Source organism: Leucoraja erinacea, chromosome 2 (genome assembly GCF_028641065.1).
Source record: "Leucoraja erinacea ecotype New England chromosome 2, Leri_hhj_1, whole genome shotgun sequence".
NCBI classification, from domain to species: domain Eukaryota; kingdom Metazoa; phylum Chordata; class Chondrichthyes; order Rajiformes; family Rajidae; genus Leucoraja; species Leucoraja erinaceus.
The window spans coordinates 33,443,821-33,587,999 of NC_073378.1; the positions used below are offsets into that span (position 1 = coordinate 33,443,821).

Here is a 144,179-nt window from a genome sequence, read left to right on the forward strand (position 1 = left end):
AATTCAACATGAACGTCCCCCCACAACAGAATCAACATTTTCCACTGTGGGGAAAGGCATCAAAAAAGTTAAGTCCTCTTCCTCTGTGAAACACCCGAGGTCGGGGCCTATTTGTGGCCTCTGCAGCCAGTCCGATGTTTTCAGGCCCTCTTTGCCTGAAAGCTGGAACTCCGGCATCAGGTGAACACTCATCAGCGGCTTGGAAAGACTGGAGCGGCTGCTCCCTCCCCGGAGACTGCGGCACCAGTAGTCCTCAGTGTAAAATGGCTTGATTGCTACACAAAGTCTTTTACTGATAGTTTATTATAAGCACTAATACATACTATGCAATAGCTGTCCGTGGTCATCACTCGAGCTAGAGAGCGAGCAGGAGGTGGGGACACTACAATTATACAAGAGACAATGGGGAGTGGTTAGTAGTGGTGAGGTCACTATGTTAAAGGAACATGCACTGATCTACATCCCTCCTCTTGGAAACAAAAACATGGCAATACACACAGCGACCACGGCTCATACGCTAAGATTTCAAACCGCACCGGGAATAGTTAATCGTGTCACAATACAGCTAAGCAAGCTCCCCGTAACGGACAGGCGGCTTGACCAACCGCCCAGAGCGGGTGCGCAACCCACATTCCCCCTCAACCGCAGGAGCAGAAGGGACGGGGGCAGGGACAGAGGTGGGAGAGCTGGGCGAGGAACGCACCGGAGATGGAGGAGAACTGCGAGGCGAAACGGGTACACTGGCAGGCGAGGCAGGGGAAAGAGGCTTGTGAGTGCGGAACATAGAGAGCTGGGAGGGCAGTTTCCACGGCATGCGAGGAGTGACAGGGGCTGGAGGAGCTTCGGGCAAAGTGGAAGGGATAGGCGGCTGAAACGGGTCCGCGGGAGGCGGAGGAGGCTCATTGACGAGCAGGAGGTGCTGGCGTGACCGACGGTAGACGGTGCCCTCATAGTCGACGAGATATGACCGGGGAGAGCCGGCATTACCAACTACAACGGCCGGCCTGTAGTGTCTGGAGGGGGACTGCATCCGAACCACCTGGCCTGGGAACAGGCAAGGAAGCGGCCGGGCCGACATCAAAGGAGCGTTTCTGGATGGCTTGCTTCTCGATGATGCGCTCCGTGACAGCGGCAGGGTTCTGGACCGAGGGTTTGAGGGACTGTTGCAAGACAGGGAGAGGTGGTCTAGTGGTGCGGGACATGAGGCGCTGGGCAGGTGAACCGAGCGCGGGGTCGCGGGAAAGTTTGCGGAGGTTGAGCAGGGCAAGGTAGAAGTCAGAATGGGAAAGGCGGCAGTGTTCCAGCAGCTCCTTGGCACTGCGTACGGCCCGCTCCGCAAAGCCATTGCTCTGCGGATACTCAGGCCTGCTGGTGATGTGGCGAAAGTTCCAACGGGCAGCGAAGGCACGGAACTCGCCGCTGGAGAACTGGCTGCCGTTTAGGGGTAATATGAGGGGGAACTTCTTTACGCAGAGAGTGGTGGCGGTGTGGAATGAGCTCCCAGTGGAAGTGGTGGAGGCAGGTTCATTGGTATCATTTAAAAATAAATTGGATAGGCATATGGATGAGAAGGGAATGGAGGGTTATGGTACGAGTGCAGGCAGGTGGGACTAAGGGGAAAAAAATTTGTTCGGCATGGACTTGTAGGGCCGAGATGGCCTGTTTCCGTGCTGTAATTGTTATATGTTATATGGTTATATGGTTGTCCGATTGGAGGGTCACCGGGGATCCGGAGGTCGAAAAGTGGCGGCGAAGCTTCCCGATGACGGCGGCAGAGGTGATGGAAGGCAGCTGATCCACCTCGAACCAACTGGAATATGAGTCCACTAGGACCAGGAAGTGTTTGCCACGCCATTCGAAAATGTCCGTGGCAACAGACATCCACGGTAACTCGGGGGCCGGCTGCTGCAGGAGAGGCTGGCGCTGCTGATGAGGCAGGAGACTGTTGCAGGCAGCGCAAGCGGAGACCCTGTCACGGATGTCTTGAGCCATACCCGGCCAGTAAAACTGGCTTTGGGCCTGGGACAAAGTGGCATTGTGGGCAGATTGAAAATAGTGATCCCGCAGAGCGGCCGGCACCACGACCTTGTGACCCTTCACCACCACGCCGTCGTGTAGCACCAGTTCATCCCGAGACAGGAAGTAGGGCACCGCACCAGCAGGCAGGGAAGAACGTCGGTCAGGCCAACCACGGCGGATAACGTCCGCATGTTGTTGCAGGGCAGGATCATCAGCAGTGTGTTTGACCAGGGACTGCATCTGCTGTGAGGGAACAATGTTAACGTTTAGTACCATCAGGTCAGACGATTCGTATGGGTGGCGGGCAACGGAAGGGAGCGGCGCACGGGACAAGGTGTCGGCCACAAACATATCTTTGCCCTTGCGGTACACAATCTGGAACGTGAAACGCTGGAGCTGCAGCATCATCCGCTGCAAACGGGAAGAGGCGAAATGGATAGGCTTATTCAAAATAGTGACCAGCGGCTGGTGGTCAGTCTCAATGGTGAAAGTGTTGCCCAGAATGTAGTCCTTGAACTTGGAGCAGGCGAACACCACGGCAAGTAGCTCCTTCTCGATCTGAGCGTAACGTTGCTCGGCAGGGGTCATGGTGCGAGAAGCGTAGGAGACACTATGTTAAAAGAACATGCACTGATCTACACTAAGGCCACGCTGGTAGGAGCACCGACTCTGGCGATCTCGGATCCCAGGCTCCGCGGTGTTCCAAATCCAGCGCCGCCCGCGGCTGGACGCCCGCAGCCGCAACTCCTCGATGTTGGAGTCGGCGGTCACTGCACTCCGGTGCTTACCGCACGGCGACCCGGTAAGGCCTCGCCCGCTCCCTGATGGTGTCCCAGCGCTGTGCCGCCGCCGAAGCTGTAGTCCCGGCCGGTCCCGACGGGAAACGCCGCTCCAGTCCGATGGTAGGCTGCGAGGAAGGGGCAAAGAAGCAGCTCGGCGGGAAGCCGCCTCTCCGACCAGGTAGGGACTAGGAAATAAAGTTTCCCTCTTCCCCTCCCCCCACCCACCACATAAAAGACCTCCAACTAACATTTGTTTTTTAACAGGACTAAAAATAAAAATAAAAAAGGGTGAAAGGGCTATAATTATCTCCTTCATCTTGCTGACATTGAGGTAGGGGTTATTGTCCTGAAACCATGTCACTAAGTTCTCTATCTCCTTTCTATACGCTGTCTCGTCATTGATGTGTGATTCAGCCCAACACAGTGGTGACGTCTGCAAACCTGTAGACAAAATTCGACCTGAATTTGGCACAGAGAGTACAGTAGCGGACTGAGAACACATTCTTGCGGGACACCGGTGATTTGGGCTATTATCGAGATGGTCACCTATCCTCACTGAGAGTCACAGTATCTCACACTACCACATTAATCTTGACATTCATCAGCCAAAAGTGATCACCCCCACCCCAAAGACTTGACTTGATAATCAATGCCTTGACTGATGCTTCAGTCCTGTCATAGTCCACAGAGCTCTCTTTATTACACATAGGCACAAAATGCTGGAGTAGCTCAGCAGGACAGGCAGCATCTCTGGATAGGAGGAATAGGTGACGTTTCAGGTCGAGACCCTTCTTCACGACAGATCGAGACCCTTCTTCACGACAGATTCCCCAATGTTTGGACATCCTTTTTAAGTTGACTAGGAAATCTGGTATGGAGAGAAGGCTTCCCAATTGTATGATCAGCCATGATTATTCGGTGCCTCGAAGGGCCGAATGGCCTACTCCTGCACCTTTTCTTTTTCTATAATAATACTAGGAAATCTGGCTAATAATATTATTCAGCCAGCTTCTTTATTAAGAATAATATAATCTTTAGCATATAGCACTTTTCAACAAAACCAGTATTTGAACCAAAGTGCATTACAGAGATTGATTAAATTAATTGAACAGATCAAATGTCAATAAATCCATACAAAACAAAAAAGAGAAAAAAGAAAAAAGACACAGAACAGTACACTATAGAAATCAACATGAAACGTCCCCCCACAGCAGAATTCACTGTGAGGGAAGGCACTAAAAATATCCAGTTCTCCCCCTCATAGTCCACCCGAGGTCGGGGTCTATATGTGGCCTCCGCAGCCAACTCGATGTTCTCAGGCCCTCTGCCGCGAAGCTGGATCATCGGCGTCGGGTGAACATTCTTCAGCGGCCTGGACTGAAGCGGCGGCTTCCTCCCTGAAGACTGCAATGTCCAAAGTTCTCAGGCCGCACTGGCCGGACCTCTGACACTGGCGAGTAAATGGTCAAGTAAAATTATATCTTGTGTGAATCTGTTTCATACATTCACTAAGAGATGCAAATTAATCGGTAAACCATGACCCTTAATGAAGATTTGTTCATATTTGTCACATTTATTTCCATAATATCTATTGGCTTATTGTTTATAGTATTGGGGAACCTCCGGGCCATCCGGGAAAACGAGGGTTCCGTGGACAGGACCTACAGTGAGGTTTTTATCACGCCAAGGATAAAGGAAGAGCGAAGGTTGGGTAACTGGGAGAAAGGGGAGTAACCGTGGAGTACAGGAGGCCTCAGTGGCTGTGCCAAATGAAAACAGGTACACCCTTTTTGGAGCTGTCGGGGCAGACGACATTTCCAGTCCAAGCAGGTGGCTCCAATCCAATGAGGAAGATGACTGAACTTCATTGCCTTCCCTCACAGTGGGAAACGTTGATTCCACTGTATGGGGATGCTCATGTTAAATTCTATCATGTATTGTGTTCTTTTTATTCGTATGGCTGTATGGAAACTCAAATATCACTGCACCAATTGGTGCATGTGACAATAAATGTAACTTGAACTTGAACTTAAAGGGTAATCTTATAAAGGTAATCTGAAGAAGGGTCTCGACCTGAAACGTCACCTATTCCTTCTATCCAGAGATGCTGCCTGTCCCGCTGAGTTACCCTAGCTTTTAGTGTCTATCTTACTCTTATACTATCATTTTAAAGAAGGATCTCAACCTGAAACATCATCAATTCTTGATCTCTGGAGATGCTGTCTGACCCACTGAGTTACTCCAGCACTGTGTACTTTTTTAACCTTATATTTTGTTTATGTTCCAACATCACGTTTGAATGGGTGCCATTTATAAAGTGGCTGAATTTAATAATTTTGAGGATTAGAATGGGTTAAATGTAAAAGGAACTGAGTTGTGCACAGTTTACACAGGGGATGGCTGTGATCTGGGGAATGTTGTTGAGCAGATAGATTGAGAAGTGCAGGTACATAGTTCCTTGAAAGTGGTGTCACAAATTGATAGGGAGGTCAAGAAGGCTTTCAGCCTTCCACAGTCAGAGTATTGAGTATGGAAGTTAGACAGTCATGCTACAGTTGTACAGGACATTGGTGAGGCCACATTTGCGTATTGCATTCAGTTTTGGTCACGCTGTTATGAGGGATGATCTTATAGAGGTGTATAACATCATGCAAAGAATAGATAGGGTAAATGCAGAGTCTTTTAGCCAGAGCAGCGAACCGAGAACTAAAAGACCCAAGCTTAAGGTAAGGGCAGAAAGCTTTAATACACAAAGAGTGGTAGGTATAATTCAATTTCAATTTTATTTTTAATATGTTTTATTATTTATTTATTATTTATTATTTATTTTTATTATTTTTCTTGTGATTTTTTTTTAACGATACTGCCTGTAAGGAAAATTCATTTCGTTGTCTCAAATTGAGACAATGACAATAAATTGAATACAATACAATACAATACAAAAAAGTATATGAAACAAGCTGCTGGAGGAGGTAGTTGAGGCAGATACTATCACAATGTTTACGAAACATTAAGATAGGTACATGGCTAGGATAGGTTTAGAGGGATATAGGCCAAACGCAAGCCGATTGGACAAAAAATAAAACGACACTGCTGTTTCCACAGTTATTTGAGAGCATCTTATGAAACAGGACAAATTCTAGGAAAATGCAGCAGACTGCTAATAGGGCATTCCCTGAACCAACTGTTGCAATGAGCATTTCTGTTTATTGGGGAAATTGTTACTGTGAGTCACTAATTAACCTGAAACTGTATATTGAGTCATTGGAGTTGCAGAGAAGAAATGTTTCTTTAATCCCATTTCCTGTTCTGATGGCCATGTAAACCAATCATTCTTATACTATCAGTTTGCAAGGTAAATAATTATTTAAGTGGGGTGGGACATTGCAACCTTCACGTGGTCCACCCTGCAATCAACCCATCGTGCACAAATAAATAGATCAAATAGAACAAGTATACCTACAACTTTAGGCTGTGCACGCCATATGCAAGAAGAATTATTTAAGTGCAATAGTTCATAAATTCATAAATCCATGTTATAGAAGCAGAATTAGGCCATTTGGCCCATCGAGTCTACTCCGTCATTCAATCATGGCTGATCAATCTTTCCCTCTCAATCTCATTCTCCTGCTCTACCTTATTGATAAAGAAGAAGGCAGGGGAATGGGGTTGTGAGGGAAAGATAGATCAGCCATGATTGAATGGCGAAGTAGACTCGATGGGCCGAATAGCTTAATTCTGCTCCTAGAACGTATGAATTTATGAACAAACACTCTTGATCACTGCTACACAAACATCAAAAACGCATACTGTTCAAATCCCAGATGCCTCATTGGGAAATCTGATCGCCTGGCTGCGCTTCTACTCCCTGCTTACAAGTAGAAATTGAAGTGGGTGGATCTACTACACGCTGACCAACATGCCCCATCTACGCTAGTCCCACCTGCATGCATTTGGCCCATATCCTTCAAAACCTATCCTGTCCATGTACCTGTCTAAATGTTCTTTAAACGTGATCGTACCCGCCTCATCAACCTTCAGCAGCTCGTTCCATACGCCTACTTACCTTTGTGTAAAATAAATGTTGTCCCTCAGATTCCTATTAAATGTTTCCCCCTTCACTTTAAATCTGTGTCCACTAGTTCCTGATCCCCCTACTGTGTGTAAGGCTGTGCATTTATCCTATCTATTCTTTTCACGTTATTATACACCTCTATAAGATCACCCCTCATCCTCTTGTGTCCAAAGGTTTCAATATCAGACCTGCTGAGTTCCTTTGGCATTTTGTATTTTGCAACATTTTGCAGTTTCTTGGTTCTTCAGAATAATAGGAGTGTTTGCTTTTGCATGCACACTGTGAATCACCGGCCCTTACAACTTTATTAGTCATTTTTAAAATAAATTAAAATGTTGAGTAAGAGCCATGAGACACTGAAAGATACCAACCCAGAATTATCTTTCTGCAGAAATAAGTCAACTAGTTACAGGTATGGAATTATCCCATGCAGCCCATCAAGTCCATACTGCCATTCAATCATGGCTAATCTACTATTCCCTCTCAACCCCATTCTCCTGTCTTTTCCCCTGTAACCTCTGACGACATTCCTAATCAAGAACCTATCAATCTCCGTTTTTAAAAATATCCAATTTCTTGGCCTCCACAGTCATCTATGGGAATAAATTTGGGATTTACCGCCATCTGGCGAAAGTAATTCCTCATCTCCATTCTAAATTCGATCCACATATATATGTAGGACACCTGTGAATAGTTCTGAACTGCAAACCTTCTCTTCAGACAATTATTTATTTTGAAATGTATCAAAGTTATGAGTTATTCCTGATTATCTTTAACTTAGCAGATAACCAAATGGTTTCAAATCGGATGCCACCCATATCCTGCCTTCTGGCTTTACATTTCACTGCTTTTCTCCCCTTACCTGGCACCACTTTTGTCTCCTTTTCATCTCTATCCTTTGTCCACCTATCTGGCATTCAAACCCCTTCACCTGCATCCACCTATCACTTGCTAGATGTTGTTCTGCCACAACTTATTTTCCTGCTTTCTTCCTCCTATTACAATCAGTCTGAAGAAGGGTCCTGACCTGAAACGTCACCTGCCCATTCCCTCCACAGATGCTGCCTGACCCGCTGAGTTACTCCAGCACTTAGTGTCTTGGTAAAGATATTGGTTCAGTGATTTTGGTTTAGTGCCTTTGACACTCGAAAATCAACCGGCATAAAAGCAAAGGTGAGCCCTCACTCTCATAGTAGACTTCAGCCCATAGAATCTGTGTTGGTCATCAAGCACCCTAATCTCATTTTATTGTGCCATTATTCCCATCAACTCCCCATAGATTTCACCACACACCTTAACACTCTGCTAACTGACCAATCAACCTTCAACTGTCTAGGGATGTGTGAAGAAATTGGTGCACCCAGATAAAACATCTGCTTTCATAGGGAGAACGTGTAATCTCTGCACAAAGTGTGGAACGCAAGGTCAGGCCTTAACCCAGGAGAAGTTGCAGCCACCCCAGTCATATAACTGTGCCACCCTTCTTTTCTCGTATGTGCCCAATATGTGATTTTAATGCCAGAACCAGATAACTTCTATCAGATTGATTGGTGTAAGTATTCAAAAGGTAATTGATCAATTCCAGAGCAAATGGTATTTGGTGATATAAATGATTTGGTACATGTGTAGGAAAGGTTTAGTGGGATATGGGCCAAATCCGGGCAGGTCATAAGGTCATAAGTAATAGGAGCTGAATTAGGCCATTTGGCCCATCAAGTCTACTCCGCCATTCAATCATGGCTGATTTAGAGCTCTCCCTCCTAACCTCATTCTCCTGCCTTCTCCCTATAACCTCTGTCACCCGTACTGATCAGGAATTTATATTGAAACATATAAGATTGTTAAGGGCTCAGACACGCTAGAGGCAGGAAACATGGTCCCGATGTTGGGGGAGTCCAGTACCAGGGGCCACAGTTTAAGAATAAAGAGTAAGCCATTTAGAACGGAGACGAGGAAACACTTTTTTATCACAGAGAGTGGTGAGTCTGTGGAATTCTCTGCCTCAGAGGGCTGGTTGCTTTCAGGAGAGAGCTAGATAGGGCTCTTAAAAATAGCGGAGTCGGGGATATGGGGAGAAGGCAGGAACGGGGTATTGATTAGGGATGATCAGCCATTATCACATTGAATGGCGGTGTTGCCTCGAAGGGCCAAATGGCCTACTCCTGCACCTATTGTCTATTGTCTATCTATCTCTGCTTTAAAAATATCCATTGACTTGGCCTACACAGCCTTCTGTGGCAAAGAATTCCGGATTCACCACCCTCTGACTAAAGAAATTCCTTCTCATCTCGTTCCTAAAGGAATGTCCTTTAATTCTGAGGCTATGACCTCTAGTCCTAGACTCTCCCACTAGTGGAAACATCCTCTCCACATTCGCATCCAACCTATCCAATCCTTTCACTATCCGGTACATTTCAATGAGGTCCCCCCTCATTCTTCTAAACTCCAGCGTGTAAAGGCTCAGTGCCATCAAATGCTCATCATAGGTTAACCCACTTATTCCTGATTTTCTGTTACGACAGACAATAAAGTTTTCAGAATCTGAATCTGGGATCATTCTTGTAAACCTCCTTTGGACCTTCTCCAGGGCCAGCACATCCTTACTCAAATATGGTGCCCAAAATTGCTCACGATACTTCAATGTGGCCTGACCAGCTCCTCATAGAGCCTCAGCGTTACATCCTTGTTTTTGTATTCTAGCCCTCTTTACATAGATGCTATTATTGCGTTTGCTTTCTTTACTACCGATTCAACTTGCAGATTAACTTTTTGGGAATCCTGCACCAGCACTCCCAAGCCCCTTTGCACCTCCAATTTCTGTGTTCTCTCCCCATTTAGAAAATAGTCTACGTTTTTATTCCTACGGCCAAAATGCATGACTCCACACTTTGCTACACTATATTCCATCTGCCACTTCTTTGCCCTCTCTCCCAACCTGTCCAAGTCCTTCAGCAGAGTCCCTGCTTTCTCTGCACTACCTGCCCCTCGACCTATTTTTGTATCATCCGCAAACTTGGCCACAAATCCTTCAAATCCCTTATCCAAATCAATAATATACAACGTGAAGAATATTGGCCCCAGCACAGACCCCTGCGGAACTCCACTAATCACTGGCAGCTAACCAGACAAAGTCCACTTCATTGCCTCTCTTTGTCTTCTGCCATTCAGCCAACCTGCTATTCATGCTATTATCGGCCTTGATACCATGGCTTCCTTAGCAGCCTCATGTGTGAAACATAGAAACATAGAAACATAGAAATTAGGTGCAGGAGTAGGCCATTCGGCCCTTCGAGCCTGCACCGCCATTTAATATGATCATGGCTGATCATCCAACTCAGTATCCCGTACCTGCCGTGTGGCACCCTTATCAAATACTTTTTGAAAATCTGAAAAGATGGGACAATGTGCAGATTGTCCCCACATGCCCCACAAGCCATTGTTCCCACATGCCTCAAAACTTCCACGATAATCCCCATAGCGAAGAAACCAGTGGTTGCCTGCCTAAATGACTACCGCCCTGTCGCCCTGACCCCAATAATAATGAAGTGTTTTGAACGCCTGGTGAAACCCCACATTACTGCCAGCCTCCCCTCATCGTTAGACCCCCTCCAGTTTGCCTATCGCCCCAACCGTTCTACAGAGGATGCCATCTCTACCACGCTGCACACAGTACTCACGCATCTGGAAAACAAAAACACATACGCCAGAATCCTGTACATTGACTTCAGCTCAGCATTTAACACCATCATCCCACAGAGACTTGTGGAGAAACTAACCCTGCTGGGCCTCAACACCACCCTGTGTCACTGGATCTTGGACTTTCTGACAGAGAGACCGCAGTCAGTCCGTGTTGGCAAGAACACTTCAGGCTCGATCACGCTGAGCACCGGCTCCCCTCAAGGCTGTGTGCTCAGCCCGCTGTTGTTCACATTGCTCACACATGACTGTGCTGCCAGATTCAGGGACAATAAGATTATAAAATTCGCGGATGACACTACAGTGGTGGGACTCATCAGTGGAGATGACGAATCAATGTACAGGGAGGAAGTAGAACAACTAGTGGACTGGTGCGGCAAAAATAATCTAGAATTGAATGTCGACAAAACTAAGGAGATGGTTGTCGACTTCAGGAGGGCGCAGCCAAAGCATACACCCCTCAACATCAGTGGCACTGCAGTGGAGAGAGTGGAGAGCATAAAGTTCCTCGGTGTGCAAATTACAGACAGCCTCACCTGGTCCAGGAACACCACTGGGACCGTCAAACGGGCCCATCAGCGATTGCACTTCCTGAGGAAACTAAAACAGGCCTCACTTCCCACCAACATCCTCAGGACTTTCTACAGGGGCACGGTGGAGTCTGTACTCACGCACTGCATAAACACGTGGTACTCCACCTGCAACTGCTCGGACAGGAAGGCTCTGCAGAGGGTAGTGAGGGGAGCAGAGAGGATCATTGGCGTCTCCCTACCCTCGGTACAAGAACTGTTCCAGAGCCACTGTCTGAAAAAAGCTCAGAGAATTGCTAAGGACAAACTGCACCCCCTCCACATACACCTGGATCTCCTGCCATCAGGCAAGAGATATCGAAGCATCAAAGCCCGGACTACAAGACTGCTAAACAGCTTCCTACCACAGGCTGTGAGGCTGCTAAACAGTCACTCTGTACTCACAGTCACTTGATTCTGCGGCTGGCACGGACACTTTAATAACTGGCACTGGCCACTCAAATCAGCGGCCCCGGACATTTTTTATGATTGGTTTATTGTATTTTAACATTGTGTTTTTACCTGCTTTTAACTATTTATACTGTTCCATCAGGGACTGGATTGTTTTTAGTGTTATTATGTGTGAAATGTTTTAAATTTCATGTGCGAGGCTCCGCTATTCACTGGGAAACATCTTTTCATTTTGCACTGTACAACTGTTGCTTGCAAGATGACAATAAAGGTTGATTGATTGATTGATTGATTGATTGATAGATGCGTCATATTGGTTGGCATGGGCAAGTTACGCAGAAGGGCCTGCTTTAGTGATCTATATATCGCATATAATATATCATATTAAGTACCACAAGACATTTATGATGTAAGCTGAGCTAGAAATATTTATTGAGTCGAAGTATGGCACAGCTGGTAGGTAGAACTGCTGCCTCACAGTGACGGAGTCCTGGGCTCGAACCTGACCTTGGATGATGTCTGTGGAGTTTGCACATTCTCTCTGTGACTGCGTGTTTCTTCCAGGTGCTCCGATATCCTCCCACATCCCAAAGACGTGCAGGTTTATAGGTTAGTTGGCTTCTGTACATTGCCCTAGTGTGTAAGGAGGGATGAGAAAGTGGGATAATGTATAACTCGTGTAAACGGGAGATAGATGGTGTGCATTCAAGAATCAAGAGTTTTTTATTGACATATGTCCGGTAACTCAACAATTACATTTTTATTTATATTTAAATTAACAACAAACAATAAAACAAACAAAAGTAGTGCAAAGACTAAAATAGTGCCCTCGGGCCTATATAGTTCAGATCTTATTTGGAGGTTATAGTGTTTCATAGACTGATGGCTGTAGGGAAGAAGCTGTTCCTGAATCTGGATGCTACAGTTATCAGACTCCTCTACCTTCTTCTTGAAGGCAGGGATGAAATGAGAGTGTGGCCAGGGCTAGTGTGGTCTCTGATTATGCTGGATTCCTTTTTGGTGGGCCAAAGGGCCAAAGTTTACATACATGCTATATATGTAAACTATAATAAATAGATTAATTTACATGTGACAAAACATTGGAGATTGGGGACTGTTACAGGCAAAAGTTGAATAAGCTGTGAAATGTATAAATCAAACAATTCCTTAGATGGGCACAAAATGCTGGAGTTACTCAGCCAGACCGGCAGCATCTCTGGAGAGAAGAATTGGGTGTCCTTTCGGGTCGAGATCCTTCTTCATACTCCCTCTACTCAATCAATTAATTGCCTGTGGAGACACATGAGACCACGGTTGATGCAAACTCTAGCTAAAACTGCTGGAGGAACTCTGCCGGTTTGCAAACTTTGCTATTTGTGATATATATATAAATGGCCTAGATGTGAATGTAGATGGGTTGGTGACTAAGGTTGCTGATGACTCAAAATTGGAGGAGTTGCAGACAGTGAGGAATGCTGTCAGAAGGTACAGTGGGATATAGACCAGCTGCAGAATTGTGCAGAGAAATGGCAGATGGAGTTAAACCAGAGCAAGTGTGAGGCAATGTGTTTGGGAGTTTGAATGTAAGGAGAAAGTATAGTCAGTGGAAAGACCCTCAACAGCATTGGTCTGCAGAGGGATCTTGGAGTTCAAATTTAGTTTAATTTAGTTTAGAGAAACAGTGCGGAAACAGGCCCTTCGGCCCACCGAGTCCGCACCGACCAGTGATCCCTGCACATTAACACTATCCTACACACACTAGGTACAATTTTACACTTATACCAAGCCAATTAACCTACAAACCTGTGCAGCTTTGGAGTGTGGGAGGAAACCGAAGATCTCGGAGAAAATTCATGGGGGTCACGTTGAGAACGTACAAACTCTGTACAGACAGCACCCGTAGTCGGGATCAAAACCAGGTCTGTGGCACTGCACGTGCTGTAAGGAAGCAACTCTACTGTTGCGCCACCGTCATAGCTCACTGAAGGTGGCAGCATAGGTAGAAAAGGGTGGTTGAGAAGGCATATGCTATGCTTGCCTTCATTGCTAGGGGCATTGAATATAAGAGTCAGGAAGTCATGATGCATTTTGCATTTTGGCTGGGCCGCATTTGGGGTATTGCATGCAACTCTATATAAATGAACATGGTTCTGGTCGTCCCATTACAGGAAAGTTGTGGAGACTTTGGAGAGGGTGCTGAAGAGATTTACCAAAATGCTGCCTGGGTTGAAGGGTATTGGCTACAGAGAGAGGTTGGATAGACTTGAGATTGTTTTCTCTGGAGCGTCAGAGGTTAAGGGGAGATTTGATGGAGTTGTATAAAATGATGAGGCACATATAGTGGACAGTCAGAACCTTTTTCCGAGGGTGGAAATGTTCAACACTAGAGGGCATAGTTATAAGATGTGCAAGTGTTTTACACAGAGAGTGGTGGGCGCATGGAACGCATTGCCAGGGGTGGAGGTGGAGGTAGGTACATTAGTGGCATTTAAGAGGTTTTTGGATAGGCACATGGAAGTGCAGGGAATAGAGGGATATGGATCACGTACAAGCAGATGAGATCAGTTCAACTTGGCATCATGTTTGGCACAAACATTGTGGGTTGAAAGGCCCGTTCCTGTGCTGGACTGTTCTATGTCTATGTTCTATGCCGTGCAGCATTTGTGGAAGCAGAGGAATGGTCGACGTTTCCTCTCAAGACCCTGGATCCGCTCTTTGCCTGTGATGTTTCTAAGGGGGAAAGTGATACAATACCTTTGTTCTTCCCTCATGAAACGTATATATTTTAGGAAGGCAATCATTTTTCACAAAGTTTAGAAACAATTAATCCTTAATTTCCAGTACTAAAAATCAACTGTCCCCAAAATAAATAAATGGTAGATTCCAGACAGATCTAAAAGAGGGGTCAATTTTCTGCAACGATGGCAGATGGATAATCTTATGGAACTGACAACATCAACCATGTTCATTTATATAGTGCCTTCAAAGTGGCAACATGAGTGGATAGAGTGGCAAAGATGGTGTATGGCATGCTTGCCTCGATTGGTTGGGGTATTCCTCGATGGAGATGCAATTATTTCCGTATCGTATCTCCAGTCCTCACTGCGGCCTAACATCGAGGAGTTGGCTGCCTTTGCTGGAGCCCGACTTTTGAGAGATCCACCGCGGGTACCTACGGGACTTTAACACTGTGGAGCTCGCAATCCCTTTGCCAGGGATCGACCTCGGAGCTCCAACCCTGGTGTTTGCGGACTTACATCACGGAGCCGGCGGTCTCTGGGCAGAGACCGACATCGGGAACTCAAAGCCTCGGGAATTTCGATCGCCACGACGCAGGAGTTTCGATCGCCGCGACGCGGGAGTTTCGACCGCCGGCTGCGGGAGCTTTAATCACCGACTGCCTTGACTGAGGGAGAAATAAAGAGGAAGAAGATTGGACTTTTTTGCCTTCCATCACAGTGAGGAATGTGGGAAATCCGCTGTGGTGGATGTTTATGTTAACTTTTATGTATTTGTGTGTTTTGTTGCATTTTTTTCCCCATATGGCTGTACTGTAATTCGCATATCACTACCTTAATTGGTACATGTGACAACAAAAGACCTTTGAAACCTGTTGAGTATCAAAATAAGCGAGTTTGGTATTACAACAGCGCATGTCCAGGTTATTTGGGATAAACATTCTCACCAGCTGAGCTATTGTGTTTGTACGGACCTGCGTATTCATTTCAATGCGCGTTCAATGAGATTTATAAATAAATGTATCCGTCAAGTATGTCAGCAGTAAGCCACAGCGTACTGCTGGCTGCACAAATCCACAATTGTATCTATTTAAATTATTGATTCAAAACAGCACCAGCCTTGTAAACGCTAGAATACCTGGAACAAACCTGTCAATTATCAAATCCCTGACATTAGCCTGAGTCACAGTCATTCAAATTCGATATTGATTTACATGAATTACAAGTTGTGTGGTCAACCAATTTGACCTTACATTCCTATCTAAACAACCTTCCTAGATTGAAGGAAATGAGGAGAATATGCTGTGTGGGGGGCTGGTTGGAAAGTTCAGATTAGATTCGAACTGGCAGGTTAACCTTTCGAGGGGGGTTGGCCTAAATAAAGATGATGTCGCTTTAACCTCTGGGGTTGGTTAGTTGGGAGCCGGGTCCGGGTGACCGGGCGGTGATAATTATGAGAATTTACAGCCATTTGAACCGCAGCCAAACTAGAGGCTTCACTCAGGGGTGGGTCGCAGCTCCCCAGCTGATGGGACCTGTTCTCGCTCTCTTTGAAGGAGGCACCGCCCGACTCTGCAAGTGAGCAAATGCGGTGCCAACCCGTAATATGAGTGGGAGCATTTTCTCAGTCAGACTTTGTCAACAGTTGAGGTGGGGGATCTGGGAGAGAGTGAGCTGGCAATGCCGCACAGACGGACCAGTTTAATAACATAGAAACATAGAAAATTCGGCCTTCGAGCCTGCGACCTGCACTGCCATTCAATATGATCATGGCTGATCATCCAACTCAGTATCCTGTACCTGCCTTCTCTCCATACCCCCTGATCCCTTTAGCCACAAGGGCCACATCTAACTCCCTCTTAAATATAGCCAATGAACTGGCCTCAACTACCTTCTGTGGCAGAGAGTTTCCAGAGATTCACCACTCTCTGTGTGAAAAATGTTTTTTCTCATCTCGGTCCTAAAAGATTTCCCCTTTATCCTTAAACTGTGACCCCTTGTTCTGGACTTCCCCAACACCAGGAACAATCTTCCTGCATCTAGCCTGTCCAACCCCTTAAGAATTTTGTAAGTTTCTATAAGATCCCCCCTCAATCTTCTAAATTCTAGTGAGTACAAGCCGAGTCTATCCAGTCTTTCTTCATATGAAAGTCCTGACATCCCAGGAATCAGTCTGGTGAACCTTCTCTATGTACAAGGGCTGGCGAACTGTGCTGGTCAACTGGCGAGATGGCTGGGGGGAATTGCACTGCAAACTTGGAACAGCACAGACCCTCCACTCAATCTATCGAATACTAAAGGGCAGGCATTTCTCAGTTAAATGTCTTATATCGGATTGGTGGCTCCTTCACAGGGCCAGTCCTGTACTCAGTTTTCCTTGGAGATAAATCTTTGCCTTAACGGTACATTCACACCGCCTGTAGGCAAAGCATAAGTCCACATCACATTGATACAGTCGCTGCCTGCCTCAGATTAAATATATTTTTACACATAAATTATGAATAAAGATAAGAAAATGTTTCATACACACATAATATTTTCTTATTCCAGTAGCAAACACATTAAGGATTAAACAAAAATAATAAATTCTTTAACTTTTTGAATATCTCATAATTGCAGACGAATGAACTGAACTGGAACTAGAACTGTGTAAGTAGCGTGTGAACAGCAGAACAAGAAAGGAAGCTATTGAGTTGACAGAATTCTTGATTCATTCCTTGGTAGAATAGTTAACAATTTATACATAATTTATACAGCACTGCATTCACTTAAAAAAAACCCTGAATGACCTCTGAAAATTCCCATGATTCCTTGCGTTATCGAGATACCGAACATAGAAACATAGAAAATAGGTGTAGAAGTAGGCCATTCGGCCCTTCAAGCCTGCACCGCCATTCAATATGATCATGGCTGATCATCCACCTCAGTATCCCATCCCTGCCTTCTCTCCATAACCCCTGATCCTTTTAGCCACAAGGACCACATCTAACTCCCTCTTAAATATAGCCAATGAACTCGCCTCAACTACCTTCTGTGGCAGAGAATTCCACAGATTCACCACTCTCTGTGTAAAAAATGATTTTCTCATCTCGGTCCTAAAAGACTTCCCTCTTATCCTTAAACTGTGACCCCTTGTTCTGGACTTCCCCAACATCGGGAATAATCTTCCTGCATCTAGCCTGTCCAACCCCTTAAGAATTTTGTAAGTTTCTATAAGATCCCCCCTCAATCTTCTAAATTCTAACATGTACAAGCCGTGCCTATCTTTCTTCATATGAAAGTCCTGACATCCCAGGAATCAGTCTGGTGAACCTTCTCTGTACTCCCTCTATGGCAAGAATGCCTTTCCTCAGATTAGGAGACCAAAACTGTACGCAATACCAAGTGTGGTCTCACCAAGACCCTGTACAACTGCAGTAGAACCTCCCTGCTCTTATACTCAAATCCTTTTGCTATGAATGCTAACATACCATTTGCTTTCTTCACTGCTTGCTGCACCTGCATTCCTACTTTCAATGACTGGTGTACTGTGACACCCAGGTCTCGTTGCATCTCCCCTTTTCCTAATCGGCCACCATTCAGAACTCGCTTATTTGTAAGCCGCATTGCACTAAAAAGGAATTGGATATGCTGGTTTATACCAAAGATAGACATAAAATACTGGAGTAAAACAACAGATTAGGCAGCATAGAAAATAGTTGCAGGAGGAGGCCATTTGGCCCTTCGATCCTGCATCTCTGGAGAAAATGGATAGGTGATGTTTCAGGTTGGAACCCTTCTTCAGACTGACTGTGGGGGGGGGAGGAGGGATGGAATCTGGAAGCAGGAAATGATGAGTAGAAAGGGACAGCAACAGGTGACCTAATGCAGGGAGGTTCCCTGGTAGAACAATTGTTGGCTAGGACTGATGTGATGTCAAGCAAAGATCCTCTCTGCTATAAGATCTTTGATCCCAAGAGAGATACATCGTTGCTAACTGGTTAAACGACCTAGTGGAGGAAGCAAGCAAGGCGGCAGCGGTGGTGGGGGGGTGGAGGGGGGAAGGGCTCCACATTGCAGCTGCATAACATGTTGGTTAGGCCACATTTGGAGTATTATAAGCAGTTCTGGTTTCCATAATTCAGGATGGATGAGCAGATTTTTGTTCGGGTGAATTCATTAGAGGTTCACCAGGATGTTGCTTGGATTGGATAGTGTTAGCTGAAAGGAGCAGCTGGACAGACTTGGAATGTTTCCTCTGGAGCATTAAGGGTGCCCTTATAGAATGGATTGTCTGAGGGTGGATATTTATAGTGTGGATTGTCAGAGGATGTATTTGAGGTGGGGCGGTATGTGCGGCACGGTGGCGCAGTGTAGAGTTGCTGCCTTACAGCGCCAGAGACCCGAGTTCGATCCTGACTATGGGTGCTGTCTGTACGGAGTTTGTTACGTCCTCGGGTGCTCCGGTTTCCTCCCAAATTCCAAAGATGTACAAGTTTGTAAGCTTCGGTTGTAAATCGTCCCTAGTCTGTAGGGTGGGGATCTAGTGTATGGGGATCGCTGCTCGGCACGGACTCGGTGGGCCGAAGGACCTGTATCTGAACTGTATCTCTAAACTAAACTAAAAGGAGGAAAGTTTAAAGGAGATTTGTGAGGCAAATCTTTTTTACACAGAGAGTGGTAGGTAGGTGCCTGGAGCACAATGTCACGGAGTATTTAGATGCAGATGTGATTACATTGTTTAAGAGGCATGAACACATGAACAGACAATTAATTAAGGGAAGGGTCTGAAGTCATCAGTCTGAAGAAGGGTCCGGACCCGAAACGTTACCCATCATTTTTCTCAGAGATGCTGTCTGATCCGCTGTGTTACTCCAGCACTTTGTGTCTATCTTTGGCATATACCAACATCTGCAGTTCCTTTCTACACAATGAATAAAGGAATACTGATCATGCACTGGCAGATGAGATCAGTTAGATATTTCGTTCAAACCTAGGTTTGAATGACAATAAATTGCATTCTATTCTATTCTATATTTTCCCCCAGCCACCAACGCTCTAGAGAAAACAATCTAAATTGTCCAACTTCTCCTTATAGCTAATAGCCTTTGATCCACACAACATTCTTGTAAAATTAAAGTACTACATTCTGCACTCTGTGTCTTCCCTTTTGCTCTATCCATTGTACTTGAGTTTGGCGATTGTATTTTAATCAATGGGGCGGCACGGTTTCGAAGCAGTAGAGTCACTGCCTCACAGCACCAGAGATCCGGGTTTGATCCTTACTATTGAATTGAATTGAATTGAATTGAATTTGAATTGAATTTCCTTTATTGTCATTCAGACCTAACGGTCTGAACGAAATTTCGTGCCTGCAGTCATACATACAATGATACAATAATAAACAACAATAAACACAAATTAACATCCACCACAGTGAGTCCTCCAAACACCTCCTCACTGTGGTGGAGGCAAAAATCTTAGGGCTGCAGTCTCTTCCCTCTTCTCCCTCTGCGCTGAGGCAATTCCCCACCGGGCGATGGTACAAACAGTCCCGCAGCTCACCGAACCCCGCGAACGGGCCGGTTCAAACACTGCGGCCCGGGGTGGTCGAAGCCGCCGCACCTCCAGTCCAGCACACGCAGCCGCCGGCCCGCGGCTGCGTGTTTGATCCTTACTACGGGTGCTGTCTTGGTTTAGAGATAAGACATGCCCCTGTCCCACTTAGGAAACCTGAACGGAAACCTCTGGAGACTTTGCGCCCCACCCAAGGTTTCCATGCGGTTCCCGGAGGTTTTTGTCAGTCTTCCTACCTGCAACCTCCGGCAACCACCTGCAACCTCCGGGAACCGCACGGAAACCTTGGGTGGGGCACAAAGTCTCCAGAGATTTCCGTTCAGGTTTCCTATGTGGGACAGGGGCATTAGTCTGTATGGAGTTTGTGCATTCTCCCCATTACCTGCATAGGTTTTCTCCGGGAGCTCCGATTTCCTCTCACACTCAAAAGACATACAGGCTTGTAGGTTAATTGGCTTGGTATAATTGTAAATTGTGCCTAGTGTGTGTAGAATAGTGCTAGTGTGCGGGGATCGCTGGTCGGCGCGGACTCGTGCGCCAAAGGGCCTGTTTCCGCCCTGTGTTTCTAAATTAAACTAAACTATTTATGGATGGTATATCTGATCTGTTTGGATAGCACGCAAAACCAGGTTTTCACAATACCTCGGTCGGCACACATGATAATAACCTAAATCTAAATTTAAACCTAGAAACACAGTAAAATCCGACCATGATTCCACCTGAGAATTTCACAACAAGGATAGGTGTTCAACCCGCAACCAAATGGTTAAATTATGCTAGAGAGAGACAGATGAACGGGCAGCAGTGTGCCGCTGCAGGGACCCTGGATTGATCCTGACTACAGTTTGCATATTTTCCCAGTGACCACGTGGGCTTTCTCTGAGTGCTTCGGTTTTCTCCCAAATTTCAAAGCCATGCAGATTTGTGGGATGATTTGCTTACGTAAAAATGTGTGTAGGATAGAACTAGTGTACAGGTGATTGCTGGTCAGAGTGGACTTGGTGGGTCGTAGCGCCTATTTCCACACTGTATCTTTAAACGCGTTCGCTCGTGTGTCAGTCGACATTCTGCCATCGCTTCGCCACAGCCGGTGCCACATCCATGCCTCTGCAGAGATCGTCCACAGTGCATGCCTCTCCGCCGTAAGTCAGTAGGCGGGCCATTGTCTGTACCTCTCCACAGTTGCACTTGTCAGAGTGCGAGAAGCCCCACTGCTTCAGGTTGAGTCCGCAACGTCCCCACTCCAGTGCAGAGGCGCTAATCTGAGATGACCGACAAAAAGTGTGCACAATTAGCTCGAATACCCTCTGTTCCAGAATGGAGAGTAATTTATGTTATGAAAACCAGAAAATTCTTCAAACGCTAAGCGTCAGAGGCAATGTCTGCGAAACTGACGTGGTTTAATTCAGGTTATTCTTGTCATACGTACCAAAGTACAGTGAAAAGTAGTTTAACGTATGCGACCACCTGTGTTGGTAATTACACGTCAAGATAAAGAAACAGGTACAGAAATGCTTTTCTATTTTAGGCCAAAGAACCTTCATAAGAACTGTGAAAAGGAGAAAACAAGTTAGTTTTAGTTGAAACCGAAGATTGTCACAAAACGTTGGAGCATTATTGTCACGTGTACCAACGTACAGAGAAAAACAGTTGTTTTAAAAATTAGTTTTAAATTGAAGAGAGGCTGGGAAGTGATAGATAGGAGAAAGAAAATATCTCTGATAAGGGTGGGGCTACAGATAACCAGATGATACTCTCAGTCTGAAGAAGGGTTTCGGCCCGAAACGTTGCCTATTTCCTTCGCTCCATAGATGCTGCTGCACCCGCTGAGTTTCCCCAGCATTTTTGTGTACCCTCTATTTGTAAAGACTGTTTTAGTTTCTGTTCATGTTTCTTGAGTATGTGTGCATGTGTAAACACACACTGAACTTGTTTTCTTCTCCCGTTTTGTACTATGTTCACATATTCTGTTGTGCTGCAGCGAGCAAGAATTTCATTGTCCTATCTGGGACATGTGACAATAAAACACTCTTGACATGTTTACAAGACTATTCGTCGGAATTCTTTGCCTATATTTAAAACAAAATCCTTTCAGGAGTCGTTTTTACAATGCATTTTGTTCAAACTATCCATTAAACTATGTTATCAACGTTAATCGCGGAGGGTACCACTCGTTTCTCCTCGTCTTACGGGCAGAAGCTCAGGCCCAGACGAACCCTTTTTCAACATCTATGAAGAGAGGAAGTCCTGTGGCAGTTTCCTGCTAAATCGCCGCCCCCATGGGTGGAGGCAGGTTTGACGTGGAGTCTGACTGTCGGTTTCAAAAAGGGAACTGCCTCCTCACCTCGCCCTCCAAAATAGTCTTTCAGGAAGTTGCAATATATATATGTAATTCGCACTGCAGGGTTTACAACCTTCCAGGATCGACAGCGCTGTTTCTCCTTGCTTGTGGCGTTGTGGAGCTGCGGTGTGCAGTCCCAGGCTCAGCTGCAACTGCTGAAAAGCAGCATTGTGTGTGTGTGTTTGTTCCACCAGGACGCTGTTTGCTTCTCTCCTACCGGGACGCACATTAAAGTGACAAGCAAGCAGACTTCCCTGACAGTTCCTTGGGCTTGGATTTCTCCTTCTCCAGAGGTAATGTGTGCAAAATGAAACTTGATTTTTAAACTTGATCACTCGTTTTATTTTTAAGGTGAGGGAGGGGAAGGATTTAATAGGAATCTGGGGGGTAACTTTTTCCACACAAAGGCTGGTGGGCGTATGGAACGAGCTGCCGGGGGAAGGTGGTTAAGGCAGCTGCTTACTATCGTAGCGTTTAAGAAACATTTAGACAGGTACACATGGATAGGTACGTTTAGAGAGATGTGGGCCAAACGCAGGCAGAGGACTAGCAGATGGGACATGTTGGGTCGAAGGGCCTATTTCCACGCTATATGGCATTTATTGTGCCATGTTTAAAATATAAATATTAAGCATACAGGCCAGCATAAACCTCCCCATTACATTTATAGTCTTTCTGAGACATCTCGGACAGAGAATTTGCAGATAGGTATGTTGTAAGATATGTTGAATACTTTCATTTTGATATCATCCAAAACTGTCACGGTTGTAAACTGGAATTCTTCTTATGACGTTCAAATCTTTTGTTGACACGTAATCTTAGTTGGAACTAAAACAATGTTTGCAGCCATTCAACCTATGACTGACTTCGCCCAGATCAAGATTATTTGGTTGATCTGATAACTGTTTTAAAATATATATATATATATATATATATATTTAAAATTATGTCAATGACTAACCAAAATTGTTTCAAAGCCAAAAGTATTTTGCAGACAGGTTAACCCGTAATAGATCGTAAATTAACCTGCCAGTTATTTTTCATCCCCTTTACTGTGGACTTGAAGAGCGAAAGCACCGATTGTGCGTCCGGGTGTTTCAAGTTCATTGTAACTATTTTTGAACGCTCTGAGCTCGGATTTAAGATCAGAATATTGCAATTGCCCTTGTTGCTGCTGCTGCTAATGTTTTTATTGGTTAAGGGTCTTACTCCTTGCACGTGTATTGTGCAAGATTAATCGATCTCATGAGCCTCTAATTGGGCTTTTTTTTAAATTTAAGTGGTGCAAATTATTTTTTAATGGCGAGAATGCAGTTAACAAAAATACGTTCAAAGTACTCGGCTTACTCTCAACTGCCTGATTTTGTGAAATGCACTGGTTAGCACGCAACAAAAGCTTTTCACTGTACCTTGGTACACGTGACAATAAACTGAACTGAAATACGGGACGGATTATAACTTTTGCATTTGGTTTTTAAAGTTGGTTAAACACAGATATTGGCTGTTAGGCCAACCTCAACAGTAACGTATCAAACATCCACATGCCCTTGTATTACAGTTGGTTAATGGATCAGTTTCCATTGTTGTTAATTTGCTGTGTTGTTGGTGTCTGAGGTTATTACAAATCCTGTATAGGGAAAAAGGCATGTGATTTTTCCATGGCGTAAATTCCACACCGTAAATACGAAGATTGCAGGGAATTGTGGAGACAGCCCAGACATTCACGCAAACCAACCTCCCTTTAATTGACTCAGTTTATGCCTCGGCAAGGCCAGCAGCATAATCGAGGACGAGTCGCACCCTCGCCACTCTCTCTTCTCCCCTCTCCCATCAGGCGAAAGGTATAGAAGTGTGAAAACGCACACCTCCAGATTCGGGGACAGTTTCTTCCCAGCTGTTGTCAGGCAATTGAATCATCCTATCAACAACGAGAGAGTGGTCCTGAACTATTATCCAGCTCATTGGAGATCCTTGGACAATCTTTAATCAGACTTTACTGAACTTTATTTTGCACTAAATGTTATCCACGTTATTTCCCTTTATCATGTATCGGGTACACTGTGGATGGCTCAACTGTCATCATGTATTATAGACAATATGTGGAGGAGTAGGCCATTCGGCCCTTCCAGCCAGTACCGCCATTCAATGTGATCATGGCTGTCTTTCTGCTAACTGGTTAGCACGCAACAAAATCTTTTCACTGTACTTCGATACGTGTGACAATAAACTCAACTTAACTCGTACTTCAGTTGCACCAACAAAAAGCTAATATGATTTGCGAGAGGTGATATAACATTCAAACTTATATTCATTAAGAAAAATTCTTGGACCCCAAGTAGGACCCCAAGAAAGGGAGTTTGTGGAGTGCCTCTGTGATGGATTCTTAGAACAGGTTGTACTGGAGCCTACCAGGAAGAAGGCAATTCCGGGTTTGGTGTTGTGTAATGAACCGGATTTGGTAAGGGAACGAGGTTAAGGAGCCATTAGGCGGTAGTGACCATAATATGATTAATTTTAATCTACAATTTGAGAAGGGGAAGGGTAAATAGGAGGTATCCGCGTTCTATTGTGACAAACCATTACTACCACTTTGGGAGTTGCAGTGAAATGTGAAAAGGAGGAATGTGGTGGAGATGGTGCAACTCAGAGAGACAAAACAATCCATCATAGTAGACAGCCTTGCACCCCTATTTTTAAATAAGCAATAGCATGTGGACTGACTGCACTAAAGTTCCATTTATTATCTTTATGAGCTGTAGAGAGGGTTTCTGTCTCTGGTGAGGGGGTTTCTAGTTGTATCAATCAAGGCTATTAACCAGTAGAAACAAGGAACTGCAGATGCTGATCTACAAAAAAAGACACAAAGTGCTGGAGTAACTCAGTGGGTCGGGACCCTTCAGACTATCGATCTCTAGAGTTTTTGTTCTGAAGAATGGCGTGGCTCTGTATCCATATTGACCACCAAGTACACGTGTATGAATCCTATTTGGTCTGTAACATAGAAACATAGAAAATAGGTGCAGGAGTAGGCCCTTCGGCCCTTCGAGCCTGCACCGCCATTCAATACGATCATGGCTGATCATCCAACTCAGTATCCTGTACCTGCCTTCTCTCCATACCCCCTGATCCCTTTAGCCACAAGGGCCACATCTAACTCCCTCTTAAATATAGCCAATGAACTGGCCTCAACTATCTTCTGAGGCAGAGAATTTCAGAGATTCACCACTCTCTGTGTGAAAAATGTTTTTCTCATCTCAGTCCTAAAAGATTTCCCCCTTATACTTAAACTGTGACCCCTTGTTCTGGACTTCCCCAACCTTCTGTAACCTTCTATGCCTTAGCAATTCATGTGCTCGATGTGATGCGTCTTAAATTCCATGAGTACTTGATTCCAGTACCACTTAAGATGGTGTTCCAGATTCCAACTACCCAATGGGTGGAAAAACCATCTTTCTTGGCTGCCCTCTAAACACCTTGTACCAAGCTTAAAACCATGCCCTCTGATTATGTATATCTTTGCCTGGGGGAAACTTTCTCTCCATCTATCCTATCTGTGAGCACCATAATTTTGTGTACCTGGTACAGGACCCCTCTACTCACTCAAAGAAATATCAACCCCGAATTTCCAATTTGACAAAATGTCCCAAACCGGAAAGTCGCCTATCCGTTTCCTCCACAGATGCTGCCTGACATACTGACTTTCAGCACTATTTTTTTTTTTTGCTCAACACTCAAGCACCTGCCAGCCTCTGCTGTCTTTCCTTTCAATTGAATGCTCAATGCTCCTCGCCAGTGCTATTTTGTCCTTTCCGATGAGCGGAACTCGCTATCAAAACATGGAGGGGACGGGAGACACAATTTTTTGGCGGCCACGTGTGCATGCGCACTCTCACACACATGCGCGAGGCTTCAGAGGCTCAATCCAGCGCTAAAAACGGCGCTTTTAAAATTGGGATCACAAAAACTTGGGGGGGGGATGCCCCCCACCTCTCAAAACATGGGGGGGACGTGTCCCCTCTGCCTCTCTCGGGTTTTCCGCCCCTGCTTTCCGAGTGCTGTTTTCAGAGGAAAAACGATGCAGCGGGCACGGTTAATAAACGTATGTGGCTGGAAACCGAACAATGACGTTTAACTGTTTCGAGTTGCCACTTTGCTGTACGAAGCAGCACAGGAACGTCCTGTAGTGTAATAGCTTGGATAGCTCACAACCTAACGGTATGAACATTATAACATTGAATTCTCTAATTTTAGGTAACCAACCCCCTCACCCATTTCTCTCACTTCCTACCCTCTTTCCCCACCCATTGCCTCCCTCTGGCTTTACATTTCACTTCTCCTCTCTCCTATTTGTCACTCTTTTCATCTCTGTCCTTTGTCCACCGATCTGCCAATCGACCCACCCCTCACCTGTATCCATGCCCCAGAATCTGAAGAAGGGTCTCGACCCAAAACGTCACCCATTCCTTATATCCAGAGATGATGCCTGTCCCACTGAGTTACTCCAACATTTTGTGTTTATCTTTGGTTTAAACCAGCACCTGCAGTTCCTTCCTACACCTCCCCTCCCTTGCCAGGCCTTGCCCTTCCCCCACATTTTTCCAGCTTTCTCCCCCATTACAATCAGCCTGCCCATTATGTCTCTATGTAAGCATGGGCCACACAAGCAAATGAGGAACAATTAGGTGGCACAGTGGCGCAGTGGTAGAGTTGCTGCCTATCACACCAGAGACTCGGGTTCGATCCTGACTACGGGTGCTGTCCGTACGGAGTTTGTACATTCTCCCTGTGACCGTATGTTGCCCAAGGTGCTCCGGTTTCCACCCACACTCCAAACACATACAGGTTTGTAGGTTAATTGGCTTTGGTAAAAAATTGTATATTGTCCCGAGTGTGTAGGGTCTTCTTAGGCCTCCTTCGGTCATGGTTGACCATGTGTGTCTCCAGGGTGCTATTCCCTGTATGGAGGACGCCTGTGCGTGACTTTGTTTAATGTGGGAAGACGGGTGCATAGGCAGCCACCCCACAATCCTTGACAGTTCTGGGTCAGGATCCAGTGGCATGGAGTCCAAGACGACCGGAGACCCTTTTCTGCTGCAGCCTTCATCCGCCTTCCCAGCCGTTGTGACACTCCACTAAGGTCAGCCATCATCCTCCGCCTGTTCCACCGTTGAGGTCTTGGTTGGATTGCTCTTTATCAGAGACCTCCCCCTCGACCTTACCGCCATGGGTGACCCTACCAGGAGCATAGCTTCAGATGGCATCGCTCTCAGGATCTCAGGTCCACACAAGCTTCTCCACCACGACAAGGTGACAATCCACGGAGAAGAGTAGGATAGTGCTAGTGTATGGGGTGATCGCTGGTCGGTGTGGACTCGGGCCGAAGAGCCTGTTTCCGTGCTGTATCTCTAAAGTCTAAAATAAAGTAAAGGAAGAAGGGCATAACAGTTGTTACTGATAGATATCGATGGGAATGAAGGAAGAGATGAGTGAAGCAGCATGTGCCAACAGCATTGGAGGTAGTGATCTGTTCCCACTGTGGGTGAGTGATATATGGAATTTTCCTTCCTACTAATGCTAGTGCAATTAGATTTCCAATTCTTCCCTGTATCTCTATCCCTTTAACCTTTCAGGTTTTGAAAACCAAGTCGGATTCTTAATGGGATTTTTATTATGTTTGCCCGGAATGAATCTGATCGTGTTATGGTGGATGGTATGTGAGAAGTATTGCTATAAACCAGTTGAGAAAACTCATCGACATATTCTTATAACTGCTGATATATCAGGAAGCAATTTGAGGAACTGCTCACTTAAATGAGGGCATGTCAAAGGGTTGAATTCCTTTGTGTGCCCTGCAGAAAGAACTAAAATAAAATTAGATGTTTGAACTCTGAAAGGAAAGAGAACAAACAGGTTTGATTATTATTAAAGGTCCACACAAGCTTCTCCACCACGACAAGGTGACAATCCATGGAGAAGAGTAGGATAGTGCTAGTGTATGGGGTGATCGCTGGTCGGTGTGGACTCGGGCCGAAGAGCCTGTTTCCGCGCTGTATCTCTAAAGTCTAGATTATTATTACTACCTTGGAGCAGCTGTTTTTTCTTACTCAAGAAGAGGTGTGTCAGGTTTTACAAATCAACAACTGAGTTGCGATGTTGGGTAATTGTTATTGACACTGTCCACATCCACAGTGTAAAAGCAATGCTGTACTTGCTGAGTAGAAATTACACCTATGTTAACGCTGGAGGAACTCAGCGGGTGAGGCAGCATCTATGGAGAGAAGGAATAGGAAGAAGGGTCTTGTCCCGAAACGTCGCCTATTCCTTCTCCCCATAGATGTTGCCTCACCCGTTTAGTTTCTCCAGCATTTTTGTCTACCTTCGATTTTTTTTCCAGCATCTGCGGTTCTTTCTTAAACCTATGTTAAGGCTGTTTGGATCATGGAAATTCACCACAGAATCATGACTGACAAATTTGAGAGACAGAATATCAATTACTCTCATGAGATTTATGTGACAAGAAAAGTGATTAAGCACAATTTACTTTTATTTTTGCCACTCGCGTTTCAAAGATTCAATTCAATGATACTTTATTGTCACATAGGTCACTAGGTACCCCTGGCCACTCCTGCTTCTCTCCTCTGGCAAAATGTACAAAAGTGTGAAAACCCACACCTCCAGATTTGGGGACAGTTTCTTCCCAGCTGTTATCAGGCAACTGAATCATCCTACCACACCAGAGAGCAGTGCTGAACTACTATCTATCTACCTTGTTGGTGACCCTTGGACTATCATTGATCAGACTTTGCTGGCTTTACCTTGCACTAAACTTTATTCCCTTATCATGTATCTATACACTGTAAATGGCTTGATTGAAATCAGTACATGATTACTAATCATGGCAGGGTTACCTGTACGTGAGGACAGTGCTTGGTCTGCCCTTTATGACATGCATTGCAAGAAAATTGGTGTCAAAGGAGGTCCTTTTCCCAATAGACGTGCCACCTTTGTAATTGTCTACCATAATCCTGCATATTGTTCATATACCCACATATTTTATTGTCTTGTTTCACTCATTTACCTGGTTTCTTGACAAACAAAAGCTCCTTTTCAGAAGCTATTTGTGTAAAACCTTTTCACTCCAAAAAAAATAAATACTTGGCACTATTTTCCATATTTTTTTTTTGTTCCCAACTGTTGTGTATTTCCCAATTTTAAAATTTGGAAATTCCTAATTTGTCTACCTACTAATTACCATATTTTGTCTACCTCATAATTACCATATTTTGTCTACCTCCTAATTACCATATTTAAAAACCTTCCTTTGATTAAGACATTTGCATGGGTACATGGATAGGAAAGGTTTAGAGGATATGTGCCAAACGCAAGCAGGTGGGACTAGTGTAGATGGGGTATCTTGGTCAGCATGGGCAAGTTTTGCCCCACCTGGACTCGTACCTGTTTCTCCCCTCTGTCATCTGCAATCATCCTGAAAGAAGGGTCCCAACCCGAAATGTCACCTATCCATGTTCTCCAGGTATGCTGCTGACTTGCTGAGTTACTCCAGCACTTTGTGTCTTTTTTATGGTGCGTCTTAACATGGCATCTTATGTTTGTTACGGAGATAGAGTTTAGTTTAGAGATACAGCACGGAAACAGGCCCTTCAGCCCACCGGGTCCGCGCCGACCAGCGATCCCCGCACATTAACACTATCCTACACCCACGAGGGACAATTTTTACATTTACCAAGCCAATTAACTTACAAGTTACATTTACCAAGCCAAGTTAGTTTAGTTTATTGTCACGTGTACTGAGGTGCAGCAAAAAGCTTTATGTTGCTTGCTACCCAGCCAACGGAAAGACAATACATGATTACAATCGAGCCATCCACAGTGTACAAATACAGGTTAAGGGCAATAACCATATAACCATATAACAATTACAGCACGGAAACATGCCATCTCAGCCGTACAAGTCCGTGCCGAACAACTTTTTTCCCTTAGTCCCACCTGCCCGCACTCATACCATAACCCTCCATTCCCTTCTCATCCATATGCCTATCCAATTTATTTTTAAATGATACCAATGAACCTGCCGACACCACTTCCACTGGAAGCTCATTCCACACCGCCACCACTCTCTGAGTAAAGAAGTTCCCCCTCATGTTACAGATTAGGAGACCAAAACTGTACGCAATACTCCAGGTGTGGTCTCACCAAGACCCTGTACAACTACAGTAGAACCTCCCTGCTCCTATACTCAAATCATTTTGCTATGAATGCTAACATACCATTCGCCTTCTTCGCTGCCTGCTGCACCTGCATGCCTACTTTTAATGACTGGTGTACCATGACACCCAGGTCTCGTTGCATCTCCCCTTTTCCTAATCGGCCACCATTCAGATAATAGTCTACTTTCCTGTTTTTGCCACCAAAGTGGATAACCTCACATTTATCCACATTATACTGCATCTGCCATGCATTTGCTCACTCACCCAGCCTATCCAAGTCACCTTGCAGTCTCCTAGCATCCTCCTCACAGCTAACACTGCCCCCCAGCTTCGTGTCATCCGCAAACTTGGAGATGTTGCATTCAATTCCCTCGTCCAAATCATTAATATATATCGTAAATAGCTGGGGTCCCAGCACTGAGCCTTGCGGTACTCCACTAGTCACTTCCTGCCATTGTGAAAAGGACCCGTTTACTCCTACTCTTTGCCTACACTAGCACTATCCTACACAACATATAACATGTATATAACAATTACAGCACGGAAACAGGCCATCTCGGCCCTACAAGTCCGTGCCGAACAACTTTTTTTTCCCTTAGTCCCACCTGCCTGCACTCATACCATAACCCTCCATTCCCTTCTCATCCATATGCCTATCCAATTTATTTTTAAATTATACAAATGAACCTGCCTCCACCACTTCCACTGGAAGCTCATTCCACACCGCTACCACTCTCTGAGTAAAGAAGTTCCCCCTCATATTACCCCTAAACTTCTGTCCCTTAATTCTGAAGTCATGTCCTCTTGTTTGAATCTTCCCTATTCTCAAAGGGAAAAGCTTGTCCACATCAACTCTGTCTATCCCTCTCATCATTTTAAAGACCTCTATCAAGTCCCCCCTTAACCTTCTGCGCTCCAGAGAATAAAGACCTAACTTATTCAACCTTAATAACATTAAGTATATAACAAATAGCGAAGAAGTCCAGTAAGATCCAATTAAAGACAGTCCGAGGGTCTCCGATGAGGTTGATGGTAGCTTAGGAGTGTTGGCCATTTATTGATTAAATGTTTCAGTTGCCTGATATCAGCTGGGAAGAAACTGTCCCTGAATCTTGAGAAACTGTCCCTGAATCCGGGAGAAATTGTCCCTGAATCTGGACCCAAGAACAAATGGCAGAGCAAAGGGACAGATACAGAGTGCAGAATATAGTTCTTCGCATTAGTGCGCAACAGTTCCGGAGCAAAGTCCTTTGTCTGCAATGAGGCCGTGTAGAATCGGACTGCACCCTTGCTTATGGAATGCCTGTTCAGAAGCCTGATAATAACAAAGGGGAAGAAGCTGTTCATGAGTCAGCTGGTATGTGCTTACGTGCTTCTGTATCTCCTGCTTAACAGTAGAAGGGAGAATGAGGAATAACCAGTGTGACATGCATGCCAATGACCACTCCTGTATGTTGTAAAGTACTGTGGTTTCTTGTGCTCTTTCACTGTGTTCAAGATGCTAAAATTGGACAACTTTCTGTGCACAGATGCTTGTCCTAATGGCCTGAATCTCCATCCTGTGTTCAAAGTAAGAGCATTTTATGATGTGGCATTGCATATATAAAATACAGCTGTGTTTTGTCTCTCTAGTCACAGGAGATCACAAGATCTGCATGATCAGCACATGAAGTTTGTTTTGGAGATGTTTGAAGCTCCATGTTTCCTTCGCATTTAAAATGTGTATCAAAGGAAAGTAATCTTTTGCCAAATATAGTCAATTATAAATACAAATTAAACAGGGCTACTTAAACAATTTTCAGTACTTATGGGATGTAATTTATGCTCGGTGACTTTGTGAGCAATTTTGGGCACCACATCTGAGGGAGGATGTGCTGGCTCTGGAAAGGGTACAGATGAGGTTTACAAGAATTGTCCCAGAAATGAAGCGGTTAACATATGATGAGTGTTTGACGGCACTGGGCCTGTACTTGCTGGAGTTTAGAAGGATGAGGGGGGGGGGACCTCATTGAAACTTACCGAGTCGTGAAAGGCTTGGATAGAGTGACAATAGACAAGAGGTGCAGGAGCAGGCCATTTGGCTCTTCGAGCCAGCACAGCCTTTCAATGTGATCATGGCTGATCATCCCAAGTCAGTACCCCGTTTCTGCCTTCTCCCCATATCCCGTCACTCCGCTATTTTTAAGAGCCCTTCTAGTTCTCTCTTGAAAGCATCCAGAGAACCTGCCTCCACCGCCCTATGAGGCAGAGAATTCCACACTCACCACTCTCTGTGAGTAAAAGTGTTTCCTTGTCTCCGTTCTAAATGGCTTACTCCTTATTCTTAAACTGTGGCCCCTGGTTCTGGACTCCCTCAACATCGGGAACATGTTTCCTGCCTCTAGTGTGTCCAAGCCTTTAACAATCTTATATGTTTCAATGAGATACCCTCTCATCCTTCTAAACTCCAGAGTGTACAAGCCCAGCTGCTCCATTCTCTCAGCATATGACAGTCCCGCCATCCCAGGAATTAACCTTGTAAACCTACGCTGCACTCCCTCAATAGCAAGAATGTCCTTCCTCAAATTAGGGAACCAAAACTGCACACAATACTCCAGGTGTGGTCTCACTTGGGCTCTGTACAACTGCAGAAGGACCTCTTTGCTCCTATATTTGATTCTTCTTGTTGTAAAGGCCAACATGCCATTCGCTTTCTTCACTGCCTGCTGTACCTGCATGCTTACTTTAATAGACTGATGTACAAGGACCCCCAGATCCCGTTGTACTTCCCCTTTTCCCAACTTGACGCCATTTAGATAGTAAATGTGGAGTGGATGTGGAGAGGATGTTTCCACTTGTGGGAGAGTCTAGGACCAGAGGTCCTAGCCTTAGAATTAAAGGATGTTCCTTTAGGAAGAAGATGAGGAGACATTTCTTTAGTCCGAGGGTGTGAATCTATGGAATCCTTTGCCACAGAAGGCGGTGGAGGCCAAGTCAATGGATATTTTTAAGAGACGGAAATAGGTAAATTCTTGATTAGAATGGGTGTCGGGGTTATGGGGAGAAGGCAGGAGAATGGGGTTTGGAGGGAGAGATATATCAGCCATGATTGAATGGCGGAGTAAACTTGATGGGCCCAATGGCCTAATTCAACTGCTATCACCTATGACCTTATGTCAATAAATAAAGAGGTGGGCACCATGCTAACAGTGCAAGTTCAATGTTAGAAACTAAATGGTTTGGTGATATAAGCGTTTTTGTAATAAAGCCACATTAATAAAGGTTGCGCGTAGTTTTATTGGCTTACGACGGCATATATTAGTTTTCCTGGATGACCCTTCATCTCTGTGTTGTCAATGCGAATGGTCAAAACCAACATGCTTAAACTTGAAATATTAACAGCGGAATTGGACTATGCTGTTAATGCCTTCAAATGCCTTCAAATGTAGAACTGCAGATGCTAGTTTACACAAAAGGACACAAAGTGCTGGAGTCACTCAGTGGGTCAGGCAGCATCTCTGGGGAACACGGGTAGGTGATGTTTTGGTTGGGACCCTTCTTCAGACTGTCTTAAAGTCACCAGTTAGGCTCCTTACTGGAATATTGTTTCTAATTCTGGACAATCCATTTAAGGAGAAGTCGGAAGGTGGAGAGTCATGCTGGACGTTGCAGTGTGCAGGCTTTACGGACCTGTGAATTTGCATGTTCTAGGTTTGAAACAGAAATTTGTACACTACATCTCACACTCCCTTACTCCCCTAATTCTGCATCTGCTAACTTCATTTGTATCGTCTGGCCTGCTCCTCCACATGTCTCAGTAAGGCAAACAATACGATGTCACCTAGACTTCACAACATCAATAACACATTAAAGTCTATCCTCTTTGTAACGGACTAGTTTATAACTGATTTTGGTTATCATGGACAGAGTGTCCCCGCAATAATCAGATACCACTGTCTCTTTAAGAACGCAGGCTGCTTGGTACACTGCGGGAGACATTGCTTCGATCGACACTTGTGCAATGATACTGTATGAAACAATGTTTCAAACAGCCTTTAGTATTTTTAGCTTGCACAAAAATAAATTTTTAGCTGTTGAAAAGAACTTTGTATTTGAAAAAACTTCTAATTAGTGTGTAAAATCATGAGGGGGAATAGATAGGGTGTATGCACAGAGTCTTTTACAAAGAGTAAGGAAATCAAGAAGCAGATGACTTGGGTTCAAGGTGGAAAGGGAAAGATTTAATACGGACCCGAGGAGCAACTGTTTACACACAGAAAGTAAAGGGGATAGTCAGTAGTTAAAGTAGGTACTATAACAGCATTTAATAGACACTTGGACAGGGACATGGATAGGAAAGGTTTCGAGGAATATGTTTAGTTTATTTACTGTCATGTGTAATATAGATAAATGCGAGGTTATCCACTTTGGCGGCAAAAACCAGGGGGCAGATTGTTATCTCAAGATTCACATTCAATCTTTATTCAATCTTCATTGTCATTGTGCAGTATAGAGTACAGAGACACCGAAATGCAGTTGGCATCTCACCCAGACGAGCGAACATAGAATACTGGAACAGTAAAATGTATATATGGGGTTAGGTTAGGTAAGGGGGAGGTGCAGCGAGACCTGGGCATCCTTGTACACCGGTCACTGAAAGTTGGCGTGCAGGTACAGCAGGCAGTGAACAAAGCTAATGGAATGTTGGCCTTCATAACAAGAGGATTTCAGTATAGGAGTAAAGAGGTTCTTCTGCAGTTGTATCGGCCCACATCTGGAGTATTGTGAGACCACATCTGGAGTATTGTGTACAGTTTTGGTCTCCTAATTTGAGGAAGGACATCCTTGTGATTGAGGTAGTGCAGCGTAGGTTCACGAGATTGATCCCTGGAATGGCGGGACTGTCATATGAGGAAAGATTGAGAGGACTAGGCTTGTATTCACTGGAGTTTAGAAGGATGAGGGGGAATCTTATAGAAACGTATAAAATTATAAAAGGACTGGACAAGCTAGATGCTGGAAAAATGTTCCCAATGTTGGGCGAGTCCAGAACCAGGGGCCACAGTCTTAGAATAAAGGGGAGGTCATTTAAGACTGAGGTGAGAAAAAACTTTTTCACCCAGAGAGTTGTGAATTTATGGAATTCCCTGCCACAGAGGGCAGTGGAGGCCAAATCACTGGAGGGATTTAAGAGAGAGTTAGATAGAGCTCTAGGGGCTAGTGGAGTCAAGGGATATGGGGAGAAGGCAGGCACGGGTTATTGATAGGGGACGATCAGCCATGAACACTATGAATGGCGGTGCTGGCTCGAAGGGCCGAATGGCCTCCTCCTGCACCTATTTCCTATGTGTACAGAGGTACAGTATGGGCCAAATAGACAATGGGTGCAGGAGTAGGCCATTTGGCCCTTCGAGCCAGCACCGCCGGCAGGTGGGACTAGCGTAGGAGGGGGAAATCTTGGTCAGCAAGTTGAGCCAAAGGGCTTATTTCCATGTGGGATGACTATAGGATTCCATGGTGCCATGCTGAACTATGGTCCTCTTGTAAGGGGAAAAAAAAAACAAACTGCTGTAGGAACTTGGCAGGTACTGGTTATTTCCTCCAGCAGCTTGTTTTTTGCTCCAGATCCCAGCATCTGTAGTCTCGTGTATGTACAAACCTTGCAAGCGAATGGAATGATTAGCGTCACAGTAAATACGCATGTTCAACATAACATGGCAGATTTGGTAGCTGCTTTTTAGAAGGCAGGAAGAGACAACCTTGTATCTTGTTCCTCCCTCTGATCAACCAGGTTTCTCATTAACTCTTGGAGGTATTTTGTTGTCCCTCAACGACTTCTGCCATTGGGGACTTTCCACAATAAATATGTTATGGAATGATCTTTTAACATAGTACATAGCCCAGTACAGCACAGGAACCCTTCAGCCTATAATGTTTGCTCCAAACAAGATGCCTATTAAAACTGATCTCATCTGCCTGTTGATCTTTCATGATCTTTCATGTGCATACAAAAACGTCTCTCAAACCCCGCTACCCTGTCTGCCTCCAGCACCACCCCTGGCAACGCATTCCAACCCCCCACCACACTCTGTCCAAGAAGGAACTGCAGATGCTGGAAAATCAAAGGTACACAAAAATGCTGGAGAAACTCAGTGGGTGCAGCAGCATCTATGGAGCGAAGGAAATAGGTAATGTTTCGGGCCGAAACCCTTCTTCAGACTGATAGGGGGTGGCGAGGAGGAGGAGGAGCCCGAGGGCTGGGGGATGGGAGGAGACAGCTCGAGGGCTAAGGAAGGGGAGGAGACAGCAAGGGCTAACAAAATTGGGAGAATTCAATGTTCATGCCCACCGGATGCAGGCTCCCCAAGCGGAATATGAGGTGCTGTTCCTCCAATTTCCTGTGTTGCTTCAACTCCCCCTCCCATTCCCAATCCGACCTCTCTGTCCTGGGTCTCCTCCATTGCCAGAGTGAGCAACACAGGAAATTGGAGGAACAGCACCTCATATTCCGCTTGGAGAGCCTGCATCCGGGGGGCATGAACATTGAATTCTCCCAATTTTGTTAACCCTTGCTGTCTCCTCCCCTTCCTTAGCCCTCGAGCTGTCTCCTCCCATCCCCCAGCCCTCGGGCTCCTCCTCCTCCTTTCCCCTTCCTTCTCCCCGCCACCCCCTATCAGTCTGAAGAAGGGTTTCGGCCCGAAACATTACCTATTTCCTTCGCTCCATAGATGCTGCTGCACCCGCTGAGTTTCTCCAGCATTTTTGTGTACCCCCCACCAGACTCTGTCTAGTAAAAGAAATCACAACAGCAAGATAAACTTGCCCCGCACATCTTAATTAAACTTTCCTCCTCTCACCTTTTAGCCATGCCCTCTAGTGTTGGACATTTCTATGCTGGGGGAGAATTGTTCATACAGTGTACCCTACGTATGCCAGAAAAACCTACCCTGTTTATAGCGTTTGGGCTCTTTTTGTGCCATTAAAGTCCTTCCTCAACAAGCTCGTTGGCAACGAACATGTTAACCCACAACGTGCTGACTATTTAACGTGCTTTTCCACATTCCGAACAACTTCTAGGCAAGAAGGTCTGGTAACAGTTCACCAGTGTACATGGAAGTAAAGTCGTTTTGAGGTCTTAAAAGAGCTGCATTTCGTGCTAGACGTTTTTCTCTTGTCATGTAGATATACACTGTAAATGTATTGTAACCATGTATTGCAGGAAAGGGCAACCTTGTTCTGCATCGGGGCCAGGACCCATGTCTGTGAGCTGATTGCGGGCCGTATCTATCGCCATAGTGTGACACTTGGTATTGTTTTTCGTGTTAGTTTTCACATGTTTTTCAATTAATTTTCTGCAGTTCCTAGGTCCCTCGAGTGTCCCGGGACTAACTGCAGTTCCCAGGTCGGTTTGCCTGCCCCGGGGGACTGGCTGCAGTTCCCAGGTTGGTTCTCGTGCCCCGGGACTGGCTGCAGTTCCCAGGTCGCCTACATGCGCCTGGACTGGCTGTAACGCCCAGATCGCCTGCGAGCCCTGGGACCAGCTGCAGTTCCCCGATCAGCTCCCGTCCCCGGGACTGGCCACAGTTCCCAGGTTGGTTCTCGTGCCCTGGGACTGGCTGCAGTTCCCAGGTCGCGAAAACGAATTGAAAAAAAAATGCGCTTGCAGGCCGGTTGATTTCGGATTACGGGCCGGATGCGGCCCGTGGGCCGTAGGTTGCCGATCTCTGTTGTATTGTCTTTCCGCTGACTGGTTAGCACACAACAAAAGCTTTTCACTGTACCTCGATACATGTGACAATAAACTGAACTGGACTAATAGATGAACTAAAAGCACAAATGGCCGTGCTATTATATCCATTGCTGGAGTTCAACATTTCATGGCTAATGAAATAGTTAAATTTTCTGGATGTGGGAATCGTCCCAGTGGATTGAAATGTAGTTTGACATTAGTCATCTGGGAAATGCAGGAATGCTTTAGTAGGGAAGCAATAGCCCAGAGCATTCAGAAAATCTCGGTATGATTAGGCAGAGTCAACATAGGGTTATGAAAGGGTAGCTGTGTATGCTTGGAGGACGTAATGAGCAAGGTGAGTTGTGTAGAACCAGTGGAATTTCCAAAGGTGATTGATGATGTGCCACTCTTTAGATTGCACAAATTGAGGGATGTTGGGGCATCCAAGAGCATAGATAATAGTTGGCTAAAGAGCAGAAGCAGCCTGCTGACCTGAAAATCGTCTGTAATGTAGGAATAAGAGCCTAAAGCAAAGATCCTATAGCAAGCAAGATAGACCACTCCTTCTAAATGTAATGGGCTGACATGTAGTACGCAACGGAGTGGAACGTGGGCCTTTTTTTTCATCCATTTCAGTAACCCGACCCGACTCGCAGTGTAATCCGCGTTGCTGGGGAACAGTTTGTGTTAATAAATTATAATTCTGAAAATGAGGAGAAGATTTTTCCCAAATAACTTTTACTTTTACGAGGATGTTTCCGTAACCGGCTTCCATCTCCGCACTAGTATCCTATGGGATCTTTGGTGCGGAGACGGATGCCGGTTACGGAAATGGGGTTGAAAATTACCCATGAATCTGCCCCATGACCGTAGTACGTCTTTTTCGTCGAGTGATCTATCTTGCTCGCTGTAGGGTCTTTGGCCTAAAGTGTGTAAATGGTACTCTAGAGGAGTGTTTAGGTGGGACACATATATGCTCGAGTGAGAGGAGATAACACTGAACTGTAACAGGTTCTGAGCAGGTTTAGTTTAGTTTAGAGACACAGTGCGGAAACAGGCCCTTCGGCCCACTAAGTCTGCGCCGACCAGCAATTCCCATACACTATCCTACACACGAGCCAACTTACAATCTTTACCGAAGCCAATTAACCTACAAACCTGTACCTCTTTGGGGTGCGGGAGGAAACCAGAACACCTGGAGTGAAGCCATACAGTCACGGGGAGAACGTACAAACTCCGTACAGTCATCACCCGTAGTCAGGATTGAATCTGGCGCTGTAAGGCAGCAGTTCTAGGACTGTGTCACCGTTGGCTAAACAGCAGATTGTGGGAATTGCCAACCAGCTAATCTGTAATGTTGGAATGAGGGTCTAAAGTGTATGAATGGAATGCTAAAGGAGTGTATGGGTGGGACAGACTTGTACTTCCCTGAGCACGAATGAGAAGAGATATCATTAAAATGTAAAAGATTATGAGCAAGATTGACACAATCGAGTTTCCTTTTTCTCTACCGAGTTGTCTGGCCATGCAGTACGGAGTTGGCTATATGTGACAGGTGTTAGATAAGTTCCTTAGTTCGAGGAGCAGAATTAGGTTATTCGGCCCAGGTCTACTCCGCCACTCAATCACGGCTGAACTATCTTTCCCTCTCAACCCCATTCTCCTGCCTTTTCCCCATAATCCATGACGCTATTACTAATCACGAATCTGCCAATCACCGACTTAAAATTATCCATTGATTTGGCCTCCACAGCCGTTTGTGGCAATGATAAAAACTAAAATCACCACCCTCATTCCATACCATTCTAGGTGACTCCCCTATACTCCATTGCCATGTTTGAACTGTTTGCCATCAGGCAGACGGTTTGATCTACAGCCGTTTGGACAAGGACAAATAACTAAGTGATTTTTTTTGAACCCCACTGCTAAAAAAGGACTAGATGTAGCCGCCAAGGTACACGCAGGGGCGATACAGACTACTGTGGTAACTGTGAAATCGACAAAGGGTGGAGGGTTGGGTGTGTATGCGTGCTTTGTCCGTGATATTTATTTAGTTGTTTATCTTTATTATCTTGCCGTGTATGTATCGTTAGCTTTAGAAATGTTTGAATGCTGCACTGACTGGCTGACATTTTAAATTTCGTTGTACATGGTTCATGTTACAATGACAATAAAGAAACTATTCTATTCTATTCTATTCTATATCGACAGATTCACCACCCTCATCTCATTTCTAAAGGTCCATCCTATTATTCTAAGGCTATGGCCCCTGAATAACAGTGATATCTCCTCTCAATTGAGCTCTGGGCAGTGGGCAGGTGCTATAGACCTGCACGGGAAGGTAGACGCTCCCGCCCCCACGAGTCTCGGGCAGATGGGGCTCGTCAGCCTGGGAAGGCAGTCCATCCAGGAGAGGGAAAACTCTGATTTAAAACCTCCACTGCCTTGTGGCCATATCCAGTCATGGAAAAGGCTCCTGGAGTAAACCTCAAGAAAATCCGTAGTCGGAGCCCCTAAGGCAGTTCGTCGTTGTCTACAACCTCGTTCTGGCAGCTCCTGCGATGGTGCTGGTGCCAAACTGTAACGGCCCTGCTGTTCCTTTGGATCGATCAGCGACGTGGAGAGGGGGGACGTGCTGCATGGGCAACAGCCTGTCCTCCATATGACACATCGCCCAGGCTTGCATTCGACCAGGATGCATCACCCATGGTCAGTCATGACCGAGAGGGGCCACTCCTACTATACTATGCCCTCTGATCTTAGGCTCTCCCACTAGTGGAACTGTAATCTCCACACCCACATTATCAGATTAAATATCTCCTTTCCAGAGCACTGTGGATCGTTGAAGCTCTAACTCTCAAATCCCGGGTAGGGGATTCTCATTCATTGAGTATATTGAAACCTGAATGACAATAGACAATAGGTGCAGGAGTAGGCCATTTGGCCCTTCGAGCCAGCACCGCCATTCAATGTGATCATGGCTGATCATCCCCAATTAGTACACTGTTCCTGCCTTCTCCCCACATCCGCTGACTCTGCTATCTTTAAGAGCACTATCAGCTCTCTCTTGAAAGTATCCAGAGAACCTGCCTCCACCGCCCTCTGAGGCAGAGAATGACTAGACTCTTGAAATCAAGCGTATCAGTGTATCAAGGGTATCGGTTAGCAAAGTGGATTTAAGACGCGTCTCTGGAACTAATCATTCTATTCACGTATTTAAAGACGCAGTGATTTTCTCATTTACTTTTCTTGTTTCCGTTTCTGGTGAAATTGGCAAGGAACCAGAATATCAACTTCTCCAACTGGAAGTGCTTTGAGGGTATCTGACAGGTGAAGTTGAAATTATCAAAGGTCAGGATAAAGTTTATAGAGAGATATCTATATCTCTAAACTAAACTAAAGATACTGTTCTCATGGGGATATAAATATGGATTCCCGAGATCGAGGGAATATTGAATGATGGAAGTTGTCAAAATAATCCAAAGTGTGAAGTGAAGTAATTTCTATGCAATGAGTGAAAAGGATTGATGCTGCCAGGGAGAATAGCAGAGGCAGAAATATTTGAAAGAGAGCTGGATAATATTGAACGGGGACCGTTGCAAGGTAGTATGAGAGTGAGGACCAGCTGGGCACAGCACGGAAACGTTGTTCAGTCCAGCTTGACCATCTACACGGGTCCCACCTGCCTGTGTTTGGCCCATAGCCCTCTAAACCTTTCCTGGCTGATAAGTACAGGTGTCAGGTGGTGGAGCAGACTAGATGGGCCGAATGGCCTAATTCCGCTCTATGAGCTATCCATGTACCTGTCCAAATATATATATTTTTTTGCAGTTTTGTAGTGATAGTACGGACTTGATGGGCAGAAGTGTTTTAGTTTACGTTGGGTTTAGGTTTATTATTGTCATAGGTACTGAGGTACAGTGAAAAAGGTTTGTTTGATGTGCTATCCAGATCAGATATGCCACATACAGATGATGGGCCTCGACCTGAAACGTCACCTATTCCTTCTGTCCAGAGATGCTGCCTGTCCGGCTGAGTTACTCCAGGTTTTTGTGTCTATTTTTGGTTTAAACCAACACCTGCCGTTCCTTCCTACACATATATAGATACAATCCGTTCACAATAGATAGAGCAGTCATGGTGGCGCAGCGATAGAGTTGCTGCCTTATAGAGAATGCAGCGCCGGAGACCCGGGTTCGATTCTGACTATGGGCGCTGTTTGTACGTTCTCCCCGTGATCTGCGTGGGTTTTCTCAGAGATCTTCGGTTTCCTCCCGCACTCCAAAGACGTACAGGGGCGTAGGTTAATTGGCTTGGTAAATGTAAAAATTGTCTCTAGCGGGTGTAGAACAATGTACTGGGATCTGTGGTCAGCGCGGACCCGGTGGGCCGAAGGGCCTATTTCCGCACTGTATCTCTAAAGTAAACTAAATGGAGTAAAGGGGAAGATACAGAAAGCAGAATCTAGTTCCCAGCATTGTCGTTCCTGAGACTAAGTCCTTTGTCCTCAATGGGGTTGAGGTAAATCGAACAATACCCTAGCTTTTGAAAGAACTGTTCAGAAGCCTGATAACGGAGGGGGAAGAACTTGTTCCTGAGTCCAGTGGTGCATGCTTAATCCTTAAGCCATACTGTTGCAGGTGGCACAGTGGTGCAACGGTAAAGTTAGTGCCAGAGACCCAGGTACAATCCTGACAATGGGTGCTGTCTGTACGGAGCTTGTACGTTCTCCCTGTGACTGTGGGTTTTTACTGGATGCTCCGGTTTCCTCCCACACTCCAAAGATGTGCGGGTTTGTAGGTTCATTGGCTTTGTTTAAATTGTTCCTAGTGCGTCGGATAGAACTAGTGTACGGGTGATCGTTGGTTGGCACGGACTCGGTGGGACGAATGGCCTGTTTCCTTGCTGTGTCTCCAAACTAAACTAAACCAAAAAATCATTTGGTGAACTCGTCTCTTACTCGTATTTACAGTTAGCTGTGGGAACTCGTTGAGATGCAAGCAAGCATTTTTTAAATATCAACAATTTCAGAAATAATTCTTCAGCAAAAACAAAATAAACCCGCTGGAAATACAGCTGATGGGGAGGGAAACATAGTGAAGGTTTCAAGCTGCCTTTTCGGATTCCTGGTCGCTGCAGGTTTTTTGCTTTATAAATGATTATCTTGATGTTTGAATAATGACACACTGCCCTCTGTCATGGAACTATTAATCCAATAATCAACATCGGTAGTCAAGAACAGGTCTGTGAATATTTATGAATGATCTCCCGGTGTGCTGTGCTTTATCTATTCAATAGCACTTGCTTTAATCCTAAACTGAAAAACTACAGGTCTCCAGTAAGTCGTACTGAAAGGATTTTTTAGACTCCAGTAAGCAATATTTTAATTGCGACCACTCTGTGGGCAACAAGAGTTGTGATTGTTAAAAAGAAAAATAGACTTTTATTTACATGCTGTTTTTCACACATTTTGTGATGTCCCAAATGGCCCTGTTGCCTCCAAGATGCCGTTTAAAGTGTAGGCACGTTTGGAGTGTAGGAACTACAACAAGAGGGAGTTATAGGGAGAGGTTGACTGTTTGCCCTCCTCCCATCAGGGAGGCGGTACAGGAGCCTCAGGTCACGTACCAGCAGGATGAGGAAAAGCTTCTATAACAACACAATCACACTGCTGAACTCGGAGTCCCGACGATAGACTTCTCTGGTCCCTCCGTCCCCCTTTGTTTAATCATTCTGTATTTCCTGATTATTCTGTATCTTCTCTCTTTCTATTTTTTTTTTTCTTGTTTTTTTCTCTTTATGTACAACTACTACGGTCTGACGCAAAACTGCATTTCGTTGTACTGATACTTGTATTTGTGCGATGACATTAAAGTTGAATTGAATTGAATTGAATTGAATTGAATTGAATTGAATTGAATTGACCTTATTCCTTAGATAATGAGGATGAGGGGTGATCTTATAGAGGTTTACAAAATCATTGGGTAAACAAACGCCCAGTTTGTTTGGAGTGTAGGAACTACAACAAGAGGTAACCTTTTCATGCACTTCATTGCGAAGTACTTTGAGAGACTGATCCTGGCTCACCTCAAATCCAGCCCCTCTACCCCACTGGACCCCCATCAGTTTGCCTATTGGCCCAACAGGTCAACAGAGGATGCCATATCTGTGGCTCTTCACTCTGCCCTGACCCACCTGGACAATAACAACTCCTACATCAGGTTGTTATTCATCGACTTCAGCTCTGCATTTAATACTGTCATCCCCGCCAGTCTGATCACCAAACTCAGCCGCCTTGGAATCAATACCTCCCTCTGCAACTGGACACTGGATTTCCTCACCAACAGACCCCAGTCTGTTAGGATCAACAACCTCACCTCCTCCACTCTGACACTCAACACCGGCATGCCACAGGGCTGTGTGCTCAGCCCTCTCCTCTACTCCCTCTTCACCCATGACTGCATCCCTACGTATGGCTCCAACGCCTTCATAAAATTTGCCGATGACACTATGGTGGTAGGACTGATCAGTGACAACAATGAATCAGCCGATATGGAGGAGGTCCAGCACCTGGCAGCCTGGTGTACCAACACCAACCTTGTCCTCAACACACAGAAGACGAAGGAAATCATCGTGGACTACCGGAAGATCAGAGGGGGCAGACACACCCCCATCCACATAAACGGGACTGAGGTGGAGCGCGTCTCCAACTACAAATTCCTCGGGGTACACATCTCAGAGGATCTGTCCTGGTCCTTCAACACCGCCAAACTTATTAAAAAGGCGCAGCAGCGCCTCTACTTTCTGAGGAGGCTTAAGAAAGCTCACCTGTCCCCCCAGATCCTGTCCAACTTCTACCGCTGTACCATAGAAAGCATCCTGACCACCTGCTTCACGGTATGGTACAGCAGCTGCACAACAGCTGACAGGAAGGCACTGCAACGGGTGGTGAAAACCGCCCATCACATCATCGGTGCCCCGCTCCCTGCCATGGATGCCCTTCACCGCACACGGTGTCTGAGACGGGCTGGCAAAATCATTAAGGACCCCTCACACCCCAACCATGGACTGTTTGGCCGGTACAGGAGCCTCAGGTCTCACACCAGCAGGCTAAGGAACAGCTTCTTCCAAAACACCCCCCCCCCACTTCTCATCAGTATTATTTATAGTTTATATGTGTGGGTTAAGCTCTATCACGGGAATATAGCACCACTTTCCTTCCTTATCCCAAATACATGCGGGTTTGTAGATTAATTGCTGTAAATTGCACCTGATGTGTAGGGATTGGATTGGTATGGAACAAGTAGTGGTAGTTGACGTATAATCGCAATGTAGTTTGTGACATGGATAGGATGGGTGAGGGATCGGGCCAAATGGATCGGACTAGTGTGGGGGACCCAGGCAAGTTTCAGGTCAGAATGACTGGAACCCTGCAAACAAAAATGCGTGAAGACTGGGGATAATTATTGGCTGTTTCCATGCTGTGTGTGCTTTAAATTTTGTCTAAACTAAATAGGTGCATTAAAGGATATGTTTTTAAAAGTTTAATACATCTTTATTTAACCTTGCATATTGTTAAATAGTAAATCCTTACTTTAAGTTTCCTGAAACCTGTAACAATAATGTTTACATGAATAGCTTCCCATGATGTCCCCATCACACAAACCAACCTCCCCCACATAGACTCAATTGACGGGTGTGACAAGGCCAGCAGCATAATTGAGGTCGAGTTGGGAATGGATTGGTAAGTGAGATGACCCCCCCCTATTGTGCAAAAGGTATAGAAGTGTGAAAACCCACACCTCTAGATTCAGGGACTGTTTCTTCCCAGCTGTTATCAGGCCACTGAACCATCCTTCCTACAACTAGAGAGCAGTCCTGAGCTATTATCTATCTGATTGGAGACGCTCGGACTATCTTTGATCGGATTTTACTGGACTTATCTTGCACTAAACGTTGATCACACTGTTCCCTTTAGGGCCTGTCCCACTTGGGCGACCTAATCCGCGAGTTCTGGCGAGTTTGCCCTTGACTAATACTTGCAGCATGGTCGACATGAGACCGTAGGAGGTTTTCGGAACTCTCCTTCATGCTCGAGAGTGGTCTCCGTGAACTCGATGCCTCAGCTAGGTTGTGGCGTATTTTTCAACATGTTGAGAAATGCCTGCGAGTAAAAAAAGTCGCCATGGAAAAAATCGATACTTTTTTTTACTCGTAGGTGTAGTCGTAGTGGGTCGTAGTCGGTCGTAGTAGGTCAGCATGTTAGTTGTAGATAATTGAGGGTAGTCGTAAATAGTCTTCATCATAGTCGAAGGTGATCGAAGGAGGTCGTCTTCACTCTCCACTATTTGGTGTCCAATTTTCCTGAAGTTAGTCGAAGCTAGTCTTCAACATAGTTGAAGGAGGTCTTCTACATAGTTGAAAGATGTCTTCAACATGACATTTTTTTCAAACTCTCCTAAACTCTTCTAAACTCGCCTTCTTAATCATTGTGGACGGCTCGATTATAATCATCCATGTCTTTCCACTGACTGATTGGCATGCCACAAGGTTTTTCACGGTACCTCTGTACATGTGACAAACTAACCTAAACGCTTCACCTCAGTCTGAGCTGAACATGGATAGGATGGAGAACACTGAAACATGTTTTCAGCAATGTTTTTTTGGAGGGGGGAGTTTAGCTTCGAGACAGGCCCTATAGCCCACCAACAATCACCAACATGCTAGTTCTATGTTATCCTGGTCTCGCATCCCATACACTCGGGGCAATTTACAGATGCCAATGAACATACAAACCTATATGTCTTTGGAATGTGGAAGAAAACCAGAGCACCCGGAGAAAACCCACGCAGTTACAGGGAGAGCATACAAACTCTGTACAGACAGCACCCATGATGAGCAGGGAGGTTCTACTGCAGTTGTACAGGGTCTTGGTGAGACCACACCTGGAGTATTGCATACAGTTTTGGTCTCCAAATCTGAGGAAAGACATTATTGCCATAGAGGGAGTGCAGAGACGGTTCACCAGACTGATTCCTGAGCAGACTTGGTCTTATGAAAGCTAGAATTTAGGCGATGAGAGGGGATCTTATAGAAACTTACAAAATTCTTAAGGGGTTGGACAGGCTAGATGCATGATAGACTTGGAAATAGGCAACGTTTCGGGCCGAAACCCTTCTTCAGTTCTCTTAAACAACATACAAGGGGTCACCTATATGTCTTTGGAATGTGGAAGAAAACCAGAGCACCCGGAGAAAACCCATGCAGTTACAGGGAGAGCACACAAACTCTGTACAGACAGCACCCATAGTCAGTTGGATGATCAGCTCGAAGGGCCGAGCGTCTCTGGTACTTATATTTGCATGCTATCCAGTCAAAAAGGACTATACATGAATACAATCAAGGCATCCACAGTGCACAAATAAAGGGTGCAGCATTTAGTGCAAGATAAAGTCGAATTAAAGAGAGATTGAAGGTCTCCAGTGCAGTAGATAGGAAGTCAGGATCGTAGTAATGCATGATAATGGCCGAGTAGAAACTGTCCCTGAATCTGGAGCTGTGCGTTTTCACATTTCGGTATACCTTGCCTGATTGGGAGTGCCTGGGGTGAGACTGGTCCTTGATTTTGCTGGTGGCCTCGCTGAGGCAGCGTGAAGTGTTGATGGAGATAATGGAAGGGAGATTGTGTGATGGTCTGGGCTGCGTCCACAATTCTCTGTCTTTATTTATTTCAGTCTTGGGTGAAGCCGTTCCCAAACCTGGCTGAGATGCATTCTGATAATCTGCTTTCCGCAGTACATGTGTAGAAGTTAGTGGGGACATGCAGAACTTTTTAAGCCTTCCAAGGAAGTAGAGGTGTGGGAATGGGTGGGCGCTACTCTCTGGGAGAGAGAGAGAGAGAGAGATCATGGTCTCATTTTTGAGAGCATCTTGGAGGAAATCTGAGGGGAAGTACAAGTTTGTTCACAGAGGCCTGGGTCCACATGCCAGACAAACTACTTTTTTTTTAATTGAAAGATACTGCAGGGAACCAGACTCTCCAGCCCACCGAGTCCACACTGACCATTGACCACCTGTTTGGTTGTAATCATGTATAGTTTTTCCACTCAAAACACCAAATTTGTCTATTGGTTGGACCTTTAAAGTTCTAGAAACATAGAAAAATAGGTGCAGGACTTTCACATCCACTCCCTACACACTAGGGGCAATTTATTGAGATAAATTAAGCTTCAAACCCGCTCGCATTTGAGATTATGCAGGAAACCGGAGCACCCAGGGGAAACCCACGCAAGCACAGAGAAAACGTGCAAACTCCTCACGGACAGCACCCAAGGTCAGGATCGGACCTGAGTCTTTGGCGCTGTGAGGCAGCAGCACTACAGGTTGTGCCACTGTGCCATCCTTTGTACAGTTTCTTCTCACTACCTCCAAAGGAAGGTTTTCCCCGCGCATGTCTTAGTGACAGTTCTCCTTCAAGGAATGTTGACAAAGCGCAGATGGAATTCAGTTGTAATTTGTTGATAATGTCGCTATGATGACCAAGGTTGTGCAAGGCTTAAGGTTAAACCCCAAGTGCTTTCTTAGGGGCTTTTGTACAGTACACACCAGGGAGATTTGAGAACCAAATTTGGTCTATTGGTTGGACCTTTAATTCAGTACCCTGTTCCTGCTTTTTCTTTCTCTGTCTCTCTCTGTCTCTCTCTCTCTCTCTCTCTGTCTCTCTCTGTCTCTCTCTCTGTCTCTCTCTGTCTCTCTCTGTCTCTCTCTCTGTCTCTGTGTCTCTCTCTCTCTGTCTCTCTCTGTCTCTGTCTCTCTCTGTCTCTCTGTCTGTCTGTCTCTCTCTCTCTGTCTCTCTGTCTCTCTCTGTCTCTCTCTCTCTGTCTCTCTCTCTCTCTCTCTCTCTCTCTCTCTCTCTCTCTCTCTCTCTCTCTCTCTCTCTCTCTCTCTCTCTCTCTCTCTCTCTCTCTCTCTCTCTCTCTCTCTCTCTCTCTCTCTCTCTCTCTCTCTCTCTCTCTCTCTCTCTCTCTCTCTCTCTCTCTCTCTCTCTCTCTCTCTCTGTCTCTGTCTCTCTCTGTCTCTCTCTCTCTCTCTCTCTCTCTCTCTCTCTCTCTCTCTCTCTCTCTCTCTCTCTCTCTCTCTCTGTCTCTCTCTCTGTCTCTCTCTGTCTCTCTCTGTCTCTCCTCTGTCTCTCCCTCCTGGACTAACATTAATATTGACCATATTAATTACAGGTAAATGATGTCAATTCCTGCAAATATTGACGTGTCTTATTTCAGGAAGCAGTACGTTTTATTGCGAATGCTGCAAGCCTTATTTTTAAGGACGATACAACACCTTGGTAAGCTTCCAGTATGGTATTTAGTGGATAATGGCGTGCCATGGTCTTTTGTTTCGGATTTCTCTGTGGCATAAATCAGTCGTTCATGTAGCAATCCCATGCCTTGTTCAACTTATTGCTTGTAGATAGATGCAAAGTGTTGCAGTAACTCAGCTGGTCAGGCAGCATCTCTGGAGAAAAAGGGTGGGTGATGTTTCGGGTTGGAACCTTCTTCAGACAGCCTGAAGAGGGGTTCCAAACCGAAACGTCGCCTATCCTTTTTCCCCCAGAGATGCTGCCTGAGCAGCTGAGTTATTCCGGAATTTTCTGACTCTCTTCGGTATAAACCAGCAACTGCAATTCCTTGCCACACATTTTGTTGCTCATGGTGTTGTTGTTTGCAAGTGAAACAAGTTCCTCTTCCCTTTTTACCAAATTTGGTTGTGAATATCCTTTGTAATCACATTGAAAGTTTGCTTTAGTGCAGCTGGGTTTCCCCTAACATCCCTGAAGAGAGATATTCAAGTACTTTAGTTCTTCTACAAAATATCTGCTTCAGAGGGCGGTGGAGGCCGGTTCTCTGGATACTTTCAAGAGAGAGCTAGATAGGGCTCTTTAAGATAGCGGAGTCAGAGGATATGGGGAGAAGACAGGAACGGGGTACTGATTGTGGATGATCAGCCATGATCACATTGAATGGCGGTGCTGGCTTGAAGGGCCGAATGGCCTACTCGTGCACCTATTGTCTATTGTATATTGTCTATTGATGAGTGGTCGGTGGCAATAGGCCATCTGTTCCATCACTCTGCATACTTGCTTTAGGGGGTAGCTGATTATTGTGAAGTCCTGTATTGCTTCACATTTTTTTTTTTTTTTTTTTCAATATTTAGTGACTTTTGTATTGATGGCCTTTAAGTTTTCTGCTTCTACGACCAGAAGACCTGAAAAACCCTCTGTGCGTGAGAGAAAAAAATCTAAGTAGGCATAGTGGGATTGATTTAAGATGTTTCCACTAGTGGGAGAGACTTGAGTTACAAGATAAGGAGGGGTTAAAACTAAAGTATGAAGGAATTTCTCCTAGGGAGATGGTGAATCTGGGTGATTCTTTACCCTTGAGGGTTGTAGAGGCTAGATCATTTCAAGTATTTAAAATCGGAGTTCATCTCCAGTCCCCTTTTTTGCCCTCCTGATTTTCTCTTTAAGCTTGCTCCTTAGTCCCTGAAACTCATCCAGGGATACACTTGATCCCAGCTGCCAACACCTGGCCCATGCCTCCTTTTCATTCTTGACCAGAGAATCAATTTCTCTCGTCATCCAAGCTTCCTTACACCCACCTGCTTTGTTCTTCACTCTAACAGAAACGTGCATACCCTGGACTCCTCATGGCACACATTTTAAAACATCCCACTTTCTGGATGTTTCTTTTCCTTAAAACAACCTGTTTTCAATAAATTGAGCGAGTTCCTGTCCTATATCCAATCAACGGGGCGGCAACGGTTGCTGCCTGACAATAGAATTACTGCCTAAAACCCCCTGTTCCACTGTACGAGTTCATTCCAAGAGCTCTCCCGAGTGTCCCCTGATTTGAACTCGGAGATTTACGGTCATGGCCACTCGTCGGTACTCGGGGCTCTCGTGGACATTTTTCATCATGTTGAAAAATCTTCACGAGTCTTCCCGTGCTTACCTGTCGTTAGCGAGTCTTCCTGAGTACCGGCCGTTAGCGCTAAGAGACGTTCCCGAGCTCCGACGTACCCGCTACGTTCATTCTCCGTGTTCACCACGAGTTTGATTTTTTTTTTAAACTCTGGAGAGCTCTTGGAATGAACTCGTACCGTGGGACAGGGCTATTACAGTTCAATCCTGACTACGGGTGCTGTCTGTCTGGAATGTGTACGTTCTCCCTGTAGGGTTTTTTCCCGGTGCTCCAGTTTCGGGACGTGCATCACTAGGACGCTTCGGTACTTGTGGTCTAAGGGGATCAGGGGAGTGATGGAGAGAAGGCTCAGGTACGGGATACTGATCTATGGATGAGCAGCCATGATGTGAATTGAATGGTGTCGGCAGGTTCAGGCATTTAAAAATAAATTGGCCTAGGCTCCTGCAAGGGAATGGAGGGGTTATGGTTGAGTGCAGGCATGGGACTAAGGGGAAAAGTTGGGCACGACTTGTAGGGCCGAGATGGCCTGTTTCCGTGCTGTACATATGGTTATATGGTATCTCTAAACTAAACTTGTGCGAGGTCCTGTCTAAAAGTATATTTTTAATGTTGTCGTTGCTGGATGATGTGGATTGTACTTGGGTGATAGGTTGCCATGCAAAACGAAAAAAGTAGATGGACAATAGCAGAAATATCTGTGAATCTTCTTGGTGAGATTCCACTGTTTTAGATTTCTGAACAGCAGCTCAGATTGAGTGGGATTTGTTTGGGGAAAAATAAGTTACTTGAAGGAGGTATCTAGCATTCAGGTGAGTTTGCAGAGTTGTTCAAGATATATTTTTTTATGTACAAAGGAGATTTATGAGGATGTTGCCAGGACTAGAGGGTCTAAGCTATAGGAAGAGGTTGAGTAGGCTGGGACTCTATTCCTTGGAGCGCAGGAGGATGAGAGGTGATCTTATAGAGGTGTATAAGATCATGAGAGGAATAAATCAGGTCGGTGCACACGGTTTATTGTCCAGAATGGGGGAATCGAGGACAGGAGGACATAGGCTCAAGGTGAAGGGGAAAAGATTTACTAGGAATCGGAGGGGTAACTTTTTCACACAAATGGTGGTGGGTGTATGGAACAAGCTGCCAGAGGAGGTAGTTGAGGCAGAGGACTGACCAAACTTTGTGCATTCCACCACAGTGATGAATTCTGTGGTGGATGTTTGTGTTAATTTTTTATTGTGTATTGTGTTTTTTTTTGTACCGCTGCTGGCAAATTCACATCGCTGCACTATGTGTAAGTGACAAATAAAACTTGACTTGACCATCCCAACGTTTAAGAATTATAGACATGAACATGGATAGGATAGGTTTGAAGAGATATGGGCCAAATGCAGGCAGGTGGGGCTAGTCTAGCTGGAACATGGAGGCCGGTGTGGGCAAGTTGGGTCGAAGGGCTTGTATCCGTGCTCTGTGAGACGTGAATCTTCACACAGGAGGGTTGCGAAAGCGGGTTTGAGTAATGCTCGGGCCACTGTTGCATGTAATGTACCGAAAGGACTATGCTGCAATTTCCAAAAGTGTGCTGTATGTGTACACTTACAGATTGCATTGTGCAATGCGGAGAAATGTTGCTCTGCCTCTTAGAATTGTTTTTGCTTGCCATGAAGATTGGTGCAACTTTAAAGGAAATACAGCCCTGTCCCACTTTCCCGAGTTACTCACGAGTTTTCCCCTTGATTCGAACTCGGGGAATGTCGGGTAATGTCAGTAGCGAGCCCGTAGGACTCCGTAGATGTTTCGTGGCGGCTCGTAATGCCAGCCATAGGAACTGGGGGCATCGGGTAAGTCGGGACGTTTTTTCAACATGTTGAAAAATGTCCACGAGTTTTAAAAAAATAGCCCCGAGTACCTAAGGACGGCTATTACCGTAATTCTCCGAGTTCGAATCAAGGGAAAAACTCGGGAGAGTTCGTGAGTAACTCGGGGAAAGTGGGATAGCCCCTTCAGAATAAGAATAGAAAATGCTGGAAGACCTTGTGTCTGGTAGATTCCAGAGAGGAAGAAGCAGTTAACCTTTCATATAGTTGACCAGCTGTCACGAGAAAACATGAACTCTTATTTATTGCTGCTGCCTGGTCCAGTGAATGTTTCTAACACTTCCTGTTTCTATTTATTGTTGGGTTATTTGCTATTTTTTTTTATTAGGCGACATATACAATATCCTGTCTTCCTTCATACTTGGGAAGCTAGTTAAACACGCTCGGTTTATTATTGTAACGTGTACCGAGGTGCAGTGAAAAGCTTTGCGTTGCATGCTGTCCAAACGGGAGAGGCCCAACCAGGGCGGACCCCAAATGATAATACAATGATAATATCAATAATTTGACAATTGGAACACATGCAACGTTGCACAGCCCACATTAAAGTGACAGACGGCACACTCCTCCACAAAGCCAAATAGTTACTTAAAAAGTCAACTTTGCCAGTATCCAGCGGAGTCAAGAGTGTTTTATTGTCACGTGTCCCAGATAGAACAATGAAATTCTTACTTATTACAGCACAACAGAATATGCAAACATAGTACGCTGTAAACAATATGAAAAAAACACCCTAGGGTGTGTCGGATAGTGTTAATGGGCCGGGATGGCTGGTCGGTGCGCACTCGGTGGGCCGAAGGTCCTGTTTCTGCAGTGCATGTCTAAATGAAACTAACAGTAGAAAATCACTGGCACACGGATTAGAGCATCTCCACATAATTCCAGGTGGAGAGGTTTTGCAATTTCCCACACTGTCTTGAAATAACGTAATTGCAAGGCTTTGTGTTGCGACCTCGTGTGTGTGTGTGTGTGTGTGTGTGTCTCTCTCTCTCTCTCTCTCTCAATAGGTCCAGGCGTAGGTCATTTGGCCATTCACTATGATCATGGCTGATCATCCACAATCAGTACCCTGTTCCTGCCTTCTCCCCATATCCCTTGACTCCACTATCTTTAAGAGCTCCATCTAATTCTCTCTTGAAAGCATCCAGAGAATTGGCCTCCACTGCCTTCTGAGGCAGAGAATTCCACAGATTCGAAAAAGTTTTTCCTCATCTTCATTCTAAATGGCCTGCCCCTTATTCTTAAACAGTGGCCCCTGGTTCTGGACTCCCCCAACATCGGGAACATGTTTCCTGCCTCCTGTGTGTCCAATCCCTTAACCTACAAATCTTATATGTTTCAATACGATTTCCTCTCATCCTTCTAAATTCCAGTGTATACAAGCCCAGTCGCTCCATTCTTTCAACATATGTGTGAGAGAGAGAGAGAGAGAGGGAGTGAGAGAGATCTTTCCGGAGATGCTAGTGATACTGAAGTCTAGTTATTGGATCAATTTCAGAAATCTTGTCTTTGATATGAGGAATGACCACAGACTGTTGCAGTTAGCTGAAACTAAAAACAAGTTTTAATCTTCTCACACTCAAAAGGGTGTGAGATATGACATGATTCATGTGTGAATCACACGTTTATGAAACAAAACATCTTTATAGTTTCTTCTGAACATTTGGTTGGAATGTGGACTGAAGTATTTGAGATGGAACAGATCAGGAAGTGTCTGGTGGGGTCAATTTCTTTAGAGTTTTTAGTTTTAGTTTTAGAGATACAGCGCGGAATCAAGCCCTTCGACCCACCGATCCCCACCGACCTGCGATCCTGACACATTAACACTAGTAGGGACAATTTTACATTTATACCAAACCAATTAGCCTGCAAACTTGCATGTCTTTGGCGTGTGGGAGGAAACCTAAGATCTCAGAGAAAACCCATGCAGGTCACGGGGATAACGTACGAACCTCGTACAGACGGCACCCGTAGACAGGATTGAAGCCAGGTCTCTGACGCTGTGAGGCAGAAGCTCGACCCACTGCGCCACCATGTCGCCCGATCAATCAGAGGATGGGTCCCGACCTGAAATGTCACCTATCCGTAATTCTCCAGAGATGCTGCCTGATACGCTGAGTTACTCCAGCACTGTGTCCTTTTGTGTAAACCATCATCTGCAGTTCCTAGTTTCTATTTGGGTTAATTTCCTGGGTAGTTATGTACATCTAATGGAGATGAATGTGGAGAGCAGTTTCAAAATTGAAGGTGATGGTGGGATCTTGTCAAAATGACTGGGGAAAGGGGGGTGGGGGGGGTGGGAGGAGAGCGGAAGACTCTAGCAGGAATGGAAATGTTTTTCCACCCTTCCTCGTGTGCTGTAGACTCCAAGAGAATCGTCTTGCACTTGCTTGGAGCGCTCTTTCATCCCATTCCTCGGAACTTTGTGGTGTTGGTTTTCAATTTAAAGTTCAATTATCATTACCATGGGTTGGGAGATTGCAACGTTCATGTGGTCCGCCCTGTTTCGATGAATGCAATCAACCCAGCGTGCATAGTCAAATAAGAATAAATAGAACAAGTTGTCCTACAACTTTAGGTTGTGTACGCCATACGCAAGGTGAAAAACATTCCCCTTTTCTCATACAAGTTTGAATAATGACATGGGTTAATGAAGGGCTGGAAAACTAACGTTCTGTACTGGAGTATTTTGTGAATTTCTGATTTCAGTGCTGTCACTGTCAAATTCTCCTCCAACTCGCACACTAACCTAGCTTAAATGTATCACTGTTTCTTCATTATTGCCGAAAGAAAAATGCCTGCAGCTCCCTTCCCAATATTTTAATTTGGATACACTGCGGAAACAGGCCCTTCAGCCCCCCGGGTCCGTGCCGTCCAGCGATCCCCGTACACTAGTACTATCCCACGCAGTCACAGGGAGAACATACAAACTCTGTACAGACAGCACCTGTAGTCAGGATTGAACCCTGGTCTCTGGCGCTGCAAGGCAGCAACACTACCGCTGCACCACTGTAATGCCCCTATTTTGTACACTTTTGCGCGCCCCCGCCGCATTTTTTGTTGCTCTTGAATGAATGCTCAATTTTTGGTAGCCAATTAAAACAGTGATTTACTGATTTGAGATTATACTTAAAAGGAGGAAGAAGTGGAATTAAGAACCAGAGACCATAGGTTTAAAGTGAGGAGGGGGGGAGAGGAAAGATTTAATAGGAGTCTGAAGGGCAACTTTTTGCACAATTGGTGGTAGATATATGGAACAAGCTGCCGGAGGAGCTAGTTGAGGCAGGTACTATCGCAATGTTTAAGAAACATTTAGATAGGGGCATGCATAGGAAAGGTTTAGATGGATATGGACCAAATGCAGGCAGGTGGGACTAGTGCAGATGGGGCATATTGGTTGACATGGGTATATTGGGCCAAAGGGCCTATTTCATGCTTTGAACTCTATACCACAGCTGGCATTATTATTTGGATTTTGGAACATCATGGTCACTGCTCCCATTTTCCATCTATTAAATCATCCCTTGTGTGAGACTCTTCACAAAAGGTTTTAGTTTTGCAGCACTTTCCATGTCGGAAAGTAATGGGCAGGGGGGTGGATGGGGCATGTTGGTCGGCATGGGTAGGTTAGGCCAGAGAGCTGTTTCCACGCTGTATGACTAGAAAATCCTGGCTGATATAACATCTTTGATATAACATCTTATAATAACATCTTTATTGTTTTATGTCTGTCTTACAGGTACCTGGACTGGATCCAGAGGCCTAACTTGGAAGAGTGGAGATGGCTACTAAGACCCTACAGATGATGGCAAAAGGTCCGTCGGTAGACCTGGCTCTGGAGCCACTGATGAAGTGCAAGCTCTGCCTTTGTGACCACACTCTCGATAAAATGACCACTCTGAATCAGTGCAGCTGTTGCTTCTGTACCACGGTGAGTGTTCTCAGCAGCTCGTAACAGAGTGGAACTTGCTGCAATTGTTCCCGATGTTGGGTGAGTCCAGAACCAGGGGCCACAGTTTAGGAATAAGGGGTAAGCCATTTAGAACGGAGTTAAGGAAACACTTTTTCACACCAAGAGTTGTGAGTCTGTGGAATTCTCTGCCTCAGTGGGCGGTGGAGGCCAGTTCTCTGGATACTTTTTAGAGAGAGCTAGATAGGGCTCTTAAAGATAGCGGAGTCAGGGGATATGGGGAGAAGGTAGGAACGGGGTACTAATTGTGGATGATCAGCCATGATCACATTGAATGGCGGTACTGGCTCGAAGGGCCGAATAGCCTACTCCTGCACCTATTGTCTATTGAACCCAGTACAAAGCTCGAAAAGAGATTGCTGTCATTTTTAATGGTTGGAGAAAAATGGGGGTTTGCTTTAAATGACAAATCTCAAGAATAGTTACGGGGATGAAAGGTTTTTTGGGATACGCACTCAACGCAAACTGATGGGACTAGCGTAGATGCGGCATCTGGGCCGGCATGGACAATTTGGGTGAAGGTCCTTATTCCATGCTGTATGACTATGACTAAAATCTACTCATCTTTTCACAACCTTTTTATTTCCTCTGAACTCTACTATTTCAACACTACCTTCTTTGGCTTCCATGAGTTAGAGCTCTTTTAATATAGTTGCCTATGCTTTTTTAGAAGCTAGGCACTATACATGGAGCTATACATCAGAAGGTGCAATCCAGAGCCAGCAACATTATGGGGGACCCCAACCACCCCAACAATGGACTGTTCCAGCTGCTACGGTCAGGCAAACGCCTCCGCTGTCATGCTGTGAAAACAGAGAGGATGAGACGGAGTTTCTTCCCACAGGCTATTAGGACTGTAAACTCTTATCTCACCAGGGACTAGTTTACTGGACTAATTTACTGTTGTGTTGTGTCTTTTTTAAATAGCTGTTTTTTTTCCCCTAATATGTAAATACTGATTCTGTTCTATTCTGTTCTGTAGTTTTTTGCACAATACGTAGGCATTGCCACTTTCATTTCACAGCACATCTTGTATGTGTATGTGACAAATAAACTTGACTTGACTCTGGTGAGGAACAAAATATTAGTGTACGTGGAAATTGGAGGACATTATTGTGTTAGATAAACTGTCTCAACAGTTTATCTAACACAATTTCCTGACTAATGTGGATTCCCTTCAGTTCCTCCCTCCCACTAGACCTTCAGTCCCCTAGTATTTCTGGGAGATTGTTTGTGTCTTCCTTAGCGAAGACAGGACCAAAGTACTCATTTAACTTCTCGACATGATTGAGTTGGAAAGAGTGCAGAGAAGATTGTCTTTCTTACAATCGGAAGCGTTGTGTCTTAAATTTGCTGACATTGATATCTGCCTTTTATTAAATCATATCTATTTCAGCATGCGGATATCACTTTTCTAAGATACCCCATATCTATGTTTAATATTCCAATAAAATTATCTAATGACCCCAATTTTGTCAATCAGCTGTCCAGGTCCCTAATCAGATCACTACACGTGGTCCATATATATGGTGCCCTAAATTCAGTTCCAAAGCCTCTGGAAAAAGATTTGTTTTCCATAAATCCAATTTGCTTTCCTGTTTATATCTTGATATTCTCTAATTTTGCAAGTTTTATAAGGTCAAAGGTTTTTCCAAAGTCTGTGCCCATTATATCTACTGAATTACCCCCATCGCTCTCTCTCAAATATTTATTTATCATTAATATTGAGTACCATGCATGTTAACCTGCATGTTTGTTTCCTTAGTTGGATAACCCTTGTGGTATTTTGAGGATGTTGGGTCCTTGTAGGACTGTATAGTAAGCGCTTTTAACAACAAAAGGGTTATGCTACAATGATTTGCTTTTTAATAATCTAGTTGTACAGACCTTTTAAAATAAAGAGTTAGATACAGCTCTTAGGGCTAACGGAATCAAGGGATATGGGGAGAAAGCAGGAACAGGGTATTGATTTTGGATGATCAGCCGTGATCATAATGAATGGCGGTGCTAGCTCGAGGGGCCAAATGGCTTACTCCTGCATTATGTTTCTAATAGGTTAAATCGTCTTTAACTTTGCTGGTAAACGGGTCTAAGATTCTGAGAGTATTGATTTATAAAATGATACTTGAATTCAGAGAGTTACTTTAATTTAGAGATGCAGCAGGGAAACAGGCCCTTCATCCCACCATGTCGGCACCGACCACCCGATCCTCGCACACTAACATTATCCTACACGCTAGGGACAATATACAATCTTTATCGGAGCCAATTAATCTACAAACCTGTATGTCTTTGGAGTGTGGGAGGAAACCGAAACATCCAGGGAAAACCCACGTGATCAAGGGGAGAATGTACAAACTCCATCAACAGCACCCGTAGTCGGGTTCAAACCCAGGTCTCTGGCGCTGTGAGGCAGCAACTCTACTGCTGCGCACCTTGCCTTTCAACAATCCAAATGTACAGATTTCTGCAAGTAGAGATTTATGAAATGATACTTGAGGTCATAAGTGATAGGAGCAGAATTAGGCCATTCAGCCCATCAAGTCCACTCTGCCATTTAATCATCTCCCTCCTAACCCCAGTCTCCTGCCTTCTCCCCATAACCCCTGACACCCAAACGAATGAAGAATCCATCTATCTCTGCTTTAAAAATATCCATTGACTTGGCCTCCCCAGCCTTCTGTGGCAAAGAATTCCACAGATTCACCACCCTCGGATTAAAGGAATTCCTCCTCATCGCCTTCTTTAAGGAACGTCCTTTAATTCTGAGACTATGACCTCTAGTCTTCGACTCTCCCACTAGTAGCGCCATCCTTTCCACAGCCACTCTGTATCTTCCCCTTTGCTCTACCTATTGCTCATGAGTTGGAATTGATTGTTTCTATGTATGGTACATCTGATCTATTTGGATAGCATGCACAACACAATTTATCATTATACGTTGCTGCATGTGTTAAGAATAAGCCCAAACCTAGTTTCTGCCTCTTCTGAACCTACAGCAGTCCACCTACACCCCAGACATATTCATTCTTGCCAGGTACAGAATGTTTGAAAGACACCAGTGTCTGTCTGGAAAACAGCAGCCACCAGCCAACACACACAAATAACGATATCTCGCTTGACTAGGGCTATTAATATGAGACGTAATCTCTCTCTGGGCATCTTGAATGTACACAGAAGGCAGTAGTTTAGTTAACATTGGTGCAGAATACTGAATAAATCTGAGTTGCTACTCTGAATCCTTAATTAGTTTAGTGTTTAGCTTAGATACAGTGTGGAAACAGGCCCTTCGGCCCACCGCGTCTGGGCCGTCCAGCAATCATCCGTACACTAGTTCTGTCCTACACACTAGGGACAATTTACAATGAAACATAGAAACATAGAAAATAGGTACAGGAGGAGACCATTCGGCACTTCAAGCCAGCGCCGCCATTCATTGTGATCATGGCTGATTGTCCCCAATCAATAACCCGTGCCTGCCTTCTCCCCATATCCCTTGACTCCACTAGCCCCTAGAGCTCTATCTAACTCTCTCTTAAATCCATCCAATGATGTGGCGTCCACTGCCCTCTGTGGCAGGGAATTCCACAAATTCACAACTCTCTGGGTGCAAAAGCTTTTTCTCACCTCAGTCTTAAATGGCCTCCCCTTTTATTCTAAGACTGTGGCCCCTGGTTCTGGACTCGCCCAACATTGGGAACATTTTTTCCTGCATCTAACTTGTCCAGTCCTTTTATAATTTTATATGTTTCTATTAAGATCCCCCCCCTCGTCAGCTAATCATCAGAACAGAAGCTAATTAACCTACAAAATGCATGTTTAGAATGTGGGAGGAAACAGGGGCACCTGGAGAAAACACACGGGGAGAACATACAAACTTCGTACAGACGGGAGAAGGCAGGAACGGGGTACTGTCTGGGGATGATCAGCCATGATCACATTGAATGGCGGTGCTGGCTCGAAGGGCCAAATGGCCTCCTCCTGCATCTATTGTCTATTGACACACCCGTAGTCAGGATCGAACCCGGGTCTCTGGCGCTGTAAGGCAGCAGCCCTACCGCTGTGCCATCGTGACAAATTTAATTCTATCTCTTGGAAACATAACTTGCAATCTGTTCACTAGGCCTTATTTCAGAGCTTCTAGCTATATCACAAGGTAACACTAATAACCGACAGTTCTTGGCATTTTTAGCTTTAAATAAAAATATTGTATGGATGGTATAATGTGCTAATATTTGTGCTTTGATAACTATTGCTTGCAGCACCACAGAATATTTGCATTCACTTAGAATTCGAGTGGCGCAGCATAGATCTGTTGCCTCACAGCGCCAGAGATCTGAGTTCAATCCTAACCTCTGATGCTATCTGTGTGGAGTTTGCACGTTCTCCCTGTGGCCGTGTGGGTTTCACTCGGGTGCTTCAGTTTCCTCCCACATCCCAAAGACGTGCAAGTTTGTAGGTTTACTGGCCTCGGTGAATTGCCCCTCGTGTGGGTAGGGAGAGGATGAGAAAGTGGGATATTGTAGATCCAGTGTAAATGGGTGACTGTTGGTTGGCGTGGACTCTATGTTCATGCTGCATCTCTAAACTAAACTAGAGTCTCACGGTGTGATGAGTGACACCTAAAGTTCATCTTCATCAGTGATAGGAGCAGAATTAGGCCATTCTGCCCATCAAGTCTACTCTGCCATTCAATCATGGCTGATCTATCTTTCCCTCTTAACCCCATTCTCCTGCCTTCTCCCCATAACCTGTGACACACGAACTGATCAATAATCCATCCATCTACACCTTAAAAATATCCATTGATGGCCTCCACAGCTTTCTGTGGCAATGAATTCCACAGATTCACCACCCTCTGACTCAAGAAATTCTTTCTCATCCCCTTCCTAAAGGAATGCCTGTTAAATCTCCCACTAGTGGAAACATCCTGTCCACATCCACTCTGTCCAGGCCGTTCACTATTCGGTGCTTCAATGAGGTTCCCCCTCATCCTCCTAAACCCCAGCGAGTACAGGCCAAGTGCCATCAAACGCTCATCAAAAGTTAACCCACTTATCCCTGGCATCATTCTCGTATACCTCCTCTGGACCCTCTCCAGCACCAACACATCCCTCCTCAGATATAGGGCCCAAAATTGCTCACAATACTCCAAAGGTTTACTGATTCAATCAACATAGCAGACATGTTGATGCCAAGTTACTGATGTGCATTTTTTTTTCTCTCTCTCCCCTGTCTGACCCATCAGTGCTTGACACAATATGTCGAACTGATGATCAGGGAAGGCTGTGGATCTCCGGTCACTTGTCCAGAACTGGGATGCCCGAAGAACGGTGTCTTTCAGGATACAGAGGTAATAATATTTTGTTATGAATAGAATATGCTCTGTGCATACTGATTTATGCGTTTGTTTAATGTTGCAATATTTCTTCCTTGTTGATGTCCTTTGCTTTCAACCATTTTGAGCCAGTTGTCAATGTACATGCAGCACTTCAAATTATAATGATATAGTCAACCAAGTTTTGACATTCTGTTTTCCCATTGATATCTCAGTGAGACCTTCTTCTAGATAGGGCTCTTGAAGATAGCGGAGTCAGGGGATATGGGGAGAAGGCAGAAACGGGGTACTGATTGTGGATGATCAGCCATGATCGCATTGAATGGCGGTGCTGGCTTGAAGGGCCGATTGGCCTGCTCCTGCACCTATTGTCTATTCTAGCACTTTGTGAAGGTCATTTGCCACCCTCTAGGATCTAATACCATTGACCATAAACTATAGGAGCAGAATTCTACCTTTGAGTCTGTCCCACCATTCGATCATGGCTGATCTATTTTTCCCTCTCAACCCCACTCTTCTGCCTCTCCCTGTAGCCTTTGATGCTTTTACTAATCATCAATCTCCACTTTAAAACTACCCGACGACTTGGCCTTTACAGTCTTCTGCGGCAATGAATTCCACAGATTCACCACCCTCTGGCGAAAGAAATTCCTGCTCATCTCCATTCTAAAGACATGTCCATTTATCCTGATGCAGTGTCCCTCTAGTCCGAGACTCTCCCACCACTGGAAATGTCCTCTCCACATCCACTCTATCTGGGCCTTTCATTATTTGGCAAGATTTCAATGAGATCATAACTCATCCTTCTAGTTGCATCTTCTTCTTCTTGTGTATGGCGTGCACAGCCTAAAGTTGTAGGACTGCTTGTTCTATTTGATCTTACTTGATTGTGCACGCCAGGTTGATTGCATTCGTCGAAACAAGGCGGACCACGTGAAGGTTGCAATCTCCCACCCCCAGCAATTGCCATAAGGGCGGCACAGTGGAGCAGTGGCAGAGTTGCTGCCAGAGCTCTAGAAACCCAAGTTCGACCCTGACCATGGGTGCTTGTTCGTACAGAGTTGGTATGTTCTCCCTGTGTGGGTTTTCTCTGAGATCTTTGGTTTTTTCCCATACTCCAAAGACGTACAGGTTTGTCGGTTAATTGGTCGGCACGGACTCGATAGGTCAAAGGGTCTGTTTCCACGCTGTATCTCTAAACTAAACTGAGGAAATGTAGTTAATTTTATTATTGGAAGTTTACTGGTTCCTTTTTTTTGTGGGGAGGGAAGAAACTCCCTGTTTGGAAACTCGCTACCTGTACTGACACTTTAACTTGCTAGAGTCTTGAAGAGTAATCGTAAATGGAAATGGCCCTGCAGTGAGGCTCAAAGTCAGCCTCCGGCAAGGCCTCCAGCTCCATCATGTTAGGCTGCAGAGCAACGGAAGATACAATCCGGAAAACAATAGCATCTCCGGCAAGATAAGAAATTGCAAAAAAAATTTCCCCCCCCCCCCCCCCCCCCCCCCCCCACATATAAAACAACCAGAGAACATTGACACATACTTTTAAAACTCACTAAAAATACCAAAAAAGATGAAAAGACAGACAGAATATTGCCGATTAGGTGCGATTATACAGAATTGTTATTTCAATCAGGGCATGTCTCTATCCAAAATGGTTATTCAGGATGGGATGGCTCTGGACTAGTGATCCTAGGGCAATTTGTACAATCCTCAGCAAATACTGTTGCTTTTTGTCATAGAAACATAGAAAATAGGTGCAGGAGTAGGCCGTTCGGCCCTTCGAGCCTGCACCGCCATTCAATATGATCATGGCTGATCATCCAACTCAGTAGCCTGTACCTGCCTTCTCTCCATACCCCCTGTTCCTTTTAGTCACAAAGGCCACATCTAACTCCCTCCTAAATATAGCCAATGAACTGGCCTCAACTACCTTCTGTGGCAGAGAATACCAGATATTCACCACTCTCTGTGTGAAAAAGGTTTTCCTCATCTCGGTCCTAAAGGATTTCCCCCTTATCCTTAAACTGTGACCCCTTATTCTGGACTTCCCCAACATCGGGAACAATCTTCCTGCATCTGGCCTGTCCAACCCTTTAAGAATTTTGTAAGTTTCTATAAGATCCCCCCTCAATCTTCTAAATTCTAGCGAGTACAAACCGAGTCTATCCAGTCTTTCTTCATATGAAAGTCCTGACATCCCAGGAATCAGTCTGGTGAACCTTCTTCTGTACTCCCTCTATGGCACGCAATTGTCGAACCATGATAGACTAAAAAAAATTGATGCAAGGATTATTCAAGAGCTCACCCACACCTTCCATAAAAGATCTCGGAGGTTAGGCCCTTTGACTGATGGGGATGGCTCCCTGATGTACAGAACTGGGCTGGAGGACTCTTTCTAAGGCCATTTTTATATATGCTGATCTTATTTTGGTCAATATTGTCGCTCTATATGCACAGCTCCAGTTATCACTCTGAGTCGTGTGAGCTCCTTTCTTCACAAAAACAGCACCTCCGTCTCACTGCTGAACCCCACCATATCATGCTTTAATATAAATGTAATCACACCTTTATGCAACTCTTATGGGTCTGTCCCACTTAGGCGACTTTTTTAGGCGACTGACGGTGACTACGACAATGGAACTGACCAAAGTCGGCACCGGCGACAAGCTGCGTCACCTGGTGACAACCTACGACATCCCGGCGACAATCTACGTTAACCTGGCGACACCCTACGACAGCACCTACGTCAAGCTACGCTCATTGGCGTCAAACCCACGGTCGCCACTGTCGCCAAAATTTTTTTCAATATGTTGAAAATCCAGCGGCGACCAGAAAGACTCTTTGGGCGACTGAGGAGACGACTCACGACCATACAAGCGACACCCCGGTGACCATCGGCGACCATGTGGTGACAGCCTAGTCGCCTGCAGTCGCCTAAAAAATCGCCTAAGTGGGACAGGCCCATTAAACACCTCTCTGTATGATGATGCTGACTAATGCTTTTTATATTGTCCTGTTTGGACAAAAAGCGGTTATTGTGGGAACCGAGCTGTTCTTCCCACACCTGCATTGAAATCTGGCAGCTGTTGTAGCTGCATCCTAAATGGGAAAAGATAAGGATTGCACTTGTCGACTGCATTGGAGGAATAGAGCGGGTAATTTCACGGAGTCTCTTGCCCAGGGCGTTCGGGACCCTCACTCAGACTCCACGAAATGCTGGTGTGACTCAGCGGGTCAGGCAGAATACGTGACGTTTCGGGTTGGAACCTTTCTTCAGTCTGAAGAAGGGTTCTGGCCCGAATCGTCACCTATTCATTTTCTCCAGAGATTCTGCCTGACCCGCTGAGTTACTCCAGCGCTTTGTGTTTATCTTTGGTAGAAACCAGCATCTGCAGTTCCTTCCTGCAAAAAAAACAAACCCTTTTTTTCATTTTGCATTTAAATCGTAGCATTAAATCAAGTTTCTGCAGTCCATCACTCCAATTCAGGCAAGTGATTGATTTGGTTTGTGGGGTCTGCTGTAGAAATAGCTGCTCTTGAATTGGTTGTGTATATGACAAGCCCTGAAGTGCTTGATATGAAGGTAGGAAACTGAGTGTGGGAGGCCTGAAACTCCCAAGAGTTGGGAGTAGGTTGGACAATCTGGCCCAAGGCATCCTGCAAGGCGTCTGTTCCCATTAGTCTCGAGCAGCAAAGAGCTAGGTATGAAGTTTGCAGTGTTACTAATGTGGGAGGGTGTGCGGTGGAATGTTGGAATGCCAGTTCAAATACTTGTCATCATGAGGGGTGATGAAAGAGAATTGATGAGTATTGAAGCTTGACAGCGCTACCGACCACCAGACACGGGAACAGCTTTGTCTCTGGACAAAGTTCTTCCGTAAGCTGGAGTATTGTTCGATTCACCTCTGCCCAATTGCAGGACGTTGTACTGTGTCCAAGGAACTGATGTGCTGCAAGGCTTAGGACTACCTCCTGCACTCTGTATCAATGAGGTCCGAGGTTCCCCAATGACGTAGAGACTGGCCCTTGATTATGCTGGTGGCCTTGAAAGGGAAGTTGTTTTGTGTGATGGTCTCTGATGCTTGAGCTCTTGATGGTACGTAGCATCTTTTTTCATCTTCGAGCCATGATCTCCCTTCGAGTCATAGAGCGAAACAGTGTGGAAACGGGTCCTAGGGCCCAACTTGCCCACACCGACCAACATGTCCTAGTTACACTAGTCCCACTTGCCTCTGTTTGGTACAGATCCCCCCAAACATTATATGTTATATCCATGTCCCTTGTTGTGCAGTTCTTCAAATTCTCAGCTCTGGTCCGATTATTATATATTTTTTGCTTTCTGTCTACGGGGGATGAGCTAGGGCTGGGCCCGGTGGCTTCCCCAGGTCTTTCTGCATCCGGCAGTTTCAAGTGGGATCCCGGTTCCACTAGGGGTGAACCAGCCCTGCTGTCGGGTATGGCCACGGCTCGCCGGGATCCTATCCTGTTTGTTCAAAGTCGTCTCATTCGGTCACAATGTAATTTACCCCCCAGCTCCCTCAAGGTTTCCCTTGTGTGTTATTCGTGGTCCGGTCTAGACTAGAAATGCTTTCACAAGCAGCTGATTTGTGCTTTCAACTTTAAACTACCGAGGCATCAAATGTAGCTGTGTTATTGTTGAACAGGCAAAGAACAGGGCACAGTGGCGCAGTGGTAGAGTTGCTGCCTTACAGTGCCAAAGACCCAGGTTGAATCCTGACTACTGGTGCTGCATGTCCAGAGTTTGTACATTCTCCCCATGACCTCGTGGGTTTTCTGCGGGTGTTCCGGTCTCCTCCCACACTCCAAAGACATACAGGTTTGCAGGTTAATTGACTTTTGCAAATTGTAAATTATCCCCAGTGTGTAGGATTGTGCTAGTGTAGGGGGTCGCTGGTCGGCACAGTTTCCACGCTGTATCTCTAAACTAAATTAAAGTCACTAAAATTATTAAAGTCTAAAGTAAAGTCTAAGGTAAACAAACTGGCTATATATTGGGAAGATTCAGCAAGTTTAACCAAATCCCAGTGAATTCAGCTCTTGTATGAAACAAATAAACACATTCTTTAAAGTGAATAATATCTTGGAGGAGAAGGTGATATCATGAGAGCTATTGGATATGAATATGTTAAGAAATATAAACTGGGTCATGGCATTTTTACAAATATTATTGCTCGAAGGCTTATCTAAAAGGGAGGACAGCTGTATTTCAAAGGAAATCAAAGTGGTTTCCACATGTTGCATGGTGAGAACAGCCCAGTAATTGTGTCTGAAATCGCAAACATCAGACCATGTTCCAGGATTGAGTGGGTTAGGGGGTGGGAGATTGCAACCTTCACGAATGCAATCAACCTGGTGTGCACAATCAAATTAGATCAAATAGAACAGGTTGTCCTACAACTTTAGGCTGTGCACTCCATACGCAAGAAGAAGTGGGTTAGCATTTGATGAGCGTTTGACAGCACTGGGCCTCTACTCACTGGAGATTAGAAGGTTGAGGGGGGACCTAATTGAAATTGGCAGAATAATGAAAGGCATAGATAGAGTGGATGTGGAAAGGATATTTCCACTGGTGGGAGACTCTAGGACCAGAGGTCATATCCCCAGAATTAAGGGGTGCTTAATTTATTAGAGGTGTTGAAGAGGGTATGTTCACTGATGGAGAGATGAGAAACTGCAGATGTTAGAATGGATGTAAACTTTTCAGATTGGGACCCGTAATTTTGTTTGTTTAGTTTATTATCACGTGTACCAAGGTTGCGTGCCAACCAGTCAGCGGAAAGACTATACATGATTACAGAAGTTAGTGATTTTGCAGACAGTGAAGATGGTTGTGAAAGATTGCAGCAGGATCTGGATCGATTGGCCAGGTGGGCGGAGGAATGGTTGATGGAATTGTGAAAAGTGCAAGGTGTTGCATTTTGGGACATCAAACAAGGGCAGGACCTACACAGTGAATGGTAGGCCTCTGGGTAGTGTTGTAGATCAGAGGGATCTAGGAGTACAGGTGCATGGTTCCTTGAAGGTCAAGTCACAGGTAGATAAGGTGGTCCAAAAGGCTTTGGGCACATTGGCCTTCATCAGTCAGAGTATTGAGTATAGAAGTTGGGAGGTCAGGTTGCAGTTGTATAAGACATTGGTGAGGCCACATTTAGAGTATTGTGTTCAGTGCAGGGCACCGTGTTATAGGAGAGATATTGTCAAGCTAGAAAGGGTTCAGAAAAGATTCACAAGGATGTTCGCAGGACTAGAGGGTATGTCCTATAGGGAGAGGTTGAGTAGGCTGGGTCTCTATTCCATGGAGTGCAGGAGGATGAGGGGAGATCTTATAGAGGTGTATAACATCATAGAGGGATAGATCGGGTAGATGTACAGAGTATTTTGCCCAGAGTAGAGGAATCGAGCACCAGAGGACATGGGTTCAAGGTGAAGGGGAAAACATTTAATAGGAATCCGAGGGATAACGTTTTCATATAAAGGGTGGTGGGTGAATGGAACGAGCTGCCAGAGGAGGTCGTTGAGGCTGGGACTATCCCATCGTTTAAGAAACAGTTTGACAGGTACATGGATAGGACAGGTTTGGAGGGATATGGACCTAGAGCACACAAGTGGGACTAGTGTAGCTGGGACATTGTTGGCCGGTGTGGGCGAGTTGGGCCAAAGGGCCTGTTTCCACACTGTATCACTATGACTTGGCCAGACATCGCAGGGGATAGTGACTCATTGCTGCTGCGACTTATGCCAGGTTCTATACTGCACTAGATCCACCCTAATGTTCTGTCGGATACCTCTCGGATTAGCAACCAGCAAGCAAAACTGAACTAAAGCTTAAATGAATGGAAGCCAATTAATAGCTACTCATGTGACCCTTTGATTCCTTTCATTTGGGGATTGGTTATTGAATGATTACCTCCGTGTATATCGGATTTGCGGGGAGAGAGTTAATAGATCCATGTATGAATTGAATAGCCAGTTTAAATGTGGCAGTTTTCATGCCAGCTGATGAATCTCACGTTTGCAATGATATTTCTGAATTGTCGACTTTCTTTTTGTTTTCTAAAATCGTACCCAGGTTTATCAGAAACATGGGTTGTCGGTAGTGTGCACATTGAATGAACGTGAATAATGTTTGCGCACCTTTGAGAGGAAATACCGTGGGAAGGGAAGTTGTGGGTCGAGGGAAGGGGGGTGGGTGTGGGGGGTGGGAAAGTGTGTATTAAAGGTCATTGATTTAACTTCTCATGTTGTTAGAACTTGGTGTCGAGCTTCAGAGGTGTACAAAATCATGTGAGGAATAGATCGGGTAGACGCGCAGTCCCTTGCTCAGAGACGGGGAATCGAGAACCAGAGGACATAAGTTTAAGATGTGGGGAAAAGATTTAATGGGAACCTGAGGGATAACCTTTTCACACAAAGGGTGGTGGGTGTATAGAACTAACTGTGGAGGAGGTAGTTGAGTTAGATACTATCGCAATGTTTCAGAAACATTTGGACACATGCCTATATAAGGCAGGTTAAGAGGGATATGGCGAAATGCCGGCAGATGGGACTTGTTGGCCGGTGTGGGCAAGTTGGGCCGAAGGGCTTGTTTCCACCTGTATGATTCTATGACTCTCTATAAACTTTATCAACTGGTCAATAGCAAATTTGTTTCTCTTGGTGGTGCTTATCACAAAGGCATCATAAACTTAAGCCCGTGTCTAATTTTATGATCCAGCACGGAAGCAGGCCCTTCAGCCCACAGAGTCCATGCCATTCGTTTACATTAGTTCAATTTTTTCCCACATTCTCACCCACTCTCTACACACGAGGAACAGTTTACAGAGGCTAATTAACTTGCAAACACACACGCCTTTGGGATGTCTATATGAAACTATTCTAGTTTAGTTTAGAGATAGAGCACGGAAACAGGCCCTTCGGCCCACCTGGTCCGCACCGACCAGCGATCCCCGTACATTAACATTATCCTACACCCACTAGAATATAATAGAATGCCTTTTATTGTCATTCAAACAGACAAGGTTTGAACAAAATTTCATTCCTAGTCATGACATTACAAAAACAAAACAAAAAAAAAACCAAGACCCACACTTAGCACAATTTACACAAACATCCATCACAGTGAATCTCCAACAACTCCTCACTGTGATGGAAGGCAAAAGTCCTATCTCTTCCCTTTGTTCTTCTCCCGCGGTCCAGCAGTCAAACTGCAGCATCAAGGCGACTAGGGCTGATGATGCTAAAGCCCCTGGCGGGCGATGGTAAGTCCTGCGGCCGTTTAAGCCTCGCCGTGCGATGTTAGGCCCCGCTCCGTGTCATTTAAACCCCGCGATTCCGGCGGGGGAAGTTGCCGTTGCGTGAGCTCCGAACAGCGGTCTCCCACCAGGGACCTGCGAGTTCCCGATGTTCCTGTCCACTGGGCCTGCGGCCGGAGCCTCCGAAGCTCCGGTCGGGTTGCAGCCGCGCGCCACCACAGCTCTCCCCGCTCCAAAGTCTGCTTGCTCCGCGATGGCGAGTCCGCAGACTCGCGATTGCCCAAGGGCTGGTTCCGGTTGGAGGCCGCTGCCGGCCCCACGATGTTAGACCCAACGACACCGGAGACCCGACAGGGAGAAAGTCGGGAAGAAATAAAACGGTTTCTCCCCCCCCCCCCCCCCCCCCCCCCCCACATATACACAGCTAAAAAATAATAAAAATTAGAACCAAAATCACATCTTTTTTTTTAAAGACAGACGGACAGCAGTCGAGCCGCTGCCGTTAGGCGCCGCCACTTTGCACGTCACTAGGGACAATTTTCACATTTACCTACAAAGCTGATCTCAGAGAAAACCCACGCAGGTCACGGGGTGAACGTACAAACTCTATACAGACAGCACCCGGATCGAACCCGGGTTCTCCAGCGCTGCATTCACTGTAAGGCAGCAACTCTACCGCTGTACCACCGTGACCACCCAATTATATTGATGAGGATTTGCATTTTGATTTGATCAGTTGGTAACACTTTCCAACATCTCAGTTTCAAGGCAGTGAGAAGCAAGTTGGTTTCTATTGAACGTCAGAGAGTCTTTAGGCTCTGCTTTGATGCTTCTAAACTCCAGGCGTTATGTGAACAGCGCTGGCAAAACTTTCAACCAAATCTCATAATGTTTAAAAACCTGCACAAGGTAAATATTGATAGGTATTTCCATGTAAGATATGTTGCTTTTAATATGCAGGAAGGGACTGCAGATGGTGGTTTACACCGAAGATATATACGGAAGATAAAATGCTGCAGTAACTCAGCAGATCAGGCAACATCTCTTGAATAGGTGACGTGTTAGGTCTCTACCAGAGATTAATTTACATATCTGTTGCGATGCAAATAAGAATGTCATTTTTCTGCTTCAGCACATTTGACTACAAAACGCTCTTGTTACCGCAAGTTATCTGTACTGTGTAGGTGGCTGGCAGAATTGAGTTGATACAAATATGGGAGCAATAGGTCACAAAGTAAATGAGTGGGTGAATGGACTTGCTCTGTGAGCAGGCATAGACACGATGGGCTGAAGTGACCTCCTTCCATATGGGAAGGAAATGTGTTCTTGTAGTTCTTTGGAAAGAAAAGCTGTGCAACAGGTTTAGATGTTGCTGGAACCACGCATGCAGTCTAGCTGTACTTTCCTGCCTTCTGTGTTTAACCAGTCATTTGGCTCTGTGAAGATGGAATAGGTTACTAAATGGAAAAAAAGTGTAGGAGTGGGTCAGGCAACATCTAGTGGGCGCGAGTAGACGGCCTTCTGGGTTGGGTCCCTTCCTTTGGTACTTCTCCAGTCTGAAGAATGGTCCTGACCCAAAACATCTCCTTGACCCGCTAAGTTATTCCAGCACTTTGTATTTTTCTTTGTAAACTGTCACCTGCAGTTCTTTGTGCCACCACATTTCTAAATGGGATGACGGGGGAGGAAATTGAAGTGCTTTCTGTGAAACGGTTATCTAGCTATCAGAGGTTTATATCTGGAAGTATTTATTTGAATACGAGTGACTTCAATGGTTGGAGGTTTTTAAAAAATATATATTTTACTCACTCCAACTGGGAACAACTGTAAGACTTTCGAGATACAGTGTGGAAACAGTCCCTTGGGTTCATTGACCAGCGATCCCCATACACTAGACCTATCCTAAACACTAAGGGCAATTTACATTGTTTTTACCAAAGCCAATTAACCTACAGATCTGCACATCTTTGAAGTGTGGGTGGGAAATTGAAAAACCCGGAGAAAACCCACGAGGTCACAGGGAGAACGTGCAAACACCGTACAGACAACACCCATAGTCAGTTTCGAACGTGGGTCTCTGGCACTGTCAGGCAGCAACTCTATCGTTGCGTCACTGTGCCGCCCGCTGTGTATAACTATTATAATTATAACATGATTAATTTGGTTGTGAGAAAACATTGCATACATTGTGCAATTTTCAAATTGCCAGAAGAAGTGGAGTTACAAGTTCTGCTGGTGGGAATGTGGCTCCAGCCAACATCCTCTTTTCCCATCAGTATGAGGGTGTATGTGCTCAAAAAGATTCCAAAATGCCGCTGACCCAGCTGTGGTGGTTCTACCCATCTGTGACGGAGAGGATGATGCAGCAAGTCAGGTTCTGGGGATGAGTGGTCTACTTTCATTTCATAAGTGTTTATTTTCTCAGCACAGATATGCTCCTTTTTGTTGAATTCTCGATTGCAAATTCTAATGTAAAATCAGTAAATCAGTTTAGTTTAAGAAGGGACTGCAGATGCTGGAAAATCGAAGGTAGACAAAAGTGCTGGAGAAACTCAGCGGGTGAGGCAGCATCTATGGAGCAAAGGAAATGGGCAACGTTTCGGGCCAAAACCTTTTCTTCAGACTGAGGTGTACCGAGGTACAGTGAAAAGCTTTTGTTGCGTGCTAACCAGTCAGCGGAAAGACAATACGTGATTACAATCAAGACATTAACAGTACATGATAAGGGAGTAACATTTAATGCGAGGTAAAGCCAGTAAAGTCTGATCAGCACTGCTCTCTGGTTGTGGTAGGATGATTCAGTTGCCTGATAACAGCTGGGAAGAAACTGTTCCTGAATCTGGAGGTGTGCATTTTTACACCTATACCTTTTGTCCGATGGGTGAGGGGAGAAGAGGGAGTGGCCAGGGTGCGACTAGTCCTTGATTATGCTGGTGGCCTTGCCGAGGCAGCGTGAGGTATAAATGGAGTCAATGGAAGGGAGCTTGGTCTGCGTGATGGTCTAGGCTGCGTCCACAATTGCTGGCAATTTCTTGAGGTCTTGGATGGAGCTGTGATGCATCCTGATAAAATGCTTTCTGTGGTGCATCTGTAGAAGTTGGTGAGAGTTGTTGGGGTCATGCTGAACTACCTAAGCCTTCTAAGGAACTAGAGGCTTTGGTAGGCTTTCCTGGTCGCTGCTTCTATATGGGTGGTCCAGGAGAAGTTGTTGCCGATATTGACTCCTGGGAGTTTGAAGTCTAGAGTTATTTACAGCGGTATTGCGCATTCTAAATGACCTTAACTTTTCCACCAATAGATACAGATATCAAAAGTGCAAAACGATCATATTACTCTGCTGGGTAATTTGGTAAACATACATTAGATGTGTAGAAAGGAAATGCAGATGCTGGTTTAGACCGAATGAAAGGAACCACAGTATGAAGAAAGGTCCCGACCCAAAATGGGAGTCTGAAGAAGGGTCCCGTCCCAAAAAGTGAGCCATCCTTTTTCTCCAGAGATCTTGCCTGACCCGCAGTGTTACTCCAGCACTTTATATCTATGGTAGATGTCCAAGCCTGATTTCATCTACACCCTGTCCCCACATGTACTGATGTCATGAGGCAATGATGGGGTGGTCTCAACGGGTATCTGAGTCCATATGGTCAGCATAGGTTTGGATCATAAGATCAGAAGACAGGAGCAGAATTAGGCCATTCGGCTCATTGCATCTACTCCAAAGTCTGATCATGGCTGATTGACTTTACATTCTGGCTTCTCCCCAATGTCTGTTTCTCCTCTGTAGCAATCGTGGAGGAGCTTGTTGATTTCCACAGTTGTGGCTGTCAAGTTATTTGCTCATGGCCAAGTTAGCAAATCAACCCGCATCCATGGGGCCACGCCTTAGTGAGAAGCCTCAGGTCTTTAAGGCACACAAGCAAGCCAGATATTTGGCAAAGGACAATTTAATTATCTTTTATTTAGATGTGTCAACCTGCTCAGAGAAGGGAACATTGCCGGTGTCCTTGGATAGACACAAAATGTTGGAATAACTCGTGGTTCTGGCAGCATCTCTGGAGAAGAGGAATAGATAGCGTTTCGGGTGGGAAACCTTCTTCTACCACCCTTTGTCGGAGAGCCAGAGAACAGTAGGAGTCACAGAGGGGAAGCAGGATTCCTGTCTGAGAGAGGAGGAAAACATTTTCAAAGTAGGCAAACCTTGAGGAACTTTCGCAGTGGAGCAGACAAAGGAGGAGGAAGGAACTGTAGATGCTGGTTTAATCATAATCATAATCATTGCAACATACGAGGAATTTAATTTGCCATTGTCATACCAATAAAAAGCACACAAAACACACAAAATTTTAATATTTTAATTATTTTCTTTGCTTCCTAAACATCCCCACCACTTTCAGCGACTCACGATCTTACACTTCATTCTTTCTCTCGCTGTGAAAATGAGGTCAAAAAAAAAAATGTTCAATCTCTTTACTGTCTTTGTTCTCTACCGCGGTCGGGAGGTTCTCGAGTGTTCCGTTGACGGAAAAAAAAAGATCTCTGGCTCCCGTAGCCGTTGCGGGACATTGGCTTGGGCCCTCTGTGTCGGTGTCGGGGCGAGTTGGAGAACTGGAGAAAGTTAGAACCACGATGGTAGAGAAGGGACATTGCTAATGTCCTTGCTGGGAGCTGGCCTCCTCACAGGTAGAAGAACCAACAACTGTTCTACCCACAGGGCTTTTCACTGTACTTCGGTCGATTTCGTTTAGTTTAGAGAACAGCATGGAGGCCATTTTGCCCGTCGTGTCCACGCCGACCATCGATCACCTGCACACTAGGTCTGTGGTACCCACTTTCACATACTCGGGGTAATTTTCAGAAGCCAATTAACCTACCAACCTGCGTGGTTTTTGAATGTGGGAGGAAACCCACGCTGTCACAGTGGGAACGAACAGCCTCCACACAGGCGGCATCCGTAGTCAGGATCGAACCCGGGCCTCTGGTGCTGTGAGGCCGCAGCTCTACCGCTGAGCCGCCCTCATGACAATTATAAATCTAGGCCGAGATGTCGATGAAGGAAAATGTGGTGGCTCTTGTGTTCTACCTCGATGTAATCATATGGGCCTGTCCCACTTACGCGACTTTTTCGGCAACTGCCGGCACCCGTCATAGGCCGTTGCAGGTTTCCGAAAATTTTCAACATGTTGAAAACCCAGCGGCGACCAGAAAGACGCTACGACTCTTTGGGCGACCGAGGAGACGACTCACGACCATACAGGCGACTCCATGGCGACATGTCGCAGGGTGAAGCCTGTATGGTCGTGAGTAGTCGCCCAAAGAGTCGTACCTTGCTCTGGTTGCCACTGGATTTTCAACAGGTTGAAAAATTTCGGCGACCTGCAACGACCTATGACGGGTGCCGGCAGTCGCCGAAAAAGTCGCATGTGGGACAGGCCCATTACACTCTTGTGCGATTGTGTATGATTGTGTTTATGTTGAAGAAGATTTTACAGAAGTGTTTGCAAAAATTGAATTTCACTGTATCTAGGTACATGTGACAAAGTACCATTCGAATCAACTGGTGTGTTTAAGGGCATTTGAGTTAAATGTATGTATAATCTTTTTTATTTAAAAGTAAATGCCTTTAGGTTCTTGTTTAATTTGTTTTGTTTCATTTGTTTCAGATTGCTCGTTTGGTTCCAGCTGACCTGCTTCAGTTGTACCAGCAACTGAAATTTGATCGAGGTGTGCAATCATTTTATATGCAAAAGTGCTCTCTCTGGCAACTCACTGGGGGTTTGACTATTTTGGTCTCTTTTTTATTTTGTCTATTGATTGGGTCAGCTTGGGCTGTCGTGGGTCAAATTGTTTTGTTTTTAAAATGTTTCCGTTTTCAACATCTTAATCTGCTGAGGCGGTAAATTGAATCTGGCTTGTTTGTGCTTTGCTTCCTTAGTTTTAGTGTATATATGCAGCACGGAAACAGGCCCTTTGACCCACGGAGTCCATGCCGACCAGTGATCCCCACACAGTAACACTATCCTCCACACACTAGGGACAATTTACACTTATACCAAGCCAATTAACCTGCTTTTCCTTTTTCCTTTTCGGAAATTTTACCGCACACGATTTATTAATTTGTTTCTCTTTCAAACTGTGATCGATCTCTCCCTCCCAAGCCCATTCTCCTGCCTACTCCCCACAACCCCTGACACCCGTACTAATCACAAATCTATCAATCTCCGCCGTAAAAAATCCTTGGACTTGGCCTTTTGTGACAATGAATTCGTCAGATTCATCGCCCTCCGACTAAAGAAATTCCTCCTCATCTCTTTCTTAAAGGTATGTCCTTTTATTCTGAGACTATGGCTTCTGGTCCTAGACTCTACCACTAGTGGAAACATCTTCTCCACATCCACTGTATCCAGGCCTATCACTATTTGGTAACTTTATTTTGCACTTGATTAGCAAAAGTAACAAGAATTTTATGACTTATTTCTCTTTTATTTACACAGAGATCCACCTGGACCCCACCAGGACAAGGTGCCCCAAGGTTCTGTGCCAGGCTGTGTGCCAGATTGAAGAGGGTGATTCTCGCCAGGCTGCATCAGTTCAATGCCCGTCTTGTCACCTACAGTTTTGCTCCATCTGCAAGGAGAGTTGGCATGCAGGCCAAGCTTGTCAAGACAGCCAGCCCTTCAAGCCCTCAAAAGGAACTGATGATGGGTAAGAATGACCAAACTTCAAAAATAGTCACCTTGTTGACCTGAGCAGAAAAAGGACGTACCTTTTAGAATGGAGATGAGGTTGGATTCAAGGGCATTAAAAAGTCAAGTCAAGTCAAGTTACTTGTCACATACACATACGAGATGTGCAGTGAAATGAAAGTGGCAATGCTCGCGGACTTTTGTGCAAAAGACAAACAACAAAACAACCAAACAAATTATAAACACGATCATAACACACATATTCTTTTACATAATAAAAGGCGGGCCTCTGTGTAGTGTTTGCAGAGCAGAGGGATCTAGGAGTGCAGGTGCATGGTTCCTTGAAGGTCGAGTCGCAGGTAGATAAGGTGATCATAAAGGGTTTTGGCACAGGCCTTCATGTCAGAGTTTTGAATAGAATAGAATAGAATGGAATAGAATGCCTTTTATTGTCATTCAAACAGCTTGGTTTGAACGAAATTGCATTTTCTACAGAGTTACATTACTAAAAAACCCAAGACACACACTTAACACAGTTTACACAAACATCCATCACAGTGAATCACCAACACTTCCTCACTGTGATGGAAGGCAAAAGTCTTATCTCTTCCCTTTGTTCTTCTCCCGCAGTCCAGCCTATTGAGCTTAGAAGTTGGGAGGTCATGTTGCAGTTGTATAAGACGTTGGTGAGATAGCATTTAGAGTATTGTGTTCAGTTCTGGGCACCATGTTATAGAAAAGATATTGTCAAGCTTGAAAGGGTTCAGAAAAGATTTACGAGGATGTTCCAGGACTAGAGGGTGTGAGCTATAGGGAGAGGTTGAGTAGGCAGGGTCTCTATTCCTTGGAGCGCAGGAGGATGAGGGGAGATCTTGTGAAGGGTGTACAAAATCATGAGAGGAATTGATTCAGATTCAGATTTCAGATTCAATGGGTAGTCAGTGCACAAACAGAGACAACGTTTGCATTTAGCCCAGAGTAGGGGACAGTAAGGGCACATAGAGGTACGTTCAGTAGGTGAAGGGGAAGCAAAGAAAGGATTTAATAGGAGAAACCTCTGAGGAGGGTAACATTTTGGCGTGAGAGCAGTCAAAGGCGTTGCTGAGCGCCCTCCGCAGTATGGGTAACACAAAGTTTCTGCCCAGAGTAGGGGGAGGACATAGTTGAGGCTGAAGGACTTTATCCTAACTTTTGCACACAAAGGGTTGTGGGTGTATGGAACAAGCTGCCAGAGGAGGTAGTTGAGGCTGGGAATATCCCATCATTTAAGAAACAGTTAGATAGGTACACAGATACAGTATCCAAGTCCAAGGCATTGCTATGGGCACCCGCATGGGCCCCAGCTATGCCTGCCTCTTTGTAGGATATGTTGAGCAATCCCTGTTCCAGGCGTACACTTGTCCTGTCCCCGAACTCTACCTCCGCTGCATTGATGACTGCATCGGTGCAACCTCCTGCACCCATGCAGAAATTATGGACTTCATCAACTTCACCACCAATTTTCATCCTGCACTCAAATTTACTTGGACCATCTCCGACACCTCCCTCCCATTCCTTGATCTCACAGTTTCCATCACAGGAAATAGACTATCGACTGACGTCTATTACAAACCCACTGACTCCCACAACGATCTCGACTACACTTCTTATCACCCTGCTTCCTGCAAAGACTCTGTCGCCTACTCCTATTTCCTCCGTCTATGCTGCATCTGCGCCCAAGATGAGGTGTTCCACACTAGAACATCCGAGATGTTATTCTTTAGGGATCGGGGTTCCCCTCTCCCATCATAGATGAGGCCCTCACTCGTGTCTCCTCGGTACCCTGCAACTCTGCCCTTGCTCCCCCTCCCCCTAGTCGCAACAGAGACAGATTCCCCTTTGTCCTTGCCTTCCACCCCATCAGCCGTTGCATACAACACATAATCCTTCGAAATTTCCGCCACCTCCAACAGGATCCCACCACTAGCCACATTTTCCCATCACCACCCCTTTCTGCCTTCTGCAGAGACCGTTCTCTCCGCAACTCCCTGGTTAACTCATCCCTTCCCACCCAAACCACCCTCTCCCCAAGTACCTTCCCCTGCAACCGCAGAAGATGCAACACCTGTCCCTTTACCTACCCCCTCGACTCTGACCAGGGACCCCGACAGTCCTTTTAGGTTAGGCAGAGGTTCACTTGCACCTCCTCCAACCTCATCTACTGTATCCGTTTGTTCAGGAAATGGACTCTTATACATCGGCGAGACCAAACGTAGACTGGGCGATCGTTTCGCGGAACACCTTCGCTCAGGCCGCCTGAACCAACCTGTTCTCCCAGTTGCTAAACACTTATATAACCATATAACAATTACAGCACGGAAACAGGCCATCTCGGCCCTACAAGTCTGTGCCAAACAACGTTTTTCCCCTTAGTCCCACCTGCCTGCACTCATACCATAACCCTCCATTCCCTTCTCATCCATATGCCTATCCAATTTATTTTTAAATGATACCAATGAACCTGCCTCCACCACTTCCACTGGAAGCTCATTCCACACCGCTACCACTCTCTGAGTAAAGAAGTTTCCCCTCATGTTACCCCTAAACCTCTGTCCCTTAATTCTGAAGTCATGTCCTCTTGTTTGAATCTTCCCTATTCTCAAAGGGAAAAGCTTGTCCACATCAACTCTGTCTATCCCTCTCATCATTTTAAAGACCTCTATCAAGTCCCCCCCCTTAACCTTCTGCGCTCCAGAGAATAAAGACCTAATTATTCAACCTATCTCTGTAACTTAGTTGTTGAAACCCAGGCAACATTCTAGTAAATCTCCTCTGTACTCTCTCTATTTTGTTGACATCCTTCCTATAATTGGGCGACCAAAATTGTACACCATGCTCCAGATTTGGTCTCACCAATGCCTCGTACAATTTTAACATTACATCCCAGCTTCTATACTCAATGCTCTGATTTATAAAGGCTAGCATACCAAAAGCTTTCTTTACCACCCTATCTATATGAGATTCCACCTTCAAGGAACTATGCACGGTTATTCCCAGATCCCTCTGTTCAACTGTATTCTTCAATTCCCTAACATTTACCATGTACGTCCTATTTTGATTTGTCCTGCCAAGGTGTAGCACCTCACATTTATCAGCATTAAACTCCATCTGCCATCTTTCAGCCCATTTTTCCAAATGGCCTAAATCACTCTGTAGACTTTTGAAATCCTCTTCATTATCCACAACACCCCCTATCTTGGTATCATCTGCATACTTACTATTCCAATTTACCACACCTTCATCCAGATCATTGATGTACATGCCAACAACAAAGGACCCAACACAGATCCCTGAGGCACCCCACTAGTCACCTGCCTCCAACCCGATAAACAGCCATCCACCATTACTCTCTGGCTTCTCCCATTCAGCCACTGTTGAATCCATCTTGCTATTCCTGCATTTATACCCAACAGTTGAACCTTCTTAACCAACCTTCCATGAGGAACCTTGTCAAAGGCCTTACTAAAGTCCATATAGACAACATCCACTGCTTTACCCTCGTCAATTTCCCTAGCAACCTCTTCAAAAAATTCAAGATTAGTCAAACATGACCTTCCAGGCACAAATCCATGTTGACTGTTCCTAATCAGACCCTGTTTATCCAGATGCTTATATATATTATCTCTAAGTATCTTTTCCATTAATTTGCCCACCACTGAAGTCAAACTAACAGGTCTATAATTGCTAGGTTTACTCTTAGAACCCTTTTTAAACAATGGAACAACATGCGCAGTACGCCAATCCTCGGGGACTATTCCCGTTTCTAATGACATTTGAAATATTTCTGTCATAGCCCCGGCTATTTCTACATTAACTTCCCTCAATGTCCTAGGGAATATCCTGCCAGGACCTGGAGACTTATCCACTTTTATATTTTTCAAAAGTGTCAGTACTTCTTTTACTTTGAACCTCATAGTATCCATAGCTACTCTACTAGTTTCCCCTACCTCACATAATTCAATATCCTTCTCCTTGGTGAATACTGAAGAAAAAAAATTGTTCAATATCTCCCCCATCTCATTTGGCTCTGCAGATAGCTGTCCACTCTGTCTCTCCAATGGACCAATTTTATCCCTTGTTATCCTTTTGCTATTAATATAACTGTAGAAACCCTTTGGATTTACTTTCACCTTACTTGCCAAAGCAACCTCATATCTTCAATTCTCCTTCCCATTCCTACACAGACCTTTCTGTCCTCTGTCTCCTCCATTATCAGAGTGAGGCTAAATTCAAATTGGAGGAACAGCATCTCATATTTCGCTTGGGCAGCTTACAGCCCAGTGGTATGAATATTGATTTCTCTCACTTCAGGGGGCCACAGCATTCCCTCTCTCTCTATCCCTCCCTCACCCAATTTGCACTAGCTTTTCATTTTCACCCTACAAACAGCCTGTTTCCTTTCTTATCCTATTTTGCATATCTTTCATTCATTTTTCTTTATCTCTCCACATCATCATCTATATCTCTCATTTCCCTTATCCCTAACCAGTCTAAAGAAGGGTCTCGATCCAAAACTCCACCCATTCCTTCTCTCCAGAGCTGCTGCCTGTCCCGCTGTTACTCCAGCTTTTTGTGTCTATCTTGGGTACACAAGGTTTGAAGGGATATGGACCAAGCGCAGGCAAGTGGGACTAGTGTAGCTGGGACATTGTTGGCTGGTGTTGGCAAGTTGGGACGAAGGGCCTCTTTCCACACTGTATCACTCTATGGCTCTATGACTCTAATTTCTAATTGCCAGAAGATGGTGAATCTGTGGAATTCATTGCCACAGATGGCGGCGGAGGCCAAGTCATTGGGTTTTGTTAAAGTGGATATTGATGGATTCTTGATTAGTTAGGGCGTCAAAGGTTACGGGGAGAAGTCTGGAGAATGGGGTTGAGAGGGAAAAATAGTTCAACCATAATCGAATGGCGGAGTAGACTTTGGGCCGAATGGCCTAATTCTGCTCCGATTGCTTATGATCTTACAGTGTTGCCATGTGAACTCATTATTAACGCTGCCTTATGTGAGACCCACCCACAGATGTAACAACAAGAGCAGTATGATTTGTAACAGAGGCACGCCCAATGACTTCATGTAACTCACCTCGGGCTTTTCTGGGCATGTTTCTGTAGCAGACGAGTATAAATAAACACTGAATTCATTTAACAGTTCTCAGTCACGTCTCGGGAAAACAGTGTGTGTTTTGTACATTTCAAAAGTGATCGATGTGCTTCGCATGCAAGGAATGAAATAGAAATTACAAAATAGATTCAGCCCGTCCTGGCCAATCAGTTCCTGATCACTGATTTGAATGTGCTCTTGTCTCTTCGATGCTGAAGTGCGGTAACTATCACCAAGGGAATATGATGTTTACATTAATTTTGTTTAGAGATTCAGCGCGAAAACAGGCCTATCGGCCCACTGTGTTTGCAAAGACCAGCGATCCCCGCACATTAACATTGCCCTGCACACACTAGAGATTTTTACATTTATACCAAGCCAAATAACCTACAAACTTGTACGTTACACAAAAAAGCTGGAGAAACTCAGCGGGTGCAGCAGCATCTATGGAGCGAAGGAAATAGGCAACGTTTCGGGCCGAAACCTTTCTTCAGACGGGTTTCGGCCCGAAACGTTGCCTATTTCCTTCGCTCCATAGGTGCTGCTGCACCCGCTGAGTTTCTCCAGCTTTTTTGTGTAACCTTCGATTCTCCAGCATCTGCAGTTCCTTCTTAAACACTACAAACTTGTACGTCTGGAGTGTGGGGGGGAAATCGAAGATCCCTGAAAAAAACCATGTGGCCTTGGGGAGAATATACAAACTCCATACAGATAGTACCCATCATCAGGATCAAACCCGGGTATCTGGCATTAAGGCGGCAACTCTACTGTTACGCCACCATGCCACCCTTTTCTTTGTTTTCCTCGGTGGTAAGAAGCCACATGCTGCAATGAGAAAAATGGCCATTCTACCTTAATACTCGGTGGGAAGATGGAACTGCAAATGCTGTTTTACACCAAAGAACACAAAGTGCTGAAGTAACTCATTGGGTCAGGCAGCATCTCTGGAGAACATGGAGAGGTGATGTAGTCTGAAAACGGGTCCCAACCTGAAACATCACCTATCCATGTACTGCAGAAATGCTGCCTGACCTGCTGAGTTACTCCAGCACTTTGTGTCCTTGGTGGTGTTAGGCTATAAACCCCTGCTTGTCTCAAGGTATCACTGAATCTTTATTGTCCACTAGAACAGTACTGTGCTTTTATCGTCACATGTGTGAAGATCAAACGCACTGTGGAATTATTTTCCTACAGACAGTCCAGTAGAGAAGAGTATGGATAGGACAGGTTTGGATGGATATGGGCCAAATGCAGGCAGATGGGACTAGTGTAGAATGGACATGTTGCTCTATGTGGGTGTTGGGCTGAAAGACCAGTTTCCACACTGTATGACTCTATGAATATTGCCATACCTAAGCACATCCCCGATTAGCAAATTAACAGAAATGGTCTACGGATCCCGCATGCAAAAGGCGCCTTGTCTTGGCTCCATTTTCCTCTCCCCAGATGTTATGAGCGGTGCTCATTCCAGGCAAGCCCCAGGCTGCTTCGGGCCTCCAGCCATCACCTTCATTTAAGGCACCGTCCAGTGAACCGCCTGCCCACCTTTATTCCCTGGGGTTGCCTCCCGCAGCCAACCCAGATTGTTTCACATCTCGTCTGGACAACAGACCCCAGAGTTCAGCCAATGATGTGCTGAAGTTCTGGAGTGATGGTCAAATTTGGTTTTTACCTTCCCTTTAATTCCCAAATCCTAGTGTATTCTTTGCCCAAAAGTTTTAATATCTGTGGTCCTTGAATCGTCCAGTCATGGGAATAACATCTCCCTAATTACCCAGTCTTAAAGTTTGGTTCAGAGAAACAGCACGGAAACAGGACTTTCGGGCCAATGTCCGCACCGACCAGCGATCACCCCTTACACGCCACTATCCTACACACTAGGGATCATTTACAATTTACAGAAGGCAATTAACGTACAAACCTACACGTCTATGGAGTGTGCGAGGAAACCCACGCAGTCCCAGTGAGAGCGCACAAAATCTATAAAGGCTGCACCTGTAATCAGGATCCATCCCAGGTCTCTGGCGCTGTAAGGCTGTGCCACTGTGCCGCCTCTTGTTATTGTAAACTGCTGTGATCTACACCTCCCTCAAGTCACTTTGGCCATGGAGACCTGAGGCCTAGTTTGTCCACTGTGTGTGTTCCATACTCTTGGATGGGTGTTGCGTGCTGAATCAAGGCAAGATTTATCCAGGCCACTGTTTGCATGCCGTCCTTATCATGCATTTGGAATGTCTGGGTTAAACTGGCATGCTTTCAGAGCAAAAAGATAATGCTAGTATAATTTTAATTGACCTACCCTTCCACGTTGAGCCATTACTAATCAAGAACCTGTCAATCTCCCCCTTAGAAGTACCATGACTCGGCCCCCACAACATTCTGTGGCAATAAATTCCACAGATACCGCACCCTCTGACTGAAGAAATTCATCCTTCTCTCCTTTCCACACTGTATCTCTGAAACCTAAAACATTCTGGCGGTATAACCTGGAAGTATATAAAAGGAAGTTGCGGAGCGAGCCTATTAGAGGTATGAAAGGCATAGATCGGGTAGACAGTCAGATCCAGGGTTGTAAATATCAAATACTAATATACTCTGGAATTTAGAAGGATGACAGGAGATCTTATTGAAACATATAGGATTATTAAGGGTTTGGACATTGGAAACATGTTCCTGATGTTGGGGGAGTCCAGAACCAGGGGCCACAGTTTAAGAATAAGGAGTAAGCCATTTAGAACGGAGGTGAGGAAACACTTCTTCACACAGAGAGTTGTGAGTCTGTGGAATTCTCTGCCTCAGAGGGGGGTGGAGGCTAGTTCTCTGGATACTTTCAAGAGAGAGTTAGATAGAGCTCTTGAAGATAGCGGAGTGAAGGGATATGGGGAGAAGGCAGGAACGGGATACTTGGGGATGATCAGCCAAGATCACATTGAATGGCGGTGCTGGCTCGAAGGACCGAATGGCCTACTCCTGCACCTATTGTCTATTGTCTATTGACATAGCTTTAAGGTGACAGAGGGAACATTTAAAGGAGATGTTTTGATACAGAGGATGATGAGTGACTGGAACGCACTGGCTCGGCTAGAGGTGGAGGCATACGAAAGTAGTATTTCTTTTTAAGAGACTTTTGGTTAAGCACGTGGATAGGTAGAGAATGGAGGGCTATAGATTATATGCAGGCAGATAAGAGTTGACCTTCACATCATTGTTGGCACAGACATTGTTGGCCGAAGGGCCTGTTCCTGTGCTGTACTGCATTATCGTCTGTCTATGCATGATACAATTTACCTCACTTTAGGTTTTTTGCTTCTATATTTACTACTTTTCTATTTAAACAGTTGACTTTTTATTTGCTATATCTGTACATGATGAAGAAGGAATACATTTTGATCTAAAAATTCATGATTTATTTATTCCATTAACTCATCTAATTAGGGTATTTTAATCTGATTTGACCCATTTCTCAATGGCAATAACTTGGAGGAGTAATGTGTAAATAATAGACGTTCTTAATTCCCCTGGTTTTTCAATGTGCCTACAGTGGGATTGCTTTCTTTCTGTAATTGAATAATAATGAGATATAAAGATATGTTACTATCAAAAGCTACAAAATTGACCCAGGAATTAGATTGTCTCGGCTCCTGTCCTTTGACCATTTAGTTATTTCATTTGCTATTTAAGCATGGCTTCCATTTATGCTATTAATGTTACTACTTAAAGAAAGAAAAAACCTCCAGATGTCGACTATGTGAAACAGAAAATGTTAGAAACATTAGCAAGGCAGGCAACGTCCGTGGAAAGAGAAATTAGTTATATTTCAGGTCTGGTTTTCCAGCATTTTCTGTTTTAATTTCAGTTTTCAGTTTAGTTTATTGTCACGTCTACTGTGGTACAGTAAAAAACTTTGGTTGCATGCTAACCAGCTAGAATATGGGCGGTCAGTGTGGCGCAGTGGTAGAGTTGCAACCTTACAGCAAATGCAGCGCAGGAGACATGGGTTCGATCCCGACTATGGGTGCTGTCTGTACGGAGTTTTTACGATCTCCCTGTGAACTGCGTGGGTTTTTTCCGAGATCTTCGGTTTCCTCCCACACTCCAAAGACATACAGATTTGTAGATTAATTGGCTAGGTAAATGTAAAAAATAATTTAAAAAATTGTCCCTAGTGGGCGTAGGATAGGGTTGATGTACGGGGGGGGATCTCTGGTCGGCGGGGACCCGGTGGGCCGAAGGGCCCATTTCCGTGCTGTATCTCTAAAAATTAAACTAAAACTAAAACAAGACATGATTACAGTCGAGCCATTCACAGTGTACAGATAGATAAATGGTATAGATAGGTTGAAAAGAGTGAAGCGATTGTAATGCATGATTGCAGACCCACTTATTTGACTAGCACACAAAGAGTGGCCTGGGGTGGTCACCACCTTGCACCCGCAAATAGTAATACTTGCATAATCCCCTAAAGCATCCAGTTTCTATTGTGGGAAATGAGTGAATGCACCTTGTTGAGGTTAGGCTGCTTTTTGAAGTTTGTTTCAACTTGCTTAAAGTTACAACTTGCAGCAACAATACAGTACATTCTGTTGAGGTGAAATCCCCGAGTGCTTCAAGCCATTAATGATTTAATAAGGTACGAATTGAGAACTAAATTAATTACTAGGATGACTGATTTTACGGCTCACTGCATTATACCACATTCTTTATGTATTTTTACAACAATCTATATTAAGTGGAAGAAATATCCAATGTTACACGATTAAATGGGAGATATTGACGCACAGCGGTAGAGGTGCTGCCTTACTGCGCTAGAAACCCTGATTCGATCCTGACTAAGGGTGTTGTCTGTATGGGGTTTGTACGTTCTCCCTGTGGTGGTGTGGGTTTTCTCCAGGTGCTCCAACTTCCTCCCACATTCCCAAGACTTGTGAGTTTGTAGGTTAATTGGTTTCTGTAAATTGTCCCTAGTGTGTAGGAAACAACTTGGTGCACTTGGTGGGCTGAAGGGCCTGTTTCCACGCTGCATCTCTAAAGTAAACTAAACTAATCAAACTAATTTGAGCACATGGTCTTGGGGTTAGGGTATTGACATGGATAGAGAATTGGTTGGCAGACAGGAAGCAAAAGTGTAGGAATAAAAGGGTCCCTGTCAGAATGGCAGGCAGTGGCGAGTGGAGTGTCGCAGGGCTCGGTGCTGGGGCCGCAATTATTTACAATATATTAATGATTTAGATGAAGGAATTAAAAATAACACTAGCAAATTTGCAGTTGACACAAAGCTGGGTAACAGTGTGAACTGCGAAGAGGATGCTAGGAGTTTGTAGGGTGACTTGGACAGGTTGAGTGAGTGGGCAGATGCATGGCAGATGCAGTATAATGTAGATAAATGTGAGGTTATCCACTTTGGCAGCAAGATCAAAAAGGAAAGTGCAACGAGACCTGGGTGTCCTTGTACAGCAGTCACTGAAAGTAAACATGTACAGCAGGTAGAAGGATGAGGGGGATCTTATAGAAACGTATATAATTGTAAAAAGACTAGACAAGCTAGATGCAGGACAAATGTTTGCAATGTTGGGGGAGTCCAGAACCAGGGGCCACAGTCTAAGAATAAAGGGGAGGTCATTTAAAACTGAGATGAGTTGTGAATTTGTGGAATTCTTTGCCACAGAAGGCAGTAGAGGCCAATACACTGGATGAATTTAAAAGAGTTAGATAGACCTCGAAGGGCTAACGGAATTAAGGGGTATGGAGAGAAGGCAGGCACGGGTTACCGATTGTGGGTGATCAGCCATGATCACAATGAATGGTGGTGCTGGCTCGATTTTTATTGCAGATACCACAGAGAATGATATAATAACGATCAGCACATTTTGTTTAGTGATACTGATGGAAGGACATCCTTGTGATTGAGGCAGTGCAGCGTAGGTTCACAAGATTGATCCCTGGGATGGCTGGACTGTCATATGAGGAAAGATTGAAAAGCTTGTATTCACAGGAGTTTAGTAGGATAATTTTATAGAAACATAAAATTATAAAAGGGCTGGACAAGCTAGATGCAGGAAAATGTTCCCAATGTTGGGCGAGCCCAGAACCGGGGGCCAAGTCTTAGAATAAAGGGGAGACCATTTAAGACTGAGGTGAGAAAAAACCTTTTCACTCAGAGAGTTGTGAATTTGTGGAATTCCCTGCCACAGTGGGCAGTGGAGGCCAAGTCACTGGATGGATTTAAGAGAGAGTTAGATAGAGCTCTAGGGATTAGTGGAATCAAGGGATATGGAGAGAAGGCAGGCATGGGTTATTGATTGGGGATGATCAGCCATGATCACAATGAATGGCGGTGCTGGCTCGAAGGGCCGAATGGCCTCCTCCTGCACCTATTTTCTATCAGAACTACTGAACATTCTTTCTGTTCTTCTAATAATCTATCAATCTCTACCTTAAAAATATCCATTGACTCGACCGCCAACAGCCTTCTGTGGCAGGAAGCCCATAACTGGTCATCAAATTCCTTGGACTTTAGAGATACAATGTGGAAACGAGCCCTTTGGCACACCGATTCTGTGCCGACTAGCGATCTCCCCATACACGAGCATTATCCTACACACTCGGGACAATTTACAGAGGCCTATTAACCTATGAACCTATATGTCTTTGGAGTGTGGGAGAAAACCGGAGCAGCCAAAGAAAATTCACGTGGTCACAGGGAGAACATACAAACTCCGTACAGACAGCACCCGTAGTCAGGATCGAACCGGGGTCTCTGCCACTGTAAGGCAACAATTTCACTGTTGTGCCACTACACACACTAGGAATGTTTCAGTTTCAGTTTAGTTTATTGTCACGTATACCGAGGTACAATGGAAAACTTTTGTCCTGTACTAACCAGTCAGAGGAAAGACAATACATGATTACAATCGACCTATTCATAGTGTACAGCCGCATGATAAGGGGAATAACATGAATAACATTTAGTGCAAGATAAAGCCAGTAAAGTCTGATCAAAGATAACCTAAGGGTCTCCGGTGACGCAGATAATAGTTCACTACTGCTCGCGGGTTGTGGTAGGATGTTCAGTTGCCTGATAACAGCTGAATCTGGGGGTATGCTTTTTTTTTTACTTTTCTATAGCTTTGAGAAGAGGGGAAAAGACGGAGTGTCCAGGGTGCAACTGATCGTTGATTATGCTGCTGGCCTTGCTGAGGCAGCGTGAGGTATAAATGGAGTCAATGGGAGGGATGATGGTTTATGTGATGGTCTGGACTGCGTCCACAATTCTCTGCAATTTCTTGTAGTGTTCATCAGATTTTGGATGGGGAAGGAGGAATCAGAATCAGACCCTCGGTTTTGAAGAAGGATCTCGACCCGAAATGTCGCCTTTTCCTTCTCTCCATAGATGTTGCCTCACCCGTTGAGTTCCTCCAGCATTTTCGTCTACTTTGGATGGGGATGGCTCTTTTTCAATAGCTTTGACATTTTGTGCATTGGAAAACTTAAGAATGAGATCAAATCGGAGATTTATGAATATTTCATTGGCACAAGGTCTTCACAGCTGGTGATTATGAAATAAATGGATGCGTCTTTCTGCAAAGAGTTCGCCTACCGCCTCAACAGGTCCATGGATGATGTAATCACCCTAGCCCTGCACACATCACTAGAACAACTGGATAGGAGAAACACCTACGCCAGGCTCCTATTCATAGACTAGAGCTCTGCCTTTAATACCATTATACCATCCAAGCTTATCACCAGACTCGCAGGACTAGGTGTCCGCTCTCGTCACTGCAACTGGATCTTCGACTTCCTGACCAACAGACCCCAATCAGTGAGGCTGAGGGACAAATCATCCTCTACAATAATCTTCAACACTGCTGCTCCACAAGGATGCGTTCTCAGCCCCCTTCTTTACTCCATGTACACCCACGACTGAGCAGCCACGTACAAATCGAATTCAATTTTCAAATTCGCAGATAACAACACCATTGTGGGCCCGATATCAAATAATGATGAGATGATGTATAGGAAGGACCTCGTGTCATGGTATTAAGACAGCAACCTTTTTCCTCAACGTCAGCAAGACAAAGGTGATAGTGATCGACTTCAGGAAGCGAAGGGGTGCACACACACCAGTTTGCATTAACAAGGTCGAGGTAGAGATGCAAGTAGAAATTCCTAGGAGTCAATATCACCAACAACTTCACCTGTACCACCCATATTGAAGCAACAACCAAGAAAGCACACCAACGCCTCTACTTCCTTAGAAGGTTTATGAGGTTTGGCATGTCCCCTACAACTCTCACCAACTTCTACAGATGCACCATAGAAAATATTTTATCAGGATGCATCACAGCCTGGTTTGGGAACAGCTCCATCCAAGACCGCAAGGAATTGTAGAGAATTGTGGACGTATCCCAGACCATCACAAAAACCAACCTCCCTTTCATTGATTCCGTTTATACCTCGCGCTGGCAAGGCCAGCAATATAATCAAGGATGAGTCGCACTCTGGCCACTCCCTATTCTCCCCTCTCCCATCAGGCAAAAGGTATTGGAGTGTGAAAACGCACACCTTCAGATTCACGGACAGTTTCTCACCAGCCGTTATCAGGCAACTGAATCATTCAACCACAACCAGAGAGAGGTGCTGAACTACTATCTATCTCATTGGTGATCCTCGGACTATCCTTGATCAGACTTTGCTGGCTTTACCTTGCACTAAATGTTATTCCCTTATCATGTATCTATACACTAAATGGATCGATTGTATGTATTGTCTTTCCGCTGACTGGTTAGCACGCAACAAAAGCTTTTCACTGTACCTCGGTACACGTTACAATAATCTAAACTAAATTGCAAGTTCAATTTTACTTTGCTTCTCCCCATAGTGTTCTTAATAACCAAGACACAGACGCTCCCATCAAACAGTGTCCTGTATGCCATATTTTCATCGAACGAAACCAAGGCTGTGCCCAAATGATGTGCAAAAACTGCAAGCACACTTTTTGCTGGTACTGCCTTCACGATTTGGACGTAAGTATCTCTCACAAACAACTGCAGTCCGTTCAAAGATTTGCATGAATCCTGTGTTTTTTTTTTTTAATTTTTAAGTTCTCTTCAAGAACCATTCCCTTGACAAAAATTCTGACTGAAGACTCACTCATGCCGCAACTGATCTAGTGGAGTAAGGAGTGTGTAGGCAAAATCCCGCCATTGATGGTTGCCTATTCAGATACCCAGATTGCAGGTGGAGGCATTATAAACTGTAATGAGAGAGAATTAACCAAGGATGTGGAGAGGATGGTTCCACCAGTGGGAGAGTCTAGGACCAGAGGCCATAGCCTCAGAGAATAAAAGGACTTACCTTTAGAAAGGAGGTGTGGAGGAATTTCTTTAGTCAGAAGGTGGTGAATCTGAGAAATTCATTGGCACAGACAGCTGTGAAGGCCAAATTAATGGATATTTTTAAGGCAGAAATCGATAGATTCTTGGTTAGTGCGGGTGTCAGGGCTTATGGGGAAAAGGCAGGAGAACGGGGTTGAGAGGGAAAGGATAGACCAGCCATGATTGAATGGCAGAGTAGACTGGATGGGCCGAATGGCCTAATTTTGCTTATAACTTATGAACCAAGTAGACCTGCTTTATTTTTTTTGTCCATAACCTGCCATAATTTTTTTGTGGGGTGTACTTAGTGTCCTTTAGAAAGTTTCTGCTTCTATTTGCAAGGCTGAGCTGATTGATATTTTGCGAAGGGGAAGCTGAGGGTCCATGAACCTGTCTGTAGTGTCAGGACAGAGGTCGAGAGAGTCTTTAGACTTTAGAGAAACATCACGGAAACAAGACCTTTGGCCCACCTAGTCCATGCTGACTCGCGATCACCTCGTACGCTAACACGATCCTCCTACACACTAGGGACTATTTTTTACCGACGCCAATTAACCTACAAACCTGTACGTCTTTGGAGTGTGGTAGGAAACCGGAGCACCCGGAGAAAACCCACGCGGTCACAGGGAGAATGTACAAACTCTATACAGACAGCACCCGTAGTTGGGATCGAACCTAGGTCTCTGGCCCTGTGAGGCAGCCCCCAATGATTACAATTTCAGTCAACAACTTCAAGTTTCTGGATGAGCACATCTCCGAAGATCTGTCTTGGGCCCAGTACATTGATGCGAGAACAAAGCAAGCTCATCAATGCCTCTACATAGATGAGTGAGGAGGTTCCATCATGTCACCTCTATTGACCTTTTATTGAACTTCTACAGGTGTACATAGAAACATAGAAATTAGGTGCAGGAGTTGTCCATTCGGCCCTTCGAGCCTGCACCGCTATTCAATATGATCATGGCTGATCATCCAACTCGGTATCCTGTACCTGCATTCTCTCCAAACCCCCTGATCCCTTTAGCCACAAGGGCCACATCTAACTCCCTCTTAAATATAGCCAATGAACTGGCCTCGACTACCTTCTGTGGTAGAGAATTCCACAGATTCGCCACTCTCTGTGTGAAAAATGTTTTTCTCATCTCGGTCCTAAAAGATTTCCCCTTTATCCTTAAACTGTGACCCCTTGTTCTGGAGACAGAACATAGAGAACATTCTGCGGCATCACAGTATTTCGCTGTGTGCTCTGGTTTCCTTTTACGTTTCAAAGATGTGTATGTTTGTAGTTTAATTGATTTCTGTAAATTGCCCTTGGTGTGTAGGACAGCGTACGGGTCGGCGTGGGCTGAAGGGCCTGTTTCCATGCTGTATCTCAGAACTAAATTAAACTAAACAAACTATGGAAATTATTTAGTTCCATTAGAAGCAATGCCATGATGCTTCAAGCTTCATTCAGATTAAGGACACACAGAGCTGGAGTAACTCAGCAGGTCAGGCAGCATCTCTGCAAAACATGGATAGGTGACGTTATGGGTTGAGACCATTCTTCAGACTGGAGACTGAATTGTGTATTCACCAGCATCTGCAGTTCTTTGTTTCCTCATAAAAGAAGGCTCTCAACCCGAAACGTCACCCATTCTTTCTCTCCATAGATGCTGCCTGCACCGCTGAGTTACTCCAGCTTCTTGTGTCTAACCTTGATAAACAGCAGACTGCTGCAAATGAAGGCCTTAAGCATGTAACAGACTAATTACACACGCCCTGCTAATTTATTACAAACTAAACTGGCAAATTATTGACACTCAGTAGGATGCGAAGGCTCTAGATGATGTATTTATTTATTTATGGACAATCTGTACTTTTCAGAATGATATTTTCCTGAGGCATTATGACAAAGGACCATGCCGCAATAAACTTGGCCACTCCAGGGCTTCAGTCATTTGGAACAGAACTCAGGTGAGTCGATTAAAAGGCAAATTGGAACTAAGTACGACATGATGTGATGTATATGCTTACAACAAAAAGTGCTGGCAGAACGCAGCAAGTCAGGCAACATCTATGGAAGGCATGGGCAGCAGATGTATTGTGGCAAAATGATTCTTCAGATTGATTAGATTAGGGGGGAGAAAGCTGGAAAAGGGAATTAGGGTTGGACCAAACGTGGCAAATGAGAGGAGAATACAAATTATGTGGAGGGTGATTGGGATATGGGTGAAGTTAGTGACAAAGACTGGAGGTGAGAATAAGACAAAAGGATTTGGAAAAGGAAAGAAGAGCAGGAGTGAAATGCGAAGTGTGGCACGGTGGCGCAGCAGTAGAGTTGCTGCCTTAAGGCGAATGTAGCGCCGGAGATCCGGGTTCGATCCAGACTACGGGTGCTGTCTGTACGGAGTTTGTACGTTCTTCCCGTGACCTGCGTGGGTTATCACTAAGAACCCACACTCCAAAGCCGTACAGGTATGTAGGTAAATGGCTTGGTAAATGTAAATCGAATTGTCCCTAGTGGGTATAGTATAGTGTTATTGTGCGGAGATCGCTGGTCAGCGCGGACCCAGAGGGCCGAAAGGGCCCGTTTCCGCGCTGTATCTCTAAACAAAGGAGGGATATGGATGGTAGACAAAAGTGCTGGAGAAACTCAGCGGGTGCGGCAGCATCTATGGAGCGAAGGAAATAGGCAACGTTTTGGGCCGAAACTCGTCTTCAGACTGATGTAGGCGCGGGGGGGGGGGGCGGGAAAAAGAAAGGAAGAGGAGGAGCCAGAGGGCTGAGGGAGAGCTGAGTAGGGGAGGTGACAATAAGGGCTACTGGAAATTGGAGAAGTCAATGTTCATGCCGCTGGGATATAAACTGCCCAAGCGAAATATGAGGTCCTGCTCCTGGATGGGGATAGGGGAGGGGAAATAGAGGGTGATTAAAAGTAAATGTGGCACCAGGGGATGGAAGATTTACTGGAGGGGAAAGGAGTAGGGTGATTGAGGTGGGAGATGATGATGGGGAAATGTGTGCATCAGGGTATGGTGGGGTCGGGAGAAAGAGGTGATGGGGATTAGAGGGTATTACTTGACATTGGATAATTCACTGTTCATAGTGAAGATAGAAACAAAATGCCGGAGTAACTCAGGGGGGCAGGCAGCATCTCTGGAGAGAGGGAAAGTGTGATATTTTGTGTCACAACCCTTCAGACTGAGAATCAGAGAGGGAAAATAGAGATATGGAAGGGTGTACAGAGCAGGCAAGGTGTAAAAAGGACAGATCAAACAGACGATGATCAAGGAAATGCACAATGGTTCATTGTTGGCTGAGGGGAAGGTGACAACGAGGTATGCAAACAGTAAATGAGGGAGAGGGGGAAAAGCAAGTGTTTCTTGAAGTTAGAGAAATCAATATTCAAAATGCTGGGTTGTAAGCTGCCCCAGTGGAATGAGGCGAACTGTTCCTCCAGTTAGCGAGTGGTCCCACTCTAGTAATGGGCCTGTCCTACTTAGGCGATTTTTTTTTTAGGCAACTTCTAGTTTGTCGCCACATGTTCGCCGGTGGTTGCCGGGAATAGTCTCAGTCGTGCAAAAAGCCGTAGCATCTTTCTGGTCCCTGCTAAATTTTCAACGTCTTGAAAATTTTTCAGCCACAGTGGGTTTGACGCCAATGAGCGTAGCTTAACGTAGGTGCTGTCGTAGGTTGTCACCAGTTTTTTCGGCGACGTGCTACGACTATGACAGTCGCCGGCAGTTGCCTAAAAAATTGGTGAGTGGGCCAGGCCCATAAAGAAGGAGGCCCAGGACACAGTGGTTGATATGGGAATAAGAGTTAAAGTGGTTAGCAACCAGAATTCCAATAGACCTTGGCAGACTGATCGTTAGTGTTCAGCAAAATTGATTGTCTGCTTGACCTCGCCAACATAAAGGAGGTCACATTGGGAGCATCATATGCATATAGGCTTGTTGGCTTAGAAATCAATACAGTCATTTGGATACAGTTCGTTTATACAGAGTTCTGTGCCAGGTTACATGTTTCGTTTAGTTTTAGTTTAGTTTATTGTCAGGTGTACCAAGGTACAGTAAAAAGCTTTTGTTGTGGGCTAACCAGTCAGCGGAAAGACAATTCATGTTTACAATCGAGCCATCCACAGTGTACAGATACATGATAAAGGGAATAACGTTTAGTGCAAGATAAAGTCCAGTAAAGTCTGATTAAAGTTAGTCCTATGGTCTCCAATGAGATAGATAGTAGCTCAGGACCTTTAGTTGTTGATAGAATGGCTCAGTTGCCTGAATGTACCTGGGAAGAAACTGTCCCTGAATCTGGAGGTGTGTGTTTTTGGACTTCCATACCTCTTGCCTGATGGGAGAGGGGAGAAGAGGGGTGAGACTCGTCCTTGGCTATGCTGGTGGCCTTGCCGAGGCAGTGTGAGTTGTGAATGGAAGGGTTGTTGGTTTGTGCTGGTTTACACTGAAGATAGACACAAAATGCTGGAGTAACAGGCTGCTTTTCTGGAGTGAAGGAATGGGTGACATTTAGAGTTGAGACCTTTCTTCAAACTGAAATTATCTCTATAAATTGTTGCCCCATTTCTGAATACGACCTATTCTGGAGAGGCCGCTTGCTTTTGACAAGCTGTAAGTTTGAAAGCGAGAGGTTGGGGAAATGTTTGTTTGTGAAATGATTGCAATCATAAATAGCATAATGCGTAACAATACTGAAAATGTTAAATGTTCGGCATGTATCAAAGTGTCTGTGTTGAGAGCTAAACAATGTTTATAGATGCATGTTACTGGATATTTAATCCTTCAAACAAAAATTAATTGGAAATATAACAGACCCGTACATCAGCTGCCATGGGTAAGGCTTTGTATAACGAATTTTTGAATTCTTTGGAGTTTCCCAGTGAGATTTTGGTGATTGTACAGAAAAAAGCACGAGATTCTGAACGTTGATACAGCTTAAGTACTTTGGGGCAGTACAGTGGCGCAGCGGTAGAGTTGCTGCCTGATTTTCTCCCGGTGCTCCAGTTTCTTCCCACACTCCAAAGATGTGCAGGCTTGTAGGTTAAAGAAGAAACTGCAGATGCTGGAAAATGGAAGGTAGACAAAAATGCTGGAGAAACTCAGCGGGTGCAGCAGCATCTATGGAGCGAAGGAGATCGGGGTCGAAGGGCCTGTTTCTGCACTGTATCTCTAAATTAAACTATTGATGTGTAAGAAGGAACTGCAGATGCTGGTTTACACCGAAGATAGACATAAAATTCTGGAGTAACTCAGCAGGTCAGGAAACATCTCTGGAGAAAAGGAATAGGTGACGTTTCGGGTCGAGACCCCGTCATCAGACTAAGAGTCAGAGAGAGATCACTGGATCGATGCGTCGATGACTCAGGAAATGTGGAGCCAACATTGGCCCATTATTGGCTGGGGACGAGGTGATATGAAGAAATCGTAAACTACTGATGCTGTGGGCTACTGAAGCATTAATGGCTGTTCCTTTTGCCCCCTTTTGCAGGTTGTAGGAATCCTCTTTGGAATAGGTCTGATTGTACTGGTGACATCCCCACTGCTGCTCCTGGCCTCTCCCTGCATCCTGTGCTGCATCTGCAAATCGTGCAGGAGCAAGAGGAAACGCAACCGGCCGCCGTCGGCCTAAGCTGGGAAATCTGCTGCCTGATCCCGTCTTCCTCCGGCGCGCGGGGTTCCCCGCAACACCTGGTCGTTCTCTTGCAGACCGCTGGATCAGTGCAATGGAAGAACGTGCCATGGGAGGGATTAGTGGGGACGGAGGCAAAGGTTGCTTCCTGCATAGTAACCGATCCACGCAAGCACGACCAAAAATGGAATCGTGTAGCAGGCAACTGCAGATGCTGGTTTACACCGAAGGTAAACACAACATTCTGGAGTAACTCTGCGAGGCAGGCCGCATCTCTGGATAGAAGGAACGGGTGAAATTTAGGGTCGAGGCCCATCTTCAGTCTGAAGAGTGAGTGAAGAAGGGTCTCGACCCGAAACGACACCCACTCCTTCTATCCAGAGATGCTGCCTGTCTCGCTGAGTTACACTCCAGCATTTTGTGTTTATCTTCCAAAAATGGAATTAGTGGCTTTGTTTTGGCAACATCAATCAGACAGTCTTTAAAATCCCAGCTTTTATGGCCTCTGTTGCTTCATAATCTGAAGATATTTTTGCATATTTTCAGCTGGTTGTTAAAGGCTTTTTTTTTGTGAGCTTTTCACCATCAGACCTATTGTCCACTCAGCAGGTCTGTTGTTATGTTTCGGGGTTGTGCATTTAGGGACTGGGTAAGGTTTAGAATTGCAATTGGCCTAATTCCCTGGATACTGCAATGTTTACGGGAGTATCCTGTTATTTTGTTTTGTTTTGGGTTCTACCTAGTAATTAGCAGTCATTTGACCTGACTTGAGAAATATCTCTTTAACCTGGGGTGCGGAGGCACATGATCTAAAGTCACCTTTGCTGCAGAATGCTCGTTGGTTAAAATGCCAGTGAAACCTAAAGTAGGTGCTATGTGAATGCAGGTTGTTGTGAATTGAGAATTCCTGTCCCTTCATGCAGTCAACTCTATTTCCCCCCCCCCCCCCCCCCCCCCCCCCCTCGCAACTGAAGCATCACCTCCCTCTCATCATCCAATTATTCTCATCTCTTTCTTCTGAAACCTCGACATCCAGTTTGAAACCTGACCCACTTTTAACCGCGCCCACTCCCATCAGTCACCCGGAAACCTTCCTGACCAACACCTGTACTTATGTTAAGGAAGAAATATACTTTTTTTTCCTCTTCAAAAATAAACGTGTCAGATTACAGGTTGAAACGTGATCTCTACTGTACTGTGCCAACAGTTGTGAGGGAGTCCACTGTTTAGAATTAGTGTCACCTAGTTACTGACTTGTTTGCAACAGCAGACTTGTCATCGTGAAGGTGAGAATCTGAAGAGGGGAAAGCCCAAGATGTAAAGAGATAACAAACTTTATTGGAACTTGCAATACATCCATAAACACTCCAATTAATTCCACTAATGGAGATTTTGTGTGAGAGTGCACGTGCGTGCTCAGGCTTAGTCCCTTTGCACACACACACATATATATATTATATATGTGTGTGTATCACGTGTGCACACGTATGTCTGTGTGTGTGTATAGATGTATTGCGTGTGTAAAGGGACTAAGACTATATATCTCGTGTATGTATACTGTATATTCAGACAAAGTTTGAATAAATCAAAGTATGTGCACGCGCACACACACACAGACACAGATACGTACACACACACACACACAGACACAGATACGTACACACACACACAGACACAGATACGTACACACACACACACACACAGACACAGATACGTACACACACACACAAGCACATACACACACACGTGCGCACACACACAGACGCGTAACACACAGACAACATACACATACACACACAGACACACGTGCGCACACACACAGAGACACGTACACACACAGACACGTACAGACACGCACACACACACACGTACACACACAGACACGTACACACACACACACACACACACTTTGAAATAAAGTTTGAATACATCAAAGACCCATATTCAAATTTTGAAAAATTCAAAACATGTTTGTACATATTGAATATATATGTATGTATATGCATCTTTTCGTGTGTGTGGGCACACATATTTTGAATTTTTAAACTTTGTCTGAATATAAAAAAGGTATTTGTAATCTTCCGAAGATATAAAGCATGGAGACGGCTGAAGTCTAAAGTTTCCGCCCCCCCCCCCCCCCCCCCTCCCCCTCAACATAATTTGTATCCATCTATCACGTGCCAGGCTTGGCCCAACCCTAACTCCTTTTCCAGCAATATGGACCAACATTATCGGAGAAAAACAAGAAAACATTGAGAGAATTAGTTATCCCAGCCTGGAAATCTTTGCAGTCAATAGACAATAGGTGCAGGAGTAGGCAATTCGGCCCTTCGAGCCAGCACCGTCATTCAATGTGATCATGGCTGATCATCCACAATCAGTGCCCCGTTCCTGCAATCTCCCCGTTTCCCCTGACTCTGCTATCTTTAAGAGCCCTATCTAGCTATGTCTTGAAAGCATCCAGAGAACCTGCCTCCACCGCCTTCTGAGGCAGAGAATTCCACACTCACAACTCTCTGTGAGAAAAAGTGTTTCCTCGTCTCCGTTCTAAATGGCTTACTCCTTTATCTTAAACTGTGGCCCCTGGTTCTCCCCAACATCGGGAACATGTTTCCTGCCTCTAGCGTGTCCAAACCCTTAACAATCTTATATGTTTCAATAAGATACCCTCTCATCCTTCTAAACTCCAGAGTGTACTAGCCCAGCCGCTCCATTCTCTCAGCTTATGACAGTCCCGCCATCCCGGGAATTAACCGTGTAAACATACGCTGCACTCCCTCAATAGCAAGAATATCTTTCCTCAAATTTGGAGACCAAAACTGCACACAATACTCCATGTGTGGTCTCACTAGGGCCCAAAACAACTGCAGAAGGAACTCTTTGCTCCTATACTCAACTCCTCTTGTTATAAAGGCCAGGAAATTCGCTTCCTTCACTGCCTGCTGTACCTGCATGCTTGCTTTCATAGACTGATGAACAAGGACCCCCCCAGATCACATTGTACTTCCCCTTTTCCCAACTTGACGCCATTTAGATAGTAGTCTGCCGTCCTGTTTTTGATACCAAAGCGGATAACCTCACTTTGGTATCAAAGGATAACCTCACTCTTTGTTTAGTGCCAAATCTTTGCGAGAATGGCTGTGCTTCCATAATGATCCAGAGAATGATACCGAGATCAGTCAAGAGAGAATTACAAGGAAGTCTTATTCTCTTTATCAAAGAGTACAGATTGTACTGATGAAGGTTTAGGTTCCATCTGAGCATGGCATTATCTGTTAAAAATCCATCAATGGCAATGAAAAACAAAATGGGTGGATTATGAATAAGCCATTTAAGGGGTAAATTGTGTTCTGCAAGCAGAACTTTGGCTAGAGGTAATATTTATTAGTAACTTAAAATCTTTGGACTCTATAAAGTTTGCTGATCATAATCTCCAGCTCTGCCTTTGTTGAGAACTGTGCCAGAATTACCTCAACAGAGCTTAGTGTCTGTGTGTAGTACCTATTTCTAGGCAAGGGAGCCCTTTTTTCTTTTTTGAACACAAAATACTGGAGTAACTCAGCAGGTCAGGCAGCTTCTCTGGAGAGCATCAGCATGTGACATTTTGGGTTGGGACCCTTCTCATAAATCATAGAGAAAGAGCAGTGAGAGAGGATCTCTCACGATCTAATTCAGGAAGGGTCTCGACCCGAATCCATGTTCTCCAGGGATGCTGCTTGACCCGTGACATTTCAGGTCTAACCCTAAGGTGAGAATTAGAATTGCACATCTGCTCAGGCCTAGATTGGACATTTCATAGGCTTTGAGGTTGCAAAATGGAACTGGAACATGGCGACCATGCGCTGTTCTTGTAGACGATGTACAGTATGTACTCATTTATAGAAAAATAACTGAACAATCGTTTCGCTGCATCTTTGCACATACGACAATAAGGAAATCAATTAAAATAAAATCCATTCTCATTATCTGAAGAAGGGTCCCGAACCAAAACATCGCCTGTGCATGTCACTGCAGAGATGCTGCCTGATCTGCTGAGTTACTCCAGCACTGTGTTGACCAAGGTAGACAAAAATGCTGGAGAAACTCAGCGGGTGAGGCAGCATCTATGGAGCGAAGGAAATAGGCAATGTTTTGCGCCGAAACCCTTCTTCAGAAGGCCCTGGGGATTTATCTGCATTCAGTCCCATCAGTCTACCCAACACCATTTCCTGTCTAATGTGAATTTCCTTCAGTTCCTCCGTCACCCTAGATCCTCTGGCCACTCTGTACATCAGGGAAATTGTTTGTGTCATCTTTAGTGAAGACGGATCCAAAATACTCTTAACTCGTCTGCCATTTCCTTGTTCCCCATAATAAATTCACCTTTTTCAGTCTTCAAGGGTCCAACTTTGGTCTTAACTAATTTTGTTCCTCTTCACATACCTAAATAAGCTTTTACTATCCTCCTTTATATTCTTGGCTAGCTTACCTGCGTACCTCATCTTTTCTCCATGTATTGCCTTTTTAGTTATCTTCTGTTACTCCAGCCCTTTGGCAATCAAATCTCTATAATAAGTGACACAAAGTGCTGGAGTAACTCAGCTGGTCAGACAGCATCCCTGGAGAACATCGGGCATGCGACATTTTGGGTTTGGATCCTTCCCAAAAATCATAGAGCAGTGAGCGAGGATCTTTATGATCTATTTCAGGAAAGATCCCGACCCAAATCCATATTCTCCAGGAATGCTGCTTGACAATAGACAATAGGTGCAGGAGTAGGCAATTCGGCCCTTCGAGCCAGCACCACCATTCAATGTGATCACGGCTGATCATCCCCAATCAGTACCCCATTCCTGCCTTCTCCCCATATCCCCTGACACTGCTGTTTTTAAGAGCCCTATCTACCTCTTTCTTGAAAGCATCCAGAGAACCTGCCTCCACCGCCCTCTGAGGCAGATAACCACCACTCTCTGTGAGAAAAAGTGTTTCCTCGTCTCCGTTCTAAATGGCTTACTCCTTATTCTTAAACAGTGGCCCCTGGTTCTGGACTCCCCCAACATCGGGAACATGTTTCCTGCCTCTAGCGTGTCCAAACCCTTAACAATCTGATATGTTTCAATAAGATCCCCTCTCATTCTTCTAAACTCCAGAGTGTACAAGCCCAGCTGTTCCATTCTCTCAGCATATGACAGTCCCGCCATCCCGGGAATTAACCTTGTAAACCTACGCTGCACTCCCTCAATAGCAAGAATGTCCTTCCTTAAATTAGGGGACCAAAATTGCAGCTGTGGTCTCACTAGGGCTCTATACAACTGAAGAAGGACCTCTTTGCTCCTATATTTGATTCCTCTTGTTATAAAGGCCAACTTATCACGGTCCCTCAGATCCACATCAGCCGGTCTCCTCTCCATCCACAAGTCCAACCTCTGCAGTTTTGGGGACAGAGCCTTCTCCAGGGCAGCTCCCAGGCTCTGGAACTCCCTCCCCCAACTGATCCGTAATTCCGTGTCCCTCACCATCTTCCAGTTCCGCCTCAAGACCCATCTCTTCACCTCTGCCTATCCTTAGCCCCACGTCCCCCTCCCTTTTCATCTGTGCTTGAATTGCCTCATATTGTGTTTTGAATTGAATTCTGTCTTTAATTTGTGTACTAGTCATGTCTCTACTATTTATTTCATTCCGCTTGCATGTTTTTCCTCTACTTGCTAAATTTTTGTAAGGTGTCCTTGAGACTCTTGAAAGGCGCCCATAAATAAAATGTATTATTATTATTATTATATCATTCGCTTTCTTCACTGCCTGCTGTACCTGCATGCTTACTTTCATGGACTGATGTACAAGGACCCCCAGATCCCGTTGTACTTCTCCTTTTCCTAACTTGACGTCATTTAGATGGTAATCTGCCTTCCTGTTTTTGCTACCAAAGTGGATAACCTCACATTTATCCACATTAAACTTCATCTGCCCACTCACCCAACCTGTCCAAGTCACCCTGCATTCTCATAGCATCCTCCTCACAGTTCACACTGCCACCCAGCTTTGTGTCATCTGCAAATTTGCTAATGTTACTTTGACCTGCTGAGTTACACCAGCCCTATGTGTTATTAATTGTAGAGATTTGTTTGCCAATGTAGTCAAACAGAGGTTGAGAACTTTAAAATGACACTACCTGAAGAGTGAATGTCATAATGTCAAACAAGAAATGGATGTTCAGCATCTGGTGCCAGATAACTTAATTGCCTTTCTAAAACACGTGGTTGGTGAATGGTTGGTGTGAATCTGGATGGATCGTAGTTCAGTGATGCTCAGCATTCCTGCTCCACTGGAAGTATTTGGTTCATGCGCCAGTAATCAATAAGGGCACGGACTTAGAATGGGTTTTCTCTGAGATCTTGGGTTTCCTCCCACAGTCCAAAGACAACGTACAGGTTTGTAGGTTAATTGGCTTGGTAAATGTAAAAATTGTCCCTAGTGGGTGTAGGATAGTGTTAATGTGCGGGGATCGCTGGTCGGCATGGACCCGGTAGGCCGAAGGGCCTGTTTCCATGCTGTATCTCTAAAGTAAACAAAACTAATGTCAGAAAAATTAGCTTTTCACGACGGGGGGGGGGGGGGGGGGGGGGGGGTAGGACAGCTGAAACAAACAAAGATCACTGCATTCATTTAGGCGATGTCCATATCCTGTAGACCGCAAAGGGTTTGTGTTCTGGAGGAGTGAGGACAGTCAAATCTAAAATATCTGCAATTGGTGACACAGGCAGGTGGGACTAGTGTAGATGGGACACTAAAGAACAAAAGTGTAGATATGTACAGAGGAACTGCAGATGCTGGTTAAAACCGAAGATAGACACAAAAAGCTGGAGTAACTCAGATGGACAGGCAGCATCTCTGGAGAGAAGGAATGAATGGGTGACGTTTTGGGACGAAACCTTTCTTCAGACCTTTCTTCGTGTAGATGTTGGTCGTTATGGGCAAGTTGGGTGGAAAGGTCTGTTTCCATACTGCATGACTCTATCTCCAGAGGTCAGGCATGACTCGGTTGCAGTCAGCTGGAATATTAAATGTCCCTTACAATTGCCTTAAATTTCTCTTGGTATCCTCATTTCATACCATGCCTGCATATCTCTATCTAATAAAATGTAGAGAACAATATTGCAAGTCTATGCACTTTATCACTGTATATTAATATATAGCTCTATGTAACTGTGCCATATTGCTGACTAATATTCACATTTGTAAGAAAAATCTAGTTTGGAAGCTTATGTATATTTTTGTTTGATATATAAAAAAAATAATCTTATTACTTTATTGATGGCTGTTTTTATTGACATATGGGTGTCACTCTCCATCTGTTTTAAGTTCTGTTGCTAATGGACTGAACTTATGGGCATGTGGCAGTAGTGTTTTTGCCTTACAGCGCCAGAGACTCGGGTTCGATCCTGACTACGGGTGCTGTCTGTTCGGGGTTTGTATGTTCTCCCTGTAACCATGTGGGTTTTCTCTGGAAGCTCCGGTTTCCTCCCACACTCTAAAGACGTACAGGTTTGCAGATTAATTGGCTTTGGTTAAAAAAAAATGTTGCAAAATGTCCCTAGTGTGTTGGTGTGTGGGATCGGTGGTGGGCACGGACTCGGTGGGCCGAAGGGCCTGTTTCCGTGCTACACCTCTAAACTAAAGTAAAATCAAGCGACCAATATTGCAAGGCTATGCACTTTATAATTGTATATACATATATAGCTCTCTATGTAACTATGCCTTATTGTTGACTAATATTAAAAGTTTGTAAGAAAAATCTAGTTTGGAAGCTTATGTATATTTTTGTTTGATTTATTAAAGAATAAATCTTATTACTTTATTGACTTGGCTGCATTTTATTGACATTTGGGTGTTACCCTCCATCTCTGAGATCTGTCATCATCAGTGACTTGACGATATGAGTCGGGGTTAATACCCATTGCCATGTATTGTCGTCCCATCTTCTGTGGAAACCAAACGTATCACCTTGCTGACAACTGCAATTATGAGGGATTTGAGAGATGGATAATGGGTCACAACATTCTGCACAGCAGAGCTCCAGCCTGAATCAGGTTTAGTTTAGAGATCAGCATCATCGCTGAAAACATCAACGGGCACGGTGCCTTACAATGCTGTGTACGACAGGGATCGCAACTTCTACTGAAGTGTGGATGGCCTTTGGCTCGCTAGGAGCCCATCCGCCCTTTGTCAGGTCTTGCTTTTGGTCCTGCTGGGGGTCCACAGCCCCCTCCTCACCCGGCAAACCAGGTGGGGGAGACGGATTAGTCGCTGACTATCCGACCACGGAGCAGGTAGCACAGGTTTACATGGTACCCGTGGCGGGGGAGGGGAGAACCCCCCCCCCCCCCCCCCCCCCGACTCTCAGAGATACAGTGCGGAAACAGGCCCTTCTACCTAGCTATCCAGTATGTAGCCATCCACCTAGCTATCCAGGTTTGTCGCTCAGTCTAGGCTAGATGGTTAGATCCAGTTAGATGGTTAGCTATCCAGTATGTAGCCATCCAGCTAGCTGCCTAGCTGTCCAATTTGTAGCTGCCTAGCTAGCTACACTCTGTACCTAGCTATCCAGTATGTAGCCATTTAGCTGCCTAGATGTCCAGTATATAAAAGAAGGAACTGCAGATGCTGGAAAATCCAGTATGTAGCTCAGTCTAACTTGCCACCTAGCTATCCAGTATGTAGCCATCTAGCTGTGTATCCAGCTATCCAGCATGTAGCCATCCAGCTAGCTACCTAGCTATCCAGTATGCAGCTCAGTCTAGCTAGCAATTTAGCTATCCAGTATGTAGTCATCCAGTATGTAGCTCAGTACAACTAGCTATCTAGCTATCCATTATGTAGCTCAGTCTCGCTAGCTACCTAGCTACCTGTATGTAGCCATCTTGCTATCTACCTAGCTATCTAGCAACCGCAAGAAATGCAACACTTGTCCCTTTACCTCCCCCCTCGACTCCATTCAAGGACCCAAGCTGTCATTCCAGGTGCGACAGAGGTCATCTAGGTGTGTAGCTCAGTCTAGCTCGCTAGTTATGTAACTCAGTCTAGCTAGCTATCTCCTCCAACCTCATCTATTGCATCCGCTGCTCTAGATGTCAGCAGATCTATATCGGTGAGACCAAGCGGCGGTTGGGCGATCGTTTCGCCGAACACCTCCGCTCGGTCCGCAATAACCAACCTGACCTCCTGGTGTCTCAGCACTTCAACTCCCCCTCCCACTCCATATCCGACCTCTCTGTCCTGGGTCTCCTCCATGGCCAGAGCGAGCAACACCGGAAATTGGAGGAACAGCACCTCATATTCCGCTTGGGGAGTCTGCATCCTGGGGGCATGAACATTGAATTCTCCCAATGTTGTTAGTCCTTGCTGTCTCCTCCCCTTCCTCAGCCCTCCTGCTGTCTCCTCCCATCCCCCAGCCTTCGGGCTCCTCCTCCTTTTTCCTTTCTTCTCCCCGCCCCCCACCCCCGATCAGTCTGAAGAAGGGTTTCAGCCCGAAACCTTGCCTTTTTCCTTCGCTCCATAGATGCTGCTGCACCCGCTGAGTTTCTCCAGCTTTTTTGTGTACCTTAGCTATCTAGCATCTTGCTCAGTCTACCTAGCTACCTATCTATCCAGTATGTAGCTCAATCTATCTAGCTAGTTACCTAGCTTGCCAGTTTGTAGCTCAGTCCAGCTGGCTATCTAGATATCCAGTATGTAGCCATCTAGCCAGCTACACTAGTTATCCAGGATGTAGCTCAGACTAGCTAGCTACATTGCTAGTCAGGTATGTAACTCGGTCTAGTCAGCTATCTAGCTATCTAGTATGTAACCACCCAGCCAACTATCTCGCTATCCAATATGAAGCTCAGTCTAGCTAGCTACCTAGCTCTCCAGTATGTAGATCAGTCTAACTAGCTACCTTGCTATCCAGTATAAAGTTCAATCTAGCTAGCTATCTGGCTACCCAGTATTTAGCCATCTGAATGGCTATCGGGTTATCAAGTATGTAGCTCAGTCTAGCTAGTTATCTAGCTATGGTGAGAGAGGGGGTGAATGTGGAAGTGAGTATGTGGTGGCATGGGGTGATTGTGGGGGGGAGGGGATTAATGTAGGGGGAGGGGGGGGTGAGTGTGGACAGAGGGGGTGATTGTGGGATGTGTGTGGGGGAAAGGCGTATGTGGGGGAGAGGGGGTGAGTTTGGGGAGAGGGGGTGTGGGGGGAGGGGGTGAATGTTGGGGTAAGTGTGGAGGGGGCGGGGGTGTGTGGAGGTTGGGGGGTGAATGTGGGGTGAGTGTGGGGGAATGAGTTTGGGGGAGGGGGGGTGAGTGTGGGGGGAGGGGGCGAGTGTGGGGAGGGGGGATGAGTGTGGGGGGGGGGTGAGTGTGGGGGAGGGGGTGAGTGTGGGGGGGGAGGGGATGAGTGTGGGGGAGGGGGTGAGTGTGTGTGGTGGGGGTGAGTGTGGGGGAGGGGGTGAGTGTGGGGGAGGGGGTGGGTGAGTGTGGGGGAGGGGGTGAGTGTGGGGGAGGGGGTGAGTGGTGAGGTGGTGGGGGGGGTGAGTGTGTGGGAGGGGTTAGTGTAGGCGATATCTTTGCATTATCCGACAACTTGGCCACAACGCCTTCAATCCCCGTGTCCAAATCATTAATATACAATGTGAAGAGCAGTGGCCCCAGCACCGATCCCTGCGGAACTCGACTAGTCACTGGCAGCCTGAAAAAGCGCCTTTTATTAAAAACTCCTTGCATGGCGAATCTGCGATTGGCAAGCTGGCACACTGGCTAGCTGGCTAGAGGTCTAGATGGCTGTGGCAAGAAGGCTAGAATGCTAGATAACTGGGCTAGATGGATATTTAGCCAGGCAGCTTGACAGCTAGCTAGCTAAGTCTGAAGAAGGGTTTCGACCCAAAACTACACCCATTCCTGCCATCCAAAGATGTTGCTTGTCCCATTCAGTCACTCCAGCATTTTGTGTCTATCTTTAGGGCAACACGGTGGTGCAGCGGTTTAGTTGCTGCCTTACAGCGTCAGAGACCCAGGTTCGATCCTGACCACGGGTGCTGTCTGCACAGAGTTTGTACATTCTCCCCGTGACCTGCTAGGGTTTTCTCCAGGAGCTCTGGTTTCAGTCCATCATCGGCTCTGACCTCCCTACCATCGAGGGGATCTATTGCAGTCGCTGCCTCAAAAAGGCTGGCAGCATCATCAAGGACCCACACCATCCTGTCCACACACTCATCTCCCTGCAACCTTCAGGTAGAAGGTACAGGAGCCTGAAATCTGCAACATCCAGGTTCAGGAACAGCTTCTTCCCCATAGCCATCAGGCTATTAAACTCAACTCAAACAAAAATCTGAACTTTAATAACTTATTGCACTTTATCTGCTTATTTATGCGTGTATGTATATATTCAATAGTATATGGACACACTGATCTGTTTATGTTCTTAATTTATTTAGGTCTACTATATTCTGTTGTGCTGAAGCAAAGCAAGAATTTCATTGTCCTATCTGGGACACATGACGATAAACTCTCTTGAATCTCTTGAATCTTCCTCACGCACTCCAAAGACGTACAGGTTTGTAGGTTAATTGGCTTTGGTAAAATTGTAAATGATCCACAGTGTGTGTAGGATAGCGTTAGTGTGCAGGGATCGCTGGTAGGCATGGACTTGTTGGGTCGAAAGGCCTGTTTGCATGCTGTATCCCTAAAACTAAAATCTAAATTACAATTAAAACACAAAGTACTTGTGCAATAACACCAGGGTAAGCACTCAACCAAGAAAACTAAGCCCAAAGCCAAAGTATTATCTGAACTGATTTTCACAGTTTAAGGATAAGGGGGAAGTCTTTTAGGACCGAGATGAGAAAAACAATTTTCACACAGAGTGGTGAATCTCTGGAATTCTCTGCCACAGAAGGTAGTTGAGGCCAGTTCATTGGCTATATTTAAGAGGGAGTTAGATGTGGCTAAGGGGATCAGGGGGTATGGAGAGAAGGTAGGTACGGGATCAGATTCAGATTCAGATTCAGATTCAATTTTAATTGTCATTGTCAGTGTACTGTACAGTACAGAGACAACGAAATGCATTAGCATCGTCCCTGAGAAGGACATAGCAAACGGGGAAGCCTAATAATAAGGTTTACTTTTTTACATTTGTGGCAGTCACCGAGGTACGTTGTTGAGTAGATTGACAGCCGCCGTAAAGGATGTCTGGACCTGCTGGTTCGGCAAGGGAGACACTGTTTATTCCCGGATGGTAGGAGGGTAAACGGATCCATGGTTTTGGTGTTTTTTAATATTTGGCGATATGAGTTAAATTGGCGCTTGCTAGGACAGACTCAATGTCGGGAGCGAGGAACTGGTGATGCGTTGGTTTGCTCAGCCCTCTGCAATGCCTTCCGGTCGGAGACAGAGCAGTTGCCATACCATACTGTGATGCAGTTGGTAAGGATGCTCTCGATGGTGCAGCGGTAGAAGTTCACCAGGATCTGAGGAGACAGATGGACCTTCTTCAAGACAGATGGACCTTCTTGGAGTCCTGGGGTATGGAGAGAAGGTAGGTACGGGATACTGAGTTGGATTGATCATACTGGCGGTGCATCCACGGCCTATGAACCTATTTTCTAAAACTTAAGTGGAAAAGTACGTACAGTAATCAGTTGGTTACACCACAGGTAAAATAAAGATCATGTAGGACAGAAAGGGACCTCCCTTCAACAATACAAAGAACACCTCCCTGGTGGCCAATAGCCAAGCATGGCAGTAGGCAGACAGTGCAGGAGTCCCCTGCAGGTCCATTGGCTCAACTTGCCCTCACCGGCCAACATGTCCCAGCTATACTAGTCCCACCTGCATGCGCTTGGTCCATATCCCTCCAAACTTGTCTTATCTATGTATCTGTCTAACTGCTTTTTAAATCTTGGGATAGTCTCATGAAAGCTCTCCCTTTAGCTCAGAACTCTAGTCCTGGCAACATCCTTGTAAATCTTCTCTGAACCCTCTATAACACGGTGCCCAGTACTGAACACAATACTCTAAATGTGGCCTCACCAATGTCTTATACAACTGCAACATGACCTGCCAATGGCTATACTCAATACTCTGACTGATGAAGGCCAATGTTCCAAAACCTTTTTGACCACCTTATCTACCTGCGACTCGACCTTCAAGCAACCATGAACCTGTACTCCTAGATCCCTCTGCTCTACAACACTCCACAGAGGCCTATCATTCACTGTGTAGGTCCTGCCCTTGTTCGACGTCCCAAAATGCAACACCTCACACTTCTCTGTAGTCAGTTCTAATGTCCCAGAACAACCCCCTCCCACCTCAATACCCGCTCTTACTACCTATGCTACCAGTATCTACTAAATAAAGGAAACTAAAGACAATTAACTCACTCTAACAAATACTAACCACCCTCATCCTGTCTTCCACTTATCCTAATCCATCATTAAACTCATAACACCACAAAAATCAACCTTGTATTAAACCGGGATACACTTACACAGAATACACTTACAAAGAAAATATGATAGACACAAATGGATCGAAGAATGGATCTTTACTCAGAGAGTGGTAGCTGTGTGGAATGCGCTTCCAGTGGATGTGGTGGAGGCAGGTTCAATTTTATTATTTAAAAATAAATTGGATAGGTATATGGACAAGAAAAGAATGGAGGGTTATGGTCTGAGTGCAGGTAGATGGGACTAGGGGAAAATAAGTGTTCGGCACGGACTTGAAGGGCCGAGATGGCCTGTTTCCGTGCTGTAGTTGTCATATGATTATATGGAATCCACAAAAAGGACAAATTTCTCCACATGAATAATTGTATCAGCCAGGATTCCAGTGACTAGGAAACCGACGATAGTTACAGGAAGATCCTGCGGGACCGGTCTTTATGGAACAGGAGTTAAGCCGAAGTGAAGTTGCAGAATCTGTTACGTAACATTCTGGGAACATGACTCATGGTATCACCAGCATTGAGAACAGAAGTGTGGGAAGCAGACAGCACTGCAATGATGCATGGGAAGCAAAGGACACACCTGCATTGTTGTGGAGGTCTCCAAGATAAGCAGATTTAAGATCAGCACATAATGGGAATATAGAGATACAATAGATACCGACGTGGCTTAAAAACAAAGGAGATTGATGGAAATATTCAACAAGCCAGGAAGCACCTGCAGAGGGTGAAACACCATTAAAGTTTCATCTTAATTACTCTACGGCAGAATTGGGGCGGCGCAGCGCGGTGGTAGAGCCTTACACGGGTTTGATCCCGGCTACGGGTGCTGTCTGTACAGTGTTTATAAGTTCTCCGGATGCTCCGGTTTCCTCTCACATTCCAAAGACATACAGGAGTTGAAGGTTAATTGGCTTCTGTAAATTGTCCTTAGAGTTTAGTTTAGTTTAGAGATACAGCGTGGAAACAGGCCTTTCAGTTAGCCCACGCCGCCCAGCATTGCCCGCCCATTAACACTATCCTACACACACTAGGGACAATCTTACACATACACCAAGGCAATTAACCTTCAAACCTGTAGGTCTTTGGAGTGTGGGAGGAAATTGGAGATCTTGGAGAAAACCCTCGCAGGTCACGGGGAGAACATACAAACTCTGCACAGACAGCACCCGTGGTCAGGATCGAACCCGGGTCTATGGCACTGCAAGTGCTGTAAGGCAGCAACTCAACCGCTGCGCCACCATGCCACCCGACGTGTGTAGGATAGTGCTAGTGTACGGGTGTTTGCTGCTCAGCATGCACTTGTATCCGCCTCTGTATTACTACTAAACTAAACTGGCAGAAGTTAGATATAACTAAATTTTAAGAAGAGGGGGTAGGGAGCAAAGTAAAGAAAAGAAGGGTGGAGACCAACAGTGACTCATTGACACATTTAGCGGTAGTATTTGATGAATCAAGATGGTGAAGGCTGATGAATAACAAGTGTTGTGTCTGCATAAAATGGAAATAGGAGGAGACAAACTAAATCTGAAGTTACCAGAAGCAGAGAGAGAAAAAAAATGTATGCTTGAAATGAGTAATACAAAACTGGAATACACAAAATCAATTAAAAATATGGAATAGTTGCTAAAAATCTAACATAAATTTGAGTTTGAGTTTAGTTTATTGTCAGGTGATACGAGGTACAGTGAAATGGTTTTGTTGGGTGCTATCCAGTCAGCGGAAAGATAATACGTGATTACAATCGAGCCACGCACGGTGTACAGATACATGATAAGGGGGAATAGCACATTCAAAGTAAGAAATGCTGCTGTCGGAGTAGAGGAGTGGAGCGATTGCCATGTACGATTGCTGATCCACTTCTGGGGCCAGTATACAAAGAGTGGCCTGGGCTGGGTGCCATCTTGGCAAGTTACATCAAGTTGGAAGATATAAGAGGGCATGTAGACAAAAACAAGGGTGTAATGTTGAAGCTCTATAAGATAAGATAAGATAAGATAAGATACATTTATTGTCATTTGAACCCCTTGAGGTCCAAACGAAATGCCGTTTCTGCAGCCATACATACAAACACATAGACCCAAGACACAACATAATTTACATAAACATCCATCACATTGCTGTGATGGAAGGCCAAATAAACTTATTTCTCCCACTGCCACCCCCCCCCCCCCAAATCCCCCCCCCTCCCCCCCCCCCCCCCCCCCCCCCCCGATGTCAGAGTCAAAGTCAAAAGCCCCCGCTGGCGATGGCGATTGTCCCAGGCCATTAAAGCCACGCCGGGGTGATGCGCGGAGGTCGCACACCGGGTCATGGTGTTAGAGCCCCCGGCGTGCGCTCGCAGAGTCCCGCGGCCATTCCAAGCCGCGCGGGGCAGTGGTGTCAGGCCCCGCTCCAGGAGCTCTTCAACCCCGCAACCCGGGCGGGGGAAGTCGCCGTTGCGAGAGCCCTGAAAAGCGGTCTCCCTCCAGGGACCCGCGGACTCCCGGTGCCGCCGTCCACAGACCTGTCGTTGGAGCCTCCGACTCTCCGGTTGGGCCGCAGCAGCAGCAGCAGCAGCAGCAGCAGCAGCAGCAGCGCTCCTCCACCGCTTCACCCGCTCCGGACTCGGCCAGCCCCGCGACGGCGACGGTGAGTTGTAGCACCAGAGTCCCCGCCTTCATCCTGTTGTAGGCCGCTCCTCGTTGCGGCCCCAACGACAACGGAAACCCGACGAGAAAAGGTCGGGTCTCCAGTGCAGGGAGAGATTTAAAAAGTTTCCCCCCCCCCCCTCCCACCCCCCCCACACACACACCCCAACAAAAAAATAACAAAAACTACATTAAAACACAGACAGAAAAATAATAAAACGCAGACAGACTGCAGAGGCCGCTGCTGGCCAGAGCCGCGCCGCCCACCGGGCACTGGTGAGGCCGCATTTGGAATATTGTGAGCAATTTTGGGCACCATATCTGAGGAAGCATGTGCTGGTTCTGGAAAGGGTCCAGGGGAGGTTTACAAGAATGATCCCAGGAATGAGTTGGGGTAACCAATGATGAGCGTTTGTCGGCACTCTGCCTGTAATAATAATAATAATAATAATAATAATATCTTTTATTGTCATTGCCCATAACGAGATTTGGAATGCAGCTGCCATCCGATGTCATAACTTAAATAATTAATAAAATTTAGATTTAGATACCCCGAGAACAAGATTTGTAAAAAGAACATTACAACAGTAAAATAGTCAAAACAGTACAAACAGACTAAAGTGCAGATGTGTCTGTGCGACGTGACCATCCGAGGGAGACAGTCCAGGGGGGATGGGGGGGCACTCAGCAGGGCCGGTTCAGAGCCGCTATAGCTCTGGGAATTAAGCTGTTCCTGAGACTGGAGGTTCGGGCGTAGAAGGCCTTGTAATGTCTGCCGGAGGGAAGTAGTTCGAACAGTCCATTACAAGGGTGTGAGGAGTCTTTATGGATGCTGACGGCCTTCCTGAAGCACCGTGTGTGGTAGATGTCCTCCAAGACTGGTAGCTGTGCCCCAATGATCTTCTGCGCTCTGTGGACGACGCGCTGAAGAGCTCTCCTCTCCGCCTCCATGCAGCTGAGATACCACACAGAGATGCCATACATTAATATGCTCTCTGTGGTGCAGCGGTAGAAGGTTGACAGCAACTGTTGGTGCAGACCAGTCTTTTTTTAATGTTCTCAGGAAGAACAGTCATTGCTGTGCCTTTTTGACCAGTGCAACGGTGTTGGTGGACCATGTGAGGTCTTCTGAAATGTGAGTGCCCAGAAACTTAAAGCTGGACACTCTCTCCACACTTTCCCCGTAAATGGAGATTGGGGCCTATTCTCCATTATGGGACCTCCTGAAGTCAATAATCAGCTCCTTGGTCTTGGAGGTGTTTAGTGACAAGTTGTTACGTGAGCACCAGTCCGCCAGGTTCAGCACCTCCGCTCTGTATTTTGTTTCATCACCGTTGGTGATCAGCCCAATCACTGTTGTGTCGTCTGCAAACTTGACGATGGTGTTGGTGTCGAATGCAGGAACACAGTCGTGTGTGAAGAGGGAGTAGAGCATGGGGCTTAGTACACAGCCCTGTGGTGTGCCGGTGCTCAGGGTGATAGTGTGGTGCGGGCCCAGTCTCACTGCCTGCGATCGCTCCGTCAGAAAATTCAGGATCCAGTCGCATATCGGCGAGCTGAGGCCTAGCTGGTGGAGTTTGGTGGTGAGCTTGGTGGGGATGACGGTATTGAATTCAGAGCTATAGTCTATGAAGAGCATCCTCACGTACGTGCCCTGTCTGTCTAGGTGAGGCAGGAGAGTGTGAAGAGCCAGAGAGATGGCATCCTCTGTTGATCTATTTGCCCTGTATGCAAATTGATGAGAGTCCAGTGAGGCAGGGATGCTGGATTTGATATGGGTGAGGACCAGCCTTTTGAAGAACTTCATGGGTAATGGAGTTAAGGCAACCGGACGGTAGTCGTTCAGGTTGGTGACTTTAGACTTTTTCGGCACCGGCACTATGGTGGCTGTTTTCAGGCACTTGGGGACCGTTGCCAGAGATAGAGACAGATTAAAGATTCTCGTGAATACCTCCGCCAGCTGTGCAGCACAGTCCTTTAGTACCCTTCCCTGGACTCCATCCGGGCCTGCAGCCTTGCGTGGATTGATCCTACGCAGAGCGCACTGTACCTCCTGAGTGCTCAGTGTTAAGGCCTGTCCCTCCGCCATGGCCGGGGTTATTCCACTCCTGGTGGTGTTGCCAGTTTCGAAGCGGGCAAAGAAGGTGTTTAGCTCGTTTGGCCAGTGTGATCTCACCGTGGGGGCAGGCGGGGCTGCTCTTGTAGTCAGTGAAGTCCCTGATACCCTGCCACATGCTTCTGGTGTCCGCGGTATTGAAGTGGTCTTCCACCCTTTGCCTGTGGATGTCTTTGGCCTTTTTTATGCCTTTGTTCAGGTTCGACCTGGCCGCACTGTAGGCAGAAGTGTCCCTGGATTTAAAGGCATTGTTGCGTGCCCTTAGCAGATTCTGTACCTCCTTGTTCATCCATGGTTTCCGGTTTGGGAACATCTTTATTTGCTTGTCCACTGTGACAGTCTCCACACAGCAGTTGATGTAGGAGAGCACAGTACTCGCTGGTGTTTAGAAGAATGAGGGCGGACCTCATTGAAACATACAGAATTGGATAGAGAGGATGTTTCCTAATGTAGGCCGAATGACCTAATTCTACTCCTATTCCTTATCTTATCTTATAATATTATTGGGCCTAGAAACTTGCAAAAAAACACAAGCAGGAGATGAACATATTTCCTACTGACAATGAAAGAGGCATGAGTAATAAATGGAATGCAAATGCTGGAATCTGGCCATTCGGCCCGTTGGGTTTATCCCCCCCCCATTACTTATCCTGTAAGCTAGCCTGTCACCTCTGTCTATTAACATCTCTCTGATGTCACTTCAATCACTTACACTTGGGGCAATATTATACTGAATTTTATTTATAAATGTTATAGTAATAAGTAACAATCATTGAATAACCAAAGGAGGATCATTGCAATTGCAGGTACATAGAAACATAGAAAATAGGTGCAGGAGGAGGTCATTCGACCCTTTGAGCCAGCACCGCCATTCATTGTGATCATGGCTGATTGGTTCCAATCAATAACCCGCGCCTGCCTTCTCCCCATATCCCTTGATTCCACTATCCCTAGAACTCTTTCTAACTCTCTCTTAAACCCATCCAGTGATTTGGCCTCCACTGGCCTCTGTGGTAGGGAATTCCACAAATTCGCAACTCTCTGGGTGAATTTTTTTTCTCACCTCAGACTTAAATGACCTCCCCTTTATTCTAAGACTGTGGACCTTGGTTCTGGACTCGTCCAACATTGGGAACATTGGGAACAAGCATCTAGCTTGTCCAGTCCTTTTATAATTTTATATGTTTCTATAAGATCCCCCCTCGTCCTTCTAAACTCCAGTGAATACAAGCCTAGTCTTTTCAATCTTTCCTCATGTGAGAGTCCCGCCATCACAGGGATCAATCTCGTGAACCTACGCTGCACTGCCTCAATCACAAGGATGTCCTTCCTTGTGATAGTTTGTTGAAAGTGGTACCACAGGTAGATTGGGAGGTCAAAAACATTGGCCTTCATCGGTCAGAGTGTTGAGTATAGAAGACGAATAAAATTGACTTTGACTTTTGACTTTGAAGTTGGGAGGTCATGATGCAGTTGTATAGGACGTTTGTGAGTCCGTATTTAGAGTATTCAGTTCTGGGCACACATGTTACAGGAAAGATTTTGTCAAGCTGGAAAGGATGCAGAGAAGATTTATGAGGATGTTGCCAGGACTAGAGGACCTGAGCTAACGGAGAGGTTGATTAGGCTAGGACTCTATTCCTTGGAGTGCAGGAGGATGAGGGGTGACTTTATAGAGGTGTACAAAATCATGAAAGGAATAGATCGGGTAAACAGAGTGAGGGAATCGAGAACCAGAGGCCACAGGTTTCATGTGTGGGAGGAAAGATTTAACAGGAACCTGAGGGTAACCTTTTTACGCAAAGGGTGGTGATTGTATGGAATGAGCTGCCAGAAGAAGTAGTTGAGACAGGGGCTATCGCAACATTTAAGAAACATTTAGACAGGTACATGGATAGGGTAGGTTTAGAGGGACATGGGCCAAATGTAGGCAGATGGGACTAGTTCACTGTACCTCAATTGGGGCATGTGACAATAAATGTGAACTTGAACTTGAACTAGTTTAGATGGGATATGTTGGTCGGTGTGGGCAGGTTGGGCTGAAGGGCCTGTTTACATGTTGTATCATTCTGCAGGAAGTTTATTACAGGTGATTATGGCAAGGAAGATCAAGAAAAGTATTTGGGCAATGCACAGCCTGATTTGACAGGAGTTATCGTTGAGATTGACTATCGACCAGTGGCATTGACGTCTGTGGTGATGAAGTGCTTTGAGAGGTTGGTTATGGTGCACATCAACTCCTACCAGGACAAGAACCTCGACCAACTACAGTCGCATGCCGCCACAACAGGTCAACAGTAGATGCAATTTCACTGGCTCTCCACTCCGCATTGGACCACTTGGACAATAAAAACACCTACGTCAGGCTGTTGTTTATAGACTACAGCTCGGCATTTAATACCATCATCCCTTCCAAGCTGGTTACAAAGCTCAGCCAACTGTGTCTGCGCATCCCTCTGCAATTGGATCCTAGACTTCCTCATCCACAAACCACAGTCTGTTCGAATTGAAGGAACCATTTCATCCTCAGTAACAATTAGTACAGGAGCATCTCAAGGCTGCGTGCTCAGCCCCCTGCTTTACTCACTCTATACCCATGACAGTGAAGCCGGTCATAGTGCGAACTTCATCATCAAGTTCGCCGACGACACCACTGTGGTTGGACGAATCACAGATGAAGACAAGTCAGAGTATAGAAGTGAGATCGACCGACTGGCCAAATGGTGCCAGCACAACAACCTGGCTCTCAACATCAGTAAGACCAAGGAACTGATTGTGGACTTTAGTAGGGGAAGGATGAGGATCCACAATCCTGTTTATATCAACGGGACAATGGTGGAGAGGGTCAATAACTTCAAATTCCTGGGTGTGCATATACCAGAAGACCTTTCCTGGACCCAGCACTCCGATGCAATTGTAAAGAAGGCACATGTGCGACTCTACTTCCTGAAAAGATTACGGAGATTCGGCATGTCGAAGAGGATTCTCCTAAACTTCTACAGGTGCACGGTAGAGATAACATTCTGACTGGTCGCATTGTGACCTGGTTCGGCAACTTGAACGTCCAAGAGCGAAAAAGACTACAAAAAGTTGTGGCCACTGCCCAGTCCATCACCGGCTTTGACCTCCCCACCGTCGAAGGGATCTATCGTAGTCGCTGCCTCAAAAATGCAGCCAAAATCATCAAAGATCCACACCATCCTGGCCACACACTTATCTCACCACTGCCATCAGGAAGAAGGTGCAGGAGCCTGAAGACTGTAATGTCCAGGTTCAGGAACAGCTACTTCCCCACAGCCATCAGGCTATTAAACACAATGTATAAGCTATGAGCTCATAACTACAAAATACTATATTATTATATGTCATTTGCACTATATATTTTATTTCTTGAACTTTTCTTTTTTTTCTCGTTATATACAATGTTTACATATTTACATATTCTGTTGTGCTGCAGCAAGTAAGAATTTAATTGTCCCGTCCGGGACATATGATAATAAAACACTCTTGACTCTTGACTCTTGAGATTGTGGACAAGCATCTTGGAATCCCTTGGTAATGCTTAAATGGATACTGAGCACCCTCTAGTGACCAGTTAATGAACTCCAGCTGAACACAAATGTTGCACATGTTATCTCTTATGCTAACTTTATACCAACAGACAGATACAAAACGCTGGAGTAACTCAGCGGGTCAGGCAGCATCTCTGGAGAGAAGGAATGGGTGGCGGTTTGGGTCGGGACTGAGAGCCAGGGGAGAGGGAGACTAGCAATGTGGAAGGGTAAGGTGTAAACATGACAGATCAAAGCAGAAAATGTTCAAGGAACTGTAGAATGTTGGCTGAGGTGACAACCAGGCATACAAGCAATAAAATTAATCAGGAGGACAGTGAAACTAGTCAGAGACTAGTGTGGGGAGGGATGGAGAGAGAGGGAAAGCAAGGGTTACTTGAAGTTAGAGTCATAGAGTGGGGAAACAGGCCCCTTGGCCCAACTTGCCCACCCCGGCCAACATGTCCCACCTACACTGGTCCCACCTCTCTGCATTTGGTCCATATCCCTCCAAACCTGTCAGTGAACACACATTTCACTGTGCCAACTGGCACATGTGACAAATAAATGTATCTTGTATATCCATGTATAGAGCTAGATAAATCAATATTACCACTGCTAAGTTGTAAGCTGACCAAATGAATTATGAGGTGCTGTTCCTCCAATTTGATTTTGCTGTTCCTCACTCTGATAATGGAGGAGGCCCAGGACAGAAAGGTCCATGTGGGAATGGGAGGGGGAGTTAAAGTGTTTATCAACTGGGAGATCGCGTAGGCCTAAGCGGACTGAGCGATGAGGTTCCGCGAAATGATCGCCGAGCCTGCGCTTGGCTTGTTGTTTAAAACGTGCATAAGAACGATCCCAGGATTGAAACTACCTGTTGTTTTATACGCATCCATTCTGCTTTACAATGCTGAGTTCTGATAGAAACATAGAAACATAGAAACATAGAAAGTAGGTGCTGGAGTAGGCCAATCGGAAATTCGAACCAGCACCGCCATTCAATATAATCATGGCTGATCATCCAGAATCAGTACCCCGTTCCTGCTTTCTCCCCATATCACTTGATTTTGTTAGCCCTAAGAGCTACATCTAACTCTCTCTTGAAAACATCCAGTCAATTGGCCTCCACTGCCTTCTGTTTCAGAGAATTCCACAGATTCACAACTCTCTGGCTGAAAAAGCGTTTCCTCATCTGGTGATCCAGTCCTTGAAATGATACGAGGGTCAGTGGTCCCAGATGAATGATTAAGGGCGGTCACGGTGGCGCAGTGGTGGAGTTGCTGCCATTCAGTGAATGCAGCACCGGAGACCCGGGTTCGATCCCGACTACGGGTGCTGTCTGTACGGAGTTTGTACGATCTCCCTGTGACCCGCGTGTATTTTCTCCAGGTGCTCCAGTTTCCTCCCACACTCCAAAGTCCTACGGGTTTGTACGTTAATTACTTGGTATAAATGTAAAAATCCCCCCCAGTGTGCAGGATAGTGTTAATGTGCGGGGATCGCTGGTCGGTATGGACTCAGTGGGCCGAAGGGCCTGTTTCTATGCTGTACCTCTAAAACTAAACGTGACTCATGAAGAAAAGAATAAACTCGTCAATTATCTCACTCGTGAAAATATATTAATGGAACTAGAAGCCGGAGACAGGTGCACAAATGAGCTCCAGAGTTTACTTCCCTTTATTGTGAAGTATTGTTGCCTGACTTCACTGGTGCATGACTAATTTTTAGACTTTAGAATCTCTGGCTTCTGGATGCATTCATGTACTTTCATGAGTGAAGTAAGTCCGAGAACTTACGAACTTATGAAGAAGTTTGGTCTGTTTCCAACTTAATGCTTCAAGTTGACAAATCTTCATTTCTTGAATGTAGAAATCGATTATTTAAAAGCCCCCTGTTAATCAGTGTGTAACTGAAGGCTTGAATTCTGCATTATCACAGATCACAAGGGCAGCACAGTGGTGCAGCGGTAGAGTTGCTGCCTTACAGCTCCATAGACCCGGGTTCGATCGCGACTATGGGTGCTGTCTGTACAGAGTTTGTACATTCTCCCTGTGACCCGTGCAGGTTTTCTTCGAGATCTTCAGTTTCCTCCCACACTCCGAAGACGTACATGTTTGTAGGTTAATCGGCTTGGTATAAATGTAAAAACTGTCTCTAGTGTGTGCAGGACAGTGTTTATGTGCGGGGATCGCTGGTTGGTGCGGTCGCGGTGGGCCGAAGGGTCTGTTTACGCGTTGTATCTCCAAAACTAACAAAAAATAAAAACATCGAAAAGTATTAGACATTACACGCTTATTCCACCAGGTGGAGCATTAGTGATGTTGTGTCATTCAACCAGGTTTTGTGATCAGTAGAGCCAAGATGTTTAGGTGCTAAAAATCTCTGAAATAGGCAGGCAAAAAGGCAAAATAAAATTACAAAAAAGGCACGAAAAAGGCATTTATTGACAAAAAAGGCATAAAAAGGCATTTATTTCCACCACCAAAATATGGTTAAAAATGATAATTATAAAGGTATACTACATTAAATGACCAAAGTTGCCTGTTTGCACATAACTACCAGCATTTTTTCAAATTATCTGGTGTTAAACTATGCTGTCTGTCAGACAGAATATGCTACAGTTGTGACAAGCTTCTGCTGAGGTCACTGGTGCATTCCTGAAACAAGCTACAAACTCTACATTCATGTTGATATCTTTGTGCATTTCAACTACCTTTGAGAAATGTAGTTATGTTTTGTACTTCTTCGATCTTTGCTAGCTAAAATCACCCTCTCACATTTTCCTTGTATGTCTTTACCTACATCGCCAGGAACTTAAAATACAAAGTACAGCAAGTGAAGGTGTAAACAACTGAGCAATAGTTGTGCTTTTTGACTTCTCCAATACTTCCAATGTCAAGAAATACTCCTTTGATGGTTGACCTGCCTCCAGTTTACCGATGACCACATTGGCAACATAGCTCCCCACAGCATTGGTTGTCTTGTCTATTGAGATCCATATTTTGATGCATGCAACTTCATCTCTAATTTTCTGCACAACAATGTTGAAGTTGCTGTCAACATAATTTTTCTGTAATGATGACTCGTTCGGTATAGGTTCCTTTGTTTATTTCCCTAAGTAACCTCTGAGAGATTTGTTTTCCAATTTCCACAGTGGAATTCCAGCATCAATGAATGCTTTGCACAGATCACGTGAAAACTCAGATTTGTGATTGGAGCCAGCAGTAAATGTTGTGAGGGGACAAGCTTGCGTATTTCTCACCTTCAATTTCTCTGCCGTCAACTTGTGTTTAGCTATCTGTACATGCTGGGAGCCGAAATATTTCTTCTCGCGATTCACTGCTTCCTCACATGCTTTGCAAAACTGCACACAGTTGTCTGTAGAGAATATATCACTCCCGTACACTCTCACCAAATAGTCCAGTTTTTTTACAAGGCGTTGACTTTAGGCATTTTGACGCTTACTGGGGTAGATCCTACAGGAGCGGGGATGCAGACCTCTATAGGCAAGCCAAGTACAAGCTGAGAAGAGGAAACAGAGCTGCCAAGGAAAGGTACTCTGAAAAGTTGAGGAGCAAGTTTTCAGCAAATGACCCTTCTTCAGTGTGGAAGTGCTTGCAAGAAATCACAAGCTACAAGAGGAAAACCCCCCAGCTCCTTGGGCAATCGTCAGCTGACCAATGACCTGAACGAGTTCTCCTGCAGGTTCGATAAACAGAAACTTAACCCTGGTACCCCCACACCCCATCCCCAACCAACACTTCACACCTACTCACAGCTTGACTCCAGTTTGAAAAGACTAGATCCTTCCCCACCTACTCCTCCCCAATCACCACTTCACACTTACTTAAAGCATGAGTCCAGTCTGCAAAGACCGGATCCTTTCCCACGCACCCCTCTCCAATCAACACCCTCTTACAGCCGGGTTTCGCCCCAGTGTTGTAAATTTTCTTGTAAGTTACGTTAAAATGGCCAAAAAAAAAGGCTGATTTAGGCACTCAATCGTGAAAACGGCATTATCTTCCTGAAATCATCAAAAAAGGCATGAAAAGTCACATGGCATTTATGGCAAAATCCTGGTTCTAGTGATCAGCATGAAGTGTGGCCAATGGACTGTGATGTCAACCAATACAGTAACTTTAAACAGGTATAATTTAGAGCATGAATCTTGAGTCATGTTCATTGTTTATGTACAAGGATGGTTAAACTATCTTGGGGCAGTACAGAAAAATAATTTACAAAGTTATTGGGATGTGGTCTATATATTTGGAGCTGGAGCAATGCAATATCTCATTGACCCAACTCAGTTGCCGACTAGGAAAAGGGGAGATGCAGCGAGACCTGGGTGTCATGGTACACCAGTCATTGAAAGTAGGCATGTAGGTGCAGCAGGCAGTGAAGAAGGCGGATGGTATGTTAGCTATCATAGCAAAAGGATTTGAGTATAGGAGCAGGGAGGTTCTACTGCAGTTGTACAGGGTCTTAGTGAGACCACACCTGGAGTATTGCGTACAGTTTTGGTCTCCAAATCTAAGGAAATACATTATTGCCATAGAGGGAGTGCAGAGAAGGTTCACCAGACTGATTCCTGGGATGTCAGGACTGTCTTATGAAGAAAGACTGGTTAGACTTGGTTTATACTCTCTAGAATTTAGGAGATTGAGAGGGGATCTTATAGAAACTTACAAAATTCTTAAAGGGTTGGACAGGCTAGATGCAGGAAGATTGTTCCCGATGTTAGGGAAGTCCAGGACAAAGGGTCACAGCTTAAGGATAAGGGGGAAATCCTTTAAAACCGAAATGAGAAGAACTCTTTTCACACAGAGAGTGGTGAATCTCTGGAACTCTCTGCCACATAGGGTATTCGAGGCCAGTTCATTGGCTATATTTAAGAGGGAGTTAGATGTGGCCCTTGTGGCTAAGGGGATCAGAGGGTATGGAGAGAAGGCAGGTACAGGATACTGAGTTGGATGATCAGCCATGATCATATTGAATTTAACATCCACCACAGTGAGTTCACCAGGCACCTCCTCACTGTGTTGGAAGGCAAAAATCTTAAAGTCCTTGTCTCTTCCCTCCTTGTTCTCCCTCTGCTCCGAGGCGACCTGTGAGCTCCCGACACTGCCGATCCTCCGAGGTCGGGTCGCCGCTGCCCCCCCCCCCCACAACAAAATAAAATAAAAACAAAAATTAACTAAATCAGGACAAAAGAATAAACAACAAAAAAAAAAAACAAACGGACTGCAGGCGAGCCGCAGCTGCTAAGGCAGCGCCGCCATCTTGAATGGACTGCCGAACAGAATGCAGATCACGTCACCTGATGCTCTTAGGCAGCACGGTGATGCAGCGGTAAAGTTGCTGCCTTACACTGCCAGAGACCCGGTTTCGGTCCCGTCTACGGGTGCTGTCTGTACGGAGTTTGTACATTCTCCCCATGAGTTTTCTCCGGGAGCTCCGGTTTCCTCCCATACTCCTAAAGCCCCTGTCCCACTTTCACGACCTAATTGGCGACCTCTGCCGAGTTTGCCCTTGACTCATACTCGCAGCATGGTCGCCACGAGGTCGTAGGAGGTCTTCGTAACTCTTCCTCATGGTTGTAAGTGGTCTCCGCGTACTTGTGGCCTCAAGTAGGTCGCTGCATTTTTTCCAGCCTAATAAAAAATGTTAAGGAGTAAAAAAAAGGTCAGCATGGAAAAAATTGATACTTTTTACTCGTAGGTAGGTAGGTCGTAGTAGGTTGTGATGGTAGTCGTAGATAGTTGTGGGTAGTCATAGGTTGTTAACTGGCCAGAGAAAAAAATGCAAACATTACATAATTTTATCATGTGATCATTTTCCACGTAGCTAGTCGTAGTTGGTCGTAGGCGTGGAAGACTGAGGTCGAGGGGGGTCGTTGGAGGTCGTAAATATAGTCATAGTAGGTCATAGACATAGTTGTAGGAAGTCGTAGACATAGTCGTAGGAGGTCTTTTACTTCGGCGAGTCAACACGACCTTGACATTTCTTTCAACTCGTCTAGGGTCTTCTAAACCTGTGGATTAGGTCGTCCAAGTGGGACAGGCCCTTAAGACGTACGGTTGTAGGTTAATTGGCTTCAGTAAAATTGTAAATTGTCCCTAATGTTAGGATAGTGTTAGTGTACGAGGATCGCTTGTCGGCACCTTCTTAGTCCCCAATATATCTTTAAACTAAACTAAAATATAAACTTAGAAAGTGGTCAATAAGATGACCGCAGTGTGTGTTGCAATGAAAGGACTTTTAACGGGGCACAAAGAGCTCCGAGAAGCTTGTGAACTGCAGTCCACCACTCCGTTCTTGCCTGGTTGAATGGAAATGAAAAGAAGTTTAACAAGGGCACTTCAGTGGCACATGAAGAGACGTGCCCGTTGTAGATAGCTAGTGCATGTGCCTTTAACATAGTGACCTCACCACCCTTAACCACTCCCCTTATTAGGTGTATAATTGCATGTTCCCTCCCTGGGGTCTCTCTCTCTAGCTCCAGTGACAGACCACGTACAGCTAGTATAGCAATTATGTGAACAGTTAATAAAAGCTACAGTTAAGACAAGGTGTTGTTGAGACTTCTTTACATGGTGTCTCAGCTGTGAGACCCTGCGCCTCCTGTTTGCCGGTTTTCTTTTAGTTTATACCCCAGTACCCTTATCCTGTTTCCTTCCCTCGTGCCATGGCCAACTCGTGCCACAAGCCCGACCCGCTTGTATTTGATGGGGACATTGCCCATCGATGGGATGTCTTCCGACGTGATTTTCAGCATTATGTGACCATCGCCCACCCTGCTGCCACCGCTGAGACGCGTGCATCTCTGCTCCTCAACTTGGCCGGTCCCGACGCCCTGGAACGGTCCGAGTCGTTTGTGTATGCTGCTGGTGAGAGTGCCCTCGATCCGGTATGTCTCATTGCTAAGTTCACTGCCCTGTGTGATGTTCCCACCAACTCTATTTTGGAGCGTTTCAAAATGTTTGGCCGTCGGCAGAGCGCTGACGAGTCCGTCACTAACTACATCGCCGCGTTGAGGCACCTGGCTCGGCGCTGCCGCCTTGATGCCCTGACCCCCGAGCAGCTGACTCGTGATATCCTTGTATACGGCCTCCGCGATACCAAACTGAGAGCAGAACTTCTCAGAATGCCCGAACTTTCTCTGGATGCGGCTCTACACGCTGCACTCATGGCTGAAGCTGTCGCCTCTACCCTGCCACCCGAGGACACTCATGTCGACTTAGCCTCTGCCACCGGCCGCCCAAGAAACATTGCCCCGCGGCGACAACAGGGTCCACCCCCACCCAGGTCAGGAGTCGCCCGCCGCTGCCCCAACTGCAACTTTGCTACCCATCAATTCAACGTGTGCCCTGCCCTGGGGAAGACCTGCAATTTCTGCAGAAAGCTAAATCATTTTTCTGCAGCCTGCCGAGCCCGCGGGAATCAAGCCCCCCCTTTTCGGAGAGTGCCGGTCAACCTTGCTCAGGCTGATAGTACTGTCTCAGAGCACCTGCCTGATGATCTCACCCTTTCTGATATCAGTTCCTCCGAAGGGGAGGCCAGCGTGTTTTCGCTTCTAGACTCTCATGCTTTGGTTGCTAACCCTTCTGTCCGTGTGACCGTTAATGGTACGACCTTCTCAGCTAAGTTGGACACAGGCGCTTTTGGAAATGTTATGTCAACAAGCCTGTTTCGCAAGATAAGGTCTGGTGAGAAAGTGTCTCCTGCTCACTCCCGCCTGCATGCATATGGGGGAGCTGTACTCGTTCCTGTGGGAAAGACAACTTTGCACTGCAAGGTCCTGGAGGCCTCTCGGCCCCTCACTTTCTACCTGCTAGATTCCGACAACGTGACCCTACTCGGCGCCCGAGCGTGCCAGGACCTCGGTTTGGTCTCCTTTCATCACGACATCCATCAGGTACAGACCCTCATGGACCCCCTGCGTGAATACCCGGATCGCTTCGATGACAGGCTGGGCAAGCTGCCCAGCTGCTACAAGATTGCTGTCGACTCCAGCATAGAGCCTGTGGTCCGCCCGCCACACCGCGTCTCCTTCGCCATGAAGGACAAGGTGAAGTCTGCGTTACTGAACATGGTCTCCAAGGGCATCCTGAAAGAGGTGAGCGAGCCCACCCGGTGGGTCTCCACCATGGTGGTGGCGGCCAAGAAGGACAAATCTGAGATTCGCATTTGCATCAACCCCAAGGACCTGAACCTGGCAATCAAACGCCCGCACTACCCGATGCGCACAGTAGAGGACGTCGCTGCACAGGTTGGCCCGGCCACTGTCTTTTCGGTCCTCGATGCCAAAAGCTCTTTCTGGCAGATACCATTAGATGAACGTTCTTCCTACCTGACGACCTTCAGCACACCGTTCGGAAGATTTCGATTTCTGCGCATGCCATTCGGCATCAACTCTGCCAGTGAGGTGTTCCAGCGGACCATGGAGCAGCTGTTCGCCGGTCTGCCGTGTGCTATCATAGTTGACGACATCCTGGTCTATGGCAAGGACGTGGCTGAACACGACCTGAACCTCCGTAAAGTCCTAGATCGGGCCCGGGACATTAATCTGAAACTTAACCCAAAGAAATGTCGATTCCGCGTTAAAGAAGTCACTTACGTGGGCCACGTCTTTACCGCCTCGGGGCTGAAGCCCGACCCGGAGAAAACTGCTGCCGTCTCTGGAATGTCCCCTCCTACCGATGTGCCCGCTCTGCAGCGTTTCCTGGGCATGGTGAACTACCTGGGGAAGTTTATCCCCGACCTCAGCGAACTGAGTGCGCCCCTGAGGGAGCTCATCAAAAAGGACACTGCCTGGGCTTGGTTCCCGCAACACCAACGCGCCTTTGACGTCCTGAAGTCCCGACTGGTCAGTACCCCCACACTCAAGTTTTTTGACCTACAGCACCCCATTGTTCTCACCTGTGACGCTTCCAAGTTTGGCCTCGGCGCCGCTTGCATGCAGCTCCACGACGGTCAGCAGCTGCCCGTTTCCTATGCGTCCCGCACCATGACCCCTGCCGAGCAGCGCTACGCTCAAATTGAAAAAGAACTCCTTGCTGTGGTATTTGCTTGCTCGAGGTTCAAGGACTACATTCTGGGCAATACCTTCACGATTGAAACGGATCACCAGCCGCTAGTGACCATTCTTAACAAGCCGATCCACGCTGCTTCCTCCAGGCTGCAGCGTATGATGTTGCAGCTGCAACGGTTTACTTTTACCATCGTTTACCGAAAAGGCAAAGACATGTTCGTTGCCGACACACTGTCCCGCGCCCCTCTGCCTTCCTCTGCCCGCCACCCCTACGAGTCGTCGGACCTAATGGTGCTTAATGTCAACTTTGTGCCTTCCAAGCAGATGCAGTCCCTCGTCTCCCACACTGCCAAGGATCCTACCCTGCAGCTACTGTCCGACATCATCATCCAGGGTTGGCCTGAACGCCGCTCCTCCTTGCCGGCCAGTGTAGTCCCATACTTCCTGGTCCGCGATGAGCTCGTCCTGCACGACGGCGTGGTGGTTAAGGGGCACAAGGTCGTAGTGCCCGAGTCACTGAGGGTTGCCTATTTTCAGTCTGCCCACAACGGTCATCCTGGGGCCGAGGCCACTCTGTCCAGCGCCCAGGGCCAGTTCTACTGGCCCAGCATGGCCAACGACATCCGGGAGTGGGTCTCTGCTTGCCCTTCTTGCAACAGCCTGGCCCCACATCAACAACGTCAGCCGCTGCTGCAACAACCTGCCCCTGATCTCCCCTGGACGGCGGTCGCTACTGACATTTTCGAGTGGCGTGGGAAACACTTCCTGGTCCTCGTCGACTCCTATTCCAACTGGTTTGAGGTTGACCAACTCCACTCCCTTTCCTCCTCGGCTGTCATCGGGAGGCTGCGTCGCCACTTTGCCACGTTTGGCTCCCCTGCTCGCCTCCAATCCGACAACGGCAGCCAGTTCACCAGTGCCGAGTTCCAGCGTTTCGCTTCTCAGTGGAACTTTAAACATTTTACCAGCAGCCCTGAGTACCCGCAAAGCAACGGCCTGGCGGAGCGTGCAGTCCGCAGTGCTAAGGGTTTGCTGGAGCACTGTCGGCTGTCCAAGTCGGACTTCCACCTGGCCCTACTTAATCTCCGCAACATCTCCCGCGACCCTGCCCTGGGTTCGCCGGCACAACGACTGCTGTCTCGCAGAACTCGCCCCCCCCTCCCTGTTGCCCAGCAATCCCTTGTTCCCTCTGTTCTCCCCCCTGCTACTGTCCAGGAGCGTATCACCACCAAGCATGACTCGCAGAAGCGCTCCCACGACCAGTCCTGCCGCCCCCTGCCGCCCCTGTTTCCCGGCCAGATCGTCCGGATGCAGACTGCCTCTGGCCACTACAAGCTCGCCACGGTGGTCGGTGATGCCGGCTCACCGCGGTCTTACTTGGTGGACCACGACGGGGTCATCTACTGCCGTTCCCGCCAGCATCTGCTGCTCGTTAACGAGCCCCGACCTCCGCCTGCTGCCCCCTTCTCCCCTCCCTTGTCTGTTTCCGCTCCTACCGTTCCGCAGGTGCCCAGATCCCTCCCGTCGCCGTTGATTAAGCCCCCGTCTCCGCCTCCCAGCCCTCGTTCTCCCTCTACCCCGCCGGCGGGTGGGTCTTCTCCTGCCTCTTCTCCCCCTGTATCCCCGGTTCGCTCGCCTGCCCCGGCCCCGGCTGCTCTTGTTCCTGCAGGGGGAGGAGGTGGCGAGCTTCGCACCCGGTCGGGCAGGCTGGTCAAGCCGCCTGTTCGCTACGGGGATTTTGTTTAGCTCTGTAATCATTGTATGCCTGCTTGTAGCGCATGAGACGTGGTCGCCCTGTCACTGTTATATTGCTTTGTTCCAAGAGGAAGGATGTAGATAGCTAGTGCATGTGCCTTTAACATAGTGACCTCACCACCCTTAACCACTCCCCTTATTAGGTGTATAATTGCATGTTCCCTCCCTGGGGTCTCTCTCTCTAGCTCCAGTGACAGACCACGTACAGCTAGTATAGCAATTATGTGAACAGTTAATAAAAGCTACAGTTAAGACAAGGTGTTGTTGAGACTTCTTTCAGTCACAGAGTCACAGTCATAGAGTGATACAGTATGGAAACAGGCCCTTCGGCCCAACTTGCCCACACCAGCCAACATGTCCCAGCTACATGTTGTTCAAGAAGGAACTGCAGATGCTGGAAGATCGAAGGTACACAAAAATGCTGGAGAAACTCAGCGGGTGCAACAGCATCTATGGAGTGAAGGAAATAGGCGACGTTTCGGGCCGAAACCCTTCTTCAGCTACATGTCCGTCGTCATGATCGAACTAGGGTCTCTGGCGCTGGAAGTCAGCTATTCTACCGCTCGCCACCGTGCTGCCCCATTCTCCACTGCCTGGCAGTTGTAATGATGGCATTGCCCCTAGAGACTGGCACAGCTGCGTCATCCCCCCTGTAAGAGAGCCTGGCGCAGTGCCAACTGCAGGGAGGTTGAAGAGTGGAGGAAGGCATCCCACGGGGGCACCTGTGAGCGGCAACCCATTAATCTGCCAACATCCCGCTCCCAGTCACCACAACTTGCAGGACACCTGCACGGGTTTAACTCAGTTTACTTTAGAGATACAGCGCGGGAAACAGGCCCTTTGGCCCACGAGTCCTCGTCAACCAGCGATCCCCGCATACTATCCTACACACAGTAGGATTGTTTCAATTTCAGTTTAGTTTATTGTCACGTGACAGTGAAAAGCTTTTGTTGCGTGCTAACCAGTCAGCAGAAAGCCAATACATGATTACAATCGAGCCATTCACAGTGTACAGATACATGATAAGGGAAGAATGTTTAGTGCAAGGTAAAGCCAGCAAAGTCCGATCAAGGATAGTCTGAGGTTCACCAATGAGGTAGATAGTAGTTCAGCACAGCTCCCAGTCTCAGTGCAGGATACTAGCATGAGTTTAGTTTAGTTTAGTTTAGAGATACAGTGCGGAAACAGGCCCTTTGGCCCACCAAATCCCCACACATTAACACTATCCTACACACACAAGGGACAATTTACATTTATACCAAGCCAAATAACCTATAAACCTGTACATCCTTGGAGTGTGGGAGGAAACAGAAGATCTCGGAGAAAACCCACGCGGTCACGGGGAGAACGTACAAAATCTGTACAGACAGCGCCCGCATTCAGGATCGAACCCGGGTCTCCAGCACTGCAAGCGCTGTAATGCAGCAACTCTACCGCTGCGCCACCTAGAGGATTGGTACCGCCATGACAACGGGCCTTTAAGGCCAAAGTAAGACTGCATTCTTAAAAACATTGAGACTCTGTTGGCTCCAGAAACGTGGCGACCCTTTGTGTACTGTCTCGGTGAAGTTTACTATTACACTACAAACATTGAACTTTTGTGTTTATCTAAGATGGTTCTTATCGATATCAGCGGGCCGGGACACTCCCGCAAGTAGGCCCGACTCCCCCGCTGTGGACCCACCTCAGAGTAGGACCCGCCCGGTACGCCCAGTAATCAGGTACAGTCGAAGATAGACATGGAGAGGATGTGGAGAGGATGTTTCCACTAGTGGGAGAGTCTAGGACTAGAGGTCACAGCCTCAGAATGAAAGGATATTCTTTTAGGAAGGAGAGGAGGAGGAATTTCTTTAGTCGGAGAGTGGTGAATCTGTGGAATTAGTTGCCACAGAAGGCTGTGGAGACCAAGTCAGTGGATATTTTTAATGTGGAGATGGATAGATTCTTGATTAGTACGGGCGTCAGGGGTTATGGGGAGAAGGCAGGAGAATGGGGTTAGGAGGGAGAGACAGATTCACCATGATTGAATGGTGGAGTAGAATTGGTGGGCTGAATGGCCTAATTCTGCTCCTATCACATGATTTAATGATAGACACAAAATGCTGGAGTAACTCAGCGGGACAGGCAGCATCTCTGGAGAGAAGGAATGGGTGACGTTTCGGGCCAGGACCCTTCTTCAGACTGCGAAATCTATTCAAGTGTAGTCTTTCAGCTGACTGGTTAGCAGGCAACAAAAGGTTTCCACTGTGCACGTGACATTAAACCTTATCTAAAAACCAAACTCAACCGTGCCATGAAATCCTGCCTCCTTTGCTTCTTACTCCATGCAGGGTTCAGCCATGACCCAAGCCTAATATCTGTGACCCTAAGAGCATTGGATTGTTTACACTATAGTTGGAAATGAAGCCATTTCCTCCATTGTCCTTGCATGTGGGTGCCTACATACAGAGAACAGTTCAGATAATAGAGTGACACAGCAGTACAGTGGGTTGAGCTGCTGCCTCATAAGGTCTTAAGTGATAGGAGTAGAATTAGGCCATTCGGCCCATCAAGCCATTCAATCATGGATGATCTATCACCCCATTCTCCTGCCGTCTCTCCATAAGCTCTGACACCAGACACCCGAGTTTGATCCTGACCTCGGGTGCTGTCTTTGTGGAGTTTGCACGTTCTCCCTGTGACCGTGTGGGTTTCCTCTGGGGGCTCTGGTTTCTTCCCACGCCCCAAAGACGTGTTGGTTTGCAGGTCACTTGGCCCTCTGTAAAATTGCCCCCAGGGCGTAAGACACGAAACTGGGATATAATAGAACTTATGTGCGTGTGATCGTTGGTAGGTGCGGACTCTGCGGGCCAAAGGGCCTGATTCCACTCTGTATCTTTAAAACTAAACTAAAACTAAAATCTAAAACAATTAAGACATTGGTTGGTCCCAGAATTAGTTATCAATACCATGTGTACTGGCAATGTTCACAGATCAGTGTGATCACTAACGGACTAAATACCCCGCTGGTTGGGAAACAGTAACGAGCAGAAGATATTGCGGCACAGTGGCGCAGCGGTAGAGTTGCCGCCTTACAGCGCCAGAGACCCAGGTTCGATCCTGGCTACAGGTGCTGTCTGTACAGAGTTTGTACGTTCTCCCGTGGCCTGCTCCGGTTTTCTCCGAGAACTTTGGTTTCCTCCCACACTCCAAAGACGTACAGGGTTACAGGTTAGTAACTGCAGATGATGGTTTAAACCGAAGATTGACAAAAAAAAAATGCAGGATTAACTCAGTGGGACAGGCAGCATCTCTGGAGAGAAGGAATGGGTGATGTTTCAGGTCGAGACCTTCTTCAGATCCTTCTGAAACGTCACCCATTCCTTCTCTCTAGGGATGCAGCCTGTCCCGCTGAGTTACTCCAGCATTGTGTAGCTTTCAAGAGAGAGTTAGATAGAGCTCTAAATGATAGTGGGGTCAGGGATATGGGGAGAAAGCAGGAATGGGGTACTGATTATGGATGATCAGCCATGTGAATCACAGTGAATGGCGCTGCTGGCTCGAAGGGCCAAATGGCCTATTGCACCTATTGTCTATTGTCTATCCCATGTTTGTAGGTTAATTGTCTTGGTATAAATGTAAAAATTGCCCCTAGTGTGTGTAGGATAGTGTTAATGAGCGGGGATCGTTGTTAGGTGCGGTCTCGGTGGGCCGAAGGGCCTGTTGCCGCGCTGTATCTCTAAACTAAACTAAACTAAACTACAGTTTTGGGAACTGCGATTTCTTTTGTTTAAAACTTCCAATGTCAGCACAAAAGCACAGCTGCTTAAAGAACAAGTCGAGATTTTTTTCTTTTGGATCCTCTGAGAAAGGTTCGAGATCTTTGCTGAAGCCTCGGCCATGGAAACGTATCGACTAGCAACGCAATTAACGAGAGGAGTTACATGAGAGGAATCCTCTGGCACCCCTTAATGACACAGATATGAATCACTCTCTCTTTGTGCTGGTGAGACAGGGAGGCACTTAAGCTGATGGATCCTTGTTCTTGCCTACGAGGGTGAGAACAGGCATTCATCAGACAGGCTTCAGACTTGCTGGCACCGGCACTTTTCCCAGCAACAGCAGAATCTCTGACCCACCAGGCACTTGTGCCACCCACAAGCTATTGGAGAAAGACCAGCAGAATCCATACACTGGGCTTAAACACCAATCATATCTTCAGGTTCTCCATAGAACATACAGAGCAAAGAACATAGAACGGTAGTACAGGAACGGGCCCTTCGGCCCACTATGTTTGTGCCGAACATGATGCCAAGTTAAATTGATCTTATCTGTCTGCACGTGATCCATATCCCTCTATTCCCTGCATCTCCATGTGCCTATCCAAAAGCCTCTTAATTGCCACAATTGTATCTGTGTCCACCACCACCCCTGGCGATGCGTTCCATGCACCCACCACCCTCTGTGTAAAAACTTGTCTCACACATTCCCCTTCTCACCTATTCCCTTCACAGAATGGTGAAAGGCTTGGATAGAATGGATGTGGAGAGGATGTTTCCACTCGTGGGAGAGTCTAGGACAAGAGGCCATAGCCTCAGAATTAAAGGACGTTCTTTTAGGAAGGACAGGAGGAGACATTTATTTAGTCAGAGGGTGGTGAATCTGTGGAATTCTTTGCCACAGATGGCTGTGGAGGCCGTCAGTGGACATTGTTAAGGTAGAGATAGATAGATTCTTGATTAGTACAGGTGTCACAGGTTATGGGGAGAAGGCAGGAGAATGGGGTTAGGATATACAGTGGGGTCACAGTGGAGCAGTGGTAGAGTTGCTGCCTTACAGCGAATGCAGCACCAGAGACCCGGGGTTGATCCTGACTATGGGTGCTGTCTGTACGGAGTTTGTATGTTCTCCCTGTGATATGCGTGGGTTTTCGCCGGATGCTCCGGTTTCCTTGCAAACTCCAAAAATAATCCAGTTTTGGAGGCTAATTGGCTTGGTATAAATGTAAATCGTCCCTAATGTGTGTAGGACTAGTGCGGGATAATGGCGCGGACCCGGTGGACTAACGGGCCTGTTTCCGCGCTGTATCTCTAAACTAAACTAAAGTTTAACAGTGCGGTGGCATGTGAGGGTAAATGAGGTTAGTCACCAACATAGCACCCAGCATGCTGAAAATGTCGAATGTGTAGGACTAGTGCGGGAATAAATGTAAATCTCCCGAGTTTCCTCTGTTTCGAACTCGGAGAATTACGGTAATGGCCGCTCGTAGGTACTCGGGGCTCTCGTGGACATTTTTCAACATGTTGAAAAATCTTCACGGGTCTTTCCGAGCTTACCGCATTTCTCGAGTACCTGCCTTTAGCGTTACAAGCCGCTAAGAGACGTCCCGAACTCCGATGTACCCGCTACGTACATTCTACGTGCTTCCAGGAGTTTGATTTTTTTTTAAACCCGGGAGAGTTCTTGAATTAGCTTGTTCAGTGGGACAGGCCCATTAGACTCTATGACTCTCGAGCACAATAGTTGTAACCATGCAGTAATTATTGGCTTGTGCATGAAAAGGGAAGGACGGAGAGAGAGGTGGAGGGGGAAGGGAGAGAGAAAGGGGGGGTGGGAGAGGGAGAAAGAGGTAAAGAAAGAAGACTTGTACTACAAAATTTTGCATTTGGGAGCTGCTGTTTGCAATCCTGTGCCAGGTGTCCTGCAGAATGGAGTCATCACGGAGGGTTGGAGGGATGATGAGTCAGACCCGCTATGAAAAGGCAAGATTTGTTGAAGTCTTGAACAAAGAGGAAAGGTCCCATGTACGTGCCAGTGCATTGACTCTTACGTTGGGGGACAAAGCTTGTGCTTGTGGTGGAATGTGCGTCGGGACAGAGCGGTATTGTTGAAGCAAGGTTCTTGAAGGAGAAGACGAGAGAATTAACCCACCCCCGCAGTAGCAGAGCCACTGGTTGTACTGTTGCCCTTGACCAAGAGCTGTGTGTGCTGTGTAATGATGGTACATATTCATCCTGTAATTTTCTAAGGTCACTTTCCCCGCACACACTTTAATCTGCTTCGAATCGCTGGGACTTCTTTATGGCTGTTTTTGAACATGCAGATTTTATTATGTGCCAGGGCAGTTATAAGATCGTAAGGTGATAAGAGCAGAATTAGGCCATTCGGCCCATCTGGTCTACTCCGCCATTCATTCATGGCTGATCTATCTCTCGCTCCTAATCCCATTCTCCTGCCTTCTCCCCGTAACCCCTGACACCCGTACTAATCAAATATCTATGTATCTCTGCCTTAAATACTGTATATCCATTGACTTGGCCTCCACAGCCTTTTGTAACAAATAATTCCACAGATTCACCACCCTCTGATTAAAGAAATTCCTCCTCATCTCCTTCCCAAAAGGAACATCCTTTAATTCCGAGGCTACAACCTTTAGTCCTAGTCCCACTAGTAGAAACATCCTCTCCACATCCAATCTATCCAAGCCTTTCATTATTCGGTAAGTTTCAATGTGGTCCCACCTCATTCTTCTAAACTCCAGCGAGTACAGGCCCAGTGCCGTCAAATGCTCATCATATGTTAACCCAACTCATACCTGGGATCATTCTTGTAAACCTCCTCTGGACCCTCTCCAGAGCCGGCACATCCTTTGTGTTGACGATTGGTTGATGGGTGGCACTGTGGCACAGCAGTACAGTTGCTGCCTTACAGCGCTTGCAGGGCTGGAGACCCAGGTTCGATCCCGACTACGGTTGCTGTCTGTACGGAGTTTGTACGTTTACCCCGTGACCTACGTGGGTTTTCTCCGAGATCTTCTGTTTCCTATCACACTCCAAAGACGTACAGATTTGTAGGTTAATTGGTTTGGTATAAATGTGCAAAATTGTCCCTAGTGTGTCTAGGATATTGTTAATGTGTGGGGAACGTTGGTCGGCGCGGACCCGGTGGGCTGACGGGCATGTTTCCGCGCTGTATCTCTAAACTAAGCTAAACTAAAAAGAAGAAGATGATGATGAAGAGGAGGAGGAGGAAGACAATGGTGAGGACGATGATTAAATGGCAACAGTGGTGAATTTGTGGAATTCTTTGCCACAGATTAGTATGGCTCTCAGGGGTTATGGGGAGAAGGCAGGAGAATGGGGTTGAGACGGAAAGATAGATCGGCCATGATTGAATGGTAGGGTGGGCTTGATGGGCTGAATGGCCTAATTCTGCTCCTAGTGACCTTATAAGACTTCAGCCCGCAAAAGGTTCTCAACCTGAAATGTCACCTATCCATGTTCTCCAGCAATGCTGCCTGACCCGCTGAGTTACTCCAACACTTTGTGTCTATAGCTCAGGCCCTCGAGCCCTTTCAACATCCTGGTAAACCTTCTCGGAACCCTTTCAAGCTTGGCAACATCTTTCCTGTAACATGGTGTAACAGCAGTAGAGTTAGTGCCTCACAGCGCCAGAGACCCGGGTTCAATTCTGACTACGGGAGCCGTCTGTACGGAGTTTGTATGTTCTCCCCGAGACCCGCGTGGGTTTTTGCCGGGTGCTCCGGTTTCCTCGCAAACTCCAAAAATAATCCAGTTTTGGAGGCTAATTGGCTTGGTATAAATGTAAATCATCCCTAATGTGTGTAGGACTAGTGCAGGGATAATGGCACGGGCCCGGTGGACCAACGGGCCTGTTTCCGCGCTGTATCTCTAAACTAAAGTTTAACAGTGCGGTGGCATGTGAGGGTAAATGAGGTCAGTCAACAACATAGCACCTGGCATGCTGAAAATGTCAAATGTCCAAGCATTTACAAAAACATTCAAATCCTCTCTAATGTGGAAAATTATGAACAACCCAGCATTATAAGTTGCAGCCAGCACAACAATGAACTCATTTTCATACATGGATACAAGTTCAGTTATGTAAACTAGTTCCTTTGAACCAAGTCAATGGTATTAGTAAGGGTGCCAGTGGCTCCATTATGTTTTGCATCTGAGAGCTTAATTAGTTTCAGGTAAATACATGCGTAGCCAAGTTCACAAGTAGGGAGAACATGGAATGTGGAATGTAGAATAGGCGACACAGTGGCACAGTGGTGGAGCTGCAGCCTCACAGCGCCAGAGACCTAGGTTTCATCCTGACCTTGGGTGCTGCCTGCGTGGAGTTTGCACGTTCTCCCTGCGACCGTGTGGGTTTCCTCCGCGTGCTCCGGTTTCCTCCCACATCCCAATGAGGTTAATTGGCTTCTGTAAATTGACCCGAATGTGTAGGATACAACTAAAGTAGAAATCAAAGTAAACTAGAAAAAAAGGATAGAGTACAGCACGAGAAAAGGCTCCTCAGCCCATGATGCTTGTGCCGAACATGATGCTAAGTTAAACTGTACATCTGCCCACACACTAACACTATCCTACACACACTAAGGAGAATTTACCACTTTACCAAGGCCGATTCACCTATAAGCCTTTACGTCTTTGGAGTGTAGGAGGAAACCGGAGCACCTGGAGAAAACCCACGCAGAGCACGGGGAGAATGTACAAACGCCGTCTTGACAGTGCCCGTAGTCAGGATCGAACCCGGGTCTCTGGCGCTATAAGGCAGCAACTCCAGCGCTGCACCACCGTGCCGCTCTGTAGTACAGAGGAGAAGACAGGAGAATGGGGTGAAGAGGGAGAGATAGATCAGCCATGATTGAATGGCAGAGTAGAATTGATGGGCCGAATGGCTTAAGTCTGCTAAACTTCTGAACTTAATTTAAGAAGCTTTTGAACAGTTATCCTGGCAGAGTCTGTATGAATACTCCACCAGATGGCGCTAACGACTGCTTTTTCTCGACTATGCATCAGGAATGTGCTGTTCAGCATCGAAGGCTGAGGACCAGTGTGGCAGAATGATGAAGGGTCCCGACCCAAAACATCGTCGGTCCATTGCCCTCCACCGGTGCTGCCTGAGCCGTTGAGTGCCCCAGCACTTTGTGTTCTGGTTGCTGAAGGGTGTTTCTCGTCCTGTCCAATTTCCATTGCGTTTCGCTGTCAGTGAGATTGATAATGGAGTGACCTCTGTAAAAGGTTCAGGTGGTCAAGTCTGCTTCACTGCTCTCCCTGTCAGGTGGGGCATTATTTCCAAGGTCGGAGTGGCAACTAATGAAAGGCTTGGATAGAGTGGATGTGGAGAGGATGTTTCCACTAGCGGGGGAGTCCAGGACCAGATCAGAATTAAAGGACGTTCTTTTAGAAAGGAGATGAGGGGGAATTTGTTTAGTCAGAGGGTGGTGAATCTGTGGAATTCTTTGCCACAGAAGGCTGTGGAGGCCAAGACAGTGGATATTTTTAAGGCAGTGAGAGATAGATTCTTGATTAGTACGGGTGTCAGAGGTTATGGGGAGAAGGCAGGAGAATGGGGTTAGGAGGGAGAGATAGATCAGCCATAATTGAATGGTGGAGTAGACTTGATGGGCCAAATGGCCAAATTCTGCTCCAATCATTTACGACCGAATGACGTTATGACATGTTTCTGTGCTGTATCCCTAAAATATAAAGTGGATGCAATAGACACCAGTGAATCCTACACACATTTGAGGAACCTCAAGCATAATATCCAACAAATAACTAGATTTTAATAGCAATATGGTCATAATGTCATTGGATAGGAGTAGAATTAAGCCATTTGGCCCATAAAGTCTACCTTGCCATTCAATCATGGCTGATCTATCACTCCCTCTTAACCCGATTCTCCTGCCTCTCCCCTAAACCTTGACACCCATACTAATCAATTATTGGTTTACGTTATACCATAAACCTTGTACCTTGAACCTTGTGGTCATCAATGCTGAAGAGCCACCAAGGACTATTGGAAGTTAGACAATTTATACTGGACAATATTTACATTTATAAAGCCAATTAACCTACAAACCTGTACGTCTTTGGAATGTGTGAGGAAACCGAAGATCTCGGAGAAAACCCACGCAGGTCACTGGAGAACGTACAAACTCTGCACAGACAGCGCCCGTAGTTGAGATCGAACCCGGGTCTCCAGCGCTGCATTTTTGCTGTAAGGCAGCAACTCTACCGCTGCGCCACCGTGACTATTAAAAAGAGTGGGGTTTATTTAGCGTTGCACAAGTGATATCGAGTTGCAACAATAATTATAAGCTTGACAAAATTCTCAGTGGTCTAATATTTTATGTTTAAAGAGATGCCCAGGGCGGTTTTTCTACACAGAGGGTGAGTGCCTGGAACAAGATGCCAGGGGTGGTGATGGAGGCAGATAGGATAGTGGCATTTGTGGCTTTTAGATGGACACATGGATATGTAGGGAATGCAGAGATATGGATCTTTGCAGGCAAATGAGATTAGTTATTCACACAGGGTGCGGTGGCTATACAGAACGAGCAGTCTGAGGAGGTACAGTAGTTGATGCAGTTATTATAGCATTCAAAAGACATTAGGACAGGTACATGGATAAGAAAGGTTTAGAGAGATAAGGGCCAAACGCAGGCAGATGAGACTAGCAGGTTCTTGGTCAGCATGGACAAATTGGGCCAAATGGCCTGTTTTTGTCCTGTATGAATCTATCATTTACGTTTAGCTTGTTCAGCACAGACATTGTGGGCTGAATGGCTGTACTTTACTATGTTCAAGAACTAGAACACGTAGGTTTAAGGTGAAGGGGGAAAGATTTAATAGGAACCTGCGGGGTATTTTTTCACACAAAGAGTGGTGCGAGTATGGAACAAGCTGCCAGAGGAGGTAGTTGAGGCAATGACTATCGCAACACCAGGTACATGGATAGGAGAGGTTTAGAGGATTATGTGCCAAACGCAAGCAGGTGGGACTAGTGTAAATGGGACATGTTGACTGGTGTGGGCAAGTTGGGCCGAAGGGTTTAATCCATGAAGGTTTCCATGCTGTATGAATCTATGACCATGATTTTGCTAAGTTATATCTACAATACTGCTCATATTTTCATAAATTCATAGGTTCTCAGATCAGAATTAGGCCATTCGACCCATCAAGTCTATTCTGCTATTGAATCATGGTTGATCTATTTTCCCCTCTCAACCCCATTCTTCTGCCTTCTCCCCATAACCCCTTACACCCAAACTAATCAAGGACCTATCAATCTCCACCTTAAAAATATCCATTGACTTGGCCTCCACAGCTGTGGCGATGAATTCCACAGATTCACCACCCTCTGACTAAAGAAATTACTCCTTCCTAATGGTACGTCCTTTTAATCTGAGGCTATGGCCTCTGTTCCTAGACTCTCCCACTGGTGGAAACATCCTCTCCACATCCACTCTATACAGGCCTTTCGCTATTCGGTAAGTTTCAATAAGGTCCTCCCCTCACCTTTCTAAACTCCACCGTGTCTAGGCTCAGTGCCGTCAAACGCCCATCGTATGTTAACCTGGGTCGTTATTGATTATAATAAGATGGCTACCTCATTTGTCTAATTTTCTTTCACACGAAAGGTCTCAGCAAAGTAAAATCATTACTGGGTTAAAAGTGAATCGGATCTATTTGTGTTTACTTGCAGGTGGTGATCATCTGATTTGCAGAGTATCTTCGGCAGCTCTTTATTTCAAAGCCCCCCCTGCAGATCCTCTAACTAACCAGCAATCCCAACTGCGCTTCTGATCAGACACAAACAGTTCCTTTGAAACAAGCCCAATGTCCGAAAATAAATTTTATATAACGAAAGTCTTTGCGCATTGTGGTAAATCTCATGTCGTTTTATCACCCAGTTTAATAAAGTAACAATTCTGAAAAATAAAGCGGGGGGGGGGGGGGGGGGGATGGGAGATGAGGAAAAAGCAAAACAAGGAAGCCGTTCATTTAAATAAATTATATGGTGATCTTTGTGCGGGTGAAAAAGCCATAATTAGTGAGCCGTTCTATAATGATATTGCTGGGATGTTTTGCATCTAAAAGTCATTTGAATAACGCAGAAGCCTGCAGGACAGTTCGCCTTCATTAGAAGGAACATTTGCCAAACAGGACGAGGGACCTACTTTATTTGCTGCATCTGACTTCTGGGCACTTTTGTCTGGGGAACTTGGTCCATTTTTGGATCGCCACCAGGAACACAATGGATTGTTCGCACAGAAAGGTGGCCTCATCTTTGTCACAACCAATGTCATAAAACATTTACAGCGCTGAATTAATTTCTGCTCGCTGCAGAGGCAATTTGCATGAGTTAGGATGTGAAATGTATGAATATATTATGAACAGTGGCATATGATTTAACACTGGAGTCAGGGTGGAATTCATTTATTCCTTCCCGAACAAGAACCTTTCTAATTAATAGCTAGGAAGCCCAAATTTCTCTAAGCTTTGGTTCAGAGATTTTTTTCTTCCTTCAATGTTTCAATGATTCAATTTAACAATACTTTATTGTTACAAGCTGGAAAGGGTGCAAAGAATATTTACAAGGACGTTGCCAGGACTCAAGGGCCTGAGTTATAGGGATTGGTTGAGTAGGCTGGGACTCTATACCTCTGGAGTGCAGGAAGATGAGGGGTGCTCTTATAGAGGTGTACAAAATAGTGAGAGGAATAGATTGCGTAGTCGCACAGAGGTTCATGCCAAGAGTAGGGGAATTGAGAACCCATAGGGCATAAGTTTAAAATGAAGGGGGAAGGGTTTTATATGAATCTGAGGGGTAACTTTTTCACTCAAAGGACGGTAGGTGTATGGAACAAGCTGTCGGAGGAGGTAGTTGAGGCAGGGACTATCGCAACTGTTAAGAAGCTATTGGACAAGTACATGCATAGGACAGGTTTAGAGGGATATGGGCCAAAAGCAGGATCACTGGGACATGTTGGTCAGTGTGGGCAAGTTGGGTTGAAGGTGCAGTTTTCACACTGTATCCAGGTACAGTGAAATTCTTTGCTTGGTATACAATACATAAAATCTGCAAACAGTCGCCACATGTAGGAAGCCGACAAAGTTACAAAAGTATTCATGATAGTTTGGATTGTCCCTCTTTATTCTCGACGTACTCTACCCCCCCCCCCCCCCCACCACCCCATGTCAGGTCACTCTTTGTTCTCGGCGACGCAGGCCCGTCCTCAGCCGCCTGCCGCCGGGTCCTCTCATGGACGGCTCTGTGGAGCTTCCCTGCTGCGTTGCCGTGACGATCGCCGGGAGCTTTCCACTCAATGTGTAGTGGGTCTCCGCAACTCCCTTTCCCAAATTAGACTATCGCCCTGTGTGATCTGAAATGCGGAAACTGAACTAAGTTAGTTGTTCTGTTCGGCAGGGAGTGAGATGGATAATGAATGAAGGCAGATAAATGTTGTACAGACACAGATCAGCGTTGAATCTGGTTGAATGATTCAATGGCCAATGGGGCAAAATAGCTTCCCCTGCTCCTCCCTTTCATGTTGATAAGTTCTAGGAGCAGAATTAGACCAGCGATCCTCGCACACTAACACTATCCTACACAAATTAGGGACAATTTACAATTATACCAAGCCAGTTAGTCTACTAACCTGCATGTCTTTGGATTGTGGGAGGAAACTCCGAGATCCCGGAGAAAACCCATGCAGATCACGGGGAGAACGTACAAGCTTCATACAGTCAAGCAGTCAAGTCAGGATCGAACACTCGGGACAATTTACCTTTGAGTACTGGCAACATCCTGGTAATTCTTCTCTGTACCCTTTCCAGCTTGACAACATCTTTCCTATGGCATGGTGCCCTGAACTGAACACAATACTCTAAATGCGGCCTCACCAACGTCTTGTACAACTGCAACATGACCTCCCAACTTCAATGCTCAACATTCTGACTAATGAAGGCCAATGTGCCAAAAGCCTTTTCGACTGCCCTGTGGTGCCACTTTCAACAAACTATGCACCTGCACTCCTCTGCTCTACAACACTCCCCAGAGGCCTACCGTTCACCAAATATGCCGTTCACCATGTTAGAATCCCCAAAATGCAACACCTCACATTTCTCTGCATTAAATTCCATGAACCATTCCTCAGCCCAGCCGGGCAACCGATCAAGACCCTGTTGCAATTTTTGACAACCATCTTCAATCCAAGTCTTTCTTTCCCCATTAGAATATACCAAGAGAAAGCTAGAACCTGATGAGACGTTGCAAAGAAAAAATGCTTATTCCTATTAGTTGGCGCCTTTAAATTAATGGTCCCATTAACAAAGTCATTAACTAGTGAGTGCTATGCTACATGTCTGCGTTTCAGCTTTATGTTAAGTCAACGCTAATCTCCAAAACATGCATTTTTTAGACCACTTACGCTGACAGCTTGTTAAACTT

General features: G+C 45.8%; 1 protein-coding gene across 1 annotated transcript; it reads left to right on the top strand.

Annotated features, from left to right (window-relative positions):
* The first annotated feature begins 22,307 nt into the window (after positions 1-22,307).
* LOC129708769 (E3 ubiquitin-protein ligase RNF144B-like) lies at positions 22,308-98,997 on the top strand. The gene is made up of 8 exons (XM_055654727.1): positions 22,308-22,480; positions 56,714-56,905; positions 62,193-62,297; positions 76,222-76,282; positions 77,053-77,263; positions 91,265-91,409; positions 93,627-93,716; positions 97,251-98,997. The coding sequence occupies exons 2-8, from the start codon at positions 56,756-56,758 to the stop codon at positions 97,389-97,391; spliced, it is 903 nt and encodes a 300-aa protein (XP_055510702.1). The 5' UTR covers positions 22,308-22,480; positions 56,714-56,755; the 3' UTR covers positions 97,392-98,997.
* Positions 98,998-144,179: the final 45,182 nt, after the last annotated feature.

Excerpts from the sequence above, each read along its gene's own strand:
- LOC129708769 (XM_055654727.1), top strand. The coding sequence starts at position 56,756 with ATGGCTACTAAGACCCTACAGATGATGGCAAAAGGTCCGTCGGTAGAC. Across the intron at positions 91,410-93,626 it reads ACTGCCTTCACGATTTGGAC|AATGATATTTTCCTGAGGCA; the intron begins GTAAGTATCTCT and ends TGTACTTTTCAG. Across the intron at positions 93,717-97,250 it reads TCATTTGGAACAGAACTCAG|GTTGTAGGAATCCTCTTTGG; the intron begins GTGAGTCGATTA and ends CCCCTTTTGCAG.